Raw genomic sequence first — 144179 nt, 5'->3', positions numbered from 1 at the left:
TTTTCTGTCCATTCAAGCAACGCAAAAGCATGAAAGTGCCAGCAAATGCTCCAGAACTTTTCAACCCTCAGGTGCAGGCTGCAAATTAATGTGGGCAGCAGAGCAATTGTCCGACTGGGCAAGTTGTACAATCCTCTTGCGAAAGGTGGTCATGGTGCAGTCACAGCCCCTTACATTGTCTTTATTAAGGCTTGGACCAGTATCCATCATGGTTCAAGCTAACAGTGCAGCCTTGCAATGCAGGTTAGGAGGATGCCTGCGCCTGAGCTGAGGGAACAGCATGTAGTCCAGTGGCCGGAGCTGCAACCAATGGGTCAAGTGGAGTGGGGTGGAGGTGGGTGGTGCTTCAGACAGTCAATGAGCGCACTACACACTTGCCATCCAAGTGGCTCACTTACATGCATGAAGGGGCCTTTAGACATAACCAACAGAGGTTCTTAGTAGACCTATGTTAACCCATACTTTGACCCTGCGGAAGGAGAACATCTGGATCATGGAGTCTGGTGATTTAGCAGTATGCCTCATGGCTGACAGAGACCAGATGAGAAGGAGAAGAAGAGAGCAGCAGAGGTGCCTGGCTTGGCAAAGGGAGGAGCATCCCCGTCAAGATGAAGGGACGGCAGGGCCTGCTGCACATGCAGCTGAAGATCTACAGCAATCCGTCGCTGTAGGCACCTCGCTAGACCCAGGGTCTATTGAAGGCGCCTGTCATTCCTGCAGATGACTGAAAACCAGCATTGCCGATGGGAACATGGAGGGAATCCACTGCCAGTGACCATGCAAGCGACCATGGTGCTCAACTTTTACGCCAGTGGCTCCTTCCAGGGCTCCACATGTGATCTGTGCGGGATCTTGCAAGCCTCCGCCCACAAGTGTATCCAGGACATCACGGATTTTCGGGAAGGCACAGAACTTTGTGCATTTTGCCCATTCTCAGGAAACCAGAAAGCAAGAGCATTGGGATTTGCGCAGATCTGAGGTTTTCAACAGGTACATGGTGCCTTCGACTGCAATCATGTGGCGCTAGATATCTATGGCAACTGGCAGTCAACTACATCAACCACAAGGGCTTTTACTCGCTGAATGTTCAGCTGGTGTGCGACACCACAAACACATCCTATGGGTTTGTGCACAATTCCCAGGCAGCGTCCACGACTCCTACATCCTTAGCATGTCTCAGATCCCTGACATCTTCCAAAGTCCAGAAAGGCTTCAGGATTGGCTCCTCAGGGACTAGGGCTGCCCGCAGAGGATGTGGCTGATGATGCCCATGTGGCGGCCTCAGACTGCAGCAGAGTGACGGCATAACAAGGCTCATTCCGTGACCCGGACTTTGGTGGAGCAAACGGTCGGCATTTTGAAAATGTGGATCCGGTGCCTTGACAGGTCCGGTGGAGCACTGCAACACAGTCCCCAGAGGGTGTCGCGCATCATCGTTGCTCGCTGTGCGCTACACAAGGGATGGACCTGGCTGAGGAGGAGCTGGCGGAATTGAATGTGTCCTCCGATGAGGAGGATGTCGAAGGGGGTGACGATGACAAGGTCCTCGAAGGCAAGGATACTGGCGATGAGACTAACGCACTGGCCAGACGAGGCTGGTGCGCTCGGGAGGCCCTCATAGCCGCAAGGTTCATGGAGGACGATGACGAGATGCAGTGAGGACAGTCCTGACATCTTCACCTTGCATCAGTGAACGTTTGACACCTGTGTGGCTGGTGGCAGTGCACATACCCTCAGTACCCAAGCTTATGTCATGGAGACGCAGCGCAGGCCCTGATGATGACAACATGCAGTGAGGATGCTCCATAGATCTTCACGTAGCCTCTGTGAATGTCTGACTCCTGTCTGGCTGAGGGCAGCTCACTTGCGCTTTGTGATCAGGGTCATATCTTGGAGACACAGCCGTGAAACTTTAAATGCACCTGATCCCTTGTCCACCTTCAGCACCTGACCCCTTCAGGAGCACAGCATCAACAGTCAGATGCTGAAGAGATGAAGGCCAGCCCCACCACAAAGGTGCTGAGAGCACACAGAGAATGACAGAACTCTGTGGCACCTGCCCACAACATACTGGCAGCAATGACAAGCATCAATGGGATGCAGGCATCAGTAATTTGTCCAGTGATTGTGAAGCTCGACCAACACTTTGGTCCCAAGGCCACACAGAGCACAGGGAAGAGGCCCTGGACTGAGACACCTGCCTTTATCTTGTGCTGAAAGGTTTCACATCTCAGTGACATGAATACTGCTCATCAGAGCAAGGAGCCCTTGGCAAGGAGACATGCTTAGGAGTTTATTTACACTAGTAAAAATTATGTACAAGTGATTGACATCCATGCGCAGGCAATTACATCATCTTAACCTTCCTAACCCTGCCGCTGTGTCTTGATGCTCCCCTGACATCCACAGCAGAGGAGGAGGCAGTCTGCTGACTTCTACGCCCTGTCTGTGATGACCTTGATGGGTGTCCTCTGGAGGGCTAAGACTGGAAGGCCCTAGCCTGCCTTCGGGGACCTGCTCTGTGGCAGGGGCATCCTCCTCGCCCTGTGGAGCTAGAGCTGCTGGGGTCACAGGAAGAAGGGATTCGAATGGACCAGACACTCTCAGAGTTACCTGGGTGGATGGCCCCGGGGTGTGCATCTGCTGATCCTCCTCCCTATGGGTGCCTGAGGGCCCCTTGCTGACTCCTTGAGGAGAAGGGGAAGCTGGAGTGAGATTGAGCTGGCCTGTACCCCTCTCATGCTGACACTGTTGGAGGTCAAATATGGCATCAGTGATGGAGTTCAGCAGCGCAGGAATGATGTCCTGGACCAAGGTCTCCATGGCGGCTGCATGCTGACTCGGAGTCAGCAGATCTCTGGCCTTCAGCAGTCCTCTGAACACTGGAAACCTGGGAGGTCCCTGCTGCCACCTGCTGTGGATCAGACAGTGCGATGTGCTCACCAGGTTGTGACCCTGAGGCTACTCTAAAGCTAGGTCCCACCAGGGTGTGTGTCTCTGCGCTGGTGGAGGGTGTGGGTGAGCACTGTGACAGGTCTTCAGGGAGGGTTTCAGTGGATTCCTCTTCTGACCTTCCCTTGGGGCTTGATCTGAGGGCCTGGCTCATGGATTCCCTTGGCTGCTTCCCAGTTGTGCCTGCAAAAGCAAGGAGAGATAATTAGTGCATGGCAGGGGATTGTGGAACAGGGGAACTCGCTCACAGCATGGTTGTCTGCTGGATGTTGCACTGCTGGATCCTCACTTGGTTGAGCACCACTGACCTCACCATCAGCACAGGACCAATCCAGGTTGGCACTGGCCAGGTGGATGGCTCTGTTTTCAAATTCTGTGAGGACCTTGATGTCAGGCATTCCTCTGCCAGTCTGCGACCTCTCCCTTTTATTGTGTACCAGCTTGTCCTGCATGAAGATAGATGGAGAGAGTGCAAGCCGGATGCCTTCCAGGCCAGATAAGAAAGATGTCTGTCATGTGTGTGTGGTGAGGGGTGCTATGGACAGGCTGAGGGCATGATCTGCAGGGCAGATGAAGGTATGTTTGAGAGAATGCACAATGATGTTCTTTGAACTGGCAATGAGTGAGATCCCTGTGGATGTGTGATGGGTTTGTGAGTGCATGAGTTGAGAGTGATGAAAAGATTGACTTACCTGGCGGAACGGAGAAGATCATTCATCCTCTTTTGGCAATGGGTGGTTGTCCTCTTTTGCATGGTGTTCGCACTGACCACCACTGCCACCGCCTCCCATGCTGGATTGGTGACTTTGCTTGCTGGTCTTCGCCCAGAGCGGAGGTAAAGCAGTTCACGGCGGGCCTCCCCTTCGTCCATTAGGGGCCCGAGGGAGGTGTCGCTAAATTTGGGGTAGCATGTTTCCTCCCTTTGGCAGCCATGACTTTGCAGCAGCTTCCGATGCCTTAGAGAGAGCTGGCTCTGTGCAGGGGCGCCACTTAAATATGGCACCCGGATTACTGAAGGCCTGAGGAGTCGGTGGAGTGGGTGAATCAGAGGCTGCCCCACCAGTGATCCGGCATGTTCCCCGGGGATGCATTATTAATGAGGTGGGGTGTGCCAGCAATGAGTCGATATGGCGCAAAAACCCACCATTGCAGCCGGCGAGTAAAATGCCCTTTCTCCTGTCCACTACAACAACTTGGACAATTCTGGGACGATTCCGTCCTCAGAGTCAGTCCGACAGAGAAACCTGGAGAGGAAGAATAATGGCTGCTGTGACGACCAGAGGGATAGACTTGTTTTGTGTTAATCACTAAGCAGAATGCTGGTAAGAATGGATTCCCTGTTTGAAGAGATGAGACTTGTGGAACTTTAAAGATCAAGGAGTCACCTGAGAGTACCTTGCTGCTGGAAATCAGTTTCATGATATACAGGAGAGTCAGTGAAGGGACTTTCAAAGGGGACACTGGAAGACTCACCCTGGTGTGGCAGGGAGAAGAGAACATGTTGATTGGTGGGAGGAGTTTGGGTTCTATGTACAAGGTTACATATCTGTTGAGAGTATGCTGTAATGTCAAAATGTGCTTTGGGGTTTTCGGTTATGTTAGTTAATGGAGAAAGTACCCTTTCTACGGTCAATAGTTTAGAGTATTAGTTGCTTGCTAAGTAATATTTGGTTGAGGTTGATTTTAGTTTGTTTGTTACAGTAAAATGTGGAATCTTGTTATCTGGTTCTTTCTGTCAGTCACTGGGAAGTTCATCTTTTCCAAAGTTATTGGCCTCCATGGGAATTGTTACAAGGCTATGCCCATTTATTTTTGGAAATGTGATTTTTCAACATTCAACTAACATGAAATTTTCCGATTTGAACTGGGGCTGAGGAAAATGCAAGGCCACATTCCAAATTAAAGATGAGAAACCAACAAATCACCCTCAGCGGACAGTGAAGAGAGAGACATTTTGAAGAATCCAGGCACCCATAGAAGCTCATAACTAACTAAGGAAGATACATTAAAAATACAAAGTACTGGATATTGAAAGACAGACAGACCCACCCAAACCTCTTGGAAATACACAATGGGTGATGTATTTCAAGGCAAGGATGCTAACCACTAGAGGGAGATTGCAAGTGACGCAGGCAGTTTCAAGAAAGCCTTCAGCAGAGGAAGTAGGCTGGGGGCTCTCTCTTTCTTTTGGAAGAAGGATGTCACCTAGTTCAAGAAGCCAACTAGAGGCCTATCAGCGAACTCGTAATAATTGCAACATTTTCTACATCTGACCACATCCAAGGAAACAGTTAACCCAAATTGGCCAAGCCTATAAAATCTATGCTTCAAGGACAATCAAAGGACACTTAACCAAATATTCTTTGATCTTTTTGTTTATTGGATTCTAACTTCCCTTAGTTCTGATGTTTGTGTGTGTATGTGTGTGACCTAATAACTCCATGAGGGTCAAATGCTTAATGTCGCATGTTTATTATTTTTTCAGGTTTGGCGGTTAATAAATTTGCTCTTTCTTTGGCTCAAGGAAGCATTGTTTGATTGGCTCTTTATTGCCCACAGCTTAAATAGTTCAATACATTCTGATTTGGAAAAGGCATATCCTCGTGGAAAAGAAACTCAAACGTTTGTGGTGACCAGCCAAGGAAGTTGAATAGAGGGGAACCAGTTCACCCCCTTCTCACCTGATCATAACAGAATTGTAACTGTACCGAGGAGTAAGAAGCTCACAGAGGTTAGTGAGGAAGAGCGCATTATGGAATGGAATCTGCAGCATAGACTTTGGCAAGTTGCAATTTGAGAAGATTGGAAACCAGGAGGCTACCTTGGCAATCATTAACGTTATTGAGCTCAGATTTTCCAAAGGTGTGATTTACATGGTTGTGGGAGTGAGATTATAGGAGGCTCCAGTTGATGTTGCAGGTTGTTTTGGTACAGGTTAGGATGTAGGGTTTGGAGTTCAGCTCAGAGACTGATGGAGTTGGCTCAGTTGCTTCTGTCGTTCCCATGATGAATGAAACCAAGATCTCATTCATCTATGATCCACTATCTGTAAAGCAGTCATATGGCACAAAGGTGCTCAAGGAGGTAAACATGTTGAGGGGTCAACCTTGGTAGCAGAGAGGCAGAGATAGATGTGGCACTAAGGATGTGAAACCTGAACACATACCTTCAAATGATATTATTGATGGGAGCATGAGTAAACAATGAGTGATTGTTGTATCGCCAAATGTGCTGTTTTCGGATGGGATGTTAACCTGAGACTCCACCTACTTGTTTCAGTAGAATGTAAAGATTCAACTATATTGGCACTCTAAAAACAACAAGGAACTTTTTGACCATCCAGGCTGACATTCTTTCTCCACCCACATAACGAAAAACTAGATTAACAGGTACATCTTCTCAATATTAATTGTAGGACATTTCTATATGTACAAAATCACTGCCATGTTTGCCTTTATAACAACAGTGATTTGATTTCTGTGGAATTAGTTGCCATTGAAATGTTTTGGAATGTTTCTGAGCAATGTCAGGAGACACTACATAAATAAAGAGTTTATTTTTCTTTCTGCATTATAAAACTCTTCATTAGGTACAATGAGCATCATCTTCAAATACACCAGAAACCATTTCTTATCATTGGCAGTACACTGTGGTAGGGTCAGTTGGTTAGAGTTTGGTACTTAATAATGCTGACAATCCCTGTACAAGCTGAGGTAGTTCTTGGGACCTGCCTCTTCTACTTACTCCATAGTGATGGCATCATGGACAATAAGGATATTACAGATAGAGAGAGAGAGAGTGAGAGAGTGATGTGCAATGTCCTAATTTGGCTCTGTTGCTGCTCTAATCATCTTCTTTGTACCTACATGAGAAGCAAAGGGCCAGTATAAGGGTGATAACATTGGACCAAATGTCTGTTGCTCAGAATGCGCTCTTGAGTCTAGGCAGAACCCCTCATGTCTGTTTACTAGCTATCTCTTTAATTTATCAAATTCTGCATAATTGGTTAAATTTGAGAGATACACAATGCAATAATGGGTGTTTATAAGGCTATTGTTCAAGACAAGATTTGCAGGATCTGACAGAGGATCAGTTTGAGTAAAACAAACACAAGAAACACGTTAATAAACACTCTGTGGGGCAGAGGGTGGGGCTGCTGAATCACTGGAGAGGCCTGAGAAAAATACTTCTACCTACAGAACGGACCCTGTTAACTAACTTGTGACTAAATGCATATTAATTCTTGCAGCTTGGGATGCATGACCTTTCCCTGCAGTATCCCTCGAGCTTAGCAAAGCGGATATGTTTGTTCATTGTAAGTACTGATGTGATCGGAGAGCACTTGAAAAGAGAAGGTACAGAGCTGGGCTGAAGGTCAACCTGAATCCAAACACCAAAACTAAACCTATTGTGTTTAACATTCAAGGGCCGCTAGCTGACTCTTGTATCACTTGGGCGGAATCATTATGTCTCGTGGGCTGGTACATGCCCAACCCAATCAGGTGTAAAATAGCCTGTGATGATGCCGGGCGAGATCATTGCACACTCGTGCGATATTTTGATCAGCGGGCACATGCAACAGTCGGCAGTATGCCTGCCAACAATTAAGAGGCTTATTAAGGCCTTCAATCAATTAAGTTCTACTTATTTTTCACTGCCCATCCAACCTTGCGCTTGGTGAGCCGTCCAACTGGCCAGGCTGCCTTTGCATTTTTCAGGAAACCTCATCCATGGGCGGGAATTAAAGAGGCAAATAAACATTTTTAAACATAGTTTTTAGTATGTCCCCGTACATGCGACTGAGTCACACGTGGGGACACGTTTCTATCATTTTTAAATCCCTTAATTTGGAATCCACAATCCTTTAGCTCCCTGAGGCAACTCCCTGCCATCAGGGAGCTTTCAGTGCGCGCTCACCCCCCGCGTATGCGCAGACTTCAGCCCTCGCTCTCCTCCTGCTGCCCCCGACACCCCTCCCCCAACATCAGCAATGCTCAGATTCTCAGTGCGTCTTTAACGCTGGCTGGCCGTTCAGTGACCAACGGTGGACCATTTCCTGACCATCCCAGGCCCACCCGGCGTGCCCGCCCAATGACCGGCCAATCCTGCCCACCGAGATAAGGAATGAATATTAGATGCCAAGCTACGTGTAAAGAAACATATCCATAAAGAATTGAAAAGAATATTATTCTCCTTTAGAGAAGGAATAATGCATATGGAGAATGCATAAACAATGTATCAAAAAACCCCTGCCTCACTTGGGTGACCGGTTCATAGAGCTGGAAAATAAGGGATTTAAAAAGCGTGATGATTTAGGGCCAAAGTGGGTAATTTGCCTGTTTTTTGCCAGATTGGGGTTGCCGGTGGTACAGGGCAGTTAAAATTTCCCACCAAAACTTTGAAAACACTCATTGCTGAATTATATTATATACAAGTTGATTTTGCACAATATCATTCATGGACAAAATCAAAAATGAAGTTGAATCAGGAGTTTGTCATGCGGATTTTGGACTTGCCTGTACTTAAATTGAGCCTACTGTGCTTGTTGAAGAATGTGATTCTGGCACCGGATTGTTCCCTGTTTACAATGTAACTGATAACACCATGTGGTTAGCGCAGAGCAACTTGGGAGCAAATATAAGCCATTGGGGTTAAAGTAGTGCAAAACGAATTGATAGTGAATTGGCAGCCTGTCTTTCACTATGCCTGATGTGTTTTCCCACTAGAATGTAGTATAGAATATGCTGCAAATTCACTGTCAGCTTGTTCTGTGCGACTGACCCTTCTAATGCACATCTGGCCAGTCGCCCATGTTTTACTCTCTGTAAACTTGTGGTAACCCAAACTCTGCTGTCCAGGCTTGCACCAAAACCCATTCATCCATTACACCGGTGCTTGCTGACATACACTGGCTCTCAGTGAAGCAACATCTCAATATTAAAAACACCATCCTTGTTTTCAAATCCGTCCATGACCTCAGCCCTCCCAATCTCTATAATCTCCTCCGTGCTGACAACCATCCGAGATAACTGCACTCCTCTAACTCCAGTTTATTGATCATCCTTGCTTTTAGTCCCTCTGCCACTGGTGGCCATGCAGCTGCCTAGGCCTCAAATTCAGGAATTCCTTCTCTAAAGCTCTTTGCCTCTCTATGTCACAGCAGATAGATGGAAACACCACCACCTGGAAGTGCCCCTCCAAGCCACTCACTACCCTGACTTGGAAATATATCACCGTTCCTTCACTGTTGCTGGTTCAAAATCTTGGAACTCCCTTCCTAACAGCACTGTGGGTGTACCTGTCCCACATGGACTGCACCATTTCAAGAAGGCAACTCGCCACCATCTTCTCAAGGGCAGTTAGGGATGGGCAATAAATGCTGGTCTAGCCAGCAATGCCCACATCCCATGAATGAATAAAAAAAACTCCTCCTTTAAGGTGCTCCTTAAATCCTATCTCTTTGACCAAGCTTTTGGTCATCTGCCCTAATATCTCCTTAGGTTTCTCACTGTCTTGTTTTATAATGCCTTTGTGAAGTGCTTTAGGATGTTTTACTATGTTGCAAATACTATATAAATGCAATTTATTGTTGCACTAATCTTGACCAATTTGCTTCCCCCGCCACCCACCTTTATTACGGGAATGCCGTAACGCTCATGGATATGGCTTTTTCCTAGTTTGGGGCTCTTTCTGTTGACAATGGCTGTCATGGAAACAATGCACTGGGATCATTGATGTAATTGGTTCACGCCAACTACCATCGTGCAATTGCTGCAAGTTTGAATGACAAATCATACACGTCAGTGAATCAGAATCGAAGCACGAGCGAGAACCGAAGCAGACATAACAGTCCATCAGCCAACTTATTAACTGCATGAATTTTCTATATTTGCTGAAGTCAGGACTTGCAGATGGGATCAGTTGAAAGAGCTGACTCTTCATCATGTACACTCGAGCAGCTACTTGCATATTGTAGGGTGTACCTCAAGGGTATAGTGTGTGCCCAATCTCTGATTTGCACTCCTTTTTAGTGTGCTTTTTGTGAGGGGCACAGAATAAACCATGATATTTATAATCAGGGTATATTATAAAACAGTGGGAGCATATTTGAATTAATCATGTGACATTCACTTCATGATGTTCAATTTTGAAATGTTCCCAAGGTAATTTTAATAGATGACAGAGTGAGTTGGTAGTTTTATACAGCGCAATGTCCTCAATGCATCTCTGACTTGTATATTAAATGGAAACATTGTCTTGGAAGTGCAGAACATGATGCACCAACATTGTAAAGATATAGGGTTCAGTTTCTTGCCTCCATTTTATGACCTTGCCTTTGCTTTCAGTGACTGGGCTAAGTGAAAGTTGCAAATTTAACCATTGGAGGCAGTTTCTTGCTGCTCCCAGCAGTTAGGAGCCGACACAGATTGGGAGCTCATTGCCTTCTCACCGTTTCAGCAAGGAATGGCGTGTGACAAAGAAAAAGAATAATACATTTTAAATACCGGAACAAATTAAATAGTGACTAATTTGTTTTGATTTCAAATGCAGACACACACCCATAGACATATGCCGTCATATTTGTTACCTCTTCAGTTTGGGTAAACTCCCATTTGACATAGATAAGATTGCATCAAGGTCAAGATGCTCTTCCAGATGTCCTGAAGACCCACAAAATTCTCAAATAAAGTCCAAATTTGGTCAAAATAGATAAACTTGCCTAACTAGCTTCAAACTCATCTCTAGGTCTGTCTCGATTTATTATATCCTTGAGCCAAATAAGTTAAAACAGCACACAAGTTATTTTGTCATTGAATCATTGAGGTCACACACCAAGTATTCAATCTTTTGCATTTCAGATTAATGTAATGGGTATTATGTATATTTTGAAAAACTCCGATGCATCCACCCATTTACTACTCCCTCCAAATTAGATGCCAAGCTATGTGTAAGGAAACATCCATAAAGAATTGAAAAGGATATTATTTAGAGAAAGAATGATGTATATAGAGAATCCATAAACTATGTATAAGGCCCCTGTCTCATAAGAATCCATACTAACAATTGGGTAAATCTCACAAATGGCTTTGCCCACAATGGGGTTTTTCCTCTCCTTCGGATGAATCTTAAAAAATGTTATCCATGGGAAGAAAGATGCCAATGTATGTTTGGGATTTCAATTTAGTCTCATGACTGAGTTGACATGAGCGCCTTAGGATATGTGCTGTGCCACTTGGTAACTAATAGGAGCACACCAATAGTCTTTCACTACTAGACTCAGTGTTATAGTATTATTTTAGTGCTATTTCTGCCATGGAGCTGTTCTATAACTTTACAGACATCACCTGAAGTGTGGATAGATCCATGCAGCTTTGAGTCATTTTTTCATCCATTATGTAAATTATACCAGTGACTAATAATCATATTTTAATTGGTCAATAAATAAAGACCATAAGACATAGGAGCAGAAATTAGGCCATTCGGCCCATCGAGTCTCCTCCGCCATTCAATCATGGCTGATAAGTTTCTCAATCACATTTTCCTGCCTTCTCCCCTTAACCTTTGATCCCCTTACCAGTCAAGAACCTATCTATCTCGGTCTTAAATACACTCAATGATTTGGCCTCCACAGCCTTCTGTGGCAATGAATTCCTTAGATTCACCACTCTCTAGCTAAAGAAGTTTCTCCTCATCTCTATTCTAAAAGGTCTTCCCTTTACTCTGAGGCTGTGCCCTCAGGTCCTAGTCTCTCCTACTAATGGAAACATCTTCTCCTTGTCCACTCTATCCAGGCCTTTCATTATTCTGTAAGTTTCAATCAGATCCCCCCTCATCCTTCTAAACTCCATCGAGTATAGACCCAGAGTCCTCAAACATTCCTCATATGTTAAGCCTTTCATTCCTGGGATCGTTCTCGTGAACTACCTCTGGACCCTCTCCAGGGCCAGAACATCCTTCCTGAGTTACGGGGCCCAAAATTGCTCACAATATTCTAAATGTGGTCTGACCAGAGTCTTATAAAGCCTCAGCAGCACATCCCTGCTTTTATATTCTAGTCCTCTCGAAATAAATGCCAACATTGCATTTGTGTTCCTAACTACCTACTCAACCTGAAAGTTAACCTTAAGAGAATCTTGGACTAGGACTCCCAAGGCCCTTTGCAGTCCAGATTTCTGAATTCTCTCCCCATTTTGAAAATAGTATATGCCTCTATTCTTCCTACCAAAGTGCATGACCTCACACTTGGCACTATTTCACTTGGATCTGTTTTTATTTGGGGTAGGGGGTGGTTGGGTGGAGTGTGGTGGGTTAATGTTTACTGAAAACTGGTTAAAAACTAAGTTTTGACTTCAAAGTTAACTATTTTGTTGTGAAACTCTCTATTTGCACCACCAGCCATGGGTGTATCAATGAGTTTGTGATTTGATGACATCTATGAAAGCATAATTTCTTTGCAGATAACTCAGTGAATCTGCAGTGTGAGGGCATTCATTTTCTTTGAGTTAAAACCAACTAGTGCAAATTGAAATAATGTTCAGCCCTCTGACCAACTGAAGCACAATTTACTTTAGCAGGCGTGACTAACAGCTCAAAGTTACCGTGGAGTCAGATTTTTTTGGACAAACCCCAAAGCAATAACATTGCAATTGTACACTATGTTCTACTGTACTTGGCTTTGTGGTATTTTATTCTGGCAACAGCTAATTTGGGTTATTTATATAGTATTTGAAATTAAGCATTCAGTTAAGCAAGGTCATGCCTGAGCAGAGAGTAAACATGTTCCGGATGGAGGTCAACAAAGCAAAAACAGCAAGACTGAATAGATCAAGGAAAGAGCCTAAAGTTCATGTCACACTAAGTATGTGCATAAATCTGCATATTATCACCACAGACACCAACTTTAATCAAGGTTTCAAGGCTCGGAAAAGCAAAGACAATTCTCCAGCAAGATGATAGTGCCTCGTGGCAACAGTTTCATCGCAAAATTCTTTGATAAATCAGAAGTCTTTGACCTGACATACAAGATTCATGACTCTCTACAAAGCCATAACACGCCTACAATGTGCCCCTCCCCCACAAAATTCATTGCCTTTGTTGGCCCGCTCACTTACCTGTAATAATACTTCCCCACACAAGCACATCAGACTGTGCTCTGGGTTTCCTGTGAAACTCTGACTGACATCCCTCATGCACAGGCGCACAGGGAGCTGCAGTCATGTGTGGTGTAGTCATGTATTGATAATCCACTCTTTGGAGAAACTGGGACTTTCAATGTGCACAAATATATAAAGAGCATAAAATATGTTTAGCAACAGAAAAAGGCCCCAGTCCCTTCGGACTAGCTGTGAGTGGGGTGAGCGATGCTGAAGCACTGGCTTTGTGGATGCTACCCATGCTTGTTCATACAGGACAATTAATTGAAGGAACAATGTAGAAATTGTGACTCCCTAAAACAGGGTTTTACATAGCTATTAGTATGTGTCATGGTGGTTTACTTTAGTCATGCGTGTATGTGAATGAAGGAAGCGAAGAGAATAACAAGGATAGTATTAGCCCTGAGCTTGGAGGAGTCCTCCAGTTCTTCATGGCTTCAGTTGACACTATGTCCAACATGGCTTGTTCATATCTTCTGAGAAATTAAACTGAAGGAGTCTTCCTCCAGTTCCAATCTGCCCACTCCTGTTCTCTAGTGCTTTGTGGTGTTGAGGTATTGGAAGATTACAAAGTACGTAAGCTAGTTAGAGCCAGTTGGCCATCCTGCTTTGTAGCTTTATGTAGATGAATATGAATCATGGAAGCTAGTTGTATGCTAAACTTGTTTAGGAGGCGGGAGTGGGATACTTTCTCAAGTGGCCATGTGACAATAATAAACTCTGTCTTGCTGCACGGGGTGTGCTTGTGAAGTTCAGAAAAAAGTGTTTGTATTCGGCATGAAGACTCAGCCAAAGTGTGACATGGTGGCTTGTATTTTCACCACCGAAGTGGATAGCGGGAATTGGGAAAATTCCTAGCTCGGTTTGCCCACGTTGGGAGAAAGTGCCCACAAAGGTGGGAATTTAACTGCAGGAAGAGGTGGGGGTTGGGGGGGTGTGGATGGTGGGGGTGGTGGGGGTGGGTTGTGGGGGGCTGGTGGGATGGTGGGTGTGGGCTGGAGTCGTGTCAGCTGACCCAGGAAAAGTCTCACGCTGTTTAAAAGGCCTGCCTCAGTGCTGGGGGGTTTTCTCCCAGTTAAAATAAAAACAGAAAGGCCCTCCAGCCCTCAACCCTCACACTCCACATGCCCCTCCATGCCATCTCAGGCCCCCATGTCATTAAGTATGCTTGGCTGAGAGCCCAGAAATCCATTACTCCAATGAATCACCTGAGCCCCAGCAAAAACATTACTTGATTGACAACTCTGGCTCTCTGACCTCTTTCTGTTATTGCTACTTTATGGAATCTGGATCATTGACACTTTAATTTCCCTGTAGTGAAATGACTTTTTTTAACAATAGTAGAAAGTAATCAATGAATGAATTTTTTAAAGCTTTGTTTTTACACATTCGACTGTCACTTTAGGGTTCATTTGTTTTGTAAGTTATATACTGGGTCAATGGTCATGGGAAGTGCGATAGTTTGGTGTACTGGGCATGAGTGGTCCTGGGGGATGAGTGGAATAGCATGGCCTGACATAGTGGGTGTGATGGTCCGCCAGAGTTGAGTGGAGTGCCATAGCTTGGCATAGGGAGCATGAGGGCCTATAGGGTGATGGGGGGCCTCGCCTTACCTTGGCTTGGGGGCATGAGGAGGACCATTTGTACTTGCCTTTTAAAAGGTCCCCTCATGCAGACTCGGGTTTACGACTCCTCTGAGGGTCTGTGAACCATGCCTCTTTAAAAACCTGGCCTGGCTCGATGAAAATTGCACAGGAGTATGAAATGACTATCCCCGCAATGGAGCTCTTAAGGTTGGGTGTGACAGGTGTGGGATTTTGACCCGAACCAGCCTGCAACCTTTAAAGGCACTCCCAAAAATCAGACAGCCCGGGAATGGGGTCAGGAATCAAAGCACCAAAGTCATTCTGACTTGGTGAAAATCCAACCCAGCAAGAAGAAACTTATGGAGCAGAATTCTTCGGTCTTTTTTGTTTCCTGTTGCCATTCCCACCACTAGAAATTTTCACCAGAGTTTGGTCGAGAATATCTCCCCAAAAGCCCCCTACTCTGCTCATAATTAAGATTGTTAAAGAGCTCATTATGAGCTTGTTGAGGGACATGTTGAGATTTTTGAGAAGGTGCATGGGTTGTACATTAAGTCTGGGGTGGAACAGGTACATGGAGGTGGATATACAGTGGGAAGCTAGTCATGGCTGGCTCAATGTATTAGCTCGGTCCATAATGAGAGAATGGCTCAGAACGGGATTTGGCCATTGAAATACAGATGCCATTGGGTCTTTGCAAGTTGCAGGGAGAGTGTCAATAAGTGTACAGGCAATACAGGAGGTTGTCACCTTCCTGGCATTGTGGGGCCACAAGGGGAGGGGGCAAGGTTGCTAAACACAATTGACAGGTCACCTGAACACAAGGAAAGCAGCAGCTGGTGATGGAAGAACAGCTCAACTCTGACTGCCAATGAATGATGCATAGCTGTCCAGAGGTTTCACTATAACATTCACAGGCCCTTGGCCCCCTTCACCAATTCATAATTTTTCTTCTGTACTGCCATTAATAAAAGGAGACCCACACAGCTGGCTTCATGTTTCAATATTTTTATGGTGCTCCAAAAGATTGGAAGTGCACTGTTGCAGATGTAATCCTAGTGACCCACTCAGTGCTCTACCCAATGTGGTGGCATCGTCTTTTAGCCACTTCTACCCCTTAGCGGTTCTCCCCTTGTAGCCTCCGATGAGGTGGAGGCAGCCTGCTTGCTTGCCTCTGTTTTCAGTTGAGATGCGCGTGGCAGTCAACCTCATTGTGGATGTGATGGAGTAGCACCTCCAGAGGCATCAATGCAGGGACAGCCTCCATCACAGGGCCGTACTGTTCAGATAATCCCTCCGTTAGAGGTCCCTGGGAGGCTGCTGATGATGATGATGATGATGGTGCCCCATGATAATGGCAGCCTCATCCTCCTCAGTGACTGCCTCAGTCAATCCTTGGCTGGCACTTTGGATGGCTGGAGGGGACCATCAGCTGGGATGCACTGGCATCCACTCCAAACATCTCTGCGCCACTGACTGGTCAAAGCTACATAATGGGGCATGCATCCTGTGAACTTCAGTATATAGTTCCTGCATGCACTTCAAGTGCTGTCACGTGTGGCTCTCCATAAGGTTGGCTACTCTTTTCATGTGCTCAAAGCTCAAAGCGCTCAACCCATGGACTATGCATTGCCTCAGGGAACTCCAACATGTCGGAACGCATCTGTTGCTATCCGGTCTAAGTAGAGCATCCTTTACTGTGACTCCAGAAGTTGGAGGCATTGGCTGTGTCAGTTCTCCATCCTCTGAGGGGAACTGCCCAGAGCTGCCTCTGTCTCTCTTACCACCTCTTACTCACCTATGGCATGCTCTGCACCCAGTCCACCCTATCTATGTTGTTGGAGCTACGCTCATCTAGGCAAATGGAGATTATTCCATCACATTCCTGACTTATGCCTTGTAGATAGTGGATAGGTTTTGGGGAGTTAGAAGGTGAGTTGCTAACCACAGAATTCCCAGCCTCTGAACTGCCCTTGTAGTCACAGTATTTATTTAGTCCAGTTCAGTTTCTGGTCAATGGTAACCCCCAGGATGTTGATAGTTGGGGAATCAGTGAAGGTAATGCCATTGAATGTCAAGAGAAGATGGCTAGATTCTCTTTTGTTGCAGATGGTCATTGCCTACTTGATGTCACACTTGGTCAAATGTTGTCTTGATGTCAAGGGCAATCACTCTTGAGTTCAGCTCTTTTGCCCATGCTTGGGCTAAGGCTGTAGTGAGGTCAAGAGCTGAGTGGCCTTGGTAGAACCCAAACTGAGCATCAGTGAGCAGGTTTTTGCTGTTTTAATGTTGCTTGATAGCACTATCAACGACCCCACCATCACCTTGCTGATGATCGAGAGTAGGCTGATGGGGCAGTAATTGGCCAAGTAGGATTTGTCCTGCTTTTTGTGTACAGGGTATACCTGGGTAATATTCCACATTGCAAGATGGATGCCAGTGTTGTAGCTGTACTGGAACACCTTGGCTAGGGGCATGGAGTTCTAGAGCAAATGTCTTCAGTACTATTATCAGAATGTTGTCAGAGCCCATAGCCTTTACAGTACCAAGTGCCTTCAGCCATTCCTTTATATAATGTGGAGTGAATCGAATTGGCTGAAGATTGGCACCTGTGATGCTGGGGAACTCAGGAGGAGGCTGAGATGGATCATCCACTCAGCACTTCTGGTTGAAGATTGTTACAAATTGTTCAGCCTTGTCTTTTGCACTGATGTGCTGGGCTCCCCAATCATTGACGATAGGATTATTTGTGGAGCCACCTCCTCTAGTGAGTTGTTTAATTGTCCACCACCATTCATGACTGGATCTGACAGTACTGCAGATCTTAACTTTGATCTATTGATTGTGGGGTCGTTTAGCTTTGTCAATTGCATGCTGTTTCTGCTGTTTGACATGCAAGTAGTCCTGTGTTGTAGCTTCACCAGGTTGACATCTCATTTTTAGTATGCCTGGTGCTGCTCCTGTCATGCCTTCCTGCACTCTTCATTGAACCAGGGTCGATGCCCTGGCTTGATGGTAATTGCAGAGTGGGAGATATGCCAGGCCATGAGGTTACAGATTGTAGTTGTATACTGTAGAATTCTGATGATGCTGATGGTCCACAGCACCCCAGGGATGCCCAATTTGGAGTTGTTGGATCTGTTCAAAATCGAACCCATTTAGCATGGTAGTAGTGTCACACAATACAATGGAGGATATCCTCAAAGTGAAGACGGGACATCATCTCCAGAAGGACTGTGCGGTTTTCCTTCCTTCTTACACTGTCATGCACAGATGCATCTGTATCAGACAGGTTGGTGAGGATAAGGTCAAGCATGTTTTTCCATCTTGTTGGTTACATAACTATCTGCCGCAGACCCAGTCTGGCAGTTGTGTCATTTAGGACTCAGCCAGCTCGTTCAGTAGTGGTGCTATTGGACATTGAAGTCCCCCACCCAGAGTACATTCTGCACCCTTGCCACCCTCAGTGCTTCCTCCAAGTGATGTTTGACATGAAGAAGGACTGATTCACCAGCTGAAAGGAGAGTGGTAGGTGGTAACCAGCAGGAGGTTTCCTTGCCCATTTTGGATCTGATGCCATGGGAATTCATGGGGTCCAGAGCTGATGTTGTGGATTCTCAGGGCAACTCTTTCCCGACTGTATGCCACTGTGCTGCCACCTATGATGGGTTTGTCCTGTTGGTGGCATGGGACATACCCAGGGTTGGTGATGGTGGTGTCTGGGACATTGTTTATAAGCTATGATTCTGTGAGTATGACTATGCCAGGCTGTTGCTTGACTAGTATGGGGACAGCTCTCCCAACTTTGTCACACGCATCCAGATGTTACTGAGGAGGACTTTGCAGGATCAACAGGGCTGTCGTTTCCCGTGCCTAGGTCAATGCCGGGTAATTGTTCTGATTTCATTCCTTTTAGGCTTCATAGAGGTTTGATACTTCTGAGTGTCTTGCTAGGCCATTGCAGAGGCCATTAAGTGTCAATCACATTACTTGGGATCTGGAGTCACGTGCAGGCCAAGTGAGACCAGGTAAGGATGGCAAATTTCCTTCCCTAAAGGATACTAGTGAACCAGATTTTCTGACAATCAACTATTGTTTCATGGTCATTATAACTGAGACTAGGTTTTAATTCCAGATTTATTAATTGAATTTAAATTCCATCAGCCCATGTATCCAGATCATTAGCCAGGGCCTCTGGATTGCTAGTCCAGTGACATTACCACTGGACCACCGCCTCCCGCATGGTAAATAAAGAGAAACTGTTTCCAATGGCTAGAGCTTAGCTTTGTCTACTGCATGCTGCTTCTGCTGTTTGACATGCAAGTAGCCCTGTGTTGCAGCTTCACCAGGTTAACATCTCATTTTTAGGTATGCCTGGTGCTGCTCCTGCCATGCCCTCCTGCAGTCTTCATTGAACCAGGGTCGATGCCCTGGCTTGATGGTAATTGCAGAGTGGGTTATATGCTAGGACATGAGGTTACAAATTGCAGTTGTATACTATAGAATTCTGATGATGTTGATGGTCCACAGCATCTCAGGGATGCCCAATTTGGAGTTGTTGGGTCTGTCAATAGCCAGAGAGTAGCGATTTAAGATGATTGCTGAAAGAACCAGAGGCAACACCAGGATAAACATTTCTATGCAATGAGTTTTTAGGGTTTGGAATGCACTGCCTGAAAAGGTGATGGATACAAATTCAAATAGTAGCTTTCAAAATGAAATTTGAACCGGGCAACAATTTCCCCCTGTCGCGGGGGGTGGGGCAGGGGGAGATGCGAGGGTGGGGGGAGTGTGGGAGCGGGCGTGGGCGTGGATCGGCAGGCTTCCGATCGGCGCCCCCAATTGGGGGCACACTGCCATTTTACGTGGCCGGGCCAATTGAGGCCCGCCAAGCGTGATGTCCACCAGGAAGCGCTATGCACTCCCTGTGCGGGTGGGGGGATTCCTTCAGCAGGCAGTGCGCTCTTTCACGCATGCACACGGAAGAGCACACAGATCTCCCTGAGGCTAAGTGCTGCTTCAGGGAGATCGGCTCACATTTTAAACATTAAATAAAGCTGCGAAAAAAGTTTCCCTGCCATGTCCCCTAATGCGACACTGTCACATGAGTTGGGACATGTCCATAACTTTTATTTTTAAATATTGTGAGATTTTTAAGTCCTCATGATACCCCATCCCGCCCGTGGATGAGGTTTCAGGCTTTTTCAGAAGCCCGCGAGGACTCTCGGCCTGCCCGCTAACCTTAGAGTTGGACAGGCAGGTCCATGAATGACTTCAACTACTTTTTTAATGGCCTTAATAGGCCGTTGACAGGTTGGCAGGTGCGCGGCCAACCTGGCTGCGGAGCCACCGACCTGAGAATGTGAATGACGCGGGGTGATGTCAGGAAACCCGCCCGACGCCACCACGCGTCATTTTACATGTTCGCGAGCGCGCCCCACCCCTGCTCGCTGACTGGAAGATATTTCCCATCTAAATACTTGAAGAAAAAATTACAGGGATATGGAGAAAGTGCAGGGAATGGGACTAGCTTGCTCCTAGAATGTACCGATCGAAATTGTTGGACTGAATGGCCTCAGTGCTGTACCATTCTGTCCTATGATTCATTAGGTTAGCAAATGTAAAGGTCTTTTCAGGGAATCAAAGAGAAGCACATGCATATTCCTTAAACCCAAAAGTCAAGCATTGCCATTTAGGATATTATATATCACTATGATCCCTGTTCCCAAAACCAAATTCCTTGGCAGCACTCATGTTATATGCTTCATATTCTGTGAGGCATGCTGTTGAGTAATGAAGTTTGATAACTTAGGCCTTTATCCTTTACACCTATCAATATTACCATCCAGTCTATGAATCCTGATGGCTTATGACTGCAGAAGCTGGAGGCCACAGCCATTAGTTAACAGCATACATTCCCTTTGCAGGAGAAGACATCACACGATACCAGGAATGCCAAGCTACTGGAGGAGGACATGCCAAAAATCCAGCATTTGACACCACATGAGGAGGAAGCCAAGACTATAGTTAGCTCAAACTGTAGACCGTCAATTGGAGATGGAAATGTGGGTGTCTCTGCACCTTTAGTGACTTATTGCGAATAGACACCTTTTCTTTTTTTAATGCCGCTGACTATTCTTCAATCGCTTGACTGCTTACCACTTTCTGCCTAAGGAATCTACAAAGTATCTGGTTAAGATAGGATGCTGCTGAAATCATATCAAAGTTAATGGCGTCACTTTTGGTGAGAACATAAGAAATAGCAGCAGGAGTAGACCACTGGCCCCTCAAGCATGCTTGACCTTTCAATGAGGTCAAGGATGATCTACCTCAGCTCCAGCTTCCTTCACCATCCCCAGATCGCTGATTCATTTAGTATCTAGAAATCTACGGATATCTTACTTGAATTTCATCCAGAGACAGTAGACTAGGAAAGAATTGAGAGGATTACTGAAGAAAAAGATCTTACAGATGAATGACTGCAATGTTGATCACCTGCCTCATCGAATTGATTACACGGAGTCATAACCTCAAATTCATAGATCTTAGCACTATCATCAACAACCTTCATTTCTCAAAGACTATTTCTGTACTTAAAGAACACAGATACGGTGAACACCAAGAAATGACTCAGTGTACACATGTTTATTATCTAGGACGGTTTCATTTAATACCAGGTATTTTAGTTTTACAAAGGGAAAAGATGTAGTGTTTAATTATTTGGTGTTTGATTAAGTGTGTCTGATGACCATTACGCAATAGGCTGTGTGCTATTAGTCAAGCCTGGGTATGGTTACAGAGAAACTTAAACTAAACTGAAAGCAAGAAGCTGCAAGCATGAGAGCAGACATTTTATACATAGAACACAGTGTATCATCTCCTCATATCTCCGAGGCATAAAACACAACACTGATACCAGCTTCTATTATAACTTTCCAGATTAAAAAAAGAAACATAATTCAAATTCTCAAACTGTCAAAATGCATCGTGAACCCATACTCTCCAGATTATTCGTTCAGGTCTCTGGATTATTCATTCTTTAACAATCATTTTGTTAGTAGATTTTATATTAACGTATCCAAATGAAAGCATAGTGATTGTATCCAGTTTTTAATAAAGGCAGAGGGACCCCCCCAGAGACTTGCTTCATCTGCCAGTAACAGATGCCTTCAATATTTTCACATGGAAATACTTCCAGGGCTAAACCCATAAAACATTTTAAAAGAGTCATATATTTCCAAAGTTGGGTCCTATCTTTCAGTGATGATGTTTTCTTCTGTAATTATTAAGTAATGATTGTGAAGCTGCCTCAGTTTTACTGGAGCAAAATGCCCTTGTTCTGTGTTTAAACCATGAACTCAAGGTGAACAAAATCCCTGAGATGAAGGTGAAAGGAAATAACAAACTGAATCACTTTCCATCAGTTAAATCATCCATCATTAAATCATAAGGGGTTTTGAAAAAAGAGAATTTATTTGGAAAGTAAAAATACAAATAGTTGAAAACCTACAGCCAGCATCTGAGAAGTTTCGGACAAACCCCTTCATCAGAACAGAAGTCTTACTTGAAGTGCTAATTTATCTTTATGTTGTAGGTACTGATCCCCTTATTGCACATCTGCACCGTTTCTGTTTCTCATTTCCAGTGTTCCTGTTTTTTTTTAATTGTTAGTGGCTTATCATTCCAGAAATCTTTTGAAAGATGAGACTTAATCCATACCATCTCCTGGATAGTTCATATTTGTGATGATTATAAGATGCTCTGAGTGAAAAATTGGGCTCTAAGCTGCCCATATTTTGGATACTTTGAGTGCCAGTAGGGGGTCCAAAATGGCATCTCTGGTGTCTGCCCATATTCCTGAAGTGAAGCATGCCGAATGCCATCTTGCTTAAAGATGTTACTCTGCATACAGTGAAAGAGTCCTGCAAGTAATTTAGGGCAGGCAGATCGTGATGTCAGTCAGCGTACAATGACGATTTGACACCAGCGGGTTTCTTGGAGCTCAACATTCTAACAGAACCTTTCTTGTAGCCTTGCAAAGGTGAACAAACATTAAGCAGCATGAAGGACCCACCACCAGCACCATTTAAAGGGATGATTAACTACTTACAGTTAAGTTACTGCTTGATTTCTTTAGGTTGTTGCTACAATTCTACATGTTTTTTGTTTTCCATAGTTCAAAGCTGCAAGTATCTACGAGGAGTCGTCTGGTAGATGCTGTTGCTGACTTCAAACCTTCTGCACAAACCATAGCTCCCAGGTATTAGTCGGGTGGCTTTGTAGGGTTTTCTCCTGGGATTAAACATGACTGGGAGAATGAACAGAGGCTATTCAGAGCAGGACAATTTGCCAGAAATGGGAGGTGGGCTCTCAGAATTCACCCAGGATGTTCAGGGAGCAATTCACTTACCTGGACCTCAGTGACAACCAATGTTTGAGACATCTGTGCTTTACCAAGGAGGTCCTTATTGAAATCTACTATTTGCTGCAGCCACAACTACAACCTTGGCGCAGGGCTAGAACTGCATTGTCTGAGGCTGTGAAGATGGGGCTGTTAGTGAAGGGGGAATTGGGGTTGAGGTTATTGGTATCACACCTGAAATGGCTCTTCACATACATCCCGGACAGAAAGGGGCTGCCTATGATGTAGCCTCTCCTGCTCATATTTCTGTTTCTCAGATTCTTGCTGGTGATAGCTGATATCTGGTGGCAAAGAGCTGTTCCCACATGATGGTGCAGTTGTGCAGAATGCAGCAGATCACAAGAAGTCTGGAGGCCTACTCACATACAGCCCGGACGGAGTTATGAACTTTAATCTGTCTGTCTCCTTCCAAGTTGAAGATATTAACAACCCCCTTCAATTTGCTATCTACATTTGCATTAGGGAGGCCACTGGGGCTCTCTATTCAAAGAGGGATACCTTAATTTCATTCCCTCTTGCCAGAGAGTAGTAGGTGGAGCGTACACAACTCGTGTGTGACTATGTGTGTGAATCATGCAGCTCAATGCCCGATGCCCTGATACCTTCATTCTGCAGCAGTCCTGCTGTGCCAGGTGCATTCCAACCGCCACACCAAACCAAAGGACGGCTACTGGATGACAAGGGCTACCTGGTGACAACATGGCTCATGACTCCACTCGTAGCCCAGTCACACGTTTGCAGTATTCATACATTGAGAACTTTGACGCCACAAAAGAAATTGATAGAGCACTGGCGTACTGAGGCAACGATTCCGTTGACCAGACTGCTCTAGAGGATCCCTGTAGTACTTGACTGATTAAGCCTCCAGATTTCTTGTGATCTGCTGCATTCTGCACAACTGCACCATCATGTGGAAACAGCTCTTTGCCACCAGATATCAGCTATCACCAGCAAGAATCTGAGAAGTAGGAATATGAGCAGGAGAAGCTACATAGTAGGCAGCCCCTTTCTGTCCGGGCTGTATGTGAAGAACCATTTCAGGTGTGAAACCAATAACCTCAACCCCAATTCCCCCTTCACTAACAGCCCCACCCACTTTATCACCCCCCCTCACCCCCATCATTGAGCATCACAAAATAAAACCCAGCAAAAAATGTACATTCTGAACAAAATTTATAAATTAAGCCATTTCATTGTGCATACACAATGAAACATGTCCTCATTGTGCTTTCCATTAATGCCTATGTGCCTTTACCTGTCCTGGTTCTCCCTTGCATTATTGCCCCAGTACCAGCAAGGCTAAGGGAAAACTGCTGAATTTCAGTGGAGGATGACTAGGAGGCTTGGCTTTAGGCTGCCTCATCTTGACGTGGGCAGCAGCAGCCTGGGCTAGGTTGCAGACAATAGCACTGGTGGAGTGGCAGGGCTGGGTCAAGAATGCTGTCTTCTGGTGACAGCCATTCCTACAGGGTGGTGCCTCAGCAATCCTATCCATCTGTTGGAGGACAGATGGCTGGTTTGCTATGGCACCCTACAAGCCCCTTTGGACACTGGGGACAGTGATGAACCATGATGGCAACAGTCTGAGCTTGCATGACTTCAATCTGAGCTTCCAGTGCAGCACTCAGGCATTTGATGGCTTCTGTTTGTGCTGCAATGGAACTGGAGATATCAACTATCAGATGCTGCATCATGGCCCACAAGTGTGTTGATGGCATTTTCCACTAGTTCCATGCTGGAAAGGATAGGCTCCAAGCTCATGAAGCCTTGTGCTAAATTGGTGCTCGGCTTCTCCATGCTCCTTGACAGTGACTGTAGGCTTTCTGACAGGCTTCCCAATGCACAAAGCACCTTATAATACACTCCCGTTAGATTTCTTCTGTACCCGGGCCCATCAAAGTCCTCATCTGTGTTCTTTGCAATGGAACCTGTGTGCTACCTTGTCCTCTGGTGAGCTGGCACCTGCACTATCCTTTCGCCCTGCCCTGGCTACTGCGTACTTGTGCACAGTGTCTTACCACAGCATCTACGCTTTCTTCTAAGGTATGTGCAGTGTCAGTACCTGAGATGGTGTCTGCCAATGTGTAATCAAGAGATGGTGCTGTGTCTTCATTGACACTGTCTCCTTACTTTTCCTTCACTGCTTGACCAAGTGGCAGTTCTGGGGTATTTGAAATTCCATAAGACTGTAAGACATAGGAGCAAAAATTAGGCCATTCGGCCCATCGAGTCATCTCTGCTATTCAATCATGGCTGATAAGTTTCTCAACCCCATTCTCCCGCCTTCTCCCTTTGATCCCCTTACCATTCAAGAAAGCACAAAGGAAAAAGAGTAAGGTTATGGTGAGAGGAGAGGAGGGAGTAAGAGGTGCCTGCTTACATCATCAGCAGCCCGTAGAGATTGTGGGATGAGGAGGGAGTGTGACGTGAAAAGGACAATTAGGAATGAGGGTACCACCACCTTCACTGGTTTCAGCCCCACTCCTGGACACAGCCTCAGCAATGGCCATTCCAATACCTAACACCATCTACTGCCTGAGAGTTAGAACATGCAGGCATGCATGTTCTTCCTCTGGTTAGTTCATGTTGACTCCAGTTGTGCTCTATCTTCTCCTGTAATAGAGAGGCAAATGTGTCAGGGAGTGTTGTGTAATCTGGTTTGGTGACATGGCTGTCATGGCTGAATAGCTGGCAGTGTGAGGAAACTGAGATGTGGGCGTGAGACCTTCAACAGTGGTAAGTGTGTAAGAGTGAGATAAAACATATTAGGGGAGGCGATAGTGTGGTGGTATTGTCACTGGACCTGTAATCCAGTGTAAAGCCCTGGGCGCCTGGGTTCGAATCTTGCCATGGCAGATGGTAGAATTTGAAAATCTGGAATTAAAAGTCCAATGATGAGTCCATGAAACCATTATTGAGTGTTGTGCAAACTCATCTGGTTCACTAATCCCCTTTAGGGAAGGAAATCTGCTGGCCTACATGTGACTCCATTAGGGATGGGCAATAATGCTGGCCAAGCCAGTGATGCCCACATCTAATGAATAAAAATAATCTTAGATATAAGTTATGATTGACAGACACTGTTGGTAGGCAAGTGATGGTGGCATGGCCATTTGCTGCTGATGGTGCATTTGGCATTTGAAGCTGTATTCACTGGTAATTGAACTAATTGTACTGCAACTAGATCCTTTGAGTTTGACTCCTGTCCTTGACCTCTATGGCCATCTGCATGTGTTGGGAGGGCCTGTGGCTCCTTGTGGATACAGGATATTGTTTCTCCTCCACCGCAAAGGCCTCTAGATGCAGGGTCAGAAAATCTTTGTGCACAGTCTCCCCCTGTCCAGTGGTCAGATTCAGCTCACAAAGGACTCTCAACACCTGTCCCAGCCACAACCTCCCCTTTAAGTAGTGCCAGCAAGCTCCACTTTTGAACCCCATGCTGATCCATCCAGCCAATCAGCAGAGATATTAGTGTGAGCTGCAATCAGCAATTATGATAACCACAACAATAACAACAATTGTATAGTGCATAGTAAAATGCCTCACGGGCTTATCAGAAGTATTACCAAACAAAGTTTGACACTGGGCCCCCTAAAGAGATATTAAGCCACAAAAGAGGTAGGTTTTAAGGAGTGTCTTAGGAAGAGGGGATTGGAGAGTAAGAGAGTTTTAGGAAAGGAATTCTGTAGCCGTGGACCTTAGATTCTGAAGGCATGGTCACCAATGGTGGAGTTGTTTGGCATCAGGGCTGCTCAAGAGGAGTGTTGGAAGGTGTTGGAGCTGGAGGAGATTATGGAGTTAGGAAAGGAATGAGGCCATGAAGCAATTTGAAAACAAAGATGAAGTTAAAATTGAGGCATTGTTTAATCAGCAAAAACAGGGGGGATGGGTGAACAGAACTTGCTGTGAGTTAGGACATTATTTTCTTTATTCTTCCATGGGATGTGGGCATCACTGGCAAGGCTAGCATTTGTTCCCCATCCTTAAATGCCTTTGAACTGAATAGCTTGCTAGGCCATTTCAGAGGGCAGTTAAAAGTCAACTGCAATGATGTGGGTCTGGAGTCACATGTGGGCACTATTCCTTCTCTAAATAACTTTAATGAACCAGATGAGTTTTAACAACAATTGACATCATGGTCACCATTACTGAGACTAGCTTGATTTTCCAGATGTATTAATTGAATTTAAGTTCCATCAGCTACTATGGTGGGATTTAAACCCATACCCCCAGAACATTAGCCGGGGCCTCTGGATTACTAGATCAGTGAAATGACCACTACACCACCATCTCCCCTGAATGGACAGTTTCTTGATGTCAAGATTGAGGAAGAGCCCATGCTGCTTGCATTACAGTGAATGGATGCAGAGTGATTGTGCAGTGTGAACTTTGTGCCTGTTTTCAAGGCCTATCCAATTCAGCCTCCTTCATTTTCATCCCTGTCATAAAATTAAGAAAAAAAAAACATGAGGGATAAAAACCAGTATGTGATATGCCAGCTTCTTTTGGTACCTTGCAGAAGAAATGTGCCCTAGTGTTGTCAGCATACCTCTCAGTTCCAGATGTTGTATGACAACCACGGCAGCTCATTGATATACAACTGGTGTTATGGTGCTGTGGGTGATAAATGCCAAGCTGCTCAAATCGCAGAGGGAAACTTGAAACAGCTGCCACAACTGTTTTGCAATTTGTATTTTATTTCAAGATGCGTGCCCTGAATTCAGTAATCATAAATCCGCCAAGCCTGAGAATTTTTTATGGCAAAACTAAATTAAACATTTATTAATTAAAGAAACTATTTAAAACACATACATAGGTCTACAAATTGCTACTGCAATAACTCCTAAATTCCCAAATTAATCTGGCTCCCCGTTAAAGCAACAGTAAATCAAATAGGTTTAAACAGACCCAAGCAAAGAACACAAAACCCTGGACAGTGATATTCAAAGTGAGTTTTCTACGCTTTGGTCCCTGTAGACAGCAACTTGATGCACAGAGGCTGGAGGCTTTTCACACTTGTGTTAGATCTTAGAATTCCTTCTCCCTTACACTTGGCCTCATCTTCTTTATACATGTTTCACCCTGTTAATGCAAATTCCATTGTTTCCATATGCTTTTGTAACTTTACTTTTCTCATAATATAAATCTTTTCATAGTACTGATTTTATCAGTAATCTTTGAGAAAAATAAACACACTGTTTGGCTTAGCTTCTTCTGGCTAAGTGTAACATCTGACCATCTCTTTGAAATTCGAACTACTCTGGTTTATCTAAAAATACAAATGTGCCTCATACCCCACATTCTAAGATTTCAGCCATATTTACTGTTTAGCATTTCAAACCTAGCTTCCCTTTTGATACCTCAAAGCTTCCAGGCCAGCTGTCTCCAATTCAATTAAATCCCACACACGCACACACTATCCAAACCCCAAACTACTAATCTACCTTTACAATAAATCACAATAATATTATGAAAATTATTATATTTTTATGGCACTGGCCAAATATAGCTCCTTAAGGAAATCCTGCCTTCATAAGAAGCAGTTCCAATCCAACCCGATCAATTTCAAAGTCTGAAATTATAGCATGAGCAAATTATAACATTAAATATGGTTAAGGATATTTAATTAAACGTTATGGTTAAACTACCTATTCTAAAGTAATTCAGCAATTAAAGGGTTTTGTCAAGTCCAAGAACAGCAAAAAAAAAGACCCAAGTGAGAAATACTTTGTATTGGATGAGCTCATTTCACCCATGCTAAAGCAAGACTGAAACAATGGAAATAATCCACCATTCTCTAAATAATTGGCTAACTGTTGAGCTGATACCTTCTCTAGGACCACCAGGATAATAAAAATGAGAATTATAGCTAACAAATGCTAAGCTTCAATGTATCACATGAGTACTTCCAGAAGGTATTATTACAACAGTGTTAACATCTTCTATGATTAATACATCAGCCTAAGTGGATAATTCATTTATTCACATGGGGAGGGCTTGTTTAAACCATTGTAAAATATTTTAAGAATGAATCAAACAGTGAGAGAAGTGGATGATTGGCAGCTGCAGGTACCTTAAACACTGAATCACTCTGCTGTGTTAAAAGTTCGTGTGATTTGTTTTAATTTCTTCTAATTAAAGCTCACTTAATCCCACACAAGTGCAAAATTTGTGCATGTACAGAGTGATGAATTATAAGTGTTTTTCAAATGATAGGTTCGTAATTATGCTTTCACTGATAAAGTGTTTCAGTATTTGCTTTTAGCCTCCCCTCTCTGTTTGATAAATAACTCCCCACTGAGCTCTTTTAACTTCTCCACATCTATAATTAATTAGCTCAGGTGCCTCTGTCCATATTACTTTACACTGGCAGTGACCAGGTACATTAAAGCAGTGTGTCCTCTAGTTCTGGTGTTCTCTTTTTGAGGAAGGTTTTCATTACCACCCCTCACCTCATTTTATTGGCTGATCAAAGTCAGCAGAAGGTAAAATGCAAGAATCTGAATCCCAATGTGGGGAGTCAGTTAAAAAGGCATTTTTGATCAATGGAGATTAAGCAGTTAGTTTTTGTTGGAATTTAAAAGTTTAGTCTGTGCACAGCAATTGTGTTATCAAAGGAAAATGGATTAAGCATTTTGCAATGAGTTACTGAGTCAATTTATGACTCCACGTGAAGAGGTGGGGCCTGGTATTACAGAATGGAGGTGGAAACAGAAGAAAGATTGTTTTTCGAAATATTTCACAAGGCTCGACACCATCCAGATGAAGGCAACCAGCTTGATCAATTGGCAATCCATTCACCATCGACACACAGTGGCAGCAGTGTGTGTACCATCTATAAGATGCACTGCAGCAACTCAGCAAGGCTTCTGCGACAGCTCCTTCCAAACCCACAACCACTACCACCTAGAAGGACAAGGGCAGCTGATAGATGGGAACACCACCACCTGCAAGTTCCCCTCCAAGTCACTCACCATCCTGAATTGGAACTGTATCGCCATTCCTTCACTGTCGCTGGGTCAATATCCTGGAACTCCCTTCCTAACAGGACTGTGAGTGTACCTACAACATGGAATGCAGCACTTCAAGAAAGCAGCTCACAACCACCTTCCTAAGAGCAATTAGGGATGGGGAATAAATGCTGGCCTAGCCATCAACCCCCACAGCCCATGAAAGAATAAACGGAAAAAAAATGTGGTGACTGAGAAAGTGCTGTCTTTGTATATTGTTTGAATCATTTTGGGCTTTAATTTGGATAGCTGGAATATTGAACATTTTATAAGGTGAGGGAAACCATTAATTTTCACTTATTGTTGCACAGAAACCTACAGCTACACTGTCCCCCAACAATGTTTGATTGCATTTTGAAAGAAATTTCTACCTCCACTTCTCTGACCAAAAATCTTGGGAGACATTGTGTGAAAAAAATTATCGGATGTTGGCCCTAATTTCTTTTTATGAATTTGCATCATGGTTTTCTAGCCCTGCAACAGTGGCTTAACATAAACTAATGCTCTTGATTAATGCATTTGATTCAATATTATTATCAGTATCATATGCACAAGTTTAAAAGGACCACTCAACCACCTTGAGGCCAGAGTCCAAGAAACTGTATGAATGGTTGCCTCCTGGAAAATGCCCATTATTCAGGTTCAAATGTCAGCAATAGAGGCCATAGATCTATTTTGCCTATTTCTGGTGTCCTTACATTGCACTACATATTTCTACGGCTTCCCCACGTGTATGGAAGCAGTTTGCAACAGGTACAGGACCATAGCTGTCACATTAAGGATGAGGGGTGAGCTATTCCCAGTCTCCCACCTGGTGTTGCAAACGTGAAATGCTCAGATTTAGGGGCACCCAAAAAAGCTAGCAGAGTGCTTGTGCTAGTAATCACCCTTCAGCCAGAGAAGGAATGAGGGAGACTAACAGTAAACTGAGGGCTTCAAACGTAAAGTTTACAATTAAATACATTTATCCAGTGAAATCTCTAACAAGAAAGAATCTAACCTTCTCCCCATGACATTATCATTGCTGAATCTTCCAGTATCAACATCCTGGAGGGTGGGGGTGGGGGGTTACCATTGACCAGAAACTGAACTGGACCGAGCATTTAAATACTGTGGCTACAACAGCAGGTCAGAGGCTAGGAATCCTGTGGAGAGTAACTCACCTCCTGACTCCCCAAAGCCTGTCCATAATCTACAAGACACAAGTTAGGAGTGTGATGGAATACTCCCCACTTCCCTGGATGAGTGCAGCTCCCACAATACTCAAGGAGCTTGACACCATCCAGGACAAAGCAGCCCCGCTTGATCAGCATCCCATCCACCACCTTCAACATTCAGCCCCTCCACCACAGGCGGTTTGCAGCACATACAAAATGCACTGCAGCAACTTGCCACAGCTCCTTCACCAGCATCTTTCAAATCTGCAACCACTGCAACCTAGAAAGACAAGGGCTGCATGGGAGCACCACCACCTGCAAGTTTCCCTCCAGGCCACACACCATCCTGAGTTGGAATTGTATTGCTTCACTGTCACTGGGTCAAAATCCTGGAACTCCCTTCCTAACAGTGCTGTGGGTGCACCTACACCACATGGACTGCAACGGTTTAAGCTGGTGGCTCACCACCACCTTCTTAAAGGCAGTTAGGGATGGGCAATAAATGCTGGCCTAGCTGGTGATGCTGTATCCCAAAATGCACCTTGATTTCTTCTAGCTGCCTAATGAATCCTGTCTTTATGCATTTTGTGAACATATCTTGGGGGTCATGTCAACCAAAAGGACTATCCTGGAAGTATTGCCCGTACAATATACCTATGGCAGTGGGGTTGGTCTGTCGAGGAACTGATGGTGGAGCGGTTTATTTTCCCCTTCTGCCTTTGCCAGGTTTTTAGTTTGACGCTATGAGGAAACATGGTGGGAATCTGGTTGAACTATTTAGACATTGGTGAGAAACAATGCTCCTGCAAACATAAGCCTTGACCTCAACCTCTAGATTGTAACAAATATTGGAATTTACTATGCAGAAAGTGGCTCAAGAATCTAGAAAGTTGAAAGACAATAAATCTAAAGCAGCACAGAATTATAGGACAGGAGAACATGCCTGACAAATTTATTTGAATTTTTAGGGTATATTTGGAATAAGGCACTTAAATTTAATTTTAGATGTCTCTTGAGAAAGATCTTTTATAATGTCATGACAGATGGGGTCCGGATCTGAGAGCCTAATTTCTCACCCTCCCTTCTGACCTCTACCTCCGTGGACCAGAAGGCAGTTCACCCCCAAGTGAGGGCGAGGGGATGGGGGGAATTGGCCCTTCAGCTCAAGCATAGTTAACCACACCAGTAAACAAATTTGTCTAACGAATTAATTGTTTATTTAGTATCAGCTCTTTCCAGGTACATAAATCTTACTTCAGGTCACTTAGTTGAGCAAGGATAGGCACATGCCAGAGCAGTTTATGTGCAACCGCAATATAGCCACAAATATATTGCTATGGTCGGGGAGGAGGGATAGAGTGGCTCCCCTCTTTTCCCGCTCTTTTCACCGGAATTTTCCGCCCCCATTGGTGTCGGGTGCCATGGCGGGCGTGAGCAGACAATATGGCGGGAATGCCAATAACCAGTTTTATGGCATCCTGGGCAGCATTTCCCCCCCCGCCCTTGTCGGGGGAGTTGTGCAGGTGCAGGTGTGAGTGGGCGGATTCCTCTGCCAGTTTACATGGGCAGGCCAATTAAGGCCCGCCCAGCGTGACGTCTGCCCAGAAGCACTGTGCGCTCCCTGTGAGGGTGGGGGGTGGGGGGGGTGGGAGGGACTCCCTCAGCCGGGAGTGCGCTCTATCACACATGTGCACAAAAGAGCTCACAGATCTCCCAGAGGAAAAGTACTGCCTCAGGGAGATCAGCTCAGGTTTGAAAACTTTATTAAAGGGAGAAACAAATGTTCCTGATGTGTCCCCTCATTTGACACTGTCACATGAGCAGGGACATGTCAGTTACTATTACTTAAAAATTTCATGCACATTTTAGAGCCCGTGGATGAGGTTTCATGTTGTTTCTGAAGGCTGCCTGGGCTCTTAGCCTGCCCGCCAACCTTAAGGCTGGACGGGCAGGTCCATTAATTACTTTTTTAAAAGCCTTAAGTGGCTGTTGACAGTTTGGTGAGCGCACAGCCGACTCCAGTGCACAATCGCCGAACTAAAGATTGGGATGGCGTGCAGTGACTCGGGACGCACGCCCAACGTCGCCACGCGTCATTTTATGTGTCGGTGAGCGGGCCCTGCACCGCGGGAAAATGCTGCCCCGTGAGACCAATTTGAAATTGTCCACTCCGCCCATCAATAGTGGGATGCTTTTCCCACCATCCGATGTCGGGAACCTAATTTCAATGCATATACATCTCATCATCTTGCCTGCCCGCTGGAATGGTCCCCCTCTGCTGGATCACCTGGGCACGTTGGCGTGTGTTTCACAACTCAACCGAAGTGGTGTGCGCCCGGCGAACAGCACTTCAAACTTGGGACTTTGAGGTTTGTTTATCTTCCTTGCTTTGGGCAGCACTCGCAGTCATCAGTACCAGGCTTCGCAGGTAACGCCACATCACCTTCAGCGGGGCTCATGGGCAGGTATCTACACGCCAGACCAGCCGTAGTGCGGGGGTGTATTTTCAATGGCTGCAGGGCTGGGGCTTGCTTGGGGAAGGGGTAGAAGAGGCCTCAGGCAAGGGAAGAGGCTGCTGAGTGAGGGAAGTACTGGGGAAACAGGGTAACCCAGGGTGTGTGTGAGGGCACATACTGATCTGTGCAAGTGACCTCAAGATGGTGAGGGCTGAGGATGCAGTATTCAGGGGAGATTAGGCCAGATGGAGATGTGAGGCATGTGTGAGAGTGAGTGGTGAGATCCCTTGAGCTGGCAGTGAGTGAGATGCCAGTGAATGTGTGATGGGCTTGTGAGTGTGTGAGTTCAGAGTGATGAGATGGTTGCCTTGCCCTGGCAGCACGGATGAGATCATTCATTGTTTCTGCACTGGATGGCGAACCTCTTCTGTGCAGTGTTGGCACTGACAACGATTGCCACCAACTCCCAAGCCTTGATGGGCCTCCTGTGGCCAGAGCAGAGGTAGAGGACATTGCAGTGCCCCTCCATGGCATCCAAAAGACGTTCCAGGTTCGCATTGGAAAAGTGATGGCCTGCAGTCTCCTTGCCTTTCAGGGCCATGTCTTCTGTGCAGTAGTCTCGTGCTGCAAAGATTGTGAGCTGTGTGTGTGGCTACAGTTAAAATATGGTGCCCAGTGTGAGGAAGTGGTGAGGTGACAGCATGGTGGGCGAACCAGAGGAAGCTGTGTTTCCTATGACTGCATAAATAATGAGGGGAGAAGGGGATGATATAGCACGACAACCCGCCATTGCGGCTGGTGGGTAAAACAATGTTTTACATGCCTGCCAACATATTTAGTGCAACTCTGGGATGATTCCACCCCTCATCTATCTGCAAAAGGGTTCTTTAAAAGGACATGCTTGCCAATTCGTTGAGTGTTTAACTGCTTAAGTGCTGTGACTGTAAAAGACATACACAGACAGGTTTCCTTGTATGTTTTTAAAAAGAAAAGAGATTATTTATTGTACTTAATACCTGGTCTAAACAAAACAATTGTTTCATGCACACATGCGCTCAATGGCTAGTTTCAGCTAGGTTCGATGTCCCTGAGGGTTCAATGCCGAGACAGATTAAAGATGTTGCTGGATGAGTTATATCTGTCCTTCTTGAGGCAGCAGCTGCTGTGTTGATTCTTAAGACACTGCCTATGGTGAGTGGGTGGTCAAAACAGCAGGCAGGGTTCAAACTTGCAGGATGGGTGGAGAAAGAGAGAGTGTGTCCCATTCAGGGTCTTACTTATTCAGCATCCCTTATGCTTAACTCCTTTAACCTGGAGAGAAGCAGCTTCTTAAACATAGTAGAGGTTTAGTTGGACAATCACTTGATCCCTGCTCACCACCTGACCAGTTACCCAAAGATGGTCATGGCCAATTGATTCAAGGTCCATGGTTTACATAATTAGATTATGGCTGGATGAGTTCCTTTTTTAGCCAGAGTTTGAAGTGATTACATTTAATGTTTGGTTGCCACCCAGCTGAGTACACTGGCAATTGGATGTTTTGTGAATGGGTCAGTAGATGGCCCATTCACACTCCTTCAAGGTGATTGTCTCTGATGGGGAGTTTTCCAGATAGGCTGACTCCAGTTTAATGACTTTGGAATTTGTGAGGTTGTCATGCAAATATCTGGCCATCTTAGAAGTTGTTGTTTTATGTTACTGAAATGATGTTTCAGTCTTTTACTACTCAACCAATGGTTTTCATCCCAATAAACACATAAATGATTTTCAATACAAAGCTTGTCTTTATAACAATATAAACTCACCAACACTCAATAATACTGTCCACCAGGCAGGCAACTACAGATCATCCATATGGGGTCAGCAGCAGCTAAGGTTCATTAGCTGCTGAGGTTTACTAGCTAGCTTACCTCAAGTTTATATCCCATTTGAATTCCCAGCTATGTCCTATCATATCCTGGAATGTAACCTCATTATTAACTTTACTCAGTCTTCTCTACGTGAGCTGTAGTTGGCCTGGCTTTATCATTTTAACATTTTTTTCCTACAGGTTTATCCTTTTGACCATTATTCAAAACCATTAATTGTCCACTCCCACAGCAACAGTCTAATTCAAAGTGTAGGCCAATTAAGAAGAAAAGGGCCAAATTCATTTGCACAATAAAGCTCAAAACAAAAGGGAAAACAGTGAAATTTCCTCACTGATGTAATATTCATTTAACGATCTGAATTGAACAACACTCATTGTTATGTAAAATAGCTACTTTATAACATTTTGCTTAGACAATTTGGTTTAAGATTTATCTGATGGATCCAGCATGCTGGGTCTCTTTTCTCTGGAAAAGGGAAAAGCTGAAAGGTGATCTGACAAAGGTGTTCAAGACTTTGAAAGGGCTTGATATGGTCGACATAGAGATGTTTCCACTTGTGGGCAAGAATAGAACATGGGCCATAAATATAAGATAGTTATTAATAAATTCAATAGGGACTTCAGGAGAAACTTCTTTATAGAAAGGGTGTGAACTTGGAATGTGCTACCACAGGGAATAATTCAGTTGAATAGCGCAGATGCATGCAAGGGAAACTGGATAAACAAATGAGGGGGAAAGGAGGATATGTTGATGGATTTAGACGAAGAGGGGCAGGAGGAGCCTCACGTGCAGCATAAATACCAGCATGCACTTAGTTTGGCCAAATGGCCTATTTCTGTGCTGTAAATATTTTGTAATTTAGCTATTACAGATTGACCATCGACTTATTATTCTGAATGGTAAATACATTGGTGGTGCAATTCCTTGCTGGAGAAGATAAAAGGAGCATACTATAAGTAGTATGTGGTAGATTTACTCATGTCATTATATCTAAATAGCAGGAAGGCAGAATGCACCTTATAATACATAAATAGTGTTTGCTACAAATAAATAAAGCTCATGTGTTAAGTATGTAGATTAAGCATTGATTAAGCATTAAGCATTAAGTATTTAGGACTGAGATGAGGAACAACATCTTCTCTCACACCCAAATCTTTGATATAGATTGTGAATAGCTGGGGTCCAAGCACGGATCCTTGCGGTACCCCACTAGTCACAGCCTACCAACCTGAAAATGACCCATTTATTCCTACTCTCTGTTTTTTGTCCATTCACCAGTTCTCAATACATGCCTTATCTATTCTGCTAGCTACATTCTCAAAAAACTCCAACAGGTTTGTTAAACATGATTCCCTTTCATAAATCCATGTTGACTCTGTCCAATCCTATCATTATTTTCCAAGTATTCTTTTATCTCATCCTTTATTATAGATTCTAGTATTTTCTGTATTACTGGTGTCAGGCTAACAGGTCTATAGTTCACTATTTTCTCTCTCCCTCCTTTCTTAAATAGTGGGGTTACATTTGCCACCTTGCAATCTGCAGGAACTATTCCAGAGTTGATAGAATTTTGAAAGATGACCACCAATATATCTATTATCTCTACAGCCATCTCTTTCAACACTCTGAGAATAAATCATCAGGTCCATGGGATTATCTACTTTAAGTTCCATTCATTTCTCCAGTTTTTTTTATTAATATTAAGATCTTGCAGTTCCTTGTTTACACTGGTCCCTTAATTCTCCATTATTTCTGGGAGGTTTTTAGAACTTTCTTCTGTGAATACAGACACAAAGTATTTATTTAGTTGCTCTGCCATTTCCTTATTCCCCATTATAAATTCTCCCAACTCCTCTTGTAATGGACTCACTTTAGTTTTTGCTAAGCTTTTTACATACCTATAGAATCTTTTACAGTCCATTTTTATGTTTCTCGCTAGTTTACCCTCATTCTATTTTCTCTCTCTTAATCTTTTTTCTTGGTCCTCTTTTGCGGAATTCAAATATGCTCCTAATCCTCAGGCTTACCATTATTTTTGGCAACTTTATACACCACTTCCTTTGATCCGATACAATCCTTGATTTCATTTGTTAGCCACGGTTGGAACACTTTCCGTGCTGGGTTTCTCTGCATTAAAGGAATGCATTTTTGTTGTAAATTATGTATTAATTATTTAAATGTTAGCCATTGCCTATTGACTGTCACACCTTTAACATAGTTTCCCAAACTAACATAGCCAATTTTCCGCTTTTACCTTCATAGTTTCCTTTGTTTAACTTTAAGACCCTAGGTTCTGATTGAACTACATCACTTTCAAACATCATGGAAAATTCGATCATATTATGTCACTCTTTTCTAAAGGCGCCTTCACAACAAGGTTATTAATTAGCCCTTTTTCATTGCACGCTACTAGATCTAAAACAGTCTGTTCCCTAGTTGGTTCTCAAGCGGCTGCCCTAGGAAGCCAACTTGCACACTTTCCAAGAATTCGCCCCCCACAGCATTAGCACATAGTACCAATGAGGTTTACCCAGCCTATATGTAGATTGGAATACCCCAAGATTACTGTATTACCCTTGTTTCACACACCTCTAATTTCATGATTTATTTGATTTCCTCAACCTTTTCATCATCTGAGTTATTTGCACGTTCACTTCTTTTTATAACTGCTCAGCACCTCACAAGACGACCTTGAATGCCATCCAAAAAGTCTCTACTTTCCTCCTGAGCTTTTGTAGGTCATCCTGTCCATTTGTTCCCTCGCTATGATTAGAATGTCTTCACGTCTTTCCTCTGTCTCTTTTTTTCCTCTTTCTTGCTTCCACCCTCAAAAGGGACCTTGATTATTGTCAAGTTGCTATTTCTAAATAAGAGCCTTATAGAGCATGAATCGATTACAGATACCGGAGAGTTACCTATTGTAGGTTTCTAGCGGTTTTTGTTTGCATTACAAACAGTTATATTACTTGTGTTGCAGAGTAACCCAGGGCTGAATCTTCTGGTCGGCGTGCCCAACGTTGACTATGTGATTTTGTTGAATGCAGTGTTTCTTATTCCCGATAAACCCCAACCTATCACTTTGCCCTGTTAGTCAGAGAATACAATACAGGAGACCTAAGAGAAGTTTTCAAGATGAGGAACGAAATTAGTGAAATGGATCCAGCAAATTGTTTCTCATGATCGTGGTTTCAATTACCCTTGTGATGCAAGGTACAAACTAAACGTTAGTGACGGAGCTTTGAGTTTGGTGGGTGGGGTGTGATTGGCAGGCACGGGAGCGGCTGGGCAAGGTGCTGCTGCCCGCGGCTGGCCCCCGGCCGTGATTTCACGCTGGTTGGCCAATCGAGGCCCGCCAAGCGTGAATGGTGGCTCCCCAATAGCTGGGAATTGGCGGGCGGGGGATGGGGCTTTTCTGCTGTCGGGTCCACTGGCGACCTGGTGGCTGGTTTAAAACCGATGCAGTGAGGCCCTGGAAGGCTGCCAGTGATGAAGACACCTTCGGTGTTGTCAACAGGAGAGTAAAAATTATGGATTCAAATGCGGCTGCAGATGCCAGGCAGGAAAGCAGGTCAGGTGGGCACTCAGCAGCCGCCACCACCACCCCACCCACCCCCCCAACCCCTCAGCATTCTGATGAATCCCTCGCGGTCCTCCTGGAGGAGGTGGCTGCCAGGAGGGACACCCTTGTCCCCAGGAATGGAAGGAGGAGGTCACCACATCTAACAAAAGGCTTGGGAGGAGGTGGCAGTGCTGGGTCAGCAGCCATGATGGTGTGAGGCGCACCTGGGTGCAGTGCCGCAAGAGGTTTAACAACCTGCTGCGCTCAGGAAGGGGGAGTACCATGTTGGCATGGATCGGTGTGTTGAAGTGTTAAGGGCTGGCCGTGCCCCCACATGGAGCTCAGGGGTGTTAGAGTCTGAGTGCCAACTGTCAATGACGCTGGGGCTGGCCAAGGGGATGAGTCCCGGCTGCTTGGGCTGAGTTCCTTGCGGCTTGAGGGCCATGGCTCAGATGCGCCCTACAAGGTGCTCCTCAGGCAGGGTTGGCCAGGCTACAATGGTGCTGCAGGTAGAGAGTGGACTAATCAATGCTCCTCTGTCCCTTCAGGAGAAGATGGCCCAAACAACATTGAAAGGTCACGGACAGGCGGAGGCCCCCTATACACCCTAATCATAACCAAACACGAGCAGGATGTCTTGGAGCTGGAGAGGCGTCACACACATCGATCAACCATATGCGGAGAAGCTGGGGTGTCAAACGAAGGTAAGAGGTGAAGGTAAGAGGTGAGGTTTTCAGATGGTGCAAACATTCTAATATAGTCACATCATTGTTGGGAGCCTCAAAACTGGATTCCCCATTGATCATTGAAAGATGATGGCACCATGCTGCAGATCTCTATGGTCTCACCAGGGTGCCTGACATGCACAGTGACAGTGTGATGACTTAGATTAATGACATGTCATTGTCCTCCCTTAGGTTTGCCACCACGCACCCAATCACAGGACCCTGAAGACCCAACTCTTACGCAAGAGGACTCCCAGGCTCCAGGTGCACCTGCATCACACCTGTTCCCTGAACCAGGCACCAGCACAGATACCAGCACCTTGGAAGGCATTAGATCTTCAGTGAGAATGTCAGTGCACAGTGGTGAGGGCACTTCACACTTGTTTCAGGGGAAGACAGAGGCAGAGAGTGCCCAGGGTGCTGGCAGTCAGACGGCAGCTGGAAACCAGGACGACACTCAGTCGAAGGCAGATGATAAGCCTCCAGAGTCGCCCATTAGGCGGCAGATGCCGGATGTCCAACAAGATTTGTGTGAGGATTTGGCGGAGATCCATGAGGATATGCGTGCCATTGTCTCCATTATGGAGGAGTCCATGCAAAGCATCAGCACTGCGTTGACCCTCATGGCTGGGCGCACTGCCTCTTCCATTGAGAGAGTGACAGCTCTCATGGACAGGCAGCTCCAGGGACAGAATCAGAGGTTCCTGGGATTGCGCTTGGACCTGCAAGCCCTCACACAGCCGATGACCTCAGGTGGTCAGTGTCAGCGTGGGAGATGGATGAGGCACCCAGTATCCCAGCTAGGTGCCCATCCATCAATGGTGAGCAGGGAGGTCCAGAGCAACCTCACATTGCCGCACAACCTGCCTGTCATCTCTGCGGCCTCCTCTCAGGGCTTTCTGGATGATGGCAGCAGCTCCTCTGCTCCACCACCTGTCACCCTGGTATCTGTTGAGGCTGCGGTGACTGGGGAGATGCCAGCTGTGGCACTGGCCACTCCCTCCCAGGCGGGGCCAGCACAGGCTCCACTGGCCAGGGGATGACCGCCAAAGTCATCAAGGCCAACAAGACACCAGAGTCAGCAGCCTGCCTCCAATGCCGGTGCCAGTGAGTGGGGAGCACCAAGACGTAGCACTCGCAAACATAAGTTTAAAGCACCATGAGCACAAGAGGGACTGGTCATGGGTGATCTTCTGTTGTGCAATGTTTTGTTTATGTGTGCTGGTCTGGGCTGAAGGACAGAGAAGGTTCTTTTAACTTGATTTGACTGTCAACATGAGATAAGTTTTCTTTTGTCGTAATGTCCTGAGTATGCTTCACCTTTTATATTTAACGTGGTGCAGAATACACCAGTATGTAATGCTGGATGCGATGTGGGTGGCTCGAAACATTATTGCACGGGCACTGAGTGGACTTTGGGGTCAAAGGAAAGGGTCAGTTCAAACACCTGGGATGGAGGCGGCAGCCCTGGAATGAAGTGGTATCACTTATTTGGCAGCCTAGCTAATGGAATGGTGGATCAAGGCATCCTTGCTGTCCCTGCCTCCCTGGAGATTACAGAGGCCTGGCTCCATGCTCTCAGTGTTCTCCTCACTGTGCTCCTCTTCTGGCTCACTACTGGATTCATCCTCTTTTGCCTGTGGAACAACCTCAAGATCCTCTTCCTCCAGTCGGTCCTCCTTTGCCAGTACCAGATTGTGGGGAGCACAGCATGCAACCGCTATCAGTGACACCCGCTCTGTGGTGTAGTGCTCCTCCTGAGTGGTCCAGGCACGGAAGAGGATCTTCAGGATACCTGTGGTCCTCTCCACCACTGCCCTTGTGGAGGCATGACTTCTATTATAGTGCTGCTCTGCCTCTGTTCTTGGGTGGCAGAGAGGTGTCATAAGCTACCTTTTCAAAGGATAGCCCTTGTCACCCAGCAGCCATCCATCCAGTCAGGCTGGAGCACTGAAGAGCCTCTTGCACCTGGATGTAGGCGTCATGGGAGCTGCCAGGGTACCTTGAGCAGACTTGCAGAATCTGCATCCTATGGTCACACACCATCTGCACCTTCATGGAGTGGAATCCCTTCCTGTTGATGACATCACCCGGCTGACCTGCTAGTGCCTTAATGGCCACATATGTGCAGTCGATGTCACCCTGGATGCGGGGGAACCAAGTAATCACTGCAAAGCCTCTGATTCGCTCAGTCTGGCAGGCCTCATCCGTACAGAAATGAATGAGTCAATACCAGCCTGAGCAGAGCTTCTGTCACCAGCTTGATGCAGCTGTGGACAGCTGATTGGGAGACCACACAGATCCCCCACTGACCCCTGGAAAGAGCCAGATGCATAGAGGTTGAGGGCCACCGTAACCTTCAGAGCCACTGGCATGGGGCGTCCACCCACACAGTCGGAGCTGATCTCAGGCCCAATCATCTGACAGATGGAGGTCACCGTCTCCCTAGAGAGATGGACCTTCCTTTGGCATTGCACCTCAGACATTTTGAGGTAGCTGCATCGCTGCCTCTAGACCCTGGCAGCAGGATAGTGGCGTCTTCTGCAGCCCCTAATGCCTTGGACTGCCAGCTGGCCCTGTGCCCCTTATGCCTGTGCCTCTCCTCCCACAGGTCCCTCCCCTGGAAGCTGCACCGGGACACATGGCCTCCTCTCCCTTCTGCCCCTCTCTTCCTTGCCAGAGGAGGTGACACCAGCAGAGACCACAATCCACATTACTAGGGTTACAGAAGGCTGTCTGATACCTGGAAGGGTCCACATGGTCTGAATTCTCTGGGGTCCTTGGAGACACAAAGGAATCCTGAAATGAAGCCTGGAAATACTAACAAAGAAGCCCCGAACAGAGATGCAACAGCCATATACCAATAAATCACCAACAGCAAACTATCTACCAAATCCCTCACTACTCACACTGGCAATGCTGCTGACTCTTTTTATCCCACCCATGGATGAGGTTATTTAAATTGTTGGCTGGCCGCCTGCCCATTTTGCCTGTGCGACAAGTGTGAAATCGCACAGGCAATGAAAAATCAACATCAGTTGGCTTTTTAATGGCCTTAACGGGCCTCTTAATTAATGGTAGGCACAGAACTGGCATTGCGTGGACCCGCCGACTGAAATATCGCAGGAGTGCGCGATGACATCATCGTGCACTAATTTTATGATCGATGGGTTGGGCGTCCCCCCCCCCACCCCAACCCTGTTTGAGCGAAAAATTCTTCCCCCAGGTTTGTGAAGGGAAGTTAGGCAGCAATTTGTCAGCCAAAGATGAACATGTGGAAGGAATTACTGATGGAGGCCATTGATATAAAGAGCTCATTGTTTGAAGGAGCACTTGGATCAATTCTTGGAGGAAGAATACATTTAGAGATGCGCTGAGGAGGTATATGGCGGTGGGGATACACTGATTCCTCACAAATGAATGGTCAATTTAGCCTATTCCTGCTCCAGAAAGTTCTTAATTTCTTACTTATGCAGATTTGCTCATCTGCACAGGCTATTTGTGCAAAACACAAATTAAGGGGAGTGCAACTATTTACCATGAATTCATATGAGGGCAGTTGTAAACTATGGTAACTTGAAGAAAAATGTTTGGCCTTTTCTTTCTCTTCAAAAGAATGGTCAAGTTGTACAAAGAACATGATCCTGGGCGTCGTATTTGGGGTACCCAAATTTTAGGCCCAAACCTGACCCAACCTGACACACCGCCAAGGCCCAACCCAACCCAACACCTTCCTAGTCGTGGCCCAACACACTCCCCCAAGGCCCAAACCAACCCAACCTGACAACCACACAAGGCCCACCTGACACCCTCCTCCATGGTCCAACCTGATACCTCTCCCCCCTCCAATTCTACCCACTTACCTTATAAACTTAATTTCTCCCTGGCTTGTCAAGAGCCTTTAAACCTGGCTGGACCTTTAAATTTATCTGGTTTGTGGCAGCTAGTGCTATAAAAAAAGGAACATGATTCCTTACCTGCGACTCTACAGCCCTTGACGATAGGCCTTGGGAATGTGCTGCGCTTCCCAGATCTCACCCAGCCTGAGCCGGAAGGTCCGGGGAGATAGGATCGCTTGGATTTCAAGACAATAAATTTCGAGCGAAGTGGCAATCCAACTCAGTTACCACTTCATTGGAAGTTATGACGCACTTTAACCCATGAACATTTGATAACAAACATAGACCCACTAATTACTTCTGGAGGAATAAGTGTGGAACTAATATTCAAAAGCTGGGCCCCATTCTATCCATTATATGGCCTTGAAGTGGTATCTGTATCCACCACCTGTGTTGCCATGTGAAAGGTACTAATCATCAATCACGATTTCTAGCTGTAGAAATGAGTTCTGTCTCCTGGACAGCCTATAAATATCGTATAGTGTGGAAAAGAAAAAATTCTAACCTTGTGGATTTTGGAAACAGAACAAAAATGTTCCCATAGACCTTGGCTAATTCAGCTGTACAATCAGAAGGAAGACTTTACTGTTTATAGGCAAAAACCTGTACATCCCCTTTGAGTTCCAGTATGCTTCTGCAAGATTCACAAAACTTTGGGCGTGAAAAGATTCTCAGTTATGCCTGGGGTTTGTAATGTTAGTTGGAGGGTACATCATTTGCTTGGGCCATTGACCATTTACATCTGTAGGGACACAACTTTAATAGCCGGCAGGCTCATGGTGCCAGATCATCTGGAGAATTGAGCTTTGCACCCAGTTTGGCGCAATTACAGAAAAAAGTGAGCAAATCTTATGGGGTCCAAGTCACTCTGCTGGCTTGGAAAGATCCCACTCCCACCCACCCACCCCCCCCCACCCCCCACACCCAACACCAACTCCCCACCCCTATGTACGAGAAAAGTGCACCTCCTTTGATATGCTGGGCTGGTCTCCATGCATACTCTACTTCCAATGAGGTTGCTGCCCATGATCTCATTAATGCAAGCCTGGCGCTGATGACTGAGAGTGCTGCCTGAAGCAAGCTAGGCAAACTAACCTCGAATTCCCGAATGAAGTGTGTGTCACCTGGTGCACATCCCTTAGGCACGGTTGTGAAGCACATTGGCTGATGGCACGTTGAGATGCCCAGATGATCCAGCACGAGGAGGACGATTCTGCCGAGCAGGGCTTATAATAAGGTGCTAAAGTATTGAAATTAGGTTCCCGATGCCCGGCAGCAGGAAACACGGGCCCACCATTGAGGGTTGGAGCGGACAATCACAAACTGGTTTCACAACGGCATGAAACTGATTTTTGACCTTCTTGCCATATTGTTGCCCCCCTACTCCCCCAAACCGCTCGTCATGATGCCCGATGCCAACGGCGCCAGAAAATACTGGCTGAAATGTGGAGCGGAGCAGTTGGAAGTGGGGGCACATGTGATAAAAAAAATCTCCAGGCATGCGTCCAACCAGAGGTTGGCAACCCTAAGAGCGCCCACTGCAGTTCTCAAATTGATGCATCAGCCGAGATCAATTAATACCACACAGATGGGGAATCACATTCTGCATAGTTTAACACTAGACTAGGTGGAGGAAGTGTCTACATTCAATAGTCCACTTGGAAAAATATCTGACACTTTCTGAAGGCAGTAAAGTTAATCTCGCCTGCCGAAACTTAGTTACATTTTTAATGCCGTAAAGGTTGTCTCACTTTGTAGTGCTAATATACCCATCTCAGGTTTCACAATGATTTTAAGTTGCTGCAGTGCCACAAAATGGCAAGTGATAATTTTGCAGTTCAATATTCTTACAACTTCATCAGAAAGCTGAGTGCTACACACAATAATATTCTCATTATAAGACTGCTGTGCTCCCAAAGCACACTACTTTTCTGGTAGATGTGTTAATATAACATGTGTCCATTGAAGGGAAGTAGAATACAGTGAAACCTGTAAATTACTGATCCTTCAGGAACTAGCATCACCATGCTTTCTTTACAGGTGTCCTTAATTTAACATGGGGTTATTGTACTTACCAACAGTGGCCTTGGGGAGATTTAAGCCCTGATTCATGCAGGCACAAAAAGGAATCAAGTTACAATCCATCATTCACAGTCTTCAGACTCAGATTAAACACGTACATTGAACATTTTCAATAGCAAGTCAAGCTCTGCCCTGTTTTAAGAGGGAAGAGGGTTCACTGGATTGAAGGTAGTCTGTATTTTGCGACTGTCAGTGATTTCAGAGTGCCTTCAATGTAAGTTATTTGGGACAGTCCATTTCTGGCAGATGTCTGTTTCTGAGAGTATCCGTTAACACAGGTCTCACTGCAGTAAAAAATACAAATGCTATGAAAAGATGGATCTTTGTATGAACTTGTTCCATGTATTAAACATGCATCAATGCAAGGAGAAAGAACAGTGGTTTCCTTTGGCTATATGCGTGGCTGCCAACTAACCACACTATCCAAACTCTAACACTTCTGGTCTATTTGCATACTGTAGAGGTTCTGCAGGTGCCTATAAACTCATAGGGCAGAATTTGGCCCTCGGTTGGCAGGCGGGCCCCACCGGCTCGGTGGCGGGCTGGCAGCTGAACTCCGCTGCTGAAACAGGGCCCGCTGCCATTTTGAATGGGCGGGCCATATAAGGCCATATAAGGCCCAGCGGGCTGCCTGACAGGAAGCGCTGTGTGCTTCCTGTGCAGTGGGTGGAGGAATTCTCCATCTGTCAAGTGGGAGTCTCAGGGAGATTAGTGACAACTTAAAAATCACGAAAAATAGAAAAATAAAAAAATTATTGACATGTCCCCCTCACGTGATAATGTCACGTGGGATGGGACATGTTAATAAATCTCACATAAACTTTATTAAAGTTTTTAAAAACGAACTTGAAACCTCATCCCGCCAGTGGATGAGGTTTCATGTATTATCAGAAGCCCGCTGGGGCTCCTGGTCTGCCCGCCAGTCTTAAGGTTGGATGGGCAGGGCTGTTAATTATCTTAATTATCCTATCAATGGCCTCAATTGGCCATTGACAGGTCGGCGGAAGGACAGCTGATTTCGCTGTCCGCCCGCCTTCCTGAATATTTAAAGGGATTGGAATGATGTCGGGGGTTCCTCCACGGACTAAGCATTACACTGTACTTGAGGAGCTTGATACTATCTCAGCATTGCAATATATTTCTGAATCAATGATGGTCTTCTTAAACCACCAGCATGTGAGAATGTTTGCTCACTACATGCTATAATTTTAGTTGTGGTCCAAAATTTTCCCGTTGGCAAGCGCGTCCCACCCCCACATCGCCGACGGGAAAATTCTGGCCATAATACCAAACTTAGAGCAGTAACAGGCAGCAATCTACAGAAGCAACATTATCAATTACCTACAGAACTTTTCCTCTTATATAGAGAATGATACCCATTTGACAAAAAATTCTATACCAATGTTTGGTAGTGTAGTATTTCAGTATTACAGAAGAAAGAGACATGGGCTGTTGAAGCTTTTCATCTTGCACTCATCAGGACAATTCGCAAGGATATCAGATTGTAAAGGGAACAACCTTTACAATTTTTACTGTGTTAGAAGCGAGCACTTGGTTGGCAAGTGGACTCCGGTAGAGGTGTTGGCATGGAGAATGCATCAATAACTGCCAATGACATTGAGCTGCCAAGCTTTGTTTAAATTCAAGGTTGGTTGACTCTGGTTAGTCAGGGCATTCCCCTGGGGAGTGAACCAGAGCATAGCTGTACCCTAAGCTTTTGTTTAGTTGAATATGGTGTAATGTGGGTACAAGCTCCTTTTGTTTGCAAAGAACAGGGCCCTCTGAATAGACATAGTTTCTGGCATGTGTAAATGAGCCACATTTACACATGCTAATCAGAGTCCACAGGTCAACCAATCAGCACTCACTTCTCATGCAGTATAAATTGTTGTTTCCTTTATAACTTGGTATTCTTGCGATTTGTCCTGATGAGTGCAAGGCAAAAAGATTCAACATCAGGTCTCTTTTTTCCAGCAATGCTAAAAAATTATTTAATTTTCATCCTCAGGCTTAATCCAACATCTGTGCCTTATTACCAAAAGTAAATATTTTAGACCACAACTAAAATTATAGCATGTAGGGAGGAAACATTCTCACATGCTGGTGGTTTAAGAAGACCATCATTGATTCAGAAATATATTGCAATGCTGAGATAGTATCAAGCTCCTCAAGTACAGTGTAATGCTTAGTCTGTGGATGGGAACATTTTATACAAATCTAACCTTGTGTAGGTCATGGCAAGGGTAAGAACCAGTGGTTCAATTGCAAGATATCAATTTCACCTAACTACTTTCCAACACATCTCTCAATCTCTTACAAAAGCAAAATACTGGAAATCTGAAATAAAAACAGGAAATGCTATTAACACTCAGCAGGTCTGGCAACACCTATGGAGAGAGAAACAGTTAATGTTTCAACTTAATAATCCTTTAGCAAAGGTCATCAACCTGAAACGTTAACTGTTTCTTTCTCAACTCCTCCTTGTTTGCAAAACACATCTAATTGCCATGTGAATGCTATCCATTTCAATGGTCTTTCCTGATATTGTAAGTCTATTACACTTGGAGTAGGAAGCTGGAAGATTTATTTAAATCTTCAGTCTTCCTGAAGTCTCAGCTGTGAGTTCCGCATGAAGGGAGCTTGGAGCAGAGATACCAACTACTTTATGACAGTGATAATTCCCTGATTCCACTCTCTTCAAGCATTGCTTCCAGCTGTGGGTGTTGAATTAATTCTATTGCGCGTGGTTTTTGGTTATGTTCTAAAGCCATTCTGTGTCTGAGTAGGTTCAGTAACGACGATAACTTGTATTTACACAGCACTTTTAATATTTTAAATTTTCTCAAAGTGCTTCAGAGGAATATTATCAAACAAAATAACATGTTTTATATTTTGTTTGATAACAACTAACTTGACACTGAGCCACATTATGGGATACAATGAGTGGTGACCAATAGATTGGTCAAAGAGATAGGTTTTACGGAGTGTCTTAAAGGAGGAGAGGGAATTGGAGAGGTTTAGGAAGGGAATTCCAGAGCATCTGGCCATCGCAACTGAAGCCACAACCACCAATAGTGAAGCAATTAAAACCATGGATCACAGGAGGCCAGAATTGGAGAAGCACTGAGATTTTGGAGGCTTGTACAGCTGAAAGAAATAGGGAGGGGTGAGGCCATGGAGGGATTTGAAAATAAGGATGAGAATTTTAAAATCAAGGCGTTGCTGGACTGAAACCAATGTAGGGAGACTGAGGACCGTTCTTATAAATAAAGTCTTGTAGAGATGAAAATTCATTCCTTGGGGAAAAGAAAGACTGAAGGAAGACATGATTTAGGCTGACAGGCATTCATACTGTGGATTTGAACAGGAGGTATGGCTTTGAATACAAATGCAAAATTATAAGGTGTATACTTAAGGCGAATGAACCTCAAGAGAAACAAAAGCAAAGAAAGCAGAAAAGTTGATTACGCTAGAGTAGATTTTCTACGCCCTCATGGAGAAGTATCCAGTTTATATCAGAAAATTTTAGGCCTGCTGCTGATGTGCAAAGTAGTTTGTGGTCTGTGAAGAACTGAAAAATATACCCAATGAATAGACTATTAACAAAAATTGTTGTTTGAATCTATTAGAAAGGAGTGGAGGCAATGTGCTTGGAGGTGATAAGGTTAGAGATAAACACTGAGAAGATGAAATGCTCCATGCATTGATGGTTCCTTTGTTAAAACCAGTATTGTGGGAAAACACTGTTAGGAAGGAACAGGGGTCATATTAAATAGTAGGTAGGCAGTGATAAATTATTTGGTATGTTATTTTAGGGATCAAGGCTATGTATTCAAAATCTCATTTGACCAAATTAAATGGATGTAGCATCATATAATAAGGTAGATTGTAAATTGTGTGTGAGATAAGTAGGTTTGAAGGGTTGATGTCCATTTTCTGATTATATGCGTCCCTATACCCAGGTTCTAGTCATTTAGACTATATGAGGTAAAGAAGAGAATAAGTAATCTGGAAGTTGGAGATGACACTGATAAAAGGCTTGTGCACATCCGATTTTATTTACTAAATCTTTAAACCTAAAATTTAGCAAAGAAGTAAGGAAAAGCTTGCATTTATATAGCACCTTTCATATTGCAGTGCACCCCAAAGCGCTTTACAGCTGATGAAGTGCTTTTGAAAATATGGGCCACTGTTTAAAAATAAGGGGTCGCTCATTTAAGACAGGGATGAGGAGAAATTTTTTCTCTCAACGGTTTATGAATCTTTGGAAATCTCTTCCTCAAAAGGCGGTGGAAGCAGAGTCTAAGAATATTTTTAAGGCAGAGTTGGATAGATTCTTGATTAACAAGGGGGTGAAAGGTTATCGGGGATAGGCAGGAATGTGGGGTTATCAGGGGTAGGCAGGAACATGGGGTTGAGTTTACATTCAGATCAGCCATGATCTTATTCAATGGTGGAGCAGACTCGAGGGGCTGAATGGCCTACTCCTGCTCCTAATTCACATGTTCGTATGTTCGAAATTGTCACTGTTGTAGCGTATGAAATACAGTGACCAATTTGCACAAAGCAAGCTGCAATAAACAGCAATGTGATAATGGCCTGATATTCAATTTAGTAATGTAGGTGATACATTTTGACAAGGACACCAGGGAGACCTCCCCTGCTCTTCTTCGAACTAGTGCCAGGGAATTCTTTCATGTCTACCTGTGAAGACAGACAGGTCTTTGGTTTTACATCTCATCCGAAAGACTGCACCTCTGACAGTGCAGCACTCCCTCAGTAATACATATTTAAATGTGTTCTTGGGACATAAGCATCATTTGCAAGGCCAGCATTTATTGCCCATCCCTAATTGCCGTTAAGAAGGTGGCGGTGAGCTGCCTTTTTGAATTGCTGCTATCCTTGTGATATAGGTGCATCCACTGTGCTGTTCAGGAGGGAGTTCCAGGACTGGTACTGTCAGCCTTGTTTATGTGCTCAAGTCACTGGAAAGAGACTTGAACCCACAACAGTGCCATCACTGAGTCAAGATTAACTGTGAATTTATATGCTGTTTGGTTATGTTTATATATTGAAGTCACTGCAATCTAGCAGCAATAATTTACACAGGCTTCTCCCAATTGTCCTTTGTAACGTAAACCCATTTCTTTCAAGTTTATGCCTGAGGATCGGTAGAACAAAAATTCAACTCTTAAAAGTAACCATTGTGTGAAACATTTGAAACATTTCAACAATGTGATCAGACTTTGTATGAGCACAAGTGTTTCTTTTTCTTTCTCTTTACTCCTCTGGCACTTACTCATTTTGACAGCCTCTCCCTTTAAGCTTTAAGAAGTTTACTGTTGACACTTGGAAGTGTAGTAAACACTGCAGAAGTTAGTGATGGGAGAGAACATAGACAGGCTGGTGGAATGATCAAACACATGGCAGATGAAATTCACTGCAGAAAAGAGTGGGGAGATACGTTTTTGGTAGGGAGACTGAAGAGAGACCATGGACAGAATTTTGAGTTTGGCGGTGGGTGAGGTCAGTGGGCCTGGGATCAGCTGGGAAACGGGCTGCAGCCTGCGGTCAGCCCCTGGCCATGATTTCATGCCAGTGAGCCAATTAAGGCCCGCCCGGCGTGAAACATGGCTCCCCACTGGTTGTGAAAGGCCAAGAAGGGCAGGGGCCTGTTGGCTGCCGGGTCCAATGGCAACAAGGTGGCTGGTTTAAAAATGGCCTAGGCAGGTCCTGGAAGGTTGCCAGGGAAGAACTTCTGTTCTGTATCTGCATGGGTGCAGTGCCGGAAGAGGTTCAATGATCTGCCGTTCTCAGTAATGGTGAGTACCATGTTGGCAGGGGTCGGTGTACTGAAGTGTTAAGGTGCAGCTGTTCCCCCGTGGAGCTAAGGGGTGCTAGATTCTATGAGCCAACTGTCAGTGACGCCGGAGCTGGCCAAGGGGGTGAGCCATGGCTGCTTGGACTGCATGCCTTGCGGCTCGAGGGCTGCGACTCGGATGTGCCCTGCGAGGTGTTCTCCATCCTGGGGGTTACCATTGACCAGAAACTGAATTGGACTAGCCATATAAATACTGTGGCTGTGGCTACAAGAGCAGGTCAGAGGCTCAGAATCCTGCGATGAGTAACTCACCTCCTGACTCCCCAAAGCCTGTCCACCACCTACAAGGCACAAGTCAGGAGTGTGATGGAATACTCCCCACTTGCCTGGATGAGTGCTGCTCCCACAAAACTGAAGAAGCTTGACACCATCTAGGATAAAGCAACCCGCTTGATTGGCATCACATCCACAAACTTTCACTCTATACTACCAATGCACAGTAGCTGCAGTGTGTACCATCAACAAGATGCACTACAGGAATTCACCAAAGCTCCTCAGGCAGCACTTTCCAAACACACATCTGGAAGTTCCCCTCTGAGTCACTCGCCATCCTGACTTGGAAATATATTGCCATTCCTTCACTGCCACTGGGTCAAAATCCTGGAACTCCATCCTCGACAGCACTGTGGGTGTACCTACACTGCAGGGACTGCAGCGGTTCAAGAAGGCAGTCCACCACCACCTTCCCAAGGGAAACTAGAGATGGGCAATAAACGCAGGCCCAGCCAGTGAAACCCACACCCCATGAATGAATTAAAAAAAAATAAGCTGGAGAGTGGCATGCTCCACACACCCGGTGTGGAGAGGTGGGGGTGCCAGACGACGGTAAGAGTGCAGGGCGCAGAGGTGTGGGTTTTGGATTGTGCAACCATTCTAGCGTAATCTCTCCATTGCTGTGAGCCTCAAATCTGGAGTCCCCATTGATCATTGAAAGATGATGGCACCACGATGCAGATCTCCATTGTCTCACCAGGATGCCTGGCATGCACAGTGACATGTGGTGACTTTAAATAATGACATGTCCTTGTTCTCCATTTTAGATTTGCCAGCTGGCACTCGCTCTCTGGACCCAGAATGGTCACCTCTGATACCAGAGGACCACCGGGCTTAATTTGCATCTGCATCATGCCCACCCTCTGAACCAGTCACCTGCGCAGATACCAGCACCTCAGTGGGCATTAGATCGGCAGCTAGATGTTTGTGCACATGGTGAGGGCACTTGACAGTCGCTTGAGGTGCAGGCGGAGGCAGAGAGTGCCCAGGGCACCAGCAGTGGGAGGACTGCTGGGGACCAGGAAGATGCTCAGTCGAAGGCTGATGAGCCTCTGGAGTCGTCCATTAGGCGGCAGATGCTGGATGTCCAGTGGGATGTGCAGGAGGCTCTGGCGGAGATCCATGAGGGTTTGCGTTCCATGGTCTCTGTTGTGAGGAGTCCATGCGGTGCGTGAGCACTGCGCTGACCCTCATGCTCGAGTTCACTGCCTCCTCCACTGAGAGAGTGCCGACTCTCATGGAGAGGCAGCTCTGGGGGCAGAGTGAGGCGTTCCTGGGGTTGCACTCAGACCTGCAAGTCCTCACACAGGCAATAGCCTCAGGTGGTCAATGCCAGTGTGGGAGATGGATAAGGTACCCAGTTTCCCAGCTAGGTGCCCATCATCAATGGTGAGCAGGGAGGTCAGGGCTACATCATGTGGGCGCATGTGCTGCCTGTTGTCTCTGCGGGCTCCTCTCAGGATGCTCTGGATGATGGCAGCAGCTCCTCCGCCCCTCCGCCAGTGACCATCACATCTGATGAGGCTGCGATGGCTGGGGGGATGCCGGTTGTGGAACTGGCCGCTCCCCGCCAAGCAGGGCCAGCACAGGCTCCACTGGCCAGAGGACAACCGCAAAGGTCTTCAAGACCAACAAGACAGCAGAGTCAGCAGGCTGTCTCCAGTGCCAGTGTCAGTGAGGTGGGAGCTGGGGGGTTGGGGGTGCATTTAGATGTAGCATTCGGAAACATAAGTTAAAGGCCCCATAGCACAAGAAGGACAGTTCACTGGTGATTTTATGTTTGGTTTATATGTCTGCTGGTTTGGACATCAGCACCAGTAATGGTCATGTCATTATGCGTTCAATGTAACAATAACATTAAATTTGCTTTGGTTCTGATGCCCTGTGTGTGCTTCACCTTTTTTCTTTCTGGTGCTGGGTGCGCCAATATGTGACGCTGGACGTGAGTGGCTCGATACTTTATTGCACAGGCATTGAGTAGACTTTGGGTGCAAATGAAAGGGTCATTTCAGATTTCCAGGATGGAGGCGGCAGCCCTGGCATGAGGTGGAAGCAGATCTTTGGTAGCCTAGATGAAGGAGCATTGGATCAAGGCGTCCCTGTGTCCCTGCCTCCGTAGAGGTTACAGAGGTCTGCCTCCACACCCTCAGCATTCTGCTCACCATGCTCCTCTTCTGAGTCATGACTGGGCTCATCATCTGTGGCCTGTGGAGCTGTGTCAAGATCCCCTTCCTCCAGTGGGTCTCCCCCTTGCCAGTGTCAGATTGTGAGGAGCGCAGCATGCAACCACTAACAGTGACATCCGCTCTGGGGGGTATTGTAGTGCGCCCCTGAATGGTCCAGGCATCAGAAGCGCATCTTGAGAAGACCAATGGTTCTCTCTACCACCACCCTTGTGGAGGCATGGCGTTTATTGTAACACTGCTCTGCCTCTGTTCTTGGGTGGTTGAGAGGCTTCATAAGCCACCTTTTCAAGAGATAGCGCATGTCACCCAGCAGCCATTCACCCAGTCGGGCTGGAGCACTGAAGAGCCTCGGCACCGGGGATGTCTCAGGATGTAGGCTTCAAGGGAGCTGCCAGGGTACCTTGCACAGACTTGCAGAATCTGCATCCCGTGGTCACACACTATCTGTACGTTCATGGAGTGGAATCCCTTCCTGTTGACAAAGGCACCCGGCTGACCCACTGGCACCTTAATGGCCACATGTGTGCAGTCAATTGCACCCGGATGCGGATGAACCCAGCAATTGTTGCAAAGCCTCTGGCTCACTCAGCCTGGCTGGCATCATCTATACAGCAGAGAATAAAGGTCAATACCTGCCTGAACAGAACTTCTGTCAATAATTTGACGCAACTGTGGACAGTTGATTGTGACACTCCACACAGATCCCTCACTGAACCATGGAAAGAGCCAGAGGCATAGAAGTTGAGGGCAACTGTGACCTTCAGAGCCACTGGCTTGGGGTGTCCACCCACAGAGTTGGAGCTGACCTCAGGCCCAATCATCTGACAGATGGAGGTCAAGGTCTCCCTGGAGAGGCGGAGCCTCCTTCGGCATTGCACCTCAGACATATTGAGTTAGCTGCATTGCCACCTGTAAAGGCTGGCAGCAGGATTATAGTGTCTTCTGCAGCCCCTTCCACGTTGGAGTTCCTGCTGGCCCTGCGCCCCCTTGTGCCTGCGCCTCTCCTCCCACAGGTCCCTCCCCTGGAAGCTGCATTGGGACACCTGGCCTCCTCTCCCTTCTGCCCCTTTCTCCCTCCTCAGACGAGGTGCCACCAGCGGAGACCACAATCTCTATTACCAGGGTCACAGAAGGCTGTCTGATACCTGGACGGGTCCACACAGTCTGAATCCTGAGGCCTTTGAGACACCAATACTCCTGAAATGAAGCCTGGAAATGCTAAGAGTGAAGCCTCGAACAGAGATGAAGCTGCCAAGTACCAATAAGCAACCAGCAGCCAACTATCTCCAAAACTCCTCACTCCTCTCACTGGCAATGCTGCTGACCCTTTACATCCTGCCCTTGGGTGAGGTTTAGCAAACTGTCAGCTGTCTGCCTGCCCGTTTTGCCCATACGATGAGCGTAACATCCTCTGGCAAACCCAAAATCCAGCTTAATCGCCTTTTTAATGGCCTTAACTAGACTCGTAATTGATGTCGGGCGCAGCTCCAACTCCCACACGCATCCTCCGACCGAAATATTGCCCAAGTGCGCGTTGACAGCGGGATGGTCACCTGACATCATCATGCGCTATTTTGCCCTTGAGAAGCTCAGGTGTGAGTCCACCCGCTCAGCAAAACGTTCTGCCCAATGTGTGGAATTCAGTGCTCTCGGAAGTGAGTTTGGAGGCGAGAGGGATATTTGCTTGGGTGAGGCGTTGCAGGGTGGGGACACCACTACCTTCCCGAGTCCCCCATCAATCAAGCTCCAACCGGAAAGGGTAGAGGGTGGTCTTCCCCTCCAAGGTCAACTGAGGCCATTAAGTAGCCACTTAAATTACACTTAAGGGCCTTATCCTGCTGTGGCTGGTATTCAACCAACAGCAAGGAGAGAACGCACCATCCAGAAAAACTTCCCATCAAATCCTGTTGGGTTTGCCTGCAACCTAGTAGGTGGGGGTCCCTTCTTCTCTGGCACTCTGTGCCCAATGAGGAACCCACATTGGTGGGGTGGAGAGGAAAGCTGTAGAAAGTCATCTCCCCTGCCCTTGCTTTCAAACCCCCTCCTCACCCTTGTCAGCACCTCACCCCTTCTCTGCAACCCCCATCCTGCCCACACTTGTCCCTCTCCAGGGATCCACTGACAATCCCTGATGAAGGCCTGAGTGAAATACAGCCAGTGGCCAGCGCTCCCAGTGATGCTGCTGCCCTAAAGAGAAGGAAATCTGCTGTCCTTACCTGGTCTGGCCTTCATGTGTCTCCAGACCCAGAGTAATGTGGTTGACTCTTAACTGCCCTCTGAAATGGCCTACCAAGCTACTCAGTTCACAAAGGCAATTAGGGATGGACAATAGATGCAGGCCTAGCCAGCGACACTCCCATACAGTGAATGAATTAATAAAATTTCCTGAGACTTTGTTACCCACTCTTAGATCCTGGCACATGCACCTAAATTATTCCAGCAAAATGCAATGCCTTTAAGTGTTAACTCGGCTCAGTTTGCTGTATTCCTCTTCCGAGTCAGAAAGTTGTTAACTGAAGGCCCATTCCACTGAATGCTAATCTATACTGATACTCCAGGCAGGAGAATGAGTGAGTGCTACATTGTTAGGTGTGCTGGGGGAGAAATTCAATTTACAACCACTTGTTTTGCTCCTGATCTTGGCCAGAGCTTTGGTGGATACATTATAGGCTCAAACAACTTTTAGTCATCCAAGTGATAGGCACTGTAAATACTCTGAATATAAAACTCAGGTTCCATTGAGCTGATACCACTCTGTCCAGTTGTACCGAGTCTTGACTGGCCTAACCGAGCAGTTTGTAAGAGGCAAATTATTGTCATCCTGAGAGAGGACAGCTGGTTTGTGATCACAAAGCCACTGCCTCTCCCCTGGTGTGACGCCTGAGAAATCCTCATAACCCCATAGGACAGATTTCTGGACAGCAATGGGATCACATAAGCCTCTTTGAGCACTGGAATCACAGCCAAGATGGCAGCAATCTAATCCTACATGACACCAAGCAGGCCTTCCATGCCAACAAACTAAGACTGCATTGCTTCAGTCTGAGCGTCCAATGCTTTTGCCTGTGCCGCAATGGAGGCTGAGACATCAGCCATCAGATGCTGTATCATGGCTGGGTCCACAAGTGTTGTCATTGAGCTGGCCACTGCTTCCACATTGAGAAGGATGGGCTCCAAGTTCTGTGCAAGCGCTGTGGCCAGTTAATCCCATACTCCCCCATGCTCCTTGACAGAAGCAGCAGGTTTCTGGCTGGACTGCCAATACACAAAGTGCTTCTGTGTGCATGTCCATCAGCATTTTTCTGTATACTGCCCCATTAAAGTCCTCTTCTCTGTCCTTTGCAGAAGGAATTATAGATGACTTCACCCAGCTTTGGGGAGCTGGCATCTGTGTGACCTTTTGCCCCTGTTCTAGTTGCATGTCACTTGTGCCCAGTGACTTACCAAGTGCCTCTTATTATGTTACCCTCTAAAGTAAGCACAGTACCAGTGTCTGAGCTGGTGGCTGTGACTGGGAGGTTAAATGTTTGTATTTTATCATCATCAATCCCTTGCTCCTCTTTGGCTTCTCGTTGTCGCGGGACTGGCTGATCAGATGGCAACCTTTGCGTATTCTTTCTGCATTACATCCAGGTCCTTGTGGCTACACCACTTGCTACGAAGACTACCTGCTCCTGCTGCCTTCTCAATGTCTGGCTGGAGGGCCCCCTGGTCTCTGTGGATAAAGGACCTCTCTCCACCTGTTCACTTACTATACCAAGGCCTCTAGTGCTGTGGCGGAGAACCTTGGGACATGCTCTATCTGCCATCTTATGCTATTTTCACTTTTCTTGCAGGTTAGACACTTTTACATAGTGTTTTGGACAGGAGAGAGACAAACTTCTTTATCCTCTCACCATCAGTCCATAAGCAGATGTGTTTTTGACTTATTTTTAGGCTGTGGCCTGTTTCCTCACACCCTCAGTTTGTGTGGTCCCAAGTTTATAAATACAATGCAGGAAACTCTCTTTAGAATTAATTCAGAATGTTGGGAGGTAGGAGGGAGGGAGGTGTTGGCAACCTCATACACACACACACACACACACACACACACACATACACATATACACACACAAACATGCACACACACACACACACACACACATATACACACACAAACATGCACACACACACACACACACATATATACATACACAAACATACACACACACACACACACATATACACACACAAACATATACACACACACACACATATATACACATACAAACATACACACACACACATATACACACACAAACATACACACACACACACACACACACACACACATATATACACACACAAACATACACACACACACACACACACATATACACACACAAACATACACACACACACACACACACACACACAGAAAGGGGGGATAGAAAAGTGGAAGTCTTTACAACTATGGTTAACAACAGTAAAGGAACCACAAATAAGTATTAGCTCACGTGATTTTCAGAGTCCAGAAAATCAAAATCCAGAAAATGTTGACTGCATGGCAGAATTCAGTCCAGATGAGATCCTGTTGCGGACAGCAGCATGAAAATCTTTGATGCAGCACAATGGAATTTCTATGCTTGGACCACTTGGCAGGAGATGATCACAGACTTCTAAAATCAAACATGCTTTGATGATTTGAGACATGGTAACCAGCTGCTTGGTCAGCTGGGAGGGCCGCTGGAGGTCTGTTCAGTTGGTATTAATTAAGCAGAAGGCTTGCTTCTCAGTTCGCAAATGAATGTAGAAATTTCAAAATGGTCACTGGAGTCATGTGACCTCCTTTCTCCACAATGGCTTCAAAAGGGATGTTTATTTGGTGTATGGGTCTGGCCTTTGTTTTATGGCTTACAATGTGCCAGTATTTAGCCTCTGAGGAAGTCACCATCCATGTTACGGACCTTGTTTTGGGAGCCATTGTCTGGGCAGACCCTATGACTTTGCCAGAGAGGTAAACTTATCAGGATTCAAATGATGTCCATTGCCCCCTCTATGGTCCCTTTTTGAAATGGACCTGGAGAGCCCCAGGTGTGAGATGGGCCTGTTAACAACTTTGCAGGAACAATGAGTTCTGATCTCTGCGAGCCTCCTGGTTTTGTGATTAGAATGTCCTTACAATGGGGTGTGAGATTCCACAAGGATGAGAGGGGGTTCTTGTTTGTCGTTGTAGCTCCATTGAAAGCTTCCCTGACTGTTGGCCAAACCTGTGAGTCATGTGACCTATAGCAGCCATATTTTTGGTTCAGCAATGGTCCTTTAAAAAAAGCAAAAAAAAAAGAATAAAGTTTGAAGCACACAAAACACACAGTTTTGATTTCTTTTCATGTCTTACAGACATGACAATAGCCTGTTCCTGCACCTACCGTAGCCAGAATGCACCTCGGCTTCAAGAGGTGCAGGTTGGCTTTAAGTAGTGCAAGCTAATTTTAAGAGTGCTAACCTCGCGTGAACTTGGTGCCCTGTTGAGATGTTCAGCCACTTTAGCACTGGGTTACACATTTCTGTCATTTAAATTAACAGGCAGCATGAAGTTTGCATACTCCCTGCAACACTACCAACTGGTATGGGTTAATTGATCCCCATCCCCATTTTCAGGCCTTGTCCAATTGTTCCCCCTTCATCTAAAATCTTATTGATTTTAACATCATCAGATCAGGGGTAAATGTTATTCTAATATAAGAAAATGCAGCAACTAATTTACACACAGCACGATCCCACAAACAGCAATGATATAAATTGCCAGATGATTTGCTTAAGTGCTGAAACTCCCCTCATCTTGGATGCATTAAACAATTGAAAGAAACTCTGGAGAGCAAAGAAAAGCAGAGAACTCAGCAGGATGCCAAATGGAATGTTTGCTGCCATCTTTTGCCTCTATAAAAATTTTGTTTAAAATCTGCTTTCTTAAAAGACCATCTGCTGGATTATTTGGCAAACACTGACTCTTGGTTTCACCCACAGCTAGTGAATCTATAGGGGGTTCCAGAGCTGCCGTGCCTTAGCTTCTGAATGTTGCGCTGCATTTCCCATAAATAAAGCTCCTTTGAAGTGCAAAGTGTAGCAATGGTTACTTTGGAGCTACAGATGTGCTAGGATAATACCACAGCCCAACAACTCAAACATCAAAAGTGCTTCTTCAGAATACCCATTATATGTTCAACAGCTTTCCTTTCAAAGTGCCTTTTACATTAAAAAAAATCTCAAATTGCTTCACAGAGATTTAAATGAGCAAAAATAGCCCCTATGCAAGGATGGGATATTGGGAGGGGGGCGGTGTTAGTGACCCAAATGCTTGGTCAAAGTGGGAGATTTTTGAGAAGGGCTTAAAAGAGGAGAAAGAGGTGGAGGGAACCCCAGAACATGGAGCCTATAGGCGGCTGAAGTCGCTTGGTGGGGTAATGCGCACAAGAGACCGGAATCAGTTCCAGTTGAAGATGTGCCACAGGAGGGTGCGCAGAGCCAGGTAAGGGGTGGGGGATAGGTCATGGATAGATGTGCACACCAAGATGATAATTTTAAATTTGAAAGATTGAGGGGCTAAGAGCTGATGTTGGTCAGTAAGAGAAGTTTAATGGCAGAACGGGAGTTGGTATAGGATATAGTACAGACATCAGAGATTTGGATGAGATGAAGTTTACGGAGGGTGGAATATGGGAAAGGAGAACATTGGAATAGACAAACGTAAAAATGACAATATTCTAGCTGCAGCTGGGCTGATGCCCAGGTAGAGACAGAGGCAAGTAGAAGGTCTTTGTGATGGGGGTAAAATGGAAGCTCAGCTTGAGATCAAATAAGACTTAAATGGTTGCTGAGTGATAATTGCTGTACAGACATAATCCTCAATAAAACTGCAAGCTGTTGCTCCATATGGCTGGCATTAATTATGGCTGTATGGCTGGAGTAGGTATTCATATCCCCATCAGCTAGCCTTCCTCTTCAAACAAAGATCGCTCTAGGATCTGCCTTAAAATTAGCTTAAAATAACTACAAGATCACTGGGAGATAGATGTTTGATTGCATGATTCTGTGCTTGTTATTTTTTATTCATTCATGGTGTCACTGGCTAAGGCAGCATTTATTGCCCATTCCCAATTGTCCTCCAGAAGGTGGTGGTGAGCTGCCTTGAACTGCTGCAGTCCAGGAGGTGTAGGTACACTCACAGTGCTGTCAAATTCTAGGATTTTGACCCAGTGACAATGAAGGAACGATGAGATACTTCCAAGTGAGGATGGTGAGTGACTTGGAGGGGAACTTCCAGGTGGTGTTGTTCCCATCAATCTGCTGCCCTTGTCCTTCTAGATGGTAGTAGTCGTGGGTTTGGAAAGTGCTGCCAAAGGAGCCTTGGTGAATTTCTGCAGTGCATCTTGTAGATGGTACACACTGCTGCCACTGTACGTAGGTGGCGGAGAGAGTGAATGTTTGTAGATAGGGTGCCAATCAAGTGGGCTGCTTTGTCCTGGATGGTGTTCAGTTTCTTGAGTATTGTTGGAGCTGCACTCATCCAGGCAAGTGGGGAGTATTCCTGACTTGTGCCTTGTAGGTGGTGGAGAGGCTTTGGGGAGTCAGAAGGTGAGTTACTCATTGCAGGATTCCTACCTCTGACCTGGTCTTGTAGCCACAGTATTTATATGGTTCCTCCAGTTCAGTTTCTCAATGGTAACTCCTAGGATGTTGATAGAAGGAGATTCGGTGATGGTAATGGCATTGAACATCAAGGGGCGATAGTTAGATTCTTTATTGTTGACACTTGTGTGGTGCGAATGTTACTTGCCACTTGTCAGCCTAAGCCTGAATATTGTCCAGGTCTTGCTTCAGTATCTGAGGAGTCATGAATAGTGCTGAATATTGTGCAATCATCAGCGAACATCTCCACTCCTGACCTTACGATGGAAAGAAGCTGCTGAAAATGGTTGGGCTGTGGACACTACCCTGAAGAACTCATGCAGTGATGTCCTGGAGCTGGGATGACTGGCCTCCAACAACCACAACCATCTTCCTTTGTGCTAGGCATGACTCCAACCAGTGGAGAGTTGGCCCCCTGTTTCTCACTGACTGCAGTTTTGCTTGGCGCCACACTCGGTCAAATACTGCCTTAATGTCAAGGGCAGTCACTCTCACCTCACCTCCGGAGTTTAGCTCTTCTGTCCATGTTTGAACCAAGGTTGCAATGTGGGTGCCTATCAGCTGGATGTTCTTTGAGAAAGACCCTTTGAATTCTTAAAGGGCAAGGTGGCATGAGTGACAACAAAAGCGCATTCAGTAACTCGCTACCCTCTTGGGGCAAGGCTACAGTGCAATGGAAATATTTCACTCTAACCTACTTCTATTGTTGATCCATTTGGCACTGTATCAAAGAAAATAGCGAACAGGCTGGCAAGACTACTGTTACTGGTGTTTACCAGGAATCATTTCTAAAGAACAGGAGCTCAGAGCTGTGGATATTTACAATGCACTAGTTGTATGTTATTGATATGTGACTGTGTGACCTGTGTTCAGGCAAGGTCAGTTTGCACACAGAGATAAAAACCAAAAGCTGCGGATGCTGGAAATCCAAAACAAAAACAGAAACAGAAATACCTGGAAAAACTCAGCAGGTCTAGCAGCATCAGTGGAGTAGTGCACAGTTGACGTTTTGAGTCCTCATGACCCTTCAACAGAACTAAGTAAAATTAGGAAAGGGGTGAAATATAAGCTGGTTTAAGGCGGGGGGGGGGGGGTGGTTTGTTGGGACAAGCAACCAGTGATAGGTGGAGATAACCAAAAGATGTCACAGACAAAAGAAGAAAGAGGTGTTGAAGGTGGTGATATTATCTAAAGGAATGTGCTAATTAAGAGTATAAGACAGGACAGATAAGGTACAGATTACAGATAGCTCTAGTGGGGGTGGAGGAATACTAAAAGGTAGAAATAAACAATGGTGGAAATACATTTAAAAATAATGGAAATAGGTGGGAAAAGAAAAAATCTATATAAATAATTGGAAAAAACAAAAAGGAGTGGGAAGAAACGGGAAGGGGGTGGGGATGGAGTCAAAGGATCATCCTCCACCATTTCCGCCAACTCCAGCATGATGCCAACTCCAAACACATCTTCCCTTCACCCCGCCAGCAACATTCCGTAGGGATTGTTCCCTCCGTGACACCCTGGTCCACTCCTCCATCACCTCCTACTCCTCAACTCCCTCCCACAGCACCTCCCCATGCAACCACAGAAGTTGCAACAACTGCCCCTTCACTTCCTCTCTCCTCACCGTCCAAGGGCCCAAACACTCCTTTCAAGTGAAGCAGCATTTTACTTGCACTTCCCTCAACTTAGTCTACTGCTTTCGTTGCTCCCAATGCGGTTTCCCCTACGTTGGAGAGACCAAACGCAGAATGGCCGACCGCTTTGCAGAACACCTTTGGTCTATCCACAAGCATTACCCAGACCTCCCTGTCGCTTGCCATTTCAACACTCCACCCTGCTCTCTTACCCACATGTCTGTCCTTGGCTTGCTGCATTGTTCCAGTGAAGCTCAACACAAACTGGAGGAACAGCAAGACTCCCTCATGTTTGCCCTTCCCCCTCACTGCCAATCAACAGCCTTTCCACCGTTTTGATCCCCTGATGTTCATCAACCAACCCTCGCCTCACAGCCCACCCCGGGTTCAAATGTTAGTTTCTGAAATTGGAGGTCTACATGCGTACCACAGCACAGAGCGGTTCCTCAGGACAATACAGGTAAAGGGCAGGAGCAGACCAACCCTACAGCCCCAGCAGAGTGGCATTCATTGCAACAAGACAGCTGTAGCGCTATGTTGGGTAGGCTATGCATGTTCCACTCACCTCGAAGCTACCAGCCAACTGAGGTCTGACCTGTGCACACCAACCCTTTATAAACAGATTTGAGGCCAACGCGATTTCGTGCTGGCGTGACGCAAGATAGGAAGGCCTGACAAGATTCCGGTGAGCAGCTGTTTTAATGAGCATTCGTGACATGTTAATGAATGCAAATGGCATTCGCACCACTCGTCGGAGGGATAACCCACCCGCCATAAACCCACCATCGGGAGAATTGCAACCTGTTTTTACGCCGGTGGATTTCTAACTTATTGCCTATCACTGGATTCACCACTCTCGCCCGCCACAAAATCTCCCATGGGTGGAATAAGAAAATTCCATCCAGAATGTCAGCTGAAGCCATTGAATGGATTGTTAACCTTGACATCGAACCATAGCTGCTGCCCCAGCCACACGAGAAAATAAAAATCCAATACTTACTTCTTTTCTTGGTGCAGTCAAAGTACCTCTGCAAGTCTATTTATAACATTTTATGACTAAAATAAGAACATAAAGAACATAAGAAATAAGAGCTGGAGTAGCCTTGGGACGCCTTGTGCCTGCTTTTCTATTCAATAAGATCATGGCTGATTTGACTTTGGTCTCAACTCCACCTGTTCCCCATTACCCTTGAGTCTTCTATCATCAAGAATCTGTCCATCTCAGTCTTGAATATATTCAATGCCTCCATCTCCACAGCTCTGAATCACTGATCGCTGTGCACTCAATTTGTTGTAATTTGCTGAACTGAAAATGATCCATTTATCCCGACTTTCTGTTTTCTGCTAGTTAGCCAATCCTCTATTCATGCTCATACCCCTTAACACCAACAGCTCTTATTTTGTGCAGTAAGCTTTTCCATGGCACCCTGAAGAATGCCTTTTGGAAATCCAAATACACGACATTCACTGGTTTCCCATTATCCATTCTATCCATTATATCCACAAAGAACTCTAATAAATTTGTCAAATAACAGCTCTCTTTCATAAAAACATGTTGACTGCCTGATTGTATTATGATTTTCTAAATATCCACCTACTACTTCCTTCATAATAGATTCCAGTTTTTAGGCTAACTGGCTTATAGTTTCCTGCTTTCTGTCTCCCTCCTTGAATAGGGCAAGTTACACTTGCGGTTTTCCAATTTGTTGGCACCTTTTTGGAATGTGGGGAATTTTGGAAGATTACAAGCAATGCATCCATTATTCCTACGGTCACTTCTTGCAATGTTCCTCCTGCGTAAATTAAGTGCCTCGCCAGCGGGTAATTAAAACATTCAGTTTTATGACTGTATAAAAGCGGTGCACACCTGGTCAGCTTCATTTCATCCCTGACTTTGAGGTCAGTAGACAATCCTTTCATCTTCCTGTTAACTCTTCACTCTTTCGTATCGGGTGTCAGTAGCACAAGCTGAGCCAAGGCTGGGCACAGGATGCATGACCAGTGGGGAAAGGTGAGGCTGGACAAGGTTGTGGTGGGGGGGTGGTGGTGGAGGACCAGAGGGAAAGGGTGAGATGGAGGTAGGACTAGGGGGTGGGAAGGACTAGCGGAGAAGGATGAGAGATTGTCTGGGTGCCATGTGTAACAGACTGTCTGGGAATGCGGCCAGACTGTTGGGACATGATAGAGGGCTCAGCATGACACGCATGTCTCGGTCCTGGTCTTGGGCAGGGCAGGCCTCTCTCCTCTCTGGACACTGATGGTCTTACCGAGACTTGTGTAAAGGGCATGGTCTGTCACTTATTGCATTTGGTCCTAGAGCATGATACTGGGGTGCAGAGGGCACCGATACATACAGGGGAGGCAGCTGAATCTGGTATTGCTGAAGTTTGAGTGTCATGAGGAGGGTAGGTGATAGTCTCATGGTTGGGTCTCTAAAAGTAAGATTGCAGCTGGCCTCAAGAACAGATGGGGTCAGATTCATAAGGGGCATGGGGCACTATCATTGGAGGGAACATGGGATAACAGGAATGTCAACATAAATAATAATGGGGTTAAGGGTAATGGGAAAGGCTGAATGGTCACAGGAGGGAGAGAAATTAGAAGGCAGTGACTGTGGAGGAGGATGGGAGGACCTTGGTGGGTGACAGGAGGAGATTGGAAAGTGCTGGAAGCACTCATGACTTGAAGAACCACCATCTTTTACTTTAAAACTTATGATGCATTTCGAGAAAAATTCAGAAAAAAACAATATGGAAGGAGTCCCAAAATGGGTGGAAGGAATTAATGACTCAGCTTTTGGGCCGAGTGAAGAGGCAGCCTATTTGGAGGACCAGGCTCAGCTGAGCACTGTTCTCGAGGTTCAAATCCCCATTGAAGGAGAATTGCTCCATGTCTATTGGGTCATATTCCTGTGAGAATCCATGGAGGTTTGGAGCTGGAGTTGAGTAGGTATGATTGGCCATCTGTTCCTGACGGAGGCAAGAAAGAAGGGATGGAGGTGAATTCATTCAAAGGGCATGGCCGTTGGATAGCAGCTAGATGCACACTCCAAACCCCCATAATCCCATTGAATGGTCATGGTTGACAGGGCATAATGCAGAAACTCTTTCCTTTATGTCAAGGCTATGTACTCTCTATAGAGTGTCTCGGATTAAGGAGGCAAGCTGACAAGTGCCTGATGGAGGGTTCTCGCACATGGCTACCATCATCTGGGTCAAGGCGCAATGTCTGCATGTGCAGTCATGTATGAAGGGGGAGGAACACCCATCTTTGGCCCTTGATGTCCTTCACCTGGATGGGCCAGGTTGGAGATGCCATGGCTAGATGGAGAACAGGCCAAGGGCTTAGCACTGGCCTGCTGGATTGGAGATGGAGGGAAACCTGGTGAGGGAATGCTCAATAGATGTTTCAAATCGATTCGTTCAGAGATACAAAGGGGAATGAAAACGGAGGCTGAAGGCAATCCTGCCTTGGTTCTTGCTCTCATGCAAATGAGGGGAAGAAGGTCCCATTGCCAATTGGCACAGGTCCAGGAGGAGCAGCAGTCTGATCGCCAAGAGGGAGCGGGCCCCCAAGAAGTCCAAGATGTTCCATTTCTTAAATGGTGAAAGGTTGGAAAGTGTTGATGTCCGAAGGGACCTGGGGTGTCTTTGTTCGTGAGTCACTAAAAGCTAACATGCGGATGCAGCAAACAATTAGGAAGGCAAATAATATGTTGGCATTCATCGCAAGGGGACCTGAGTACAGGAGAAAGATGCCTTACTGCAATTGTACAGAGCTTTGGTGAAACCGCACCTGGAGTATTGTGTACAGTTTTGGTCTCCTTATCTAAGGAAGGATATACTTACCCTGAAGGGAATGCATTGGAAGTTCACCAGACTGATCCCTGGGATGGCAAGAATTTCTAATGAGGAGAGGTTGAGGAAGCTGGGCCTGTATTCTCTAGAGTTTGACAGAATATCGCACACCTACATGGTGGATGTGCTCTCCAAAATGGGGTTTGGGGAGGGAATTCGCAATTGGATCCAACTGCTCTACACTAACATCAGTAGCACAGTCTCAATCAATGGGTGGGAATCAGATAGCTTTCCTACTAAATCTGGAGTCAGGCAGGGCTGCCCTCTCTCGCCTGTTCTTTTCGTGTGTTGCATAGAACCCTTTGCTGAGTCCATCAGGAAGGATCCGGGCATAAGAGGAGTGACGATCCCAGGCAGTGGAGGCACTCAGATCAAAGTCTCCCTGTACATGGACGATGTCACCATCTTCTGCTCTGATCCGCTGTCGGTGCACAGACTTATCCACATCTGCGACCAGTTCGAACTGGCCTCGGGAGCCAAGGTAAATCGTGGGAAGAGCAAGGCCATGTTCTTTGGGAACTGAGCTGACCGATCCTTTGTCCCCTTCACTGTCAGGGCTGATGGCCTGAAGGTGCTGGGAATATGGTTCGGAGGGACCAGGGCATGTGTTAGAAACTGGAAGGAGCGAGTGTCTATGGTGAAAAGGAAACTGGGCATGTGGGAGCGACGCTCCCTCTCCATTGCGGGTAAGAACCTGGTCATCAGGTGTGAGGCACTCTCGCTGTTGCTGTACGTGGCGCAGGTCTGGCCCATTCCACACTCCTGTGTGGTGGCGATCACCCGAGCCATCTTCCGCTTTATCTGGAGGTCGAAAATGGATCGTGTCCGCAGGGACACGATGTACAAGCCTCTAGATAAAGGGGGAGAAAACGTGCCCAACATCGCCCTCATACTGATGGCCACCTTTGCGTGCGGCTGCATCAAGCGGTGCGTAGACCCTCAGTATGCAAACACCAAGTGTCACTACATGCTGAGGTTCTACCTGTCCCCGGTATTGCGAAGGATGGGTCTGGCCACGATGCCGCGGAACGCTCCAAGTAGTTGGACCGTGCCGGACCACCTGTCCCTCGTGGGAAAATTTATGCAGAGAAACACCTTCGACCACAAGTCCGCCAGGCGTTGGTCAGCACATAACATCTTAAAGGCCCTGAGGGAAAAGGAGAGGGTGGATCCTGTGGGATGGTTCCCTGAGCAGACTGACAAAGTCATTTGGCAGAATGCCTCATCACCAGAACTTTCCAACAAGCACCAAGACGTAGCTTGGCTGGTGGTGAGAAAGGCCCTCCCTGTAAGATCCTTCCTACACGCCAGGAGTCTCACCCCCTCTGCACATTGCCCTCGAGGTGGCTGTGGTGGGGAAGAGACCGTTGTTCACCTCCTTGTAGATTGTGTCTTTGCAAAGAAGGTCTGGAGAGGGATGCAGTGGTTGCTGTCGAGGTTCATCCCGAGCAGTTCTGTGACACAGGACTCTGTGCTCTACGGGCTGTTCCCAGGGACACACACCGAGACAAACGTCAACTGCAGCTGGAGCATCATCAACTCGGTGAAAGACCTCTTTGGTCTGTCCGAAACTTGTTGGTTTTCCAGCGCAAAGAGTTGTCCCCGACCGAGTGTAGCAGACTAGCACTTCCAAGGTCCAGGACTACGTGCTGAGGGACACAGTTAAGCTTGGGCAGCTGCCGCAAAGGCGCAATGGGGAAGGGTCGCTGCCTAAGACCTTTCTGCCACAGTGCACTGGGGGACTGGGAACTGTAAAGAGCCCTTCAGTCTGTACAGATTAAAATGTATGTCTGCCAATGATTGAAATATTCATTGTTTTTTCTGATACACCTTGTGTTTTCAGTTTGTAGAAGTTGAACCTTTGTATTTTTGTAATGGTGATTTAAAAAGTTTCGAAATGTTTTTGAAGATTTATGAATAAAGTACATTTTTGCAAAAAAAAAAGTGTTCTCTAGAGTTTCAAGGAATGAGAGGTGATCTCATTGAAACTTGCAGAACTCTTGAAGGGTGTGACAGGTTAGGTGTAGATAGGACGTTTCTCCTGGCTGGCGAGCCTAGAACCAGGGGCACAGTCTCAGAATTAGGGGCAGGCCATTTAAGACTGAGATGAGGAGGAATTTCTTTGTTCAGAGGATGGTGAATCTTTGGAATTCTCTGCTCCAGAGGGCTGTGGAAGTTCAGTCATTGAGCATGTTCAAGACAGAAATCGATAGATTTCTGGACACGAATGACATCAAGGGATATGGAGATAGTGGGAAAATGGCGTAGGAGGTAGATGATCAGCCATGATCTGTTTAAATGGTGGAGCAGGCTTGACAGACCAAATGGCCTATTTCCTGCTCCTATTTCCTATTTCCCATGTTCCTCCTGATCTGGGGCAAATGCAACGAAGACCAGTGGCCTGAACCTGGGTATATTGCAGACGCTGCTCACATATGGAAACGAGTGAAAAGCAATGCAGCAGGTGCCTTTGCTCATCCAGGGATGTGTTAGCTCACACTTGCCAGCTTCTCCAGGAAGAACTGCGGCAGCAAGGACTTAAGTGGTATCCCATGCCAGTGGCATTGAAGATCACCACTGCACTATACTTTTTTGAATCATAGAGTCATAGAGGTCTCCAACACAGATAAAGGCCCTTCAGCCCATCGAGTCTCCGCTGGTCAAACAAATACCTAACTATTCTAATCCTATTTTCCAGCATCAACCCCATAGCATTGTATGCCATGGCATCGCAAGTGCACATTCAAATACTTTTTAAATGTTATGAGGGTATTTGCCTCTATCACCCCTTCAGCCGTGAGTTCCAGATTCCCACCACCCTCTGGGTGAAAAAATCCTGTCTCACATCCCCTCTAAACCTTCTATTCTTACCTTAAATCTATGCCCCCTGGTTACTGACCCCTTCACTCAGGGGAAAAGTTCCTTCCTGTCTACCCTATCTATGCCCCTCATAATTTTATACACCTCAATCATGTCCTCCCCTCAATCTCCTCTGCTCCAGGGAAAATAACCCCAACCTATCCAATCTCTCCTTAAAAGTAAAACTCTCCAGCCCAGGCAACATCCTGGTAAATCTCCTCTGCACAGTCTCCAGTGCAATCACATCCTTCCTATAATGTGGATTCCAGAACTGTGCACAATGCTCTAGCTGTGGCCTAACCAATGTTTTATACAGTTCCAGCATAACCTCCCTGCTCTTATATTCTATGTCTCGGCTAATAAAGGCAAATATCCCATATACCTTCTTAACCATCTTATCTACCTGCCTCGCCACCTTAAGGGACTGATGGATATGCACACCAACGTCCCTCTGATCCTTGGTACTTCCCAAGCTCCAACGATTCATCGTGTATTCCTGTGCCTTGTTTGTCCAACCCAAGTGCATCACCTCACACTTATCCGGATTAAATTCCATTTGCCACTGATCAGCCCATCTGACCAGCCCATCTATATCCTCCTATAACCTAAGGCTATCCTCCTCACTATTTATCACCCCACCAATTTTCGTGTCATCCACAAACTTCCTGATCAACCCTCCTACATTCAAGTCTAAATCATTTATACATACCACAAACAGCAAGGGACCCAACACCGATCCCTGTGGAACCCCACTGGACACAGGCATCCAGTCACAAAAATACCCCTTGACCATCGCCCTCTGCTTCCTGCCACTCAGCCAATTCTGGATCCAATTTGCCAAATTGCCTTGGATCCCATGGGCTCTTACCTTCGTTATCAGTCTCCCATGCAGGACCTTATCAAAAGCCTTGCTGAAATCCAAGTAGACTACATCAAATGCATTGCCCTCATCTACACACCTGGTCACCTCTTCGAAAGATTCAATCAAATTGGTCAGACATGACCTCCCCTGAACAAAACCATGCTGACTGTCCTTGATTAGTCCCTGCCTCCCCAAGTGTAGATTAATTCTGTCCCTCAGAATTGCTTCCAATAGTTTCCTCGCCACTGAGGTTAGACTCACTGGCCTGTAGACTGGCCTGGTTTATCCCTTCCTCCCTTCTAGAAGTTCCTTCCAGGGCATCACTGGGAACCTTTGCAGCACCTCCCAATTGGCAACACACAAATGCATCCGGGAGATGACAAATGCCCTGTTTACTTGAGTTCATCAGTATGTCCAGTTCCACGTGGATGCCAAAAGCCAGCCAGTGAGAATGGTGGGATTTGCAGTGATATCTGGTTTTCCACAAGTGCAGGGCACACTTGTGGCCTTGAGAGCTCCCTGGCAGCAGCCTGTGAGATTCATCAATCAAAAAGGATTTCACTCTTTGGACGTCCAGCGATTACAGAAGGCAAATCCATCAAGTTCGTGCTAGGTACACAGGGACCTCTCATGATTCTTACATTTTGATCCACTTGCAGGTGTCACGGATCTTTGAGGGACCTAGGCGATTAAAGGGCTGGCTCTTCAGGGACAAGGGATACTCCCAGAAGACACGTTTGAGGACCCCAACTTGCCATCCACATAGTGCTGCTGAAGAGAGATGCAGTGCTACTCATACCTCCACAAGATCCTCCACAGAGCAGATGATAGGCCTCCTGAAGATGCGTTTCCAATGTTTGGACTGCTCTGGGGGGGCGGGGGTGGGCTGGGGCGGTTGCTCTCCAATACTCACCACAGGGAGTATCCCGGGATCATTGTTGTCTACCGCACCCTGCACAACCTGACATTGCACAACCTTTTCTGAAGGAGACATGAAGGAGTGAGATCTCTCCTCCGACAAGGATGATGTTGAAGGGGGTGGATCTGATGAGGGCCAGGATGTCGATGAGCCATGTGAAGTACAATGTAGTAGACATTAGTGGACATGCCCGTGAGAATCTGATAGCTGCCAGATTCCAGGAGCAGTAACGTGCCAACTCATTCTCACCAAGTATTTGTTTTTCTCATCTTTGCTGCCTGGAAGGCACCAGCACCTTTTTGCTCACAGAGAATTTGTTCCATGTTTTCTTAGAGATTAAGGAAATATCATCTGCCCTGATGTTGGTTTGATCATTTGAATGTGCTAAAACACAGTTAACTGCATAACCCTGGTGCTGTAGAACCTGAACAGCACTCCCTCCTCCCATGACCTTAGGCAACTTTAAATGGAATAGTAATTTCACCCATGTCCTCACCAAGTCCATGTGCATGGCAGCTTATGAGCGGCTTGAACTCACATTTAGCCAGGAATGCACTCCTGTAACCCTGACACCTGCTCCCAAAGTGGGGCCAGTTAGACAGATCACTGACAGGCGTAAGCAGATGGAAGACTCAACGGGGAGCAGCAGCATGAGAGTGCCACATGTCCCCTCGACAGCATTCCTCAATACAAACGGATGAGGAATGATCTTGCCATTTTCTGCCGATCGCTACTCACACATCAGAATCCTTGACACCTTTGTCACGCAGTGAAGTTTCGAGGTCTATTTGCAGTATCCTCACTGAGAATGCCCCACTTGGACTATGGGTAGAATTTTCGGGTTGGTGGGCGGCTGCGAGTGGCGGGTTTCTGGGAGTGGCCTGGGATTGGACCGCTAACCGCAATTGGGCGCCCACCACGATTTCACGCTGACCGGCCAATTAACGGCTGACTGGTGTGAAACGCGCGCTGAAAAGCTCAGCGCTGCCAGGGTGAGGGTGGGAGGAGGGTGCAGGCACAGGGAGTACGGAAGGAAAGCCCCCCGAAGGCAGAGAGCGGCCTCAGGGAGCTGATGAATTTAAAACCAATTAAGACAGAACGTAAAATCAGAAAAAAATGTCCACGCATCAGAATGAGATGCCTCAACATATGGATGATGAAAATGTTTTCAAAACATTTTAAGCTGTTCTTTAATTTCATGGAAACCTCATCCCGCCCTTGGATGAGGTTTCCTCAGGCCACTTGGAAAATTCACCTGCCCGCCAACCGTAACATAGGACGGGCAGCAACAAATCGCTGTCAATTGCTGCTTTAATGGCCTTAACAGGTCTCTTATTTGCTGGTGGGCTAGCTGCCGACTCTCGTGCCCGCCTGCCGATTGAGTGCGTGATGACGTTGGGATGCTCGCCCAATGTCATCACGTGCTAGTTCACGCTTGACCATGCTGGGCACGTGCCCGCATGGTGAGCGGAAAATTCTGCCCTATGCGCTGCTGCGGTGCAACCACTTGGGACCCTGCCATCATCGAAAGCCATAGAAGTCTCTTTCCTCGATGTCCTTTGCATTAGGGTGAGACCGTGAGTCGTCATTTTGGATACATCAGCCAAGGTCGAAATGTTTCCTGCACGGACCATCCACAGGCCCAAGAGAACTGTTTATGCGTCACATTGATATCATCACAACCCTCAAGACGGTACAGCACAGAAGGCCATTCCTGTCTGTCTCTCCCAAGTCACTAAAAGCCCTGCTATGTAATAATTTCCAACTTGATTCGAATGTTATCCCTTTACCCAAGGTCTACTGACACCCTTGATAAGGAGGTGAACAGGTCCAACAAAACTCCAGGTGAGCTCTGGAAATAGCTCCAGCCAGATGCAACTACACCTCTTAAACCCTGCACTCTAAACCCCCTTGCAGTCAAGGCTAAGGTGTCCATTGTGTCCTTATTTGCCTCATTCAGCTGTATGCTTGCTGAAATTGTCAAATCACCAAGGAAGAATGTTCAGCGTTGAACATGCCCACCAATCTTCCTCTAGACAGCTATGGTAGCCCATGGGTTTTAATTGTAATGGTTACAGTGCCCAAATACAGTTTCTTGCCCCTGAATATGCATTCACAATGCACCTGGGGACACAAGTAGCTGATATAAGTTGCCAGGAGTAATCGTGCTATCCACACACACTGACATCAGTGCAACAGCAGCACGAAATGCAATGAACTCGATGACTACATCTCCTGAGGCCACAGCATGGTTAACAGTGAAAATTGGCTGACAGGAGTATTGGGCTGGCAGCACATTGACAAACGCTGGCCATTGCCTAATCTTGCACATGGAGCATCATAGACTGCTCACCAGCACAGATACATACACCTCGGCGTGTCCTAGTTCTAGAGCAGGCTTGGGGTCACGATCTGGTGAACACATCACAGACACGCGATTACAGCTGACAGAGAGAGTGACACCAAGGTCTCTGACACTTGGAGTACTGCTGATAATGTGGGAGAACTGAATCAATGGAAGCTCCTGATTGGACCCAACTGGGGGCCAACATTCTGAAACCTTATCAAAAACAGAAACAGAAATACCTGGAAAAACTCAGCAGGTTTGGCAGCATCAGCGGAGAAGAGCACAGTTGATGTTTTGAGTCCTCATGGCCCTTCAACAGAATTGAGGAAAAATAGGAAAGGGGTGAAAAATAAGCTGGTTTAAGGGGGTGGGGGGGGGTGTTGTTGTTGGGACAAGAAGCCAGTAATAGGTGGAGATAACCAAAAGATGTCACAGACAAAAGGACAAAGAGTTGTTGAAGGTGGTGATATTATCTAAACGAATGTACTAATTAAGGGTAGAAAGCAGGACAAACAAGGTGCAGATATATATAAAAACAAAAAACTGCGGATGCTGGAAATCCAAAACAAAAACAGAATTAGCTGGAAAAACTCAGCAGGTCTGGCAGTATTGGCGGAGAAGAAAAGAGTTGACGTTTCGAGTCCTCATGACCCTTCAACAGAACTGAGTAATATTAGGAGAGGGGTGAAATATAAGCTGGTTTAAGGTGGGGGGGTGGTGGTGGTGGGAGGTGGGAGGTGGTGGGGGGTGGTGTGGCTGTAGGGACAAGCAAGCAGTGATAGGAGCAGATAATCAAAAGATCTCACACACAAAAGAACAAAGAGTTGTTGAAAGTGGTGATATTATCTAACCGAATGTGCTAATTAAGAATGGATAGCAGGACACCCAAGGTACAGCTCTAGTGGGGATGGGGTGGAAAGACTAACAGGGCATAAAAGGTATAAATTTAAAAATAATGGAAATAGGTGGGAAAAGAAAAATCTATATAATTTATTGGAAAAAACCAAAAGGAAGGAGGAAGAAACAGAAAGGGGGTGGGGATGGATGAGGGAGTTCAAGATCTAAAGTTATTGAATTCAATATTCAGTCAGGAAAGGTGTAAAGTGCCTAGTCGGAAGATGAGGTGCTGTTCCTCCAGTTTGCGTTGGGCTTCACTGGAACAATGCAGCAAGCCAAGGACAGACATGTGGGCAAGAGACCAGGGTGGAGTGTTAAAATGGCAAGAGACAGGGAGGTTTGGGTCTTTCTTGCGGACAGACCGCAGGTCGCCCAGTTTACGTTTGGTCTCTCCAATGTAGAGGAGATCGCATTGGGAGCAACGAAGGCAGTAGACTAAGTTAGGGGAAATGCAAGTGAAATGCTGCTTCACTTGAAAGGAGTGTTTGGGTCCTTGGACGGTGAGGAGAGAGGAAGTGAAGGGGCAGGTGTTGCATCTTTTGCGTGGGCATGGGGAGGTGCCATAGGTGGAGGTTGAGGAGTAGGGGGTGATGGAGGAGTGGACCAGGGTGTCCCGGAGGGAACGATCCCTTTGGAATGCCGATAGGGGGGGTGAAGGGAAGATGTGTTTGGTGGTGGCATCATGCTGGAGTTGGCGGAAATGGCGGAGGATGATCCTTTGAATGTGGAGGCTGGTGGGCTGATAAGTGAGGACAAGGGGGACCCTATCATGTTTCTGGGAGGGAGGAGAAGGTGTGAGGGCGGATGCGCGGGAGAAGGGCCGGACACGGTTGAGGGCCCTGTCAACGACCGTGGGTGGAAAACCTTGGTTAAGGAAGAAGGAGGACATGTCAGAGGAACTGTTTTTGAAAGTAGCATCATCAGAACAGATGCAACGGAGGCGAAGGAACTGAGAGAATGGGATGGAGTCCTTACCGGAAACAGAGTGTGAGGAGCTGTAGTCGAGGTAGCTGTGGGAGTCGGAAGGCTTGTAATGGATATTGGTGGAGAGTCTATCACCAGTAATTGAGACAGAGAGGTCAAGGAAGGGGAGGGAAGTATCAAAGATGGACCATGTGAAAATGATGGAGGGGTGGAGATTGGAAGCAAAATTAATAAATTCTTCCAGGTCCCAACGAGAGCATGAAGCAACACCGAAGTAATCATCGATGTACCGGAGAAAGAGTTGTGGGAGGGGGCCGGAGTAGGACTGGAACAAGGAATGTTCCACATACCCCATGAAGAGACAGGCATAGCTGGGGCCACAGATAGCTCTAGTGGGGGTGGGGTGGGGTGAAGGAATACTAAAAAGGTTAAATGCAGAGATAAAACAATGGGTGGAAATACATTTAAAAATAATGGAAAAAGGTGGGAAAAGAAAAATCTATACAAATTATTGGAAAAAACAAAAAGAAGGGGGAAGAAATGGAAAGGGGATGGGGATGGAGGAGAGAGTTCATGATCTAAAGTTGTTGAATTCAATATTCAGTCCGGAAGGCTGTAAAGTGCCTAGTCGGAAGATGAGGTGCTGTTCCTCCAATTTGCGTTGAGCTTCACTGGAACAATGCAGCAAGCCAAGGACGGACATGTGGGCATGAGAGCAGGGTGGAGTGTTAAAATGGCAAGCGACAGGGAGGTCTGGGTAATGTTTGCGGACAGACCGAAGGTGTTCTGCAAAGCGGTCACCCAGTCTGCGTTTGGTCTCTTCAATGTAGTGGAAATCGCATTGGGAGCAAAGAATGCAGTAGACTAAGTTGAGGGAAGTGCAAGTGAAATGCTGCTTCACTTGAAAGGAATGTTTGGGCCCTTGGACGGTGAGGAGAGAGGAAGTGAAGGGGCAGGTGTTGCATCTTCTGCAGTTGCATGGGATGGTGCCGTGGGATGGGGTTGAGGAGTAGGGGTGATGGAGGAGTGGACCAGGGTGTCCCAGAGGGAACGATCTCTACGGAATGCCGCCGGGGGGGTGAAGGGAAGATGTGTTTGGTGGTGGCATCATGTTGGAATTGGAGGAAATGACGGAGGATGATCCTTAACTGGCTGCAAAACTTTGAAGGAATGATTATAAAAATGGAATCCATGAGATTTTCAAACAGTTAAATTCAAAATATATTTACAAATGTGAAGACTATATACAATGAATGTACACCCATGCTAATACATGTTAATTTTTCTAACTCTACCATTACATCTTGGTGAAGCTTTGACATCCGCAGCTGAGATGGAGGAAGCCTGCTGACTGCTACGTCATGTTGACTGTAATGACTTTGGTGGATGACCTCTGGTGGCCCAAGGCCTAGTGAGCCTGTCCTGCTAAGGATCTCCTGCTCACGTGCAGGTGCACCCTCATTGGCCTGACTAATTGAAGGTGATGGGGTCACTGGCAAAGAGGGGAGGAGGAGCGGCAGGGCACCCTTAGACTGTCCTGCGTCAATGCCCTGAGGTGACTGGCTGGTGCTCCTCTTCCCTTTGGGTGCCTAATGGCACCTGCCTGAGTCCTTGCAGAGAAGGTGTGCCTGGAGGGAGGGTAAACACATCGATAGATAGGGCGATGCAGTACAGGTCCGAGGTGCACCTGGCAGAAACCGCACATTCCGCTTTATCTGGGTCTCTAAGGTGGCCACCACCCTTTCCATGGAGACATCAAGCACTCGCATGTCATAGACAGTAGACAAAATGTGGACGGATTGTTCCACCTTTGCTCCAATCTGCGGACAACCTCTGGCAACTCTGCCTAATGTTCTCCTGCCTGTCTCTGTATCTCCAACAGGTCTCTTTAGGTCGTGTCCAGAGACTCGTCATCTGATTCAAGCCTAGTCTTCAGCAATACTCCAAGTGTCAGAGACCTAGTGCCACTCTCTCTGTCAGCTGCAGACGCGTGTCTGTGATGTGCTCACCAGGTTGTGACCCCAAGCCTGCTCTAGAACTAGGACACACCGAGGTGTATGTATCTGTGCTAGTGAACGCCATGACGGTGCTCCTCCTAAGGAAGCTGAGGCTTCTGTGATGTCTCCAGGTTGCTGTTCTCCCATGTTCTTGCTGGTACCTGGAGTAGAGACAAGAGAAATTTAGTTATTGACTAAGCAGGCTCAAATATTAACGATCACTCACAATGCCCGCATATTGGAGACTGGATGCACCTTCACTGGGTTCTTGGGGGACTCTGATCTCACCTCCTGTGCAGGCACAGTTACGCTCTTCACCTACAAGCTCTGTGGCTTGCTCCTCAAAGCTGCTAAGCAAAAGAAGTTCAGGCATTGCCCCTCAGGTCTTGGCCCTTTCGCATTTGTTATGTGCAATCTTGTCCTACAGAATGACAGAAGGATCGATTGAGAGACAAATTGGGTGAATGAGTTGTTCAGAAGCATGTATGCCTATTGTCACTGCTGAAGTGTCCCAAGTAAGTGATAAGAAGCCGCATGTCCTGGAACTAATATGAGATGGAGAGCTTAAGGTGGCTGGCAGTTGTTCAGTGCTGATATCCCACCTGCTGGTCATGTGTGACGCCTCTGTGTACTCTAACCCTTAGAATGCCTGATGCCCTTATGAGAGTGTGGGTTTGTAGTGAATAAACAGTGCACTTACCCTGGTGGGCACCGCACATCATCCATCCTTTTCCTGCACTGCAGGCTGGTTCTTTTTTGGACCCCATGGGGGCTATCCCCCACTGCGGCCTCCTCCCAAGCTACCATGGTCAGATGGGAGGGCCTCCTGCTCCCATTCTGAGGAAACAGCACCTCCCGCCTATCCTGGATGGCCTGGAGGAGAATCTCCAGGAAGGTATCACTAAATCGTGGGGCCGAAGGTTGCTTCCTTTTCTAGGACATTTGTCTTGTCGAGTAATCTGGAGCTCCTGGTCTGCAGTGAGTGAATGGCTGTCCGGGTGCCCTTTAAACATGGCACCGAGATCTATGACCCCTGGGAGTAGTGGCTGGGGATGTGACTTGCTACCCGCTCCACCATGAGGTTCGCCAAGCTCCTTGCCAATTCATAATTAATAAGCTGAACAGTGGAAGACTGCGCATGTTCAGCCATCCCACTACCTGGGAATCACTCTGAATTCCCCATCCACCACCAAACTTAGACTTCAGAGCGGAAGATTCCACCCTGGTATTTTTTCTCTATTGATAATGATTTTTCTTAAGTTCCTCTGTCCGTTTTGCTCCTTGATTTTCTACTATTATTGGGATGCTTTTCGTGTCTTCCACTGTGAAGTCAGACACAACATATTTGTTCAGTATCTCTGCTATTTCCTTCTTTCCATTATTAATTCCCCAGTCTTATCCTCTACCCTCTGATTTTGTTTTATAAATTTATAGATGCTCTTACTGTTTGTTTTTATACTTCTTGCTAGTATAGTCACATAATTTATTTTCCAGATTATTTTTTCTTAGTCACCCTTTGCTGGTTTCTAAAATTTTCCCTATCTTCTGTGTTATGATGTAATAGATGATGTGTGCCAGGCAGATCAACTTCACAAGGGAAACTTGATCACATTATCGCGAGTTTTGCAATTTGTATTTCGAGATGCATGTCCTGAATTCAAAAGTAATAAGTCCACCAAGACTTCAGAGATTTCTTAAAAAACTAAATTAAACATTTATTAACAAAAAAAAAGATTTCAAGCACAGACATAGGTCTACAAATTACTTATATAATAACTCCTAAAACCCCTAATTAATCTGGCTTCCAGTTACACCCCTGATAAGGCAACAGTAAAAAGAAAAGATTTTAAACAGATTCAAGCAAGTTAATACAATACCCTAGACAGTAGAATTTGAAGTGGCTTTTCCCAGCTTTGGTTTCTGTAGACAGCAGGCTTTATGCACAAATACTGGAGGCTTCTCAAACTTCTAGTAGATCTTACAATGCCTTCCTCCTTTATACATGTTTCCCCCTATACTGTGTAGATTCCATTGCTCATGTGTCTTTGGAACTTTACCTATCTCATAATATAATCTTTTCATGTTACCACTATATTGTCAATAACCCTTGAGAAAAATAAACACATTCCTTAACTTGCTTGTCTGGCTATTTGTAAACAGATTGTGATCCCTTTGAAAACCAAATCCCCCATTCCATCTAAAAATAAAAATTCCCTTTACACCTTACATGTTAAAAACCCAACCATGTTTAACCATGTTACTCATTAACATATTAAAGACACTTCTACGCCATATTTCTTTTGATAACTTCAACCTTCACTCGGCTTGGCTAGAAGATGTAATTAAAACACACACACAGGTAGAATAACAGAACTGACAATAAACCTACTTTACACTAAACCAGAAAAATATTATGAAAATTATACTTTGTTAAGACCTGCCTTACAACTACTCTTCACAGCTTTAAATGCCTTTTCTTTCTTCCTGAGTGATCCACAGATGGTTCATCCTCCTCATAGAGTTTTTCTTTCTAAGTTGAATATATCTTTGTTGAGAATTATGAAATATCTCCTAAAATATCTGCCACTACATAACTACTGTTTTACCTTTTAATCTGTTTCTCAGTTCACATTAACCAACTTACCTTCAAACCTTTGTAATTGCCTTGATTTATGTTTAAAACACTAATTTCAGACTCAAGTTTCTTACCCTCAAAGTGAATGTGAAACTCCATCATGTTATGATTACTCTTCCCCAGAAGATCCTTCTTCATGAGATCATTAATTAATACTATCACTTTATACAATACCACATCTAAAGTAGCCAGTTCCTAGTTGGTTCCACCAGGTATTATTCTAAGAAACTATCCTGAATATACTCTATGGACTCATCTTTAAGGCTGCCTTTGCCAATTTGATTTGTCCACTCTATATGAATATTGTAGTCACCTTTCAGTATCTTTCATATAAGCCCCCATTATTTCTTAATTTATACTCTATTCTACAGTGTATCTACTTTTAAGGAGCCTATGGACTACTCCCACCAATGAATTCTTTTCCTTGCTACTTCTTATCTCCACCAAAATTGATTCTACATCTTAACTTCCAAATGTGATAATTTCTCACTACTGTATGATCCCATCCTTTATTCAAATAAAGCAACTGTCATCATTGGTTGTGGTTGGTAAGGAAGCATTCTGAATGCATTGCATGTGCAGGCTGAGGGTATTTGAATATTGCAAAGATTTGATTTAAATATCAGTTATGATGAAACCAAAAGCTGAAGGTGCTGCACAGACTTGGCATTACAACAATTTGTAAAGTGGTGTAGAGAAAGAAAAATCTACACGTTCATGAAATTCTTCATCCACAATGTCCAAATAGTGTACATGTTAAATGCTATTGCCAGAGAAATTTCTGGGTGCCAATGTTCATACAGCATTTCAGAAGATCTGAATTTGGATTTGCATAACATTAACCTGCGATTTTTACCTAAATGTTGGCATGCACTTTCGAAACAACTTCATACTCTAGTGCTATTATGAGATAATAGCACAATGTGAGTTTGCCGGAAATGGAGTAAGGCACATTCGGAACCATGGTCTGTACTGGCAAGAAAGTGAATGAGATATCAAGCTATTAACTTGTCCATGACTATTTCCTGTAGCTGCTTAGGAAGTCACGATGCCATGATTTTTCGGTTTTCCATTTAAGAAAGTGCATGTCATTTTAGAAATAATTTATCAATATATTTCAATTTAGGGATTAGAAAGCGACTGTGGAAAACTTTCAAATCTTGATGTAAACATGTTTGTTCTTGACAAATTTGACTTGCTCTCAACAAGTATCAACTACATCCCTTGACTCCTGACTTTGGTGCAGGGTTCTGGCATGACAACACTCCCTGCCACATAGTAAAAGTTGACGGCAAGTGGAAATAAGTCTGAAATGTGGCATCATTACTGGATTGAGAAGCATGTTAATTATAACCACATGGGAAATCCCTGGGACCATTTTCTTAAAAAACAGAATCAAGGAAAAGAACATTTCAGCTTTAAGATTGGATCGGAAACCTGAATGGAGAACACATGAGTAGTGGGCAACAATTCCAGTGGAGCTATGCAGGAAGATTTGCTTCAGTCATGAAACATACTGTTGTTAAACTATTAAAGCTGATAGAACCTGATAGGTGTCAGCTTCATTCAGCTGGCTGAAGTCCTCAGAAGGGGAAAAGACTGTTTAGACCAGCATTTTTATTTCCCAGTTTTTACTGGTGTTCCATTCTAAGGTATACAAGCCCAGTTCAGACCAGTATTCTTATTTCCCAGTTTTTACTGTATTTTCCTTCTGGTTCTTGCTTCTGGGTGAAAAGTTTGTAGGTGCATATTCCACTTCATGACGAGAACACTAATCTATGTTGACACTAAAGTGTTGGGGGGGTGGGGGTGCTACACTGCCACAGGTCCTTGTCTTATAAACCAAAGCCTAGCCTCCCTGTTTAGGTGAATATAAAAGATCAATAATGCTAATCAAATGAGAACAAAACGTTCTCCTGGTATCCTGGCCAGCATTCGTCCCTGAGGCTAATCACCAAAAACAGATTAACTGGTCATTTATCCCATTGTTAAGGGAGATGGCGGCATAATGATAATGTTACTGGACTAGTAATCCAGACGCTCGGACTAATTCTTCAGCATTCAAATACCACCACGGCAGCTAGTGGGAATTTAAATGCAATTATCAATAAATCTGGAAGCAATTTGAGGCATCCTTTTGATATGATCAAGCACTGTATATATATACATACATATATATATATATATATATGCAATTTCTTTCTTACCCATGTTTCTGGTATGTGTGCCAGGGTTAGGTGCCAAGTTGAATTAAAGTGTGGTTAAATAAGAGTATTTGAATTAAAATTCAAAGCAGCTTATATTAGCTAACTTGGTAACTTTAAATTGAGCTCAATTGTACGCTTTCCTTTAAAAAAAACGATACAATTCATCTGCAATGAGATAAATGTTTTGAAAAATTCAGGACATACAAAAAAGTATTTTAAAATCCTGACTGTAAACACTGTGTTGCAGTATGGGATAGTCTAGACTTCGCAGCAATATTAGATACCAGACAAGCTCCTGATCACAGTCTGCCCTGGGCAAAGAGCTGACAAGCAATGTCTCCTTGTTTACGCAAACAAGGCCATGCTCAGTGAGGCAAAAAAAACCCCCTGAACATGCTTTGAAAAACAATCATATTCCTTGACTCTTGGTGCTGAAATAATGATTAAAAACTCAATACTAAGAGGTAACAGTGAATGAATTAAGTAAATAGTATGGGAAATGTTACAGTTTCCTGGTGCAGAAATTTTCGTCCCGTGGGTGAAGGAAAGTGAGAGATGTGAACGGGGTGAACAAAAAGCGACAATGTGGGTGAAAGCCAGAACTGAAGGAACAAGTGAGAAGTCAAGCTTGAGAGTGTTAACAGACAACTAGTTGAATTGTATCATGTTAAACAGTTTGACATCCCTCTGATCCACTGCTTGCTACAACTAGAATACAACAATCCTAAAAGCACCATTAAGTTTCAAAGATACTCCGGGGAAATGAGCAGCAGTTTGCTTTGAGATTAGCTGTGTTTGTCTGTAAGGATAACATAATAATTTGCTTTTCTGGGATTGTTTCAATAAAACTAAGTATCCCATTTCAATAATGGAACACAAAACAGACTAGAACACCATCAGTCTTTTAGGATTTGCAAAATACAAGATCAATGCACTTCATCCAGCAAAAATTGACACTTGTACCAATATTAACAATTTGTATTTATATAGCACCTTTAACATAATTTTAAAAAATCCCAACGTACTTGACAGGAGCATGGTATGCCAAAATTAGACACTGAAGCATGTAAGGAGATATTAGGGTAGATGGTCAAAAACTTGGGAAAAGAGGGGTAGGTTTAAAAGAGTGTCTTAAAGGAAGAAAGAGAGATCGAGAATCGGAAAAAATATGAGGAGGGTATCGAACATAGGGTCCAGGCAGTGGAAGGTATTGCCACCAATGCAACAATTAAAATCAGGAATGCTGAAGAGGCCAGAATTAGAGGATCATAGATATCTTGGAAGGTTGTGAGCCTGGAGGAGATTCCAGGGATAGGGAAGGTCAAGGTCACGGAAGGGAATTGAAAAGAGTGATGAGAATTTTGAACTCAATGCATTGCTCGACGGGGAGCCAATGTAGGTCACTAATGGGTGATAATTGAAAGAGACTTGGGTGTCATGAAAATATAATAATCCTCATAATATTATTGTTATTTATTGTAAAAGTAGGTTAATAGTTTATCTCTGTATGTCTGTGTGTGTAGGATTTAGTTGAATTGGAGACAGTTGGTCTGGAGGTTTTGAGCTACGAACAAGAAGCTAAGTTTGAAATGCTAAATATATAAACATGGCTGAAGTTTTAGAATGTGAGGTGTAGGGAAAATTTGCATTGTTAGATCAATTATTTTGTTTAAATTTGAAAGAGAACGTAAAACATTGCTCTAGCTAGAAGAAGTCAAACCAAACACTGTGTTTATTTTTCCCAAAAGCTACTGATAAAATTAGTACTATGAAAAGATTTGTATTATAAGAAAAGTAAAGTTGCAGAAACATATGGGAACAATGGAATTTACATTAAAAAGGGAGAAACGTGTATAAAGGAGTTGAGGCTATGTGTCAGAGAAGTCATTCTAAGATCTAACAAGTGTGAAAAGCCTCCAGCCTCTACAGGAACAAAAGCTGAGAAAACTCACTTTGAATTCGACTCTTCGGGGTATTTTGTGTGGCTTTGCCTGGTCTGTTTAAATCTATTTGTTTTACTGCTGCCTTAACAGAGATGTAACTGGAATCCAGATTAATTAGGGATTTTAGGAGTTATTATAATAGCATTTGTAGACCTATGTAAGTGCTTGAAATCTTTTCTTTTGTCAATAAATGTTTTATTTCGTTTTCTAAAGAAGTCGTGGTAGTCTTAATACTTCTGAATTCAGGCCTTGAAATAAAATACAAATTGTGAAACAGTTGTGACTTTGTGGTCAAGTTTCCCTTGCGAATTTGATCCACATGGCACACATCATCTGCCACATCACGACATTGGGCAGCAGAGATTTTGTTGACCTCAAGGTTATGGAGATTGGAATGTCGGAGACCAGTTTAGAGTGCTTTGGAGTAGTCATGTCTAAAGGAAATAAAGGCATAAATGAGGATTCCTTCGAAATAGAGCCATATGAACATGCAAATCAGGAGTAGGCTATTTATTCCTTCAGCCTGCTCTTCCATTTGATAAAATCATAGCTGATCTAAATGTTGCCTCAGCTTTCTTGACTGCCCCTGCCCTCCACCCCCATAAACCTTGTTTGCCTTGTCAATCAAGTGTCTATTTAACCCAGCCTTGAATATATCCAACAACCCAGCCCAGCCTTCACTGGGAAGCAAATTCCATAGGCTAGTGACTTTCTGGAGAGAAAAAAAAATTCTCCTCATCTCCATTTTAAATGGGAGACCTCTATATTTTAAACAGTGTCCCCTGGTTCTAGACTCCCCTGCAAGGGGAAACAACCTTCAGGCATTCACCCTGTCAAGTTCCCTCAGGATCTTGCATGTTTCAATAAGATCACCTCCCATTCTTCTAAACTCCAATGGGTATAGGCCCAACCTGCTCAACCTTTCTTCATAAGATAACACCTTCATCCCAGGAATCAGTTGACTGAACTTTCTTTGAACTGCTTCAAATGCAATCATATCCTTTCTTAAGTAAGGAGGCCAAATCTGTACACAGTACGGTAGATGAGCTGAGGTAAGGGCAAAGTTAGGAGGTGGTCTTAGTGATGGAGCAAATATAAGGTATGAAGCTCACCTTGGGGTCAAATATGACCCCAAGGTTGCGAACAGACTGGTTAGCTCTCAGACCATTGTCAGGGTGAGGGATACCGTCAGTATCTAGGGAATGGAGTTTAGAGCAGGGTCCAAAAAGAATGGCTTCAGGCTTCCCAATATTTAATTGCAGGGAACTTCTCATACTGTAGATGCAAGGTAAGCAGTCTGATAATTTGGCAAGAGTGGAGGAGTTGAGAGAGATGGTAGTGAGGCAAAGCTGGGTGTTGTCAGTGTGCATGTGGAAACTAATGCTATGCTTTTGGAACGATGTTGCCGAGGGGCAGCAAGTAGATAAGAAATAAGATGAGGCCAAGGATAGACCCTTGGGGAACACCAGAGTTAACGGTGTGGGAGCAGGGGGAAAAGCCATTGCAATAAATTTCCGAATGTACAAAATTGACAGGCAGGAAAAGAACAGAGGGCCCATCAAGCCTCTCGTGTACCATGGTTGGCGGAGAGACATGACAAATTATGACATTTGCATTCCTCATAAGAACTGACAATCAAAAGATAAGCAGGCTAGAGAACAAAGACAGAAAAAGGAGAAGAAGACTAACGTGTTTGCCAGCTCCTGAATCCAAGCTTTGGAGCTTGTTCCACTTGACAAACAGAGAATAGGACTTAGTACCTGCATTTTTTGAAAAAAATTGTTCATGGGCTGTGGGCATTGCTGGTTAGGTCAGCATTTATTGTCTATCTCTAAATTGCCCTTGCTCAGAGGGCACTTAAGAGCCACATTACTGTGGGTCTGGAGTCACAGGCAGGGCATGTTTCCTTCCCTAAAGAACATTAGTAAACCACAACTGGCAATGGTTTCATGGTCATCATCAGATCTTTAATTCCAGATTTTTATTGAATTCAAATTTGGTAGGATTCAACCCCTGTCCCCGGGGCATTACTCTGGGTCTCTGGAATGCTAGTCCAGTGACAATACCACTATGCCACCACCTCCTTGAGCAGTGCTCAAGCAGAGTATCATGGACTGCAGCGTTTTGAGAAGGTGGCTCACCATCACCTTTTCAAGAACAACGAGAGATGAACAATGAATACTGACCTTGCCAGCAATTTACCATCAAGACCCTTTGAACATTGGTATCTGCAGCCATGAAGGCAGCAATCCGAGCCTCCACTGCATCAAGCTGACCTTGCCTGATTTCGGTCTGAGCTTCCACAACAGCACCAGGTTTCCAGTGGAAGCGATTTGTGCCATACTGGTACCTGAAACATTGGCGATCAGACAGTACATCATGACTGAGTCCACAAGTGTGTCCATGGCATTGACTATCACTTCCATGCTGGAAAGGATAGGCTCAAAGCTCTGTGCAAAGTTCTGTGCCAAGTTGGTGCTGGACTCCTCCATATTCCTCACCACTGAGTGCGAACTTCATGGTGGGTTTCCTAATAAGCCAAGCATTTCATTGTACATACCACATCAGCTATGAAGTTTGGTGAATGCCAGGTAATGGAGAGTAGTGGTATTTTTCAGACTGGAGGAAAGTATATAGTGACCTCTATGGCTATTTGTTTCCATCGCCTTCTAAGCCTGCATCCCAGGAGGCCTCCTGGCTCATGAACATTAAGATATCAGTCCTCCTTTAACCTCCAGTGTAATGTCAGAATTCCTTGGCGCCTGCTCTCTCCCACGCTGTGCCATTCCTGTCTTTCCCAGGTCAGAATTTCTTCCAGCGCCTGTTTCAGCTACAGTACTTCTCCACTTTAAGAGCTGGGAGCTGTGTTTATTGTTGCAAGTTAGCTTTAACTGGTGTTAGTCTTTCATGACTTTGGCTTGATTTGGGATTTTGATTGAATCCCAGAATGGGCAAAACCAAGTGTAAACTCCAGATGAACAATGAATGCAAGTCAAGCAGATAAGAGAGATTCTTTTCAACCATTTGTAGTGAATGAGGCACTCATATCATATCAAGTGGATATTAGGAGTGTAAGTGAAGGCAATGCCTGAATGAGATTACAAATGATTGCAAAACAGACCTAATTAGTAGGAGACTAAGATAGAAGTGACGTGATACTTAGACCAGACAGACTGTTGTCTTGCCAGCATCACATATAAGGACATCAAATATGAAGTGCAAGTGCTAGTGATGCCAGAAGATTCAGGTCTGAATACTTGTGAGAAACTGGATCTAGTTAAAATAAAAAAAGGCTACTCAGACTGAAGTCTCAAAGTAATGTCAGGTTAGGCTATACCTATACAGGAATACAAACATTTCTTTTAAGGATCGAGTTGTTTTCCAGGGGAACATTCGATCAGGATAAGAAATAAGTGCCGCTGTAATAAACAGTGATACCAGTAAAAATGAATGGCAAATTATGTGAAAGCTAGATTCTCCAGACATGGAATATCAAATGCATTCTTTAGCAGCAGTAGACCATGTTTTATGAGTACTGAGTTCAAACATTATACTAAAAAAATGCAGCATTCTATTCACTCAAGTTCAAGTCCATCAGCATATGAAAATTCTGAAGACTCTGTATTCAGAATATCAAACACCCAAAAAGCAGACAAGCATGTTAAAAAAAAAATTCAAGACATGATAGTCTATGGATAATTACTTGTTCCAAGAAGCAGATATTCTGCTTTACAATCTAGGTACATGAGAATACAGAATTACTAATGAAGTAAATAACAAATAGTAAGGGAACCATTTAACTATAAATAGCTCTAAGTGTTTATTTGGGGGGGGTGGAAATGTTGCAATTTGTGGTATCTTTTATGCTTATTATACACATAGGGCAGAATATTACGAAGGGGGCGGAGTGATCTCACCCCACTACCCACAGCCTGGAAGCAAAACCAGCAGGGAGCCAACCTGCTCCACACCAGCCCATCCTGCAGCCATAGTGGGCAGGCTGAATTCGGGCAGTGCGGGACTTCTGCCCCTCACTTGGGGGGGTGGGGGGGGAGTCCTGTCCTTGGGAGCTGCCGGCCAATCTGATTGGTTGGCAGCAGCTCCAACAGTTCTGGATGTGTCAAGAGTGCCTTGGTGACTGCTGCAGTCTGGAGCCAGGGGCTTGATCAAGGAGGGGGTGGGGGGGGTGGTGGGGGGGTGGGGGGGGGGGGGGGGGGGGGGGGGGGGGGGGGGGTGGGGGGGGTTGGGTGGGGGGGGGTGGTGTTTTGTAGATCAGGTAATTAGAAAGAAAGGAGGGGTACTATCATATGGGGGGGGGGCTACCCCTGATGCATGAAAGGCCCTGCTACCCCGAAGATTGAACACACCTTCCATCCGGCCATTTGAAAAAGGCTTTTAAAAAAAGAGACCTGTGCACTCCTGCCCATCTGCCCACACCAAACGCGTTATGACGTGGGCGGCATACTACTGGGGTCAACTGAGCTCATTCACAAGCTCAATTGATTCCTAATTATTTATTTAAAGATGGTGGCCGGAATTTTCCAGCCCTTCGTGCCAGTGGGATCTTCCAGACCGGCCGATGTGAACGGAGATTTCAATGGCTCACCGGCCCCACTGTGGGAGATCCCGCTGTGGCAGGGCTGGAAAATCCCAGCCGTGACCGTTGGCGTTCCACATGATTAATGGTCGATGAACAAAGACATTGGATTTTCAAAAAATTCTTTCATGGGATGTGGGCATCACTGCCAAGGCCAACACTTGTTGACTATTCGTACTTACCCTTTAGAAGATGGTGGTGAGCTGCATTCTTGAACTGCAGTAGTCCATGATCTGTTAGGAAGGCAGACCCAGGATTTTGGCTCAGCGATAGTGAAGGAACGCTGATATATTTCCAATTCAGGATTGGAGGAGAACTTGCAGGTGGCGGAGTTCTTGGTCTCCTGCCTTGCCCTTCTAGGTGGTAGGGGTCACAGGTTTGGAAGGTGCTGTTGAAGCATTTTGGGGAGCTGCTGCAGTCCATCTTGTATATAGTACACACTGCTGCCAATATACATCATTGGTGGAGGGAGGAGGTTTTTAAGTTGGTGGATGGGGTGCCAATCAAGCAGGCTGCTTTCTCCTGAATGGCGCCAAGCATCTTGAGTGTTGTTGGAGCTGCACTCATCCAGGCAAGTGGATAGTATTCCGTTACACTCCTGACTTATGCCTTGTAGTTGGTGGACGGGCTTTGGGAAGTCAGGACGTGAGACACTTGGTGCAGAATTTCTACTGTAGCTACAGTATTTATATGGCTGATCCAATTCAGCTTCTGGTCAATGGTATTCTCCCAGGATGTTGATAGTGAGGGATTCAGTGATGGTAATGTCATTGAATGTCAAGGGGAGATGGTTAGATTCTCTGTTAAGAACAAAGAACAAGAACAAAGATAAGTACAGCACAGGAACAGGCCCTTCGGCCCTCCAAGCCTGCGCCGATCATATTGCCTGTCAAACTAAAACATTTTGTGCTTCCAGGGTCCGTATCCCTCTATTCCCATCTTATTCATGTATTTGTCAAGCTGTCCCTTAAACATCACTATCGTACCTGCTTCCACCATCTCTTCTGGCAGCGAATTCCAGACACTCACTACCCTCTGCATAAAAAACTTGCCCCACACATCTCCTCTAAAGTTTTCTCCTCTCACCTTAAATCTATGTCCCCTAGTAATTGACTTTTCCACCCTGGGAAAAAGCTTCTGACTGTCTACTCTGTCCATGCCACTCATAATTTTGTAAACTTCTATCAAGTTATTATATAATTCCTACCGGTATTAGACCTTCCAAAATGCATTACCTCGCATTTGTCCGGATTAAACTCCATCTGCCATTTCTCCGCCCAAGTCTCCAACCGATTTATATCCCATTGTATCCTTTGACAATCCTCTTCACTATCTGCAAATCCTCCAACCTAAGTGTCGTCTGCAAACTTACTAATTAGCACAGTTACATTTTCCTCCAAACCATTTACGTATATTACAAACAGCAAAGGTCCCAGCACTGATTCCTGCAGAACACCACTAGTCACAGCTCTCCATTGAGAAAAGCACCCTTCCACTGCTACCCTCTGTCTTCTATGACCAAGCCAATTCTATATCCATCTTGTCAGCTCAGCTCTGATCCCATGCGATTTACCTTCTATGCTAGTCTGCCATGAGGGACCTTGTCAAAGGCCTTACTGAAATCCATGTATATAACATCCACTGCCCTTCCATCGTCGATCATCTTTGTCACTTCCTTGAAAAACAAGTTAGTGAGACACAGCCTCCCCTTTACAAAATCATGTTGCCTCTCACCAATACACCCATTTGCTTCCAAATGGTGGTAAATCCTGTCATGAAGAATCTTCTCCAATAATTTCCCTACCACTGACGTAAGGCTCATCCCCCTGTAATTTCCTGGATTATCTTTGCTACCCTTCTTAAACAATGGAACAACATTGGCCATTCTCCAGTCCTCTGGGACCTCACCCATAGCCAATGAAGATACAAAGATTTCTGTCAAGGCACCAGCAATCTCCTCCCTTGCCTCCCTCAGTACTCAGGGATAGATCCCATCTGGCCCTGGGGACTTATCCACCTTAATATTCTTCAAGATGCCTAACACCTCCACTTTTTTGATCTCAACATGATCCAGGCTATCTATACACTCTTCCCTAGACAAATCGACCGCTAAGTCTTCTCTTTGGTGAATACTGATGAGAAGTACTCATTTCGTATCTCTCCCATTTCTTCTGGCTCCACAAATAGATTCCCACCTGTCCCTGAGTGGGCCTACCCTTTCCCTTGCTTTTTACATATGTATAAGAGGCCTTGGGATTTTCGTTAATCCTGATTGCCAATGACTTTTCATGACCCCTTCTAGCCCTCCTGACTCCTTGCTTAAGTTTCTTCCTACTTTCTTTATATTCTCCATGGACTTCATCTGTTCCCAGCCTTCTAGCCCTTACGAATGCTTCCCTTTTCTTTTTGACTTATCTCACAATATCCTTTGTTATCCAAGGTTCCTGAAACTTGCCATGCTTATCCTTCATCCTAGCAGGAACATGCTGATCCTGAATTCTTATCAACTGATGTTTGAAAGCCCCGCCACATGTCAGTTGTTGATTTGCCCTCAAACATCAGCCTCCAGTCTAGATTCCTCAGTTCCTGCCTCATATTGTTATAATTAGCCTTCCCCCAATTAAGCACCTTAACCCGAGGACTCCTGTTATCCTTATCCACCAGTACCTTGAAACTTACTGAATTATGGTCACTTTTCGCGAAATGCTCCCCTACTGAAACTTCGACCACCTGGCCGGGTTCATTCCCTAATACCAGGTCCAGTATTGCCCCTTCCCTAGTTGGACTATCTACATATTGTCTCAGGAAGCCCTCCTGAATGTGCGTTAAAATTCTGCACCATCCAAACCCCTAGCACTTAAGTGATTCCCAATCAATATAGGGAAAGTTAAAATCACCCACCACAACAGCCCTATTGCTCTTACATCTTTCCAAAATCTGCCTACATGACTGTTCCTCAATCGCCCACTGACAATTGGGAGGCCTATAGTAAACCCCCAACATTGTGACTGCACCCTTCCTATTCCGGAGCTCTACCTATATTACCTCGCTGCATGAGCCCAACGAGGTGTCCTCCTGTCATACAGCTGTGATATTCTCCTTATCCAGCAGTGCACCTCCCCCACCTCTTTTACATCCCTCTCTATCCTGCCTGAAACATCTAAATCCTGGAACGTTTATCTGCCAATCCTGTCCATTCTTCAACCATGTCTCTGTAATAGCAATAACATCATAGTCCCAAGTACTAATCCAAGCTCTAAACTCATCTGCCTTGCCTGTTATACTTCTCACATTGAAACAAATGCACTTCAGGCCCCCAGTCACACTGTGTTCAGTAATTTCTCCCTGCCTGCTCTTCCTCTTAGTTCTACTGACCATATTCACTAGTTCCTGGTCATTTATTTCACCTGCTGACCTATTGCTCTGGTTCCCACCTCCCTGCCAAGCTAATTTAAACCGTCCTGAGTGACATTTGCAAACCTCACAGCCAGGATATTGGTACCCCTCCAGTTTAGATGCAACCCGTCCTTCTCGTACAGGTCCCACCTGCCCCGGAAGAAATCCCAATGATCTAGATATCGGAAACACTCCGTCCTACACCATCTGTTCAGCCATGTGTTTAGCTGCACTATCTTCCTATTTCTAGCCTCACTAGCACGTGGCACAGGGAGTAATCCTGAGATTACAACCCTAGAGGTGCTGTTTTTTAACTTTCTGCCTAACTCCCTGAACTCCTGCTGCAGGAGCTCATCACTCTTCCTGCCTATGTCGTTAGTACCAATGTGTACCATGACCTCTGGCTATTCTCCCTCCCCCTTTAGAATGTCCCGTACCCAATCAGAGACATCCTGGACCCTGGCACCAGGGAGGCAACATACCATCCTGGTGTATCTTTCATGACCACAGAAGAGCCTATCTGAGCCCCCGACTATAGAGTCCCCAATGACAATTGCTCTTCTGTGGTTTGAAAATGGCTATTGTCTGGCACTCGTGTGGTGCGAATGTCATTTTCCACTTATTAGCCCAAGCCTGATGGCATTAATTGTATACTTATAGGAATAGGTGACCCTATATTTCAAGTTTTAGTTTTAAGCTTGATTCATCAGTGTTTCATGCACTTCTGAGTTTAATGATCCAACTTTGAACATTTTGTTCATAAAATCCTGTGATTGTGCCTTCTTGTTGCAGCATCCTTGACTCTCATACTACCAAGTCATCCTTATCCTAGATTCATCGACATTTCAGCACATGAGGATGCCATTTGGCCCATCATTTGGCCAGTGCTAGTTTCACATCGGCCAGGATTTTCCGTGCCCACTGGCATTGGGCGTGTTCAGTGGCGTGAGCAGACAATATTGCGAGAAGGCCAAAAATCAGTTTCATGACATCGTGAAACCAGTTTGCAATCATCTGCTCAGCCCACCAATGGTGGGCCACATTATCCACCATTGGACTTCAGGAACCTCATTGTAATACATCAGCATATCATTATAAGGCCAGCCCAACAGACTCATCCCTCCTCCGCTGGATCATCCTCCCACAGCGGCGGGAATACACACCAATGTTTTTCACAACAGCATATAAGGTGTGTACCTGGCGAGCTGCACTTCGCTCGGGATGTCAAGTTTTGTTTGCCGTCCTTGCTTCAGTCAGCACTCGCAGTCATCAGCGCCAGGCTTCACAGACAGCACCACATCACTTTTAGGGGGGCTCACGGGTTGGTCTCTACCTACCAGATCAGCCATATGTGGGTGACTTTTCAATGGCTGCAGGGCAAGGTCTTGTTTTGGGAAGGAGGAGAAGTGGCCTCAGGCAAGGGAAGAGGCTGCAGGACAAGTGCTGTCCTGGGGAAGGAGGATATCCCAGGATGTGTCGGGGGGGGTGGGGGGGTGGGGGGGCATATGCTGATCTGTGCAAGTGGCCTCAAGATAGTGAGGGCTGAGGAGGCAGTCTCCCGATGATATGAACCAGATCGACATGTGAGGATGTGTGTGAGAACGGGTCATGATGTCCCTTGAGCTGGCAGTGAGTGAGATGACAGTGAATGTGTGATGGGCTTGAGTATGTGTGTTTATGATGGGATGGTTGCCATACCCTGGCAGTACAGATGAGATCATTCATCCTCTATCTGGATTGGATGGCCAATCTCTTCTGTGCAACATTGACAATGATCACGACTACCATCATCTCCCAAGCTGGTGCGGTAATGTAGCTGCCCCTTCTGTAGCTAGAGCGAGGGTAGAGCACATCACAGCAGCCTTCAAGGCGTCCAAAAGGTGCTCGAGGGCTGCAGCCTCCTTCCCTTTCGGGGCCACGTTTTCTTAGCTGCAGTCCTGGGCTGGAAGCACTGAGTGCGGCTGTACTTTAAATGTGGTGCCTGGCATGATGAAGTCGCAAGGGGACAAAGTGGCAGGCAAAAAAGAGCCCGCCCACCATCGAAATGGCATGTATCCCATGAATGTATAATTAACGTGGCGGGTTTGGGACGATATGGCATGAAATGCTGCCATTACAGCCGGGGAACAAAACATTACACTTAGTGTAAATCTGGGACGATTCTGCCCATCGTGTTTATCTACCCTAATTCCACTCATGACAGGCTTTATCAGTCTTTGACATCTCACAGCAGTGGAATATCTGAGCTTGAGTGAAGGCAAACTACCACAGAGTCAGATCTGCTCCCTATTAGGGGGTCCAGATTCATTCATTGTGACAAGAAATAGCCATGATCATTGTGTTATGGCACAGTTGATGGTAAATGCTGAGCGGCTCAAATCCCAGAGGGAAACTTGAAACAGCTGCCACAAGTGTTTTGCAATTTGTATTTTATTTCGAGATGCGTGTCGTATATTCAGTAGTAATGTCCACCGAACCTTTGAGGTTTTTTACACTAAATTAAACATTTGTTAATAGAAGAAAAGATTTTAAGCACATACATAGGTCTAGAAGTTACTACTATAATTAACCCTAAATCCTCTAAGTAATCTGACTCCCAGTTACACCTCTGTTAAGACAACAGTGAAAACAAATAAATTTTAACAGGCCCAGGCAAAGCACACAATGCCCTGGACAATGATACTCATTGTAAGCTTTCTTAGCTTCGGTTGCTGTAGACTGCAACTTGATGCATAGAGGCTGGAGGCTTTTCACATTTGTTAGATCTTAGAATGCCTTCTACTTACACTAACGTCATCTCCTTTAGACATGTTTCTCCCTTTTTAATGTAAATTCCATTGTGCGAATATGTCTTTGCAACTTTACATTTCTCATAATATAAATCTTTCATAGTACTCATATTATCAGCAACCTTTGGGGAAAGTAAACACACTGTTGGGCTTAGCTTCTTAAGGCTAGGTGTAACATCTTACCATCTCTTTGAAATTCAAACTAACCTAATTTATCTAAAAATGCAAATACGTTCCTCACACCTCATATTCTAAAACTTCAGCCATGTTTACGTATTTAGCATTTCAAACCTAGTTTCCCCTTTTGATAACTCAAAAGTTCCAGACCAGCTGTCTCCAATTTAATTAAACCCCGCCCCCACTAACACATACATCCACACAGAGAAACTAATCCAAACCCCACTATTAATCTACCTTTGCAATACATCACGGTAATATTATGAAAATTATTATATTTCCATGACAATTGCAAAGTTGCAAAAAATATTCTGTCGTATAGAAGAAAGAATTCACATTTACATAACACCTTTCACAATCTCAGGTCGACCCAAAGCACTTTACAGCCAAAGTATTTTTGAATCATAGGGAAGAATTTTATCCCCGTCTGGTGGGCTGAGTAGGAGCGGGTGCGGGCGGGCATGCAGCCAATCGGCGCCCCTGATTGGCTGGGCGCCGCCATTTTACGTGGGCAGGCCAGTTAAAGCCTGAAAGCGCTGAGCACTCCCTGTGCAGGCGGGAGGGCATTGCCTGAGTCGGGGAGTGCACTCTTTTGCGCATATGCATGAAAAAGCTCAGAAATCTCCCTGAGGCACCCTCCTTTCACTTATGAAACATTGATTAAAGGTAAAAAAAATTAAGGACAAGTACCCTCATGTGAAGCTATCACGTGAGCTGGGACATGTCCATTAATTTTATTAAAGTTTTCAAACACTTTAAAAACATTCATGAAACCTCCTCCTGCCTATGGCTGAGGGTCCATGAAAAATGCAAAGGCCACCTGGGCTCTTTGCCTGCCCGTCAACCTTAAGGTTGGACAGGCAGCTCAGCTAATTGCTTTATTGGCTTTTTAAATGGCCTTAACGGGCCTTTGACAGTTCGGCTGGCACGCAGCTGAGTTGGCTGCGCACCCGCTAAACTGAAAATCCAAATGACACACGGTGATGTTGGGACGCACGCCCGGCATCACCGCGCGTCATTTTACTCCTCGGTGAGCAGGTCCCGCTCCCGCTCGCTGAGCTGAAATTCTGCCCAGAGTCAATTTAGGAAACGCAGCAGCCAGTTTGCACACAGCAAGCTCCCACAAACAGTGACACAGTAATGAGCAGATAACCTTTATTGGTGATGTTGACTTGGGGATAAATATTGGACAGGACACCGAGGCTAATTCTCCTATCTTTTCCTGGGATCCTTTATGTCCACCTGAGAGGGCAGGCGGTTTAACATCTCATTTGAAAAGTGGCACTCCAACAGTGCAACCTTCCCTGCTACAGTGCCGTGAGAGTCAGCCTGGATTTTTGTGCTCAAGTCTCTGAAGTGGGACTTGAACCCACATTCTTCTGATTCAGAAGAACGAGTGATATTTATATATCTGGAAAAAGGTACCTCTTTCAGGTTCATTTGAAGCATGGCCATCAGCACCAAAGAGATGGCAGTGGTGCACAGAAATGAAAGATATGTATGTTCTAAAACATACTGGCTGGTTGGGAGACGATTACAAACAGTAATCGATTCATGTGGCTAAGGTACATAACAAAGCATTTAGTGTTCACTCTCTCTATTTGTGGTGCCATCTGAATCCTGACATTGGATTACTATTTTATGATTCATTCTAACACATCGTCCAGTGCTGTTTATAATTGATCGCAATAACACAGGATTCCTATTTTTCGTTTTCAGTTACTGTTTTTTTGACTGAACGTTTTTTCATAACTCGCACCTCTTTTCCTCCTGCACACATTGAAAAAATGGCAGCTTTTGTTGCGGCTCCCAAATGTTTACTCACTTAGCTACCCTCATTGTTCAAACAACAGAGATAGGAAAAGGATACGTGTGTGTCATTGAGCAATAACATCAATCACCGTCATGTCCGAGTTACAGTAATTGGCACTATAAGGAAAACTGCATGAAGTCCCTCATCTCAAACAGCTGGAATATGTGTGGGGTGTAAAAGACAGTAATCTAGTAAGCTCTGTCGCTTATTCTGTCAGAGTTCTATCGGCTGCTCTGTGCTCCGAGAACTACAATTTGGTCAGAGTTGGGGTGAAAGGTGCCAGAAACATTTGAAAGTTTGAGTAGGAAAGATAGGAATGCGCAAGAGATCTTGGCTCTAGATAGATCAGAATGAAATTAAAGCCTATTTACCTGTGCATCATTATAATAATGCAGCTCTAATGGGAACACTACAAAGAACACCCATTTTGTTTTGTTTTCCTGAGTTAATGTTGTTAAAAGCCACTAAGGCTTTTGGAAAGGGTGAATTCTGTTGCTAGAGTCTGTCCTCTCCAGAACTGTGGAACTGTGGCCAAGCTGTCAATCATTGACAAGGTCATGACCAGAACAGAAACACAAGAGTTCTGAACATACAAACTAGACACCCATGTTCTTGCCAGAAACACACAAGCAGCTGCATCTCAACATCCAGCATCGATCCAAGAAGGCTGTAGAGAATGGCAGAGGCATAATTTACATGTTACAGAAAATAAACCACAGAGTGGTGCAAGCTTCCTAACACATGGTCAGTGCAGGCAGAGTGAGTTGTATTATGTAAACCAGCACAGTCTTGGTTATGTATTCCATTCATACTCTAATTGTTGTGACCTTTTTTGATGTTTATCTCTGTTTCTGAATGCACTTGCAGTTGAATGTGCAGTGAGACACAAATAATTCATGTTCCATCACATTTTTGAGGAAATTAGCATGTATCAATCAGTGAGATAGTACTGTAAATTTCAAAAAAGTCCCAATGATCGCTTATGAGAAGAATAAACCATTGAACATTAACCCAATAGCCCAGGGCACTTGATGGGTCAAAAATGCACATGCTTGATCAGGCAGCCCCGAGGCCAGTCCAAAATTAGGCCTCAGACCTTATCCAAATATTCCATTGGCAGCTACCAGAAGATGTCGTGTCCCCATAGCAGGGCCAGGGAGAGGAATCATGGACCCTTGGTTCTTCTCCTGCTTCCGGGCCCCAAGATTCATCCCAACTGGCTGGCCCAGAATTTGGAATAGATAGATAAACATTTTCCCCCCGTTGGGGGGGGCGGATGTGGTGCGGGAGTGGGCGTGGGCAGGCGGCCTTCCGATCGGCGGCCCCGGCCGGGAGGGTGGGGGGGGGAGCGCCGCCATTTTATGTGGGCTTGCCTAGCGTGATTTCTGCCAGGAAGCGCTACCTACTCCCTGTGCGGGTGGGGGTGGTGGTGGGGGGGTGTGGGGTGGGATCCTCTCAGCCGGGAGTGTGGCCTATCGTGCAAGGGTGCGCTCATCGCCCTGAGGCAAAGTGCTGCCTCAGGGAGATCGGCTCCGATTGAAAACTTCACGTAAAGGTGATAAAAAAATTTTTCCCTGCCATGTCTCTTCATGTGACGCTGTCACACGAGTTGGGACATGTCCATAACTTTTATTGAAACATTTCGTAAAAGTTTAAACACCCTCATGAAAGCCTCACCCGGCCCCGCGGACGAGGTTTCATGCTTTTTCCGATATGTTCCATGAGCACATGACCCCTTGGGCCCAGATTTTGCGTCTGGCGGGCGGGCGCGTGCCTGACCTGTCCCGCTGTCATCGCAGCCTTGCACGATACCTCACTGGGTGGGCGTGCGTGGCGGCCAGAAGTGTGCCCGCTGACAACTAAGCGGGCAACTAAGCCCCACGAAGGGGGCAATTGAAAGCGATTTTTCGCGGCCCGTCCACTTTTACGGTTGGCGGAGGGGCCAATCGGCCAGGCGGCCTTTACGTTTTTGCTCAAACCTCGACCCAGTCCCCGTGGGGAATTAAAATAAAAAAGAGATATGTGGAGACGGTTTTTTTTTAACGAAACATGAATTTCAAATAAAAAAAGTTAAGGTATGAATAAAATATGCATGTCTTAAGTGCTTTCAGGGGCTTTCAGCGCTTGCTTGTGCTGTGAGGACATATTTTGCAGCATCTCTGTCGTTTTGGTCATTGTGTGGAGGTCTGCACTTGCCTGAGGCATTCGTCTGCCTCCAGGGAGCTCAGCGGAAGCGCTCGAGGCGATGTCGGCGCCAGCCCTCTCCCCACCGCCACCCCCCCCCCCCCGCCAGCAGCGCCGAGCATTTCTCAGCACCAAATCACCGTCGCGGTGGGGGGGGTGCCAATTGCAGGCAGGGGCCCGTTTCCCGTCTGGTCTCAGGCCCACCGATCCCACGCGACTGATGAGCGAAAAAAATTCAGGCCCTGGTTTACTTTCCGAGTTTGAAAATGGCAAGACCTTCCAGTAAATTAACACCAACCAAACGCGAACGCAAAATGTAATTTTCTGCTCAGTGTTAAATGTTTTGCCATTTTAAATTGAATCGAACCACGCTTACAAATGCCCAGCATGGAACATTTAATAAGAGAGCAAAGTACGGCCGACGCTGGGGGTCTGAAATGTAAGCACAAAATGCTGGAAACACTCAGCAGGTCAGGCAACATCCGTGGAGAGAGAAAAAAGCGTCAATGCTTCAGGTTCACGATCTGCACGCGTTCTGATGAGGGCTCGCTGGCCTCTGTTGCTCTCTGCACAGATGCTACCGGATTTTTGCCAGCCCTCCAAAAAGCAGTCAGTTTCTTGCCAGCCTCTCACTCCCCTTCAGCAAGAAAGTCAACAGGAACTGCCCGAGATCTGGTTTGACACTGCATTAGACATGAATTTCAAAAAAAAAAGTTCAGGTATGAATAAAACGCACACATCTGACCGAGCGCCCCCCCTCCCAAAAAAAATCAATGTCAAAGCAATAAATTGATCATTTAAAAAAATGAGTAATTAATAAAGATGATCATTAAAAAGTGTCAAGCAGCAGAGTGAACGAATGAAACCCTTTTGGCCGTTTCACTTAAGCAGCAGAGCTAGAGAGAGACAGACTAGGCCCCAAGACATGGCTACCAGGAAGGGGGAGGGAACCGGGGTTGAACTAGGGAGCTGGGCTTAACTAACACTGGCCCTGCACTCACCTCTGAAGGTACAGACTCCAAGCTGGCCTCAGTGGAACTCATATGAAAGTGGGTGTCGGAAGCAGGTTGGCTTTCAGCCTTTTCCTGGCTGGTGTGGATAGATTTTTGAGGCGGGAGGAAGAGAGGGTGGGGGAAGGTATACGTTTTGCCCGCACTGAGCAGCCTCTGTGTGTGTGGTGCGCGTGGTGTCTGTGTGTGTCCAGTTCACTTCCAGATTCAGGATTCTTATTCTCTCACACACCCCCTCACTCATTTTTGAGGGAGGACTGAGGTTGGGAGGGAAATTAGGAATGCGGAACTCTTAGGAGAACACATCATAACCAGAATCAGATCCGCTCGTGGAGGAGGTAGATCCTGAGCCTGTATTGGAGGTGAAAGTTGCTGAGGACCCAGTGGTAAAATCTCCATCCCCTCCACCTGCCAATCATGCACCCCTTGTACCTGAGGATTCCAGGTCGTTCTCATGGGTTTCAGTAACAGGTAAGAATCTGCCCGCATAGTGGCATTGTCCCCACCAGTGGAATTGCACCTCACGTTGTCAAAGCCCCAACGCCACAGCCCTAATCGGAGGCAAAACCAGAAATATAGATTCCACCCCGCAAAGGCCTCATCGTCAGTGAATTAGGGATCGGCAAGGTGCACCACCACGAGGCCCCAGTCCAGGCCACAGTGAAAATAAAGCGGGGGCTACAGAAACACGGCGCACAATCCAATACCCAGACAGCCAATTATTTGTCGGCAACCTGCCTCATGATACGGGTGAGATGGAGCTGAAAAGATTTTCCACAGAATACGGTAATGCAGTGGAACTTTGTATTAACACCAAGAGCAGTGGTCAGAGGGAGTTGAAAAGTGCCTGGCCCAGGAGCCAGGGCCCACAGGCCATCCAGGGAGGAGGGTTGGGAAGGGCCACAGAGATGAGGCACCAAGGGCTTTACCTCTTCCAGGCTCACAGGCCTTCCTCTGCTTCCTGACATGTTCTTCCCCATTTCAGTTTCGAAGAGCAACCATCCAAGTAACTCCGAGAGCTTCCGCGGCTTCTTGGACCGTTGTTGGCAATCCCTGTGTAACGGTTAATGGGATTCAACAACTGCCCTCGTGCCCAGTACAGTTGCATGTCTACTGCTTTATCCAAAATCCTGCTGGACAGTCCAGTGCGGTATTGAAATTCTAATCAGCCTCTCAGTAGCTATGTCTGCAGCCTCGGGGCTTCCCAGGGCCAGGATTTGACGTCTCACCGGCGGGCATGTGCCCGACCCGAACGGACACGAAATAGCGCAAGGTGATGTCGGACCAGCATCCCCGGCGTAATCCCGCACACGAGCAATCTTCAGGTCGGCGGACACACGTGGATGCCGGAGCCACGCCCGCCAACAATTAAAGAGCCGCTTAAGGCCATTAAAAAGGCAATTGGTTCTGATTTTACGTTACTCGTGCGATTTCATGCTTGTTGCACGGGCAAAATGGGCAGGCGGGCAGCCCAGTTTTAAACCAAGCCTCATCCAAGGGCTGGATTAAAAGGGTCTGCAGCATTGCCACCGTGAGTTGTGAGGAGTTTAGGAGGTGGTTTGCTGCTGGTTGCTTATTTGAACTTGCCAGGTCCATCTCTGTTCTGAGCGTCTTAGCATTTCCAGGCTTCATTTCAGGACTCGTTGGTTTCTCCAAGGCCGCTGGAGGATTTTGACCATGTGGCCCCTTCCAGGCACCAGACAGCCTTCTGTTCTCCTGGTATTAGGGACTGTGGTCTCCTCTGGTGGCACCACCTCTGTGGAGGAAGAAAGGGGCAGTAGGGAGAGGAGGCGGGGTGTCCCAATGCAGCTTCCAGGGGAGGGACCTGTGGGAGGAGAGGCCCAGGTATAAGGGGTGCAGGGCCAGCAGGTAGCCCAAGGTAGAAAGGGCCACAAAAGACGGCGCTATCCTGCTGCCAGGGTTTACAGAGAGCGATGCAGCTACCCCAATATGTCTGAGGTGCAGTGCCGAAGGAGGCTCCGTCTCCTCAGGGAGACTGTGACCTCCATCTGTCAGATGATTGGGTCTGAGATCACCTCCAACTCTGTGGGTGGAAACCCCATGCCAGTGGCTCTGAAGGTCACAATGACCCTCAGCTTCTTTCCAGAGGTCAGTGGGGGATCTGTGTGGAGTGTCCCAATCAGCTGTCCACAGTTACGTCAAGCTGGTGACAGAAGCTCTGCTCAGGTGGGTAATGACATTTATTCATTTCAGTACGGACGAGGCCAGCCAGGCTGAGTGAGCCAGAGGGTTCGCAGCGATTGCTGAGCTCCCCCACATCCAGGGTGCCGTTGACTGCACACATGTGGCCATCAAGGTGCCAACGGGTCAGCCGAGTGCCTTGGTCAACAGGAAGGGCTTCCACTCGATGAACGTCCAGGTATTTCATGACCATTGGCATGGAGTTTCCACCCACACAGTCGGAGCTGATCTCAGGCCCAATCATCTGACAAATGGAAGTCACAGTCTCCCTGGGGAGGCAGAGCTTCCTTCGGCACTGCACGTCAGACATATTGAGGTAACTGCACTGCAGATTTTACAAGTCTGTGCAGGGTACCCAGGCAGCTCCCATGACGTTTTCATCCTGAGACACTCCCAGGTGCCGAGGCTCTTCACTGTTCCCAACTGGATGGATGGCTGCTGGGTGACGAGGGATATCTGTTGACAAAGTGGCTTATCACATGTCTCTGCCACCCAAGAACAGAGGCAGAGCAGCGTTATAATAGGAGTCATGCCTCCACAAGAATGGTGATAGAGAGGACCATAGGACTTCTGAAGATGCACTTCCGATGCCTGGACTGTTCAGGGGGAGCACTACAATAGCCCCCAGAGCAGGTGACACTGATAGTGGTTGAATGCTGTGCTCTCCACAAACTGGCACTGGGAAGGGGGTCCCATTGGAGGAAGAGGATCTTGAGGCAGCTCAACAGATGATGAATCAAGTGTTAAGTCAGAAAGAGGAGCATTGTGAGGGCCTGGGTGAAGGTGTGAAAGCATGCCTCTGGATCCTTCATGGAGGCAGGGACACCAGGGATGCCTTGATCCAATTGCCAAAGATTTGCTTCCACTTCATGCCAGAGCTGCTGCCTCCATCTCAGATGTCTGAAATGACCCTATCCTTTAAACCCAAAGTCCACTCAGTGCCTGTGGAATGTGGTTTAGAGCCACTCACATCCAGCATGAGATACTGGCACCTACAAAACTAGTGAAGCATACTCAGGCCATTAAGACAAAAGCAAAATTTATATCAAATGAACCTAACAATGTATGGTGTAAAAGGTTACACCAGTAAACGTACTAACAAAACATGGCAGAACAGGAGATTACTCATGAACAGTCCCTCCTGTGGCCACGGTGCCTTAAACGTACGTTTGTGAATGCCCGCTCTAGGTTCTCCCCCCTTGCTGGCAGCAGCATCGGAGACAGCTTGCTGACTGTGTGGTCCTGTTGGCCTTGATGACCTTGGCGGTCGTCCTCTGGCCAGTGGAGCCTTTGCTAGCCCTGCCCTGGGAGGGAACAGCCAGTGCCACAGCTGGCATCTCCCCAGTCATCGCAGCCTCATCAGGTGCCACTGTCACTGGCTGATTGGCAGAGGAGATGCTGCCGTCATCCAGAGCACCATGAGTGAAGCCTGCAGAGCCGACAAGCAGCTCGTGTGCTAATGTGAGGACCTCCCTGCTCGACATTATGAACAGGCACCTAGCTGGGGTACTAGGTGCTTCATCCAGCTCCCACACTGGCACTGACCTCCTGAGAGCTTGCAGGTCCAAACGTTGCCCCAGGAACCCCTGATTGTGTCCCTGGAGTTGCCTCTCATAAGAATCGCCACTCTCAATGGAGGAGTCAGTGCACTCGACAATGAGGGTTATTGCAGTGCTCGTGCTCCACAACAGACACCATGGCACGCAGACCCTTATGGATCTCTGCCAGATCCTCCTGCATATCCCACTGGACATCTAGCATTTGCCGCCTATTGAACGACTCCAGATGCTCATCATCTGCCTTTGAATCAGCATCGTCTTGGTCTCCAGCTGTCCTCCAACTGCTGGCGCCCTGGGCACTCTCTGCCTATGCCTGCTCCTCAAGCGAATGCAAAGTGCTCTCACCATTATGCAAAGATATTCTAGCCCAGGACCCAATGCCCACCGTGGTGCTACTATCTCCACTGTGAGGGGCTGTAATACAGGTGCATCTAAAGTGCAGTGGTCCTCTGGCATCAAGGATGGCTCTTCGGGATCCTGTGTTCGTGGACGAGCCAGTGATTCTAGGGGAGAACAAAGACACATCATTAGTTTAAGTCATCACACTGTCACTGTGCATGCCAGGCACCCTGGTGAGACAATGGAGATCTGCATCGTGGTGCCATCATCTTTCAATGATCAATGGGGAATCCAGGTTTGAGGCTCCCATCAATGAAGAGACTACACAAGAATGTTTGCACAAGCTGAAATTCTCACCTCTGTGCACCGCACTGTTACCTTTGTCAGAGACCCCTGCCTTTCCACAACAACTGACCGAGATGGGTGTCGGTACTCCAGCTCCAATGCATCCATCTCATACCTTGTCAGAATGAGGATGTTGGGGGGGGCCGCCTCCTGTCTTAGTTCTTTGGTTGGCATTATTGCTTCTCTTCTCCTAAAATGACCGAGGAGCATTGATTTTTCCACTCTCTACCTGCAGCGCCATTGCAGCCTGGCAACACCCCACCACACCCCCCCCCACCTCTCCCCCCGCACTCTGCGGGACACCTTGCAGGGCACATCCAAGTCGTGGCCCTCTACCTGCAAGGTACTCAGTCCGAGTAGCCAAGGCTCTTCCCCTTGGCTGGTGCCTGTGAGAGTGATAGGTGGCACTCAGACTCTAACGCCCCTGAGCTCCACAAGGGGATGGCCAGCTTTTAACACTTCTCCGCACTGATGCCAGCTCGGTGCTAACCCTTGCTGAAAGCAGCAGAACGTTGAACCTCTCATAGCAACTGCACCCATGTGCACCGCAGAATGTCATGGCTGCTGACCATGGCTGCTCCCTCCTCCCAGGCTTTTTTTTTGCTCAGGTGCTGTGGACTCCTCCTGCCATGCCTGGGTATGAGAGTCCCCCGCCTGACACTGACCTCCTCCACAAGGACCGCGAGGCACTCGCCCAAGAAACGGGGGCCTGAGTGCCCACTCAACTTGCCCTCCTGTCTGATGTCTCCATCTGCTGGTGAGGCCATTGTTGGAATGAAATAACTTCCTGGGCAGACTCTGAAGATTCCCCCCTGGCAGCCTTCAGGGAGCTGCCTCTGTGCTGGTTTTAAAGAGCGCGCCGGGTCGACATTGGACACAGCACCCGACAGGTTCCCACCCCCACCACCCACCCCCCCCCACCCACCCCCACTGCCCAGCCCTTCCCGACCAATGAGAAGGCGCCTTTCACGCTGGGTGGACTTTAATTGGCCATTCAGCGTGAAATTGTGTTTTCAACGCAGCCGCGGCCGGGAGCAGATTCCACATCTGCTTCTGTTCCTGCCGACTTGGCTCACACTCCAAGTGTGAATTTCAGGCTCAGATCTTTCTCCTGAATGCAAAATACCCTGCAGTGGATTCTGTGCTAAATTAAATTGTCATTAGACATCTGGTAGAAGGATTTGCTGACACAACGCTGATGATACAAATAGGACAAGCTCTCAACGGTGACTAGGCTTCCAGATCTCAATTTACTACATTTGGCTCCACCTAACAGCAAAGACCTTGAAGGCAAACCCAAATTCCATTTATGGGCCAAATCTGGTGCCCTGGAGCTGCCCAGATCAGCCGCCTCACACCACCACTGCTCTCTTACCCAGTGCCACCCGACCTGCCGTCTGCCACCATTGAAACCGGGCCAGACACATGGAGCCGGGAGAAGGAGGGGCAGGGGGAGCTGGATTTAAATCTCAAAATGGCTCGGGCCCAGGAGTTGGTTCCAGTGAATGAAGGGTTTGTAATAGAGAAGTCGAGCCTGAAGAGAAATCCACTTGCCCGCACTTTACAGGGGAAACAGGCGTGTGTGGGGGTGGGTGGGGATGGGGTGAAGAGGGGAACCTGTTTCAAAGCAACTGTCGCTAACCTGCTTGCATTCCAGCCAGGTTTGAAGATTAAGGAAGCATAACTCCACAATGACAAGGTCCAAACAACAGTCCATGAGATAAGTAAGAAAGGATAAAAACAAAAAAACTGCAGATGCTGGAAATCCAAAACAAAAACAAAAACAGAATTACCTGGAAAAACTCAGCAGGTCTGGCAGCATCGGCGGAGAAGAAAAGAGTTGACGTTTCGAGTCCTCATGACCCTTCGACAGAACTTGAGTTCGAGTCCAAGAAAGAGTTGAAATATAAGCTGGTTTAAGGTGTGTGTGTGGGGGGCAGAGAAAGAGAGAGAGAGAGAAGTGGAGTGGGGGTGTGGTTGTAGGGACAAACAAGCAGTGATAGAAGCAGATCATCAAAAGATGTCAACAACAATAGAACAAAAGAACACATAGGTGTTAAAGTTAAAGTTGGTGATATTATCTAAACGAATGTGCTAATTAAGAATGGATGGCAGGGCACTCAAGGTATAGCTCTAGTGGGGGTGGGGAGAGCATAAAAGATTTCAAAAACATTTTTTTAAAAATAATGGAAATAGGTGGGAAAAGGAAAATCTATATAATTTATTGGAAAAAAAAGGAAGGGGGAAACAGAAAGGGGGTGGGGATGGGGGAAGGAGCTCACGACCTAAAGTTGTTGAATTCAATATTCAGTCCGGAAGGCTGTAAAGTGCAAAGTCGGAAGATGAGGTGTTGTTCCTCCAGTTTGCGTTGGGCTTCACTGGAACAATGCAGCAAGCCAAGGACAGACATGTGGGCAAGAGAGCAGGGTGGAGTGTTAAAATGGCAAGCGACAGGGAGGTTTGGGTCATTCTTGCGGACAGACCGCAGGCGTTCTGCAAAGCGGTCGCCCAGTTTACGTTTGGTCTCTCCAATGTAGAGGAGACCACATTGGGAGCAACAAATGCAGTAGACTAAGTTGGGGGAAATGCAAGTGAAATGCTGCTTCACTTGAAAGGAATGTTTGGGTCCTTGGACGGTGAGGAGAGAGGAAGTGAAGGGGCAGGTGTTGCATCTTTTGCGTGGGCATGGGGTGGTGCCATAGGAGGGGGTTGAGGAATAGGAGGTGATGGAGGAGTGGACCAGGGTGTCCCGGACGGAGCGATCCCTCCGGAATGCCGATAGGGGGGGGTGAAGGGAAGATGTGTTTGGTGGTGGCATCATGCTGGAGTTGGCGGAAATGGCAGAGGATGATCCTTTGAATGCGGAGGCTGGTGGGGTGATAAGTGAGGACAAGGGGGACCCTATCATGTCTCTGGGAGGGAGGAGAAGGCGTGAGGGCGGATGCGCGGGAGATGGGCCAGACACGGTTGAGGGCCCTGTCAATGACCGTGGGTGGAAAACCTTGGTTAAGGAAGAAGGAGGACATGTCAGAGGAACTGTTTTTGAAGGTAACATCATCGGAACAGATGCGACAGAGGCGAAGGAACTGAGAGAATGGGATGGAGTCCTTACAGGAAGCGGGGTGTGAGGAGCTGTAGTCGAGATAGTTGTGGGAGTCGGTGGGTTTGTAATGGATATTGGTGGACAGTCTATCACCAGAGATTGAGACAGAGAGGTCAAGGAAGGGAAGGGAAGTGTCAGAGATGGACCACGTGAAAATGATGGAGGGGTGGAGATTGGAAGCAAAATTAATAAATTTTTCCAAGTCCCGATGAGAGCATGAAGCGGCACCGAAGTAATCATCGATGTACCGGAGAAAGAGTTGTGGGAGGGGGCCGGAGTAGGACCGGAACAAGGAATGTTCCACATACCCCATAAAGAGACAGGCATAGCTGGGACCCATGCGGGTACCCATAGCCACACCTGTTATTTGGAGGAAATGAGAGGAGTTGAAGGAGAAATTGTTCAGCGTGAGAACAAGTTCAGCCAGACGGAGGAGAGTAGTGGTGGATGGGGATTGTTCGGGCCTCTGTTCGAGGAAGAAGCTAAGGGCCCTCAGACCATCCTGGTGGGGGATGGAGGTGTAGAGGGATTGGACATCCATGGTGAAGAGGAAGCGGTTGCGGTCAGGGAACTGGAAATTGTTGATGTGATGTAAGGTGTCAGAGGAATCATGGATGTAGGTGGGAAGGGACTGGACAAGGGGAGAGAGAAGGGAGTCAAGATAACGAGAAGTGAGTTCTGTGGGGCAGGAGCAAGCTGAGACGATCGGTCTACCGGGGCAGTTCTGTTTGTGCATTTTGGGTAGGAGATAGAAGCAGGCCGTCCGAGGTTGGGCGACTATCAGGTTGGAAGCTGTGGGAGGAAGGTCCCCAGAGGAGATGAGGTCAGTGACAGTCCTGGAAACAATGGCTTGATGTTCAGTGGTGGGGTCATGGTCCAGGGAGAGGTAGGAGGAAGTGTCTGCGAGTTGACGCTCAGCCTCCGCAAGGTAGAGGTCATTGCGCCAGACAACAACAGCACCACCCTTGTCAGCGGGTTGGATGACAATGTCAGGGTTGGACCTGAGAGAATGGAGTGCAGTAAGTTCAGAGAGAGACAGGTTAAGATGGGTGAGAGGAGCAGAGAAATTGAGACGACTAATGTCGCGCCGACAGTTCTCAATGAAAAGATCAAGAGAAGGTAAGAATCCAGGGGGAGGGGTCCAGGTGGAAGGAGAATATTGGAGATGGGTAAAAGGATCCGTTGAACTGGGAGAGGACTCCTGCCCAAAGAAGTGAGCCCGGAGACGAAGACGGCGGAAGAAGAGTTCAGCATCATGCCGAGCCCGAAATTCATTGAGGTGAGGGCGTAAGGGAATGAAACTAAGTCCTTTGCTGAGCACTGAACATTCAGCATCGGAGAGGGGAAGGTCAGGGGGTATAGTGAATACATGGCTGGGGTTGGATTGGAAGATGGGGTGGGGATGGAGGGACAGGCAGGGGTGGAGGGTCCTAGATGGGTGTTGGTGTTGATGAGTTGTTGGAGCTTGCGTTCCTTAGCACTTGAGAGAAAGAGAAAAAGTTTCTTGTTGAGGCGTCGGATGAGCCGAAGGATGAAATGAAACCGGGGGCACGCGCAAATAAAGGGTATGGCGGTGCTGCTGGAGGGAGAGGTTGAGTGTGTTCATATGGCGGCGCATGGCACTGAGTGTGGATTTCAGAATGTGACGGGAACAGCAGTCCGAGAAACGTTTTATGTCCCGGAGATACCTGTAATCCTGGGTGTGTTTGAAACATGAGGGGTGGAATTTCAGTTGAAATCCACATGGGGTAAGTCAGAGATGGAGACAGTCACTGAGAAAGGAGATATGGCTGTGAAAACCGGTTTTAGTAAACACCTTGTCAAACACCAGGAGGGAAATGGAAAGCAAGGAAGGTGAGCAGGGCAAAAGAGAGGAACGGAAATCTTGTCACAGAAAAGAACAGAACTTCTTCAAGGAGCTAGACATTTCTTGAAGAGCAGTGGCAGTCAATTAAACACAGAGATAAAAACAAAAAAACTGCGGATGCTGGAAATCCAAAACAAAAACAAAAGCAGAATTACCTGGAAAAACTCAACAGGTCTGGCAGCATCGGCGGAGAAGAAAAGAGTTGACGTTTCGAGTCCTCATGACCCTTCGACAGAACTTGAGTTCGAGTCCAAGAAAGAGTTGAAATATAAGCTGGTTTAAGGTGTGTGTGTGTGGGAGGCGGAGAGAGAGAGAGAGAGAGAAGTGGAGTGGGGGTGTGGTTGTAGGGACAAACAAGCAGTGATAGAAGCAGATCATCAAAAGATGTCAACAACAATAGAACAAAAGAACACATAGGTGTTAAAGTTAAAGTTGGTGATATTATCTAAACGAATGTGCTAATTAAGAATGGATGGCAGGGCACTCAAGGTATAGCTCTAGTGGGGGTGGGGAGAGCATAAAAGATTTCAAAAACATTTTTTAAAAATAATGGAAATAGGTGGGAAAAGGAAAATCTATATAATTTATTGGAAAAAAAAAAGGAAGGGGGAAACAGAAAGGGGGTGGGGATGGGGGAAGGAGCTCACGACCTAAAGTTGTTGAATTCAATATTCAGTCCGGAAGGCTGTAAAGTGCCGTTGCTGTTGTTGTCTGGCGCACTGACCTCTACCTCGCGGAGGCTGAGCGTCAACTCGCAGACACTTCCTGCTACTTCTCCCTGGACCATGACCCCACCACTGAACATCAAGCCATTGTTTCCAGGACTGTCACTGACCTCATCTCCTCTGGGGATTTTCCTCCCACAGCTTCCAACCTGATAGTCGCCCAACCTCGGACGGCCCGCTTCTATCTCCTACCCAAAATCCACAAACAGAACTGCCCCGGTAGACCGATCGTCTCAGCTTGCTCCTGCCCCACAGAACTCATTTCTCGTTATCTTGACTCCCTTCTCTCTCCCCTTGTCCGGTCCCTTCCCACCTACATCCGTGATTCCTCTGACACCTTACGTCTCATCAACAATTTCCAGTTCCCTGGCCGCAACCGCTTCCTCTTCACCATGGATGTCCAATCCCTCTACACCTTCATCCCCCACCAGGATGGTCTGAGGGCCCTTAGCTTCTTCCTCGAACAGAGGCCCGAACAATCCCCATCCACCACTACTCTCCTCTGTCTGGCTGAACTTGTTCTCACGCTGAACAATTTCTCCCTCAACTCCTCTCACTTCCTCCAAATAACAGGTGTGGCTATGGGTACCCGCATGGGCCCCAGCTATGCCTGTCTCTTTATGGGGTATGTGGAACATTCCTTGTTCCGGTCCTACTCCGGCCCCCTTCCACAACTCTTTCTCCGGTACATCGATGATTACTTCGGTGCCGCTTCATGCTCTCATCGGGACTTGGAAAAATTTATTAATTTTGCTTCCAATCTCCACCCCTCCATCATTTTCACGTGGTCCATCTCTGACACTTCCCTTCCTTTCCTTGACCTCTCTGTCTCAATCTCTGGTGATAGACTGTCCACCAATATCCATTACAAACCCACCGACTCCCACAACTATCTCGACTACAGCTCCTCACACCCCGCTTCCTGGAAGGACTCCATCCCATTCTCTCAGTTCCTTCGCCTCTGTCGCATCTGTTCCGATGATGCTACCTTCAAAAACAGTTCCTCTGACATGTCCTCCTTCTTCCTTAACCAAGGTTTTCCACCCACGGTTGTTGACAGGGCCCTCAACCGTGTCTGGCCCATCTCCCGCGCATCCGCCCTCACGCCTTCTCCTCCCTCCCAGAAACATGATAGGGTCCCCCTTGTCCTCACTTATCACCCCACCAGCCTCCGCATTCAAAGGATCATCCTCTGCCATTTCCGCCAATTCCAGCATGATGCCACCACCAAACACATCTTCCCTTCACCCCCCCTATCGGCATTCCGGAGGGATCGCTCCCTCCGGGACACCCTGGTCCACTCCTCCATCACCCCCTACTCCTCAACCCCCTCCTATGGCACCACCCCATGCCCACGCAAAAGATGCAACACCTGCCCCTTCACTTCCTCTCTCCTCACCGTCCAAGGACCCAAACATTCCTTTCAAGTGAAGCAGCATTTCACTTGCATTTCCCCCAACTTAGTCTACTGCATTTGTTGCTCCCAATGTGGTCTCCTCTACATTGGAGAGACCAAACGTAAACTGGGCGACCGCTTTGCATAACACCTGCGGTCTGTCCGCAAGAATGACCCAAACCTCCCTGTCGCTTGCCATTTTAACACTCCACCCTGCTCTCTTGCCCACATGTCTGTCCTTGGCTTGCTGCATTGTTCCAGTGAAGCCCAACGCAAACTGGAGGAACAACACCTCATCTTCCGACTTGGCACTTTACAGCCTTCCGGACTGAATATTGAATTCAACAACTTTAGGTCATGAGCTCCCTCCCCCATCCCCACCCCCTTTCTGTTTCCCCCTTCCTTTTTTTTCCCAATAAATTATATAGATTTTCCTTTTCCCACCTATTTCCATTATTTTTAAAAAAATTTTTTGAAATTTTTATGCTCTCCCCACCCCCATTAGAGCTATACCTTGAGTGCCCTGCCATCCATTCTTAATTAGCACATTCGTTTAGATAATATCACCAACTTTAACTTTAACACCTATGTGTTCTTTTGTTCTATTGTTGTTGACATCTTTTGATGATCTGCTTCTATCACTGCTTGTTTGTCCCTACAACCACACCCCCACTCCACTTCTCTCTCTCTCTCTTTCTCTGCCTCCCACACACACACCTTAAACCAGCTTATATTTCAACTCTTTCTTGGACTCGAACTCAAGTTCTGTCGAAGGGTCATGAGGACTCGAAACGTCAACTCTTTTCTTCTCCGCTGCTGCTGCCAGACCTGTTGAGTTTTTCCTAAGTAAGAAAGGAATCTGGCGTATCCCACTATTCGACCAATGAGTGCTGTTGTTTAGAACAGCAGCAACCATTGGTTGATTAGCCTGTCAATCGGGATGGTCTACTCACCAGATTGGCTGCTTTGGACACTGACCATCCAGATCAAGAGGCTACTTGGCCAATGAGCCCTGGCCCCCCTAGAGGCATGGGTCCTGGTGACTAGGACCGTCTGCACCCCCTGCCTCCTCCACTAGGTCCTGCTCCATGGGCAGCTCGCCCCTCTGCACGATTGAATTTAGGGATGTTTGCCTAACCAGCAGTGATTCCAAGATAAATTGTGGAAACGAAGCGGCAGCAGGCACCAGGTGATGGGGGTTGACGAGCATGGTGGTGGAGGCAATTTCTAGGACGTGGAGCTGGGCCAAGTGCTCCTGAAGTTGGTGGTCATAGACGCTGCTGAAGACTCCTGAGCATGGTAGACCTGACATCTGTCCCACTCATTGGTGACTAACTTTGCAAAGGGGTCGTTCAAAATATTCAAGGAGCCTAATTGGGGTGCACCTAAATAATTGACCCCACAAATTTAGCAATGGGTCCAAGGTGTGTGCAGGTTAGGTGCAGGCCATTAACTGCTAAATTGCTATACTTTCCACCTGTTTTATGCCTGAAAAATGGGTTTGACACAATTGCTACCCCTTGTTCCAATCATTTCCTAAAACGTAAAAAAAAAATTATACTCTTAAAATTGGAGATAAGCAATCTAGGACTGAGCACTGGAAGCAATTTTTCACACAAAGGGTAGTGAAAATCTGCAACTGTCTCTCCAAAAGGCTGCGGATGCTGGGACAATTAACATTTTGAAGATTAGGATCAATAGATTGTTTTGTTAGGTGAGGGTATTAAGGGATTTGGAGAAAAGGCCGGTAAATGGACCTGATGCACAGATCAGCCATGATTGAATTGAATGGCAGAACAGGTTTGAGGGGCTAAATGGCCTTCTCCTGCATTACCATGTTTTCTCTTTCAGTTTGTGTACAAGAAAATGATGCCTGTGGTTTTGCTCTGGCCTGAAACTGTGTACTAATAAATGCACTGTCAAGCCATGTTTAGCAATAAAATTGCCAGCAGAGTTATAAATGATACATTCAGCTAGAAAGTTAAATTGTCCAACTGTCTCTAATGAAAGGGTTTGGTCTCTTACTGCCCTGCCCTGAGCTCCATCTGAACCTGGTAAAATTTTCCGCTACCATTGATGTTAAAGTCGGGCATCCATGCTGACTGAATACTACTACATGGTTCATAGCTCCGTGCCAAAAACTTGGCTTCCAAACTTACACTGAACCTTTTGCTGGCCGCCAAAGTCTTTTCAGTTCAGCACCAGAGATCATTTAAACATCCTTGCTGTGTTTTATTTTAATCCCACCCAATATCACTGTGATTATTTATCACTGTGGTACACATATGATAGACAGAAAGTTAGATTGGGATGCTTTAACAGTGGGCTTTGTTAATAGGTTGTCATCACAGAAGCCCAGGATTTTTATAGCGTAGAATTTTATAGCCCATCACGTCTACTACCAGCTCCCTGAATGAGTGATTAGCTTAGTGTCATGGTTATCTTGGCTGGAACAATTAGAGCATCTCTTAACAGGTTGAGGGAAAAGTAGCCAATGACGTTCTTAAAATCCTCACCAAGTAAGAGACGGGCATTTATCTCCCACCCCATTGGCTCACTTTTGCTAACTACACCTTCTCGTTGTAGATAATGGTGAAATTGCACCGTTGGAAGATGATGAACAAATCCTTGATGCTGAAGAGAGAATGGCAGGAGATTCCTTCCAGAAGTCTCGTGATGAGCCCTTCTTCCATGGATGTCATATGTTGAGGGCAGAAGCAGTATTGTTGGTATTATCCTCTATCAAATTTTTGCCCACTCACCCAACCCATCCACCATCCCCCTGCAGACTCTCCATGTTCTCTCCACAGCCCACTCACCCTTTCATCTGTATGTCATCAGCAAACTCAGCAACTATATATTCATCTGGGCTAAAATGCCTGTATTGTCCTTAGAAAAAGCATGGCTGGTGACCAAATTATAGGGGGCAATTTTAACTGACCCTCCCCCCAACAACAGGTGAAACCTGAACCCAAACTGTTGCCAATGTATCTGTTCCCATTTTAACCACAGCTGATGTTGGAGTGTCTGTGAAACCTGCTCCAGAAAGGTGGGTTTATAATTATAATATTACAATGAGACACCGATCCTGAGGTTTTGAAAGAGATTTGGATTTAATATGTCCTACACAAGTTTCCCAAGGCTTGAGAAATCCAACAGCGAAAGGGAGATCGGTGCAACCGGATCCAGCATGTAAGTGTTATTTTATAGTGCTGCTTGTGGGTCAGGGGGAGCTGGAGTGCTTCCCGTCCACCACTATCACCCTAAGCCCTTCAAGCAAATCCTCTGCCATGATCACCCCCCCCTCCCCCCAACCCCTCAAACCTGGGATTTCTTGCCGTTGTCCCTCCCTCCCGATATCCAGTCTGACAGCCGCCCTGCAACTTGTTGGATGTCAGGTGGGAAGTGGAGTTCGTGCCATTAGACCTGGCAGGAACTCCGTGTTCCTAGCATTTCCATGCTTTCCTCCAGCATGCATGCTCCTGCCCTGCCTCCTCGTGTGTCAAAGGGCCATAATCTGGGAAGTGTTCCTACTGCTTTTGTGAGAGAAAGAAGAACGTTGGCGTTGTGCCACATTTGTTGTGGTGCAATCTTAACCTGGTGGCCACCAAGGTAGCTGTAAAGTGAAAGGTTCGGTGCAAGCTCTTCCAGGAGCTAAAGGACTGATTTTAATCTTGCCCACCCAGTCCAAGTGATTTATCCCACAACAACCTGCTCTCTTTCTCTGATCCTCCTGCAATCTACTCCCTCCCCCACCCGGGCTTCCATCTTAACAGCCTTCTGAACGGGTGGTGAGAAAACCCTCCAAAACAGGCAGGTTCCTTGTTGAAATATGCAGTCTCTGCTCTGATATCCTTGAGGCCCCACCTTCACTGCTGCCCTAAGTGGGTAACTGTCATGGTTATCCTGCTTAATACAGCTATCAGGAGGAGGCGCCTGGGCTGAAAGGGAACCAAAGAGATAATTAAAGACCTTTTTTTAAAATTTCCTTTGCGGGGCTAGGATTTGAAGAAACACTTCCTTACAGTCCCACAACAAAAGCCTCAGGATCACCCTCTTGCCAGGGCCTCACAGTATTCAAAGAGATAAAAACAAAAAACTGCGGATGCTGGAAATCCAGAACAAAAACAGAATTACCTGGAAAAACTCAGCAGGTCTGGCAGCATCGGCGGAGAAGAAAAGAGTTGACATTTCGAGTCCTCATGACCCTTCAACAGTACTCGCCCCGCCATCACCAACTGAATGCCGCAGACCATTTCCTTGGACCGCACTGGCAGTCTCTCGCTGCCTAACATTACACCAGCCCATACCGTGGTCGGGAGTTAGGGACGTGCCTCATCTCCCATCGGGCTGATTCCCGCTCTTGGTTAAAATCGGGATTCGAAGCCTCATTCGAAATTTTCTCAAAACGCTAAGCTCTCCTTTGAAGAGCAGTCACAGGAAGAGGCCAGCTTCCCTTCAGTTGTAGAGCCATTCCCTGTTAACAAGCAACGGATCCACTTGGCTGGCCAGTCAATGTCTTCAACGGATTAAACAGTTATTTAAGGATTTATACTCTTTGTGAAGTACAATTTGTTTTAAGTAGCCTCGGGATGTTTTTGTAAAAGTTTATGTTTTTTTAATGGAGAATGCTAGGTGTAGAAGAGGTCCACAATGCAGGAGGTGAGCAAGATTTAAGAGAAAAGAACTGTTCCTTCCACTGTGCCATGCCACATCCACAAGGCATCCCAAAACAGCTAACAGCCAAAGGATTATTTTTGCAGTCTAATCACTGTTGTTACATATTCGGGTATGGCAGGCAATTTGTACAAAGGGCACATAAAGAGTACATGAACGAATGAATGGTGCATTAATCATATTTTTTCTGGTGATTTTAGTTGAAGGGGAATGTTGGCCAGGACACTGCGGGGGGCATTGGGTGTGTGAAATCACGTGAGACGACTTTGAGCGAGCGTCCCAACCTCATCCTGTGTGTGCACGATTTTTCGCTCGGTGAGCAAGTGGAAAAGTCGGAAGCGCACCCTCCGACAATTTCAAAGGTAATTAAGCCCAATAACGGCGCAATTGCCTGTCAATCTGTCATTTTACATAGACCGTCCAGCCTTAAAGTTGGTGGACGGGCGAATTGGCCAGGCGGCCTTAACGTTTTTCATCAAACCTCATCCAAGGGCGGGACGAGGCTTCCGTTATTAAATAAAATAAAAACAGGAATCCGTGGACTGCATTTTTGTAATCTAAATGTTCAGGTGACTGAATGTGATGCTTGGACATTTTTTTCCCTGATCTTAAAAATGTTTTTTTTCCCTGGGGTTTCGGATCTTCACCTCCCTGAGACAGCTCTCTGCCCTCTGGGAGCTTTCTGTCAGCGCTCGCCCGCACCCGCTATGAGGTCATCACTCACCCTCGTCCTGCCACCCACCCCGGTAGGGCTGAGCTTTTCAGTGCATGCTTCACGCTGGCTGGTTGTTAATTGGCCAGCCAGTGTGAAATCGCGGTTGGGGGCCGATCGTGGTCGGCGGTCCGTTTCCTGACCGCTCCTGCGCCTGCCAATTGCGCCCACCCACTGAGCTGAAAATTCAGGCCCAGGTGTGTCTAACATGCAGACAACAGCACCCTGGGTGTACCTGTACCACATGGACTGCAGCGATTCAAAAAGGCGACTCACCACTACCTTCCCCAAGGCATTAGGGATGGACAACAGATGTTAGCCTGGCCCGTGACTCTAACGTCCCAGGAAAGAATAAATGAAAAAGAGATGGAGCATTTTAAGTCTCAATGAAATACAGCACCTCCCACAATGTAGCATTCCATCAATGCTGCACTGCAATATCAGCCTAGGTTATACTCCTCGATCCCTTTAACCCATAACTTTCTGAATCTGAATTTAGATTGGCGATAAAAGTTGTGCTGGCTCTGATTCCACTAGATCGAGAAGGCTCAAGTGTGTGGAGCAACCCCAGTTGAGCTTAGTATCCCAATGAGGCAGAGTTTCTTGCGGCCCTGAATCCTCCTTCAGAAACTGTCTTGACAACTTGAGCAATAGCTCCAAAATCTCCACTCTGCCGGGAGGAATTCCCTTTACGAGCTGTTCCTGCACACTTTCCACTTCCATCTGAAAATCCATGTGGATAAAACCTGGTGTCCTGTGTTGCCATCCAGTGGAGGTGGAGGGCCCCAAAAGGAAGTATCCTCCCCTGCTCCATCAGGCTTTGGAGTGGAGAATGTTTGCACAGAGTGTGGCCCTGTAGTAGATTTTTCAGCCAATCCACGGACTCCCGCGTTGCCCGTATTTTTTGTGATCTGGACACGGAGTGTGCGAGGTTGCAGCCTCTGTTCTATTATTTGAAGGGACTGTGCTTCAGTCCCATGTTCCTAACCATTGGCGAGTGGCAGCAAGTTACAGGACATCCTTGTGAATCTGGTTCTGGGTCTGGCCAAGGTGGTCACAAACAGGTCCAGTCAGCGGGGCAGTTGATGAGGTGTTCGCTACGTCCGCACCTGGGAGCTTCTGGAACCGGGGCACACAGTGTCTGCTGGCACATTTCAGGTTGCTGGGCATTGGCGGGACCAGACTGTGTAGTCAACACATGAAATAATATTCTGATTTAATTTGCTAAATTTCCTTTTGTTTTGTTTGCTTATAGTTTGGATTTCTTGTTTGTATCCCTTTAGCACTTTTTGTTGACTTCATTTTTTGTTTGATGGCTCAATCATCCTAATTAGTAGCTAAAAGAGTAGACCTGAGATTATCAGTAAATAAGCCAAGTTAATACTGTAAGGATAACAAGAAGTGATGCTTCAGAAAAGGATGGCAAGAATAGGCTTTAAAAAAGCAACGTTAAAAGACAAAGTAGGAAGGAAATAGTGAAGGAAAAGTTTCAAGGGGGAGAATTTTCTCCCTATCGGGGGGGCTGAGCAGGAGCGGGCACAGGCGGGCGCGCAGCTGATTGCCGCCCACGATCGGCTGCGTGTCTACCCAGCGTGATGTGCACCCGGAAGCGCTGAGCGCTCCCTGTGTGGGTGGGGGGGTGGGGGGTGGGAATGAGGCTGAGTCAGGGCCTGCGCATACACGCGAAAGAGCACAGAAATCTCCCTGAGGCACGGAGCCGCCTCAGGGAGATTAATTTCACCATCAAAAAGTGAATGAAAGATTTCAAAAAATTATTTGGACATGTCTTCTCATGTGACGGTGTCACATCAGCTGGGACATGTCTATGAATTTTATTAAAAGTTTTTCTTAAGGTTTAAAAACCTTCAGGAAGCCTCATCCCGCCCGTGGATGAGGTTCCATGGAAAATGCAAAGGCCGCCTGGGCTCTTTGCCTGCCCGACAACCTTAAGGTTGGACGGGCAGCCCTGTTCGGTGTTTTAATTGTTATTCAAACGGCCTTAACAGGCCTTTGACAGTTCGGTGGGTGCACAGCCGATTCCGGTGCACGCCCGCCGAACCGAAGACCTGAATGACACTCGGTGACGCCGGGATGCCTGCCCAACGTTGCCACGCGTCATTTTACACGTTGGCAAGCGGGGCCTGCCCCCCCCCCACCACGCCGACCAGAAGATTCAGGCCAAGGTTTCTAAAAGGAGAGTGGTGAGAATCTGAGACAGGGAGGACTGTCACTGAGACTTAGGGAGCTAAGTATAGTCATTTTTTGTTTCTAAGCATTCCCAAGCTTGAGTTTTCAGTGCAGCAACAAATGGAAAGTTCCTTTATTTCTGTCTTTTCTCACTGTTAATGAGTTTAGTGAAATGGATTCAATTTTACTTCATTCTGAATCTGATCAAAAAATTTTTTAAAAATTCAAATATATTCAAGTTGTTTTTCACTGGAGTTGCGATCATTAATGAGAACTGTTCAGAGATAGTAACACCGATTTGATATCAAGGTTGTGGGGAGAGCTCCTGCCTCAATGCAGCTAACAGCTCCATTTGTCCTATAAAGACTACCCTCTGGTACATCCAGTTTTAGGATTCTTCTGGGGTGCAGCCCGCACCTATGAATTAGGAGCATGAGTAGGCCACTCGGACCCTCGAGACTGCCTTGCTATTCAATAAGGTCGTGGCTGATCTGAATGTAACCTCAACCCCACATTCCTGCCTACCCCCGATAACCTTTCACCCTCTTGTTGATTAAGAATCTATATAGCTCTGCCTTAAAATTGTTCAAAGACCCTGCTTCCATTGCCTTTTGAGGAAGAGAGTTTCAAAGACTCATAACCCTCAGAGAAAAAAATTCCTCCTCATCTCTGTCTTAAATGAGCAACTCCTTATTTTTAAACAGTAACCCCTAGTTCTAGATTCTCCTGAAAGAGGTAACATCCTCTCCACATCCACCCTGTCAAGACCCCTCAGGATCTTAAAGGTTTCAATCAAGTTGTCTCTTACTCTTCTAAATTCAAGTGGGTACAAGCATAACCTGTCCAACCTTTCCTCATAAGACAACCCACCTATTCTTGGTGTTAGTCTGGTAAACCTTCTCTGAATTGCTTCTAATGCATTTACATCTTTCTTTAAATAAGGAGACCAGTACTGTACACAATACTCCAGATGTGGTCTCACCAATGCCCTGTACAACTAAAACACAACCTCTCTATTTTTGTAATCAATTCCCCTCACAATAAATGATAACATCCTATTAGCTTTCCTAATTACTCACATATTAACCTTTTGTGATTCATGCACTAGGATACCCCCGATCCCTCTGAATCTCAGACCTCTACACCATTTAGATAATAAGCTTCCTTTTCATTCTTCCTGCCAAAATGAACAATTTCACATTTGCCCACATTATACTCCTTTTGCCAGATATTTGCCCTCTCACTTAACCTATCTATGTCACTTTGTAGCCTCCTTGAGTCCTCTTCACAATTTCCTTTTCTGCCCATCTTTGTGTCATTGGCAAATTTAGCAACTATACCTTTGGTCCCTTCATCCAAGCCATTTATATAAATTGTAAAAAGTTGAGGCCCCAGCACTGCCCCCGTGGCATACCACTCGTCACATCCTGCCAACCAGAAAATGACCAACTTATGCCAACTCTCTGTTTCCTGTTAGCTAGCCAACCTTCTATCCATGCCAATATGTTACCCACTACACCATGAGCTTTTATTTTCTGCAATAACCTTTGATGTGGCATCTTATCAAATGCCTTCTGGAAATTTAAGTACAGTACATCCACCAGTTGCCCTTTATCCACAGCACATGTGACTCCTTCAAAGAACTCCAATAAATTGGTTAAACATGATTTCCCTTTTACAAACCATGTTGACTCTGTCTGATGGCCTTGAATTTTTCTAAGTGCTCTGCTATAACTTCTTTAATAATAGCTTCTAACATTTCCCAATGACAGTTGGATAGGCCAACTGGCCTGTAGTTTCCTGGGGCAGAATTTTACACCTCTCAGGTGGGAAGGCGCCCGACCCGACCAGGTGTAAAATAATCCGAGAAGATGTCGGGCGAGGGTCCTAGTGTCATCCTGCATGCGTGCAATCTTCAGGTCAGTGGGTGCACGCGGGGGTCGGAGCCTCGCCACCATCAATTAACAGGCCACTCCAGGCCATTAAAAACCCAAATGATCCCGGTTTTACATTGCCCGTGAGATTTCGCACTTGTCGCATGGGCAAAACGGGCAGGTGGGAAATCCACATTTTGTAAAACCTCATCTAAGGGAGGGATAAAAAGGGTCAGCAGCATTGCCAATGTGGGTAGTGAGGAGTTTAGCAGGTAGTTGGCTGCTGGTTGCTTATTGGCACTTGGCAGCTTCATCTCTGTTCGGGGCTTCATTCTTAGCATTTTCAGGCTTCATTTCAGAACTTATTGGTGTCTCCAAGACCCCCGGAAGACTTTGACTGTATGGACCCCTCCAGGTTTCAATCATCCTTCTGTGACCCTGATAATGGGGATTGTGGTCTCTGCTGGTGGCACCTCCTCTGAGGAGGAAGAGAGGGCAGAAGGGGGAGGAGGCCAGGTGTCCCCATGCAGCCTCCAGGGGAGGGACCTGTGGGAGGAGAGGCGCAGGCACAAGGGCCGCGGGGCCAGAAGGTAGTCCAAAGCGGAAGGGGCTGCAGAAGACGCCACTATTCTGCTGCCGGGGTTTACAGGATAGACGATGCAGCTACCTCAATATCTCCGAGATGCAGTGCTGAAGGAGGCTCAACCTCTACAGGGAGATCGTGACCTTTGTCAGATGATTGGGTCTGAGACCACCTCCAACACTGTGGGTGGATACTCCATGCCAGTGGCTCTGAAGGTGACAGTGGCCCTCAACGTATGCTTCTGGCTCTTTCCAGGACTCAGTGGGGGATCTTTGTGGAGTGTCACAATCAGCTGTTGCATCAAGTTAGTGACAGAAGCTCTGTTCAGGCAGGTATTGACCTTCATTCTTTAGCAGACGGATGAGGCCAGCCAGGCTGAGCGAACCAGAAGCTTTGCAGCGCTTGCTGTGTTCCCCTGCTTCTAGGGTATCATTGACTGTACATGTGTGGCCATCAAGGCACCAGCGGGTCAGCCGGGTGCCTTCGTGATCAGGAAGGGATTCCACCCCATTTACGTCCAGACAGTTTGTGAACACAGGATGCGGATTCTGCAAGTCTGTGCAAGGTAGCCTGGCAGCTCCCATGACGCTTATATCCTGAGACTCCCAGGTGCCAGGGCTCTTCAGTGCTCCAGCCCGGCTGGATGGATGGCTGCTGGGTGACATGGGCTATTCATTGTAAAGATGGCTTATGTGACCTCTCTGCCACCCAAGAACAGAGGCAGAGCAGCATTACAATAGGAGTCATGACCCCACAAGAGCGGTGATAGAGAGGACCATTGGTCTTCTGAAGATGCGCTTCCGATGCCAGGACTGTTCAGGGGGAGCACTACAATACAGAGCAGGTGTCACTGATAGTGGTTGCGTGCTGTGCTCTTCACAATCTGGCACTGGCAAGGGGCAAACCACCGCCTGGTTGCTATTGGACCAGGCGCCCGACAGGCCCCCACCCCCGCCTGGCCCTTGCCAACCATTGGGAAGACGCGTTTCATGCTGGGCAGGCCTTAATTGGCCACCGGAGGAAGAGGATCTTGAGGCAGCTCCACAGGCCACAGAGGATGAGTCCAGTAGGGAGTCAGAAGAGGAGCATGGTGAGGAGAACTCTGAGGGTGTAGAGGCAGACCTCTGTATCCTTCAGGAAGGCAGGGACACCAGGGATGCCTTGAACCAATGCTCCTTCAGCTAGGCTGCCATGGACCTGCTTCTACCTCATGTCAGGGCTGCCGCCTCCATCCCGGATGTCTGAAATGCCCCTGTCATGTGAACCCAAAGTCCACTCAGTGCCTGTGCAATAAAGCTTAGAACTACTCACGTCCAGCATTACATCTTGCCGCCTGGGAGGGAGCTGCCAGTGCCACGGCTGGCATCTTCCCAGTCATCGCAGCCTCATCAGAAGCTACAGTCACTAGGCACTTGTCTGAAAACCGGAGGGCCTGAGTGCCCACCTGACCTGCCCTCCCACTTGGTGTCTCGAGCCGCCTGTTGAGGCCATAGCTTCAGTCTCCCTCCAGAACATGTTCTTCCCTGGCAGCCTTCAAGGAGCTGCCTGTGTCATTTTTAGACCACCCGCCTGGTTGCTATTGGACCAGGCGCCTGACAGGCCCCCACCCCCGCCCGGCCCTTGCCAACCATTGGGAAGATGCATTTCATGCTGGGCAGGCCTTAATTGGCCAGCCAGCATGAAATCACAATCGGCAGGGGCCTGTTTCCCGACCTGTCCCTGGCCCACTGAACGTGTGCGCCCACCAAGGGTACAATTCAGGCCCTGCTTTCCGTCTCCCTCTCTTTTTGAATAAAGGAGTTATATTTGCTATTTTCCAATCTAATGGAACCTTCCGTGAATCTCGGAAATTTTGGAAAATTAAAACCAGTGGCCCAACTATCTCACTAGCCACTTCTTTCAAGACCTGAGAGTGAAGTCCATTTGGACCTTGGGGTTTGTCAGCCACAGCCCCAACAATTTTCTCAATACCAATTCCCTGATGATTATCATTTTCCTGCCTCCCTCCCTCCCTTCCATTTCCTGATTTACAGCTTTTTCTGGGATGTTACTTGTGTCCTCTATAGTGAAGACCGAAGCAACATTCCTGTTTAATTCATTCGCCTTCTCCCAATTTTCCAGCATCCATTCCCCAGATGCACTCTCTATAGGACCAATGCTCACTTTGTTAACTCTTTTCTTATTTAAATGTCCATAGAAACTTTTACTATCCATCTTTATATTAGCTAGCTTTCTCTCATACTCTAATTTTTCCCTCGTTAATTTTTTTGTCATTCTTTGTTGTTCTTTATATTCTTTCCAATCTTCTGACCTGCCACAAGCGTTTGCATAATTATATGCTTTTTCTTTAAGTTTAATACTGCCTTTAACTTTCTTAGTTAACCACAGATGGTAAACCCCGCCACCTCTGGAATTGTTCTTTTCTCATTAGAATATATATATTCTGTGTATTCTGAAATATTTCTTTAAGTGTCTGCCACTGAACTTCTATTGACATATCCCTAATTCGCCAGTTCACTTTAGCTGGCTCTGCTTTCATGCCCTCATAATTGCCCTTATTTAAGTTTAAAATACTAGTCATGGACGCACTCGTTTCTCCCTCAAAATTCAATCATACATTATGATCGCTGCTACTAGGGGTGCCTTCACTAGCAGGTTAACAATTAAACCTATTCTGTTGCTCAATACCAGGTCTAGTATAGCCTGCTTTCTGGTTGGCTCCAGAATGTGCTGTTCAAAGAAACTATCCTGAAAACATTCTACGAACTCTTCATTTATGCCACCTTTGCCCACCTGATTTATCCAATCTACATGTAGATTAAAATCCCCCATGATTATTGCTGTACCTTTCTGACAAGCTCCCATTATCTCTTCTTTTATACTCTGTCCTACAGTGTAGTTACAATTAGGAGGCCTGTACACCACTCCCACAAGTGACCTCTTGCCCTTATCATTCCATTCTCGTGCAGAGGTGTAGCCCCGTACAAATGGCAGAGATCGCATGGGAGGGATATGTGGGCTGGGATTTTCAATTCTGGTTGGGAACCTGTCCACCAGTTCAATTCCGGGTCCAGGGTCCCCATGGCATTTTCCAGACATGCCCACCTGGACTGTTAAAGGACCAGGCCAATTAGTGGCAGACGACAGCCTTGCCGTTCAAGCAGGGACAGTGCACAGGCTCCTAAAGTTGGAGGACCAATGAAAGGCCCTCAAACACTCAGTGATCAGCAACATCACTGGCTGAGGTGGGAGCTGTCGATGTGAACATGAAAGGAGAGAAGTGAAGACAGATTCCACAGATTCCACTCTTTCAAACCCAGGTGGCTCTGGGCATTGCCCCTTTACAGGGGAATTTATAGAGTCGGCAGCCAATTAATCTGGAGACATTCTCAGGGCTGTATTGCATAGCACCTCCAGGTCCATCCAGGCAGGGAACCTTTCTTTCAAGGTGCCAGTTGTCTGCTGCATTACAGATCTGAGAGAGGCATAGCTCTGATTCTAATGCTCCGGATAGGTGTTGTGAGCCAGGAGCTCGTGAGGATGCCCCCAATCAGCCAGCCTTGTGTGTTCTCAGCGCCAGAACAGTTGGGCTCGAGGCCTGATTGAAATTGGACCTTGGGCCTTAATTAAATGAAAACAATGATCTATGGATGCCTGCTGCACATCCACATAGTGTATTGATGAAGCGCGCATCAATTTCAGGCTACTGCAGTGCCCACCTATAATGTTCCAGGATGGAGATTGGTACTAGCTGTGAGAGAACTGATCACAATTAACAGGCAAACTCTGATCAAGGGGAGGCAATGATGTAGTGGTTTTGTTGCTAGACTAATAATCCAGAGACCCAGGGTAATTCCCTGGGGACTCGGGTCCGAATCCTGGAAATGGGAATTTGAATTCAATAAAAATCTGGAATTAAGAGTCTGATGGAGGCCATGAAACCATTGTTAATTGTTGGGAAAGTTCCATCTGCTTCACTAATGCCCTTTAGGGAAGGAAATCTGTCGTCCTTACCTGGACGAGGTGGCCCCATGAGGTCTCATGGCATGAGGCTAAACGTGGGCAAGGAAACCTCCTGCTGATCACCACATACCGCCCTCCCTCAGCTGATGAATCAGTGCTTCCCCCATGTTGAACACCACTTGGAGGAAGCATTGAGGGTGGCAAGGCAGAATGTACTCTGGGTGGGCAGACTTCATGTCCATCACCAGTGGCTCAGTAGCACCACTACTGACCAAGTTAGCCTAAATGACATATCTGCTAGACTGGGCCTGCGGCAGGTGGTGGGGGAACCAACAAGAGGGAAAAACATACTTGACCTCATCCTCAGCAAGCTGCCTGCCGCAGCTGCATCTGTCCACGACAGTATCGGTAGGAGTGACTACCTCACAGTCATTGTGGAGGCAAAGTCCTGCCTTCACATTGAGGATACCCTCCATTGTGTTGTGTGGCATTCCGTGTAAATACTTGAGGTCCCACCATGCTAAATGGCTTAGATTTCGAACAGATCTAGCAACTGAAGACTGGGCATCCATGAGGTGCTATGGGCCATCAGGCAGCAGCACTAGACATACCTAAAAATGAGGTGTCAAACTGGTGAAGCTATAACACAGGGCTACCTGCATGCCAAACAGCAGAAGCATATGTGATAGACAGGCCACAACCAACGGATCAGATCTAAGCTCTGCAGTCCTGTCACATCCAGTCATGAATGGTGATGGGCAAGTAAACAACTCACTGGAGGAGGATGCTCCACAAATATCCCCATTCTCAATGATGGAGGAGCCCAGCACATCGGTGTGAAAGATAAGGCTGAATTTGCTACAATCTTCAGCCAGAAGTGCTGAGTGGATGGGCCCTGACAATATTCCGGCAATAGTACTGAAGACTTGTGCTCCAGAACTTGCCACACCCCTAGTCAAGCTGTTACAGTACAGCTATAACACTGACATCTACCTGGCTATGTGGGAAATTGCCCAGGTATGTCCTACACACAAAAAACAGGACAAATCCAACCCAGCCAATTACCGCCCCATCAGTCTACTCTCAATCATCAGTAAATTAATGGAAGGGGTCATCAACAGTGTTATCAAGCGGCATTTGCTTAGCAATAACCTGCTCACTGACCCTCAGTTTGCGTTCCGCCAGGGCCACTCAGCTCCTGACCTCATGAATAAAGGAGCTGAATTCCCGAGGTGAGGTGAGAGTGACTGTCCTTGACATCAAGGTTGCATTTGACAGAGTGTGGCATCAAGGAGCCCTAGCAAAACTGGAGTCAATGGGAATCAGGGAAAACTCTACGCTGGTTGGAGTCATACCTAGCACAAAGGAAGATGGTTATGGCTTTTGGAGGCCAATCATCTCAGCTCCAGGACATCACCCAAGGAGTTCCTCAGAGTCGTGTCCTAGGCATAACCATCTTCAGCTGCTTCATCAATGACCTTCCTTCCATCATAAGGTCATAAGTGGGGATGTTCGCTGATGATTGCACAATGTTCAGTACTATTTGTGACTCCTCAGATACCGAAGCAGTCATTTCTAAATGCAGCAAGACCTGGGCAATATCCAGGCTTGGGCTGACAAGTGGCAAGTAACATATGCGCCACACAAGTGTCAGGCAATGACTATCTCCAACAAAAGAGAATCTAACCATCACCCCTTGATGTTCAATGACATTACCATCACTGAATTCCCCCACTGTCACCATCCTGGGTGTTACCATTACCAGAAACTGAACTGGACTAGCCATATAAATACTGTGGATACAAGAGCAGGTCAAAGCCAAGGAATCCTGCGACGAGTAACTCACCTACTGATTCCCTAAAGCCTGTCCACTATTTACAAGGCACAAGTAAGGAGTGTGATGGAAGACTCCCCACTTGCCTGGATGAGTGCACCTCCCACAACACTCAAGAAGGTGAAACCGTCCAGGACAAAGCAGTCTGCTTGATTGGCACCACATCCACAAACATTCACTCTCTCCACCACCAATGCACAGTAGCAGCAGTGTGCATCACTTACATGATGCACTGCAGGAATTCACCAAGTCTCCTTTGACTGCACCTTCCAAACCCATAACCAATGCCATCTGGAAGGACAAGAGCAGCAGATAGATGGGAACACCACCACCTGGAAGTTCCCCTCCAAGTCACTCGCCATCCTGACTTGGAAATATATCACCGTTCCTTCACTGTTACTGGGCCAAAATCCTGGAACTCCTTTCCTAACAGCACTGTGGGTGTACATGCACCACATGGAGTTCCGTGGTTCAAGAAGGCACCTCACCATCACCTTCTCAACTAGGGATGGGCAATAAATGCTGGCCCACATCCCGTGAATGAATAAAAAAAAATGTCTCTCGTGTCAGTGAAACTCTCCTGTTCTTCCTGGCTAAACAAGAAGGATTATTTTTTCTCAATCATATCTTTCCTTCATATCTCTGGGTGATTATTGAGCAGGCAGTTTACTTGTTCATAGGAATTAACATCTGGTTTAGGCATCCACCTGAAAAAGGGAACCCATAAATTTAGTGACAGGCCAACACTTGCACAGGCTGATACACTGCTAAACTGGCATGATTTGCACCTATTTTATGTCCAAGAAACAAGAGTGACATCTACCAATTTCTACCTCTGTAGCTGATAGGGTTAATGGAGCAAACAGAAATACAGGAATACGTCACAGAGCTACACAAATGTCAGAGATAAGATTTATTGTTGAATTAATCACTCTACATTATAAAAGCAAACACTAAGAAAACAAATTGAAATTAAAATTAAGAGATGTTTGATCTCCCTCCAGTCTTTTTACTTTTATTGTCTGTCCCATTTATAGTTTAATTTAGTTTCTTACTTAGTAATATAATCTTGTACCTGTTCTAACTATTTTTAAGTTTAAACTATTTACATACTTTGGGATTTAATCTCCTCTTTGGGCTATTAACATATTTGCATTAAGTTCCTGTCTGCACAATTTTATCACCATCATTAATCAATTTCTTTTAATACACTGGGACAACGACATGCATTTATATAGAATCTTTCATGTAGGACAATAATGTCCCAAGGCTTAATCAGACAAAAATGGATGTTGAGCTAAAGGGAGAGATATTAGGAGGGGTGCCCAAAAAACTCAGAGAGATATGTAATTTAAGGAGGAGAGGGAGGCACAGAGGTTTAAAAAGACAATTCCAGACCCTGGACCGAAGCTGAGGTTAAAGGTGCCAAAGGTGTGATGAAAGGGGGGGAAGGAGAAACACAAAGTTGCAGACAGAGGAGTGCAGAGTCCTAACGGTTTGTAGTGAGTATGGAGATTATAAAAATAGAATGGGGAAAGAGCAGGAAAGCATTTAAAGAGGAGCATGAGAATGGAGATTTGAAGGAACTGGAAGACCTTGACCATGAAACAAGGATCAGGGTGATGGGTCGTGGAGCATAGTGTGGGGTAGGAAATGGGCAGTATGTAGGCTGATGCTTACAGAGTGTGGAGGATGGAAGCGCACCCAGGAAAGCTTAGAATAGCTGAGCCTGGAGGTAACTAAGACGTGGATGAATGTTTAACCAGCTGAGGCAGGGGGTGGAAGTAGCCAGTCTTTATGATGGAGCTGGTAAAGGGCTGGAAGCTCAGCTTAGGGTGAAATAGGACACCGGGGCTGTAAATAGAGAGGGTTCCACCTGAGGCAGTAGTGCAGGAGAGAGATGGAATCAATGGGAAGAGTGCAGAATTTGTGACGGGGCTGAAAACAATTGCTCCAGTCCCGCCGATGGTTAACTGGATAAGATTGTGGTTCAATCAAGATTGGATTTAAAAGAAGTAAGCTAACACCACAGAGGCAGTGAAGGGGCTAAGAGATGTGGTGGTAAGGCAGATCTGGGTATCATTAGCATACATCTGGAAGTTGACATGTCTTTGGTTGATAAAAACAAAAAACAAAAAACTGCAGATGCTGGAAATCCAAAACAAAAACAGAATTACCTGGAAAAACTCAGCAGGTCTGGCAGCATCGGCGGAGAAGAAAAGAGTTGACGTTTCGAGTCCTCATGACTCTTCGACAGAACTAGGCGAATCCCACGAAGGGGTGAAATATAAGCTGGTTTAAGGTGGTGGGGGGGTGGGGTTGGGTGGGGGGAGAGAAGTGGAGGGGGGTGGTGTGGTTGTAGGCAAAAGCAGTGATAGAAGCAGATCATCAAAAGATGTCACAGACAGCCGAACAAAAGAACACATAGGTGTCGAAGTTGGTGATATTATCTAAACGAATGTGCTAATTAAGAATGGATGGTAGGGCACTCAAGTTATAGCTCTAGTGGGGGTGGGGGGAGCATAAAAGATTTAAAAATATTTTAAACTAATGGAAATAGGTGGGAAAAAGAAAAATCTATATAATTTATTGGAAAAAAAACAAAAGGAAGGGGGAAGAAACAGAAAGGGGGTGGGGATGGAGGGGGGAGGTTAAGACCTAAAGTTGTTGAATTCAATATTTAGTCCGGAAGGCTGTAAAGTGCCTAGTCGGAAGATGAGGTGTTGTTCCTCCAGTTTGCGTTGGGCTTCACTGGAACAATGCAGCAAGCCAAGGACAGACATGTGGGCAAGAGAGCAGGGTGGAGTGTTGAAATGGCAAGCGACAGGGAGGTTTGGGTCATTCTTGCAGACAGACCGCAGGTGTTCTGCAAAGCGGTCTTTGGTTGATATGGCCAAGGGGTGGTAAATTTGGAAGAGCAGGAGACCAAAGAAAGATCCTTGAGTGATTCCGATGGTAACAGCGGGGGAAAAGAAGCCTCAGCTGGAGATGGTCTGATTATGGTACAGCTGCTCTTATACCCAAACTCAATGAGATAGCTGATTACCCTTTGTAGCCATGCAACCACTAGGAACTTAAGCTGAGAATTCCCAAAACTAATGTTACGTACTGCCAGTAGGCCTGCAAACCATTTCAACCCAGCTTCCAGAATTGAAGATCCAGCTAGGGCGAAAGCACAGCACACAACAATGCTACCAAACGAACAATTTATGTATCCCTATAAAACTGGCACTGACACAATGGGCTGAATGGCCTCTTTCTGCACCATAACTTTTCTGTGGTTCTGAAACTGCTTAGCCTCTGAATTAACTCCATTATTTTATGGAATTTTATGCAAAAATATAAAGCATTTTTGCAACTCTGGCATTCCAAATGACCTGATCACATATTCCCCCTGCAGCGAGTCATAGTGTGGTAAATTTCCTCCTCGGCAACCGTTTCCATGTTGATAAGGTGGTGGTGACAGTCTTATCCATTTTGCTTTGTTTGGCCGGTTACATTTGTTTCATTGGCTTGTCACCCTTGTCAGCAAATGTGAGGAATGTTGTTCAAAGCCAAAGACTGACTCTTGCTTCTTCCAAGAGCTGTCATGAGAAACTTTGCTTATCCTCCCAGACCTCCACATCACTTCTGTGTTTTCACAGAATCACAGAATCTCACAGTGCAGAAAAGGCCCTTCGGCCCATCGAGTCTGCACCAGAAAAAAACCCAGCTGAAGAACTCATTGAGTTTGGGTTTAACCCTGGCGCGGGGCTGATAGGGCGGATCTCAGGTTTACCCTGATGCTGGGTGGCCAGAACAAACCTGTCAGAATGGCTTCCTGGTGTGAGGTCAGTGAGGAGTCAGATGAGGAAGTCAATGCAAGCACTATTAAAGCACCATGCACTTTGTTCTCATTGGGTGATGGGAGTGAAACCTAGACTGCTAGGTAGAATTTCACTGCACTATACATACCTTTGGGATTTTGCTGTCCATTATATCCAAAGGAAATCAGGCAGACTCTATAATGATTGGCCAGTCTGCAAAGCTAGTTTTATCCCCATATGCTAAGCTGAAAATCTACCCAATTGTTTGATTAATTTGCATGATTTCTGTTCATAATTCATTGAGTGGTTTCATCTGCCTTGAATAGAATTGATTAACACTTGCATCTATTGGATCGCAAAGCACTTGGGAACATAACAATTGTTAGACAAAAGAAACCACGGGTCTATCTAGGTCACTTTCTACTATCCTGGCAGTTGCACAAGGCAATGTTGATGGAGCACTTGACCGATTATGACAACCAATCTCTTTCGGTTAGTCGACGGTAGACACAGGCATGAGGTGGGAGAAATCCCCAATGTTGTAGAGCTTTGGGAACAATATTTTCCCCCAAGCAAGCTACACACACCGTATGTCGTATCACAATTACTGTACTGTATCGCAAATGATCATTTTCCGAAATAAATTGATCTAATTTGCATTTGAATGAATCAACACTATCTGCTTCCAACATTTCCTGAGAGAGTTTGTTCCATACGTTTACCATTTGTACACTGAAACAATGGTCGGTGTTTTTAACTTCAAAACATGGGTGGGTTTGTGTCATGTGGGAGGCTAAAATGTTAAAATAAATTAATCCTGACAGCAACCTAACTCCAATGCCTCCCCAACCCCCACGCCATTCCCAATTTAAACAGAGGCAGGACAATGGGCGAGTGAACTACCAACTCCAAGGAGGTGGGTTGGCAGCTTAACTATTATAACAAAGCTCTGAGCCTCATTGTTGTTCACCATTTTGTATTTGAACTGTGCATGCTGGGTTTGCTGAGCCTCGGGAAATAGAGCAGCTAAACTGAAGGCAAGGGCTGCGGGATGCAGGAGGTAAGTGAGAGATCCCAGCGTGGACAACTGCCTGTTATTGATACAACATCCCCTGCGACCCATCAGATTACCGCCCCCCCCACCACACCAACTCCCTTCCATTGTCATTGATTTGATCATCATCAACCCTTCCCAAGGTCTATGGCCTGCCTCACACCACTGAGACCCCAAGCATGGAGCCTACTTAGTCCTATGGCCTTTTACAGAATGTGCCCTGCCCAAATGAAAGCAGAGCCCGACAACCATGCTGGATCCTTGGTGGGGAACAAGTTGTGATGTCACATGCATGCTGCAAGGTTAAAATTCCACAGCCTGCTGCAGAATCCCACATTTTGGGTTCCCTGTATTCTACTGACTCCCTACATCCACCAGTCCCCTGGTTCCCAGTGGTTCAGCTAGGTTGAAAAGTTTTCACAGATTTTTAAAAAATTTACCTTCTTCAAGTGTAGGCCATGTTTTCTGGTTCAGCTTGCCTGGACAAGGTAGACAGCTGGTCATGCCCTGCATAATCTAGTCTTTTAGATTCCTAATAACAGCAATGATATCAGTTTGAAAGCTCATTTTCAGTGAAAACATGCCTAGTTTGCAGTATTGCTCCTTATAATCCAATTCCTCCATTGCTGTAAATCATTCTGGTTGTTCTCTAATGGATCCTTCCGGTCTCTCTCTGGCATCCTTCCATCACCTTATGAGGTGACAATGTTTGTACCTTGGCAGTCAACTCTGTGTTAAAAATTGTCTGGTATGGTCAAGGAGCCCCAATCTGGCATGGCAGTCTCTTATACGTTTGCTGCAGAGGAAGGTGGTGGGCTGAGATGGTGCACAGTTTGCACCATCTGTCTTATCTTTTTTAAAAATTTATTCATTCATGGGATGTGGGCATTGCTGGCTAGGCTTGGAGTCACTGTTATGACACAACAGTTGATAAAGGCTCAATTATTTAAAATCCCAGAAGGAAATTTTAAACAACTGTCATAACCTATATTTTCAATTGGTATGTTTTGAGTTGCAGCTCTAAATTCAAGAATAAGACCCCCAGTTCTTGAAAGGTTTTTATATCAAACTAAATGAAACATTTATTAATTTACAACAAACTAAACACATACGCATGGCTACAAATTGTTACTATCATAACTTTTAACAAATTCCTAAATTAATCTCCACTAAGGCAACAATAACCAATGGACTTAAACAGACACCAGGCAAAGCATTTTTCACCTTACAAATTCAAAATGAGGTTCCTTTCAATTTGTTCCTTTGCAGACACAATGGTAGGCTATAGGCTTATATCTTACATGCATCTGACCTGCACACACAAACTCCTTTCTGTTATACCCAGCCTTTCTCATTGAATGTAATTTCTCATTGTATCACCAGGCCCTTTAAACCCCTTTCATAGTACCAATTTTATTAGTAATATAAACATTGCTTGGTGTCTCCTAGCTAGGTGCAAGATTTCAGACAGTCTTTGAATGGTTTATTCAAATGCACCATTTACTGCACTGTTTATATCTCAAAACTACTATACATCAAAGCACTCAGACTAGCTGGCTTTAATCCAATTAACACACACACAGACTAAACCTCTATTTAAAAAAGTAATAATTTCCAATAAAATTGTATACATTAATATCTCTTCATGACAGTCACACATAGGTCAGACCAGGGAAGGACGGCAGCTTCCCTTCCCTAAAGGACATTAGTGAACTAGATGGGTTTTTACAGCAATCATTTCATGGTCATTATTAGACTTCAAATTCCAAAGTTGTATTGAATCTGCTTTGGTGGGATTTGAACCGGGATCCCCAGGGCATCAGCCTGGGTCTCTGGATTACTAGCCCAGTAACAATACCACAATGCCACTGCCTCCCCTGAAGGGTTTGCTTCTTGGCTAGCTGAGTTTTCCATTTTGTTTTGCCTCTTTCAATACCCTCCAGAGGTCACGGCCATCGGCAACCCTCTCAGTTGGCTATGTCAATGTTGGCTATCTTCATATCTTATTTGCAATACCATTTCAATAGCTGCAATATCCATCTTGTACAGTCGTAACCAGAACTGTACACAGAATTCCAAATGTAGTCACACCAATGATTTGTAAAGTGGCAGAATTATCTCACTATTTCAGCTCAATATCTCAACTGCTTTTGATAACTCTAGACTTGACTATCCCAATGCCCTTCTAGCCGGCCTCCCAGCTTCCACCTTCAATGAACTTACACTCACTCAAAACTCTGTTGCTGGTACCCTAACTCACGACAAGTCCTATTGTTACAAATATGAGGTTTATAAGATTGTCACATTTCGGGACCATGTCTTTACTTTAGTATAGAATGAAGGGGGTTATGAAGTCTGTTCTGAAATCTGCTTGGAAACAGGCCTGGGTGATGTGACTGTTAAAGATTAACGGAAGACCTGTGTTGTTTTGCTAAGAAAGAAGGCGTAATGCGTTCACACTCGATAACAATGGTAGCAGCATCTATGTCTACAGTGGTTAGGCCACTGTCCGAGGAAGATGTTGAGAATATCAGGTTGTAAACAGTTATGCTTCAAACTGTCCATTTACTTCTATGATAAAAGAGAGCTGGGGTCTCAGGGATAGCTAATCAGCATTTCTACCTGGGTACAAGGCTATGTAATTCACGTTGCTATGGAAATGAGCTTTGAGAAGGGAAGGTTTTCTAAGAAATCACTGAAACTCACAGACATAGGCAAGATCTAAGAGAGAGAGAGGGCAGCTAGAAGCCAACAGCCTCTTAACTTCACCAGGCAGGAATGCACATGGGAGCTCACGCTTTGATTGAAAATATCAAATTCATGAGGATTTGAAATGAAGTTGGAAGATTTGCCTAGTTTGCAGTAGCGGGAGAATCTCCAGGAAAACCCTGACCATAAAAGGCAATTTTGGGCCTCTAAATTACAGGTTGGGAAAGGATTGGAACAGAAATAAACTCATGGGAGTTGAGAATTACTTTGGGTTGGGCCTGGGGAATCGAATGACTACTTAAGGGGCAGTGTAAAACATACATGTGCTGTGGGTCTTTCAGTTGTGTTAGAAGTAAAAGTGGAAATTTCTGTACTGTAGCTTAAAGTATAAGTTGCGTACAAAAATATTGCTTAGGCAATAGTGTTTTTAGTCTGATTGGTATGGTAAAAGTCTTAAAACATGGGGCTGGATTTTCCGTTCGCCAGGCAGGCGTGGTGGGGGGGGCCCGGGAGTGCATGAGAAAAGATCTGCTGCCTGCGATCGGCCCCCAGCCACGACTTCACTCTGGCTGGCCAATTAACGTCCAGCCAGTGTGAAAGGCGCGCTGAAACACTCAGCGCTGCCAGGGTGGAGGCAGGAGGAGGGTGAGCGCAGAAGTCGGTGCATGCGTGGGGGACCGCACACTGAGAGCTCACTGAGGGCACAGAGCTGCCTTAGGAGCTGAAGAATTGTACAAAGGAAAGTAAAGATTTTAAATATGATATTAACATGTCTCCACGTGTGACTCAATCACATGAAGAGGGACATGTTTAAATTGAAGTTGAAAAATTTTTCTCTTTTTTAATTTACCGTTGGAAACCTCATCCCGCCCATGGATGAGGCTTTGCAAAAAATGGAAAGGCCGCCTGGCCTATTTGCCCACCACGCCCCCCCCCCGCCAACCGAACAGTTAGACAGGCAGCAAAAAATGCAAATGAATTACTTGCTTAAGGGCCTTAATTGGCCACTTAATTGTAGGCAGGCGCACTGCTGACTCTTGGGCGCGCCCACTGACCGAAAGATCACAAGATTGCACAATGACATTGGGACACTCGCCTGACATCATCGCACATGATTTTACGCCCAATTGGGTCAGACACGCACCCGCCTATGGGCCGTAAAATCCTGCCCATGAAATCTTGTTATGTCATCTTTTGAGCAACCAACTGGAAGTTTTAATTTCTTTCTTTAAAGTTATTGGTCTCTATGGGGATTGTAACACTGTTAATACACCACCCCTCTGCTCCTGATCACTGACCTACATTGGCTCCTGAACACTTCTGTTTTAAAATTCTCATCTTCGTTGACTGTGCCTTCATATGTCATTAGTTCTAGAATATCCTCCCTGAAACTCTCCACCTCTTTCACCTCCTTTAAAGCACATTATAAAATGGTATTTCTTTGACCAAGCTGTTGATCACCTGTCCTAATGTCTCCTTAATATGGCTCGGTGTCAAATTCTGTCTGATTACGCTCATCTGAAGTGCTTTGTTATGTTTTACTATGTTAATGCCACAATATAAATGCAAATACTTGTTGCTGATTTTCTTTATTTGCCGCCAGCGAGCATCGTTGTAATAGCTTCAAATTATTATCAATTCAGACCCCCCAGATCTTTTATTTCTCATTTGAGTAATAGCCTCTTCTTGAGTTTTACTTCCACACATGAACCACTTTGCATTTTTATACATTAAATTTAATCTGGTCTGCCCAAATTCCATGTATATTCAAATCCTCTTTCAGTTTAGCCGGTTCTGTTTTGGAGTCTACCATTTCCACTGGCTTTGTAACATCTGCAACTTAAGTCATTATGTGTGTGGCACATGGCTCTTCCAGCTCATTTGTAGAGATATTGAACAAAAGAGGTCCCAAAACAGACCTCTGTGGATCCCCACTGCTAACATTCTGTTAGGATGATACCAATCCCTGTACCACTGCCTTCTTGGTTCTATTGATCAATCAATTTGCATTGTAAAGTGTTTCCACTACCCGCTTTCTTTCTCTTCACAACCGGGATTTACAGTGCAACTTTAAGACCTTACTAAAATCCAAGTACACATCTTCCACTACCGTATTCCTATCAACTTCCATTGTCGCTCACTCCAAAGAAGATCAATAAATTAGATTGACAAGTCCTCAACTTTATGAACACATGCAGAATAACATTGATAATTTTATTTCTACACAGATGGTCCATGATTTTAATTTTAAGTAAGGGTTGCAAAAACTGTACTGACAATGTCTGTAGGTCACTTGGAAAAGGAATAACACCTGCCTTTGCCCAATCCTCAGTTGTCTCTCTGGTATTCAGTGATTTCTGGAAAATTTGTTCTAGAATTCCTACAATTTCCTACCTTATTTCCTTAAGGATTCTTATTGGCCCCTGGGATTTATTTATCTTAAGTTTGGACAGCTGTTGACAACTGTGCTGATCGTTATGTTAATAGTATCACAACTTGCTTCTACAAAACCTTGTGACTCCTCCCTGTCTAGATCAAATAAGATACCTATCTCATCCTTGGTAAAGACTGAGGGTGGAATCCTCCCAGATTTGCACTAAGTGCGGTAGCGGGCCGGAAAAAAGGCTTTTTACCCAAAGGCTGCAATGGCAGGTTTTCGAGTTGTACCATCCCAATCCCGCCTCATTGAATTTGCATTCCCGGGAAACATGCTGTTTTGCTGGTGTGCAGCCTTCGATTCGCCCGCTGTGCCATCACCGCGCCACTTCCTCACGCCGGGCGCCATATTTAAAGTGCACACGCGCGCACACACCTCTCAGTGCTTCCAGCACAGGAAGGCACCGATGAAGACATGGCCCCAAAAGCCAAGAAGAGTGCAGCCCCTCCTCACCCCGAATCAGTGACACGTCCCTGGGATGCCTTCTGGACACCACTGGAGCTCGCCACAATGTCCTCTATCCCTGCTCTGGCCACAGGAGGCCCATCAATGTCACCATTCCCGCTTGGTGGCAGAGGTGGTCAGTGCCAAGGCTGCACAGAAGAGGTTGGCCATCCAGGGCAGAAAGAGGATGGATGATCTCATCTGTGCTGTCAGGGTGAGGCAACCGTCTCATCATTCTAAACTCAGACACTCAGTATCACAGCATCACAGACTCTTTACAGTGCCCATTCAGCCCATCGAGTCTGCACTGGCTCTCTGAAAGGGTATTCCACCTAGTCCCACTCCCCTGCCTTATCCTCATAAACTTGCATATTCTCTCTTTTCAGATAGCAATCCAATTCCCTTTTGAATCCCTTGATCGAACCTGCCTCCACCACCCTCACAGGAAGTTTGTTCCAGACTCCAACCATCCTCTGGCTGAAAATGTTTTTATTCACATCACATTTACTCTTTTTGCTAATTATTTTGAATCTGTGCCCTCTAGTTTTTGATGTTTTCTTGAGTGGGAGCAGTTTCTCACTAGTTACCCTGTCCATACCCCTTAGGATCTTGACCTCTATCAAGTCTCCTCACGGCCTTCTTTTCTCCAAGGAAAACAGTCCTAACCTCTCCAATCTATCCTCATAGCTACAGTTCTTCATCCCTGGAACCATTCTTGTGAATCTCCTCTGTAATCTCTCCAATTCCTTTACTCACAAGCCCAGCACACATCCACTGGCATCTCACTCACTGCCAGCTCAAGGGGCATCACCACTCATTCTCTCACACACACACACACACACACACACACACACACCCCCTCAGGTTTCCATCTGGCTTCATCTGCTCTCGAGACTGCCTCCTCATCCACTTGAGGCCACTTGCACAGATCAACATGTGTCCCCACACACACCTTGGGATACCCCCCTTCCCTGCAGCAGTTGAAAAACCACCCCTGCCTTATGGCTGGTCACGTAAGTAGAGAGCTGCCTGTGAGCTCCCCTAGAACTGATGTGGTGCTGCTTGCGAAGCCTGGCGCTGATGACCATGAGTGCTGCCCAAAGTCGCTGATGACCTCAAGACCTCAGCGTGGCGGGATGATTCCGGTGACCTGGGCTTATAATGATATGCAGATGTATTAACTCTAGAAATCTCTTCCCTTTCTGGACAGAGTATATAGGGAGCAGCTATTCTCATTCGTGCAAGGATCGAGAACCAGGGGGCATAGGTTTAAGGCAATTGGGGAAAGAAGCAAAGGCAACAAGAGGAAAAACATTTTTATGCAGCGAGTGGTTAGAATCTGGAAGGTACTGCCTGAGAGTCTGATGGAGGCAGGGTCCATCGAGGCTTTCGAAAGGGAATTGGCTCATTTTCTGAAGGGGAAAGATTTGCAGGGTTACAGGGGAAAGGTAGGGAGTGGCACGAGGTGAAATGCCCCTTCAGGGAGCCAGCACCGACATGACAGGCCAAATGGCCTCCTTCTGTGCTGTAACCATTCTAAGATTATTACCTCAGTCAATTTCCAGTAAAGTGAAATCTCCACCTAATCGGGAGGGATCTAGAACGAGCAGATAGAGAGATATTGAGGCGGCCTCGTGATAGCCGACTTTCCTCAGCAGCAACTACATTTCTTGGTGGGTTTGCTGAGGCTCCCAAACTGCTGCACCTTTGATTTGACCAGCAGTATCGAGAGCCCGCCCACCATTCTTCATAGGATGGGGGCAGCCAGTTAGGAGGCTGCCACTGGGTAGATTGTGCCATCAGGCACGCTGCTGGTAAGCGCGGGTTCAGGACTCTCATTTGGTGCCGACATCGGGGTCCCGAAGCCAGAGGGAAAATTCAGCCCTCTGCACCCCTGGCCAACCAGCACCCACCCCAGCCTTGTGCTTCCCTCCCAGGTGCCATGATGCTGTAGGTATTGATTGCTAAGCTGAAAACATTCAACGTTTTTTTCTGAGGAGGTGAACACTCGCAGAAATGCTGCTCTGTTTCAGTTTAATGCTGCAGAGACCAGCTTAGCCATTACTTCCCTTATTTTCAGCAAACAGAAAGCTGTCGGTGGTTAGCCAGCTTGGCTTCTTGTCCTTAGAGATTATTGCTATGACAGGTTTAATCTTTAATTTGGGTTGTGTGAAGTTCGTAACCACTAACATTAAAAGGTTTGCATGAGAGGATTTGTCGATTAAAAGCAACCCGAACTAGATCATTTTCAGATGACTTTAGTTTGAAACCGAATAACTAAAGACAGAATATGTGAAGTAAAGAAAGACTTGCATTTATAAAGCACCTTTCTTGGCCTTGGGATGTCCTGAAGTATTAACAGTGGTCACCTTTGCCATGTAGGAAAAGCAGCAGCCAATTTGCGCACCTGTTTTTGACAGTACTATACAACATATCCAGTTAGACAGTCAGATTGTTGTGGCTGTTGGAGGTCAATCATTTCAGTCCCAGCATATTGCTGCAGAAGTTCTTCAATGTAGTGTCCTAAACCCAACCCTCTTCAGCTGCTTCATCAATGACCTTCCATTCATGATAAGGTCAGAAGTGAGGATGATGATTGCACAATGTTCATCACCTATTCACCATGCCTCAGATACTGAAACAGCCCATATCCATATGCAGCAAGACCTGAACAACATCCAGGCTTGGGCTGATAAGTAACAAATAACATTCATGCCACACAAGTGCCAGGACATGACCATCTCCAACAACAGAGAATCTAATGATCTACCCTTGACATTCAATAGCATTACCATCACCGAATCCCCCACTATCAACATCCTCAGGATCACCATTGACCAGAAACTGAACTGGACTATCCATATAAATACCATGGTTACAACTGCATGTCAGAGGCTGGGAATTCTGCAGCGAGTAACTCACTTCCTGATTTCCCAAAGCTTGCATCCACCATCTACATGACACAATTCAGGAGTGTGATGGAATACTTTCCACTTACCCGGGTGGGTGCAGCTCCAACACTCAAGAAGCTTGCTACTTTCCAGGACAAAGCAGTCCGCTTGATTAGCACCCCATCCACAAACATTCACTCCCTGCACCACCGACACACGGTGACTGCAGTGTGCACCGTCTACAAGATGTACTGCAATAACTCACCAAGGCTCCTTCGACAACACCTTCCAAACCAGTGACGTCTACCACCTAGAAGGATGAGGGCAGCAGACGCATGGGAACACTACCACCTTCAGGCTCCCCTCCGAGCCACTCACCATCTTAACTTGGAACTATATCCCTGTTCCCTTCTGCCGTGGGGTCAGAAATTACTGCCCGAAGTCCGTGGGCCTTTGGCTGGCCAGTCAAATTTTCCGTCCCACCCGCGATGAGTCCCGCCACGGGTGGGTCTGGAAAATCCTGGCCACTGTGTCAAAATCCTAGAACTATCTTCCTGTCAGCACCATGGGTCTACCTACAGCATATGGACTGCAGCGGTTCAGGAAACGGTGGCTCACTACCACCTTCTCAAGGGCAATTAAGGATGGCAACAAATGCTGGGCTAGCCTGCAACGCCCACAGCCTGTGAAAGAATTAAAAAAACCCTTCAGTCTTTTCTGAGCATTATGTTCAAAGAGAAAAAGTGACGGAGGAGAGAGGGGAGGGTTTGAGGAGAAAAAAACTGTGGAAGAATGAATGTGAACTTACATAATAAAAACAGAAAATGCTAGAAAAACTCAGCTGGTCTGGCAGAAACTGTGGAGAGTGAAACAGAGTTAACATTTTGAGTCCGTATGACTCTTCTTCAGAGCTCAATGTAAACTTACACCTTGTCTAAGCCCTACCCCTGTACAAAACTTCACCTATCTCAGTGCAAGCTAGCAACCCTTCAGAACTCCCGTCTTAACAAACTCCTGTCGAACCATTGGGTTAGAGGTCGAATGAAGCTCCACCTACAATGTGTCAACAAATTCCCAAACCATTGCTTCAAAAGAGAACACCTGCCACAATGTGGAATCACCAATTGGTCATTTATGTGGGCAATCTGAGTGAGACTGATAATTTAAAAGGTAATTGGTATGTTTACTCATTTGGAGCAAGCTCTTCTTGGGCCACTGAAAATTATCTTCATTTATCACCATCTATTTCTTATTTTGATGAATACCTCTTATCTTGGAAGACTGGCCTGTCTTATGAAGTGGTTTTGCCAATCCTTACCTTTCCACCTTTTTAGCCAACTTACATTTGAAGAAGTTCTGAAATGGATGTTGGGAACTCTGAGGGAAAAAAGGCAGGTTAAGGCATTCAACAGATAGAAACATTGCATTGAAAGAATGACCTAGGTAGAACCAGTTTGAGTTAGTTTCACTCAAGCTTTATTTATTCATTCACAGAAAAGATAAAATTTAAATTTTAATGAAAAGAATGGAAAGATGGAGGACAGCAGGGTGGGCAGATTTACATTTATTAATTTATAATTGTAATTTTTTTTACAAGTTTGTACTTGGCATTATGCTGTCTGAGATATTCTCGACATACTAGTAAACATTGTGACGTTGGTGATTGTTTTATTGTCATGGAATATCAGCTCAGAGATTTACAAAACTGGCCATCCCAGGGAGACAACCACTTTGGGGGCAGGCTAGCAATACAAAGGCTGAAACGTTAACCCTGTCTTCCTCTCCAGAGGTGCTATCAGACTGGCTGAGTTTTTCCAGCTATTTTTGTTTTTGTTTCAGATTTCCAGCATCCTCAGTATTTTGCTTTTATCTTAGTACAGAGGCTGATACTGACTAGTGACAAATTATAGGGATTATTCTGTGCCATGTACCCATGCCAGCTAGGAACTGGGCCAAGATGGGCAGAATTCTTTTTTATGTAAGAAAGGTTTGAATTTATATAGCATCTTTCATGGCCTTCAGGACACCCCAGTGCACTTTACAGCTGTTTCCAAAGTGTAGTCACTGCTGTGATGTAAGAATGAAGGAGATCTTTATCCCATTATTTTGGACATGACTCAAACTCAGATTTCCAAATTGGACAGGCCAGTGTTCTACTACCCTGTGGAAAAAATCTTCCCCCCTTTGGGGGGAAGTGCAAGAGCGGGCGCAGGCAGGCGCGCCTCCAACGGGGGCATGCTTGCCATTTTACGCAGGCGAGCCAATTAAGGCCTGCCCAGCGTGACGTCCACCAGGAAGCGCTATGCGCTCCCTGTGCAGTCAGGATGGGGGAGGGGGTGGGGATTCCCTCAGCCGGGAGTGCACTCTTTCGTGCAAGAACGCACTGATCTCCCTGAGGCTAAGTGCTGCCTCAGGGAGATCACCTCGAGATTAAAACTTTTAAGACAAATGTTTAAAAAATTTCCCTGACATGTCCTCTCATGTCACACTGTCACATGAGTTGGGACATGCCCATCACTTTAACTCAAACCTTTATTAGAT

Source organism: Carcharodon carcharias, chromosome 9 (assembly GCF_017639515.1).
Source record: "Carcharodon carcharias isolate sCarCar2 chromosome 9, sCarCar2.pri, whole genome shotgun sequence".
NCBI classification, from domain to species: Eukaryota; Metazoa; Chordata; class Chondrichthyes; order Lamniformes; family Lamnidae; genus Carcharodon; species Carcharodon carcharias.
The sequence above is the reverse complement of the archived record's forward strand: the minus strand, read 5'-3'. Positions refer to the sequence as shown.